At 39.4% G+C, this 144,179-nt stretch overlaps 20 protein-coding genes across 20 annotated transcripts in view; 11 read left to right on the forward strand and 9 right to left on the reverse strand.

Annotated features, from left to right (window-relative positions):
* Positions 1–20,186: 20,186 nt before the first annotated feature.
* Positions 20,187–21,924, forward strand: PpBr36_00098 (uncharacterized protein; the record flags this gene model as incomplete). Its single annotated transcript, XM_029887291.1, has 2 exons — positions 20,187–21,326; positions 21,388–21,924. 2 exons carry the CDS (start codon positions 20,187–20,189, stop codon positions 21,922–21,924), a joined length of 1,677 nt encoding a protein of 558 aa, XP_029750834.1.
* Positions 21,925–23,346: 1,422 nt separating this feature from the next.
* Positions 23,347–24,502, forward strand: PpBr36_00099 (uncharacterized protein; the record flags this gene model as incomplete). Its single annotated transcript, XM_029887292.1, has 2 exons — positions 23,347–23,544; positions 23,615–24,502. 2 exons carry the CDS (start codon positions 23,347–23,349, stop codon positions 24,500–24,502), a joined length of 1,086 nt encoding a protein of 361 aa, XP_029750833.1.
* A 632-nt stretch (positions 24,503–25,134) lies between these two features.
* On the forward strand, positions 25,135–25,473 carry PpBr36_00100 (uncharacterized protein; the record flags this gene model as incomplete). Its single annotated transcript, XM_029887293.1, has 2 exons — positions 25,135–25,320; positions 25,411–25,473. The coding sequence occupies 2 exons, from the start codon at positions 25,135–25,137 to the stop codon at positions 25,471–25,473; spliced, it is 249 nt and encodes an 82-aa protein (XP_029752032.1).
* A 1,074-nt stretch (positions 25,474–26,547) lies between these two features.
* On the reverse strand, positions 26,548–28,571 carry PpBr36_00101 (uncharacterized protein; the record flags this gene model as incomplete). The annotated part of the gene is made up of 2 exons (XM_029887294.1): positions 26,548–28,459; positions 28,540–28,571. 2 exons carry the CDS (start codon positions 28,569–28,571, stop codon positions 26,548–26,550), a joined length of 1,944 nt encoding a protein of 647 aa, XP_029752031.1.
* Positions 28,572–29,655: 1,084 nt separating this feature from the next.
* PpBr36_00102 (uncharacterized protein) lies at positions 29,656–30,915 on the forward strand (the record flags this gene model as incomplete). Its single annotated transcript, XM_029887295.1, has 2 exons — positions 29,656–30,197; positions 30,273–30,915. The coding sequence occupies 2 exons, from the start codon at positions 29,656–29,658 to the stop codon at positions 30,913–30,915; spliced, it is 1,185 nt and encodes a 394-aa protein (XP_029752030.1).
* An 855-nt stretch (positions 30,916–31,770) lies between these two features.
* Positions 31,771–36,180, forward strand: PpBr36_00103 (uncharacterized protein; the record flags this gene model as incomplete). The annotated part of the gene is made up of 6 exons (XM_029887296.1): positions 31,771–31,782; positions 32,114–33,343; positions 33,434–33,608; positions 33,683–34,421; positions 35,167–35,716; positions 36,004–36,180. 6 exons carry the CDS (start codon positions 31,771–31,773, stop codon positions 36,178–36,180), a joined length of 2,883 nt encoding a protein of 960 aa, XP_029752029.1.
* PpBr36_00104 (uncharacterized protein) lies at positions 35,108–36,243 on the reverse strand (the record flags this gene model as incomplete). Its single annotated transcript, XM_029887297.1, has 2 exons — positions 35,108–35,778; positions 35,877–36,243. 2 exons carry the CDS (start codon positions 36,241–36,243, stop codon positions 35,108–35,110), a joined length of 1,038 nt encoding a protein of 345 aa, XP_029752028.1.
* Positions 36,244–37,544: 1,301 nt separating this feature from the next.
* PpBr36_00105 (uncharacterized protein) lies at positions 37,545–39,411 on the reverse strand (the record flags this gene model as incomplete). The annotated part of the gene is made up of 3 exons (XM_029887298.1): positions 37,545–38,400; positions 38,466–38,684; positions 38,759–39,411. 3 exons carry the CDS (start codon positions 39,409–39,411, stop codon positions 37,545–37,547), a joined length of 1,728 nt encoding a protein of 575 aa, XP_029752027.1.
* On the forward strand, positions 39,079–39,315 carry PpBr36_00106 (uncharacterized protein; the record flags this gene model as incomplete). The annotated part of the gene is made up of 1 exon (XM_029887299.1): positions 39,079–39,315. One exon carries the CDS (start codon positions 39,079–39,081, stop codon positions 39,313–39,315), a length of 237 nt encoding a protein of 78 aa, XP_029752026.1.
* Positions 39,412–41,085: 1,674 nt separating the features above from the next.
* PpBr36_00107 (uncharacterized protein) lies at positions 41,086–42,567 on the forward strand (the record flags this gene model as incomplete). Its single annotated transcript, XM_029887300.1, has 2 exons — positions 41,086–41,338; positions 41,414–42,567. Coding segments are annotated over 2 exons (1,407 nt in total), but the record flags the coding sequence as incomplete, so codon positions are not given.
* A 342-nt stretch (positions 42,568–42,909) lies between these two features.
* PpBr36_00108 (uncharacterized protein) lies at positions 42,910–45,251 on the reverse strand (the record flags this gene model as incomplete). Its single annotated transcript, XM_029887301.1, has 5 exons — positions 42,910–43,265; positions 43,352–43,569; positions 44,180–44,262; positions 44,343–44,385; positions 44,545–45,251. 5 exons carry the CDS (start codon positions 45,249–45,251, stop codon positions 42,910–42,912), a joined length of 1,407 nt encoding a protein of 468 aa, XP_029752024.1.
* Positions 45,252–45,729: 478 nt separating this feature from the next.
* On the forward strand, positions 45,730–46,781 carry PpBr36_00109 (uncharacterized protein; the record flags this gene model as incomplete). The annotated part of the gene is made up of 3 exons (XM_029887302.1): positions 45,730–45,864; positions 45,953–46,077; positions 46,160–46,781. The coding sequence occupies 3 exons, from the start codon at positions 45,730–45,732 to the stop codon at positions 46,779–46,781; spliced, it is 882 nt and encodes a 293-aa protein (XP_029752023.1).
* Positions 46,782–46,986: 205 nt separating this feature from the next.
* On the reverse strand, positions 46,987–47,739 carry PpBr36_00110 (uncharacterized protein; the record flags this gene model as incomplete). Its single annotated transcript, XM_029887303.1, has 2 exons — positions 46,987–47,406; positions 47,533–47,739. 2 exons carry the CDS (start codon positions 47,737–47,739, stop codon positions 46,987–46,989), a joined length of 627 nt encoding a protein of 208 aa, XP_029750917.1.
* Positions 47,740–56,561: 8,822 nt separating this feature from the next.
* Positions 56,562–57,599, reverse strand: PpBr36_00111 (uncharacterized protein; the record flags this gene model as incomplete). The annotated part of the gene is made up of 1 exon (XM_029887304.1): positions 56,562–57,599. The coding sequence occupies one exon, from the start codon at positions 57,597–57,599 to the stop codon at positions 56,562–56,564; it is 1,038 nt and encodes a 345-aa protein (XP_029750918.1).
* Positions 57,600–58,839: 1,240 nt separating this feature from the next.
* On the forward strand, positions 58,840–60,330 carry PpBr36_00112 (uncharacterized protein; the record flags this gene model as incomplete). The annotated part of the gene is made up of 4 exons (XM_029887305.1): positions 58,840–59,164; positions 59,263–59,358; positions 59,478–59,645; positions 59,756–60,330. 4 exons carry the CDS (start codon positions 58,840–58,842, stop codon positions 60,328–60,330), a joined length of 1,164 nt encoding a protein of 387 aa, XP_029750919.1.
* A 94-nt stretch (positions 60,331–60,424) lies between these two features.
* Positions 60,425–61,762, reverse strand: PpBr36_00113 (uncharacterized protein; the record flags this gene model as incomplete). Its single annotated transcript, XM_029887306.1, has 1 exon — positions 60,425–61,762. The coding sequence occupies one exon, from the start codon at positions 61,760–61,762 to the stop codon at positions 60,425–60,427; it is 1,338 nt and encodes a 445-aa protein (XP_029750920.1).
* Positions 61,763–62,960: 1,198 nt separating this feature from the next.
* On the reverse strand, positions 62,961–69,384 carry PpBr36_00114 (uncharacterized protein; the record flags this gene model as incomplete). The annotated part of the gene is made up of 7 exons (XM_029887307.1): positions 62,961–63,161; positions 63,248–63,554; positions 63,635–63,836; positions 63,905–64,065; positions 64,139–65,358; positions 65,466–66,266; positions 67,741–69,384. 7 exons carry the CDS (start codon positions 69,382–69,384, stop codon positions 62,961–62,963), a joined length of 4,536 nt encoding a protein of 1,511 aa, XP_029750913.1.
* Positions 69,385–135,157: 65,773 nt separating this feature from the next.
* On the forward strand, positions 135,158–138,366 carry PpBr36_00115 (uncharacterized protein; the record flags this gene model as incomplete). Its single annotated transcript, XM_029887308.1, has 3 exons — positions 135,158–136,638; positions 137,218–137,379; positions 137,583–138,366. 3 exons carry the CDS (start codon positions 135,158–135,160, stop codon positions 138,364–138,366), a joined length of 2,427 nt encoding a protein of 808 aa, XP_029750914.1.
* A 549-nt stretch (positions 138,367–138,915) lies between these two features.
* On the reverse strand, positions 138,916–142,439 carry PpBr36_00116 (uncharacterized protein; the record flags this gene model as incomplete). The annotated part of the gene is made up of 2 exons (XM_029887309.1): positions 138,916–140,448; positions 141,813–142,439. The coding sequence occupies 2 exons, from the start codon at positions 142,437–142,439 to the stop codon at positions 138,916–138,918; spliced, it is 2,160 nt and encodes a 719-aa protein (XP_029750915.1).
* Positions 142,440–143,062: 623 nt separating this feature from the next.
* The window catches only part of PpBr36_00117 (uncharacterized protein), a gene marked incomplete at both ends in the record, with an annotated part of 1,708 nt that continues 591 nt past the window's right edge, over positions 143,063–144,179 (forward strand). The window contains 2 exons of the mRNA XM_029887310.1: positions 143,063–144,003; positions 144,095–144,179. The exon at positions 144,095–144,179 is cut by the window's right edge and continues 591 nt beyond it. Of these exons, the coding sequence (XP_029750916.1) occupies positions 143,063–144,003; positions 144,095–144,179 (1,026 nt within the window). The remainder of the gene's footprint in view (positions 144,004–144,094) is intronic.

Here is a 144,179-nt window from a genome sequence, read left to right on the forward strand (position 1 = left end):
TCAAGATTAAGCTTATTTTATTTCGTAACCTCCTTACAGGTTATGAGCCCGGATTAGCTTATACCAACGAGATCGATACCAATACCATCAAATCCATCGACTATTCTTCAGCCCGATCTCGGATTAACCCGAGCTTGATACCATTCGATAGCTTTATTCACGCTCTATCTAACGGTATAAGTGCCGAAACCGGAATCGCACGCGCCGTCGAAAAAACCCGACCGTTATACTGCACCCTCCTATACCTACCTATATACTTCAACAAACACTCGCCTATATCTTCACCGCTATTCGACCTATCGATACGAGACCTATACCATCCGAAAGCTCCTTTTGAAACCCATTCAACCAAATAACCCTTTCGACCCTAACCCCGACCGTTACCGAAATACAATATAAATAAAAAACCTTTTATTCAAAATGGCTACCTTCGACAAAATCCCAATAGTAACCCTTAAAGGCACCGAGAATTACGTTACTTGGGCTATTCGTGCTTAAGCGGCCTTGGAAATGAAAGGATTCGCATATACCCTAGAGCAAAAGGAGGGAGTTATTATTAGCTTCGATGTTAATAATAATATGGAACCCACTGGTATCCCCAATAGTATCCGAAGTGGTAGTAATACCCTTAAACCTTTGGATTATAAAAAGAAAAATACGCAAGTTTTAACCATTATAAAATTGTTGTGCGATAATAAACCTTTTTTATATATAAAAGAATGCACTTTTGCGTACGAAGCCTGGAATAAACAAAAAATCTATATAATCCCGAAGGTTTTACTTCGGATTACCTGTTATTAAAAGAGTTTTTCTCGGCCGTACCAGAATTATTTGATAATATCGAGGTTTATTTAAATAAAATAGAAAAGTTATATTTAACTTTGAAATTTAAACGTTTAATTACCCAAAATAAGGTTATTATAGCCTGGGTTTTAAACAATTTAAATGAAAATTGGACCTCTTTTACACAAAATATTATCCAAATTTTACGGAATAATTCAGATAAATATACGGTAAACTTATTGTTTGCCAATATTTTAAATGAATTCCGTGGTAAGGATAATATAAATAAAACAGCAATGGTTATACGTAACCAAAAATTTAATAACCAAAGGGTTAAAAAATCCAATTGGAAAAATAAAAACAAGCCTTTACGGTGTACACATTGTGAATTAAACGGCCATATTGTTTTTGATTATAGATTTTTACACCCTGAAAAGGCTCCCAGTGGCTGGAAGCTAATAAATAATAAAAAGGGAGATCGCTACAAAAAACAGGTCGATTTTGTTAATATTATCAATAAATCTCCACTTTGGAGAGATAATAATAGTCGATCCAAAACCGTATCGTTGGAAGAAATTTTAACCCCTGGCGAGGTTGAAGATTTGGTATATTATATACCTATTTATAACTATAAATACCTTTATAAGGGATATAAAGCTAATAAATTAATTTCAGGGAAGCGTGGAAATGGATTTAATATAAAATACTGTTTTACAACGTTTGTACTTCATTTAATTTATTTTAACTTTAATCCATATATTGTATTGCACACTATTATAAAATCCTCCAATTTTATTTTAAACAGTGCAGCAACAATTCATACATATTGCAATATACAATATTTAACAAACGTAAAATATATAAATACGACTGTTAAATGGGGTAATGCTTCCCTTTTAAATATAAATAAAATGGGAACTATAAAAGTTAAGTTCAACGATATAGGTATAATAGAAACCATAAATAACGTGTACTATGTACCATAATTTGGGTTAAATATACTCTTTATTGCACAATTACATAACTATATTATAACCTTTATAAATAATAAAGTAATAGTGATATATAAAGAATATAAACATAAAATAACAGAAGGTTATAAAAATAATGGGCTATATATTCTACCTACCCAAATTGTGGAAAATAATTGTATATTACATGCGGAAGAAGAGTCGAATAATAACGATATTTTTTCCAATGCAATATATAAATTACGCGTTAAATATGGGCATATAGGGTTAACATCCCTATTGCAGTTCATAAAAATAAATAAAATAAAGATATCCAAAGACGATATATATAATTATAATAAATATACGTGTGAGATTTGCTTAACTGCAAAATCCAATCGGAAAATAAACAGGATTTCTGCAAATATTATAAATTATAATATATTAGACAGAGTCCATTCCGATTGAGGTGGACCCACAAATCCACCCACGTATAATTATTATAAATATTACGTAACGTTTTTGGATAAAGAATCACGTTATTCACGTGTTGTATTGTTAAAAACAAAGGCTGATGCCCTAAAGGTATTTAATATATATAAAAAACAAATGGATAATGATACCGTTAATATAAATGGTAAAAAAACAATAAAAAAGTTCTTTACCAATAATGGAGGCGAATATATAAGTAACCAATTTAAAATTGCGTTATAGAATAACGGTATTATACACCATTTTACGCCTGTATATACAAAAGAGCCAAATGGGTTAATAGAACGTATAAATTTAACCCTATTTAATAAGGTCAGGGCTATGCTATTTAATAGCAAAGCACCTAACTATTTATGGGGTGAAGTTTTATTAACCGCTGTATACCTATATAATAACACCCCACATACGGCTTGAAATATGCAAACGCCAGCCAATATATTTCACAACATAAGTGAAAATAATATAAATAATAATGCAATTCGCGTAAATAACTATATACAACCTTGGGGATATATTATTTACTATAACGATAACCATAATAAAAAAAAGCTTGAACCTCGAAATCAAATTGGTATTTTAGTAGGTTTTACACCTAATATAAAAATATATAAAACATGGGACCCATATAAAAGGAAATGTCTCCTGGTCAGGGATATTACCTTTATAACGGATAAATTTTATCCACATATAAACGAAAATACCAATATAAATAATAATAATATAAACGAGGTCGAATTCTCTTTACCAGATTTCGAGGTAAGTCCAGTAAATAATACAAATATAAATAAAAATACTAACGTTGATAAAAATAACATTAATAACGTTAATAACGCGAATAACGTTAACAATGCTGATAAAAACAACGTTGTTACCAATAACAATAATCCCCAAGCAGCTAACAATTCGTCTATAAAAATAAACATAAAAAATAAACCCCCAATAAATTCTGCAGAATATAAAATATATAATGACGTTCTATTTACGATACGTGATATCAATAAATCGTTAAAATTTAATTTTAACGAAAATAATTACGTATTAATAACAAATTCGTTAATAGAACCGAATACCTATGAACAAGCTGTGAACATGGCTAGCACAGGGCTAATTATATTAGCTACCCTGCATTCTTTTATAACGGCTAGCACGGGCTAATTTTATTAGTCACCCTGCATCGAATAAATAAATAAATAACAAATAAAACGTATACGCGTTCATACACACAAAGCTTTATATATTACGTCTTTGTTCATAGTTTCAACAACAAAACAAATAGGTCATATTTAATCTAGCTTAGTGGTATAATGCACGTACCATAATCTATATCATATATACGTTCAAATGCGTGGGTTCGAATCCCGTTATGGTCGCATATTTTCTATGCATGCATAAGCACAATAGGCCGTTAGGCTCAATAGGCCGTTAGGCTCAATAGGTCGGCAGGTTAGTCACATAAATAAGGCCAAATCATGTAACGTGACCCCGCATTCCGGACATCCGGATCAAAGATTTGTACCTACGGATTCGAACACGTAACTCACAACTTAGCCGTAGATTTATTACCTTCATAACCTTCATCGATTCAACGATTCAACGAATCGATTGTGCAACAACAATATATCATCTCTATTACCCGCTAGCAGACGGTTATCTGCCATTTCAATATTCCATTAGCCTTATACGTGATCCACCTTTCCCCGCGTTCAAGATTAAGCTTATTCTATCTCGTAACCTCCTCACACAAGCCATGGAAAGCCAAAATTGGGAAAATTGGCTGCAGGCTTGCAAAAACGAAAATAATAGCTTAACAGAATCCAATACCTTTACTATATCGGATTTACCTCCAAATAAAATAGCTATAACTGGGCGCTGGGTTTTAAGAAAAAACCCTTAAATAATATAAATAATATTCGTTTTATTACGGATATTAACAAACGGTATTTTTATAAAGCCAGATGGGTAGTACAGGGATTCCACCAAATTATAGGTGTTGATTACCTGGATACCTTTTCTACAACTTGTAAAACAGAAACCTGGCATATACTTATAATGCTAGCATTACATAAAGGGTGGTACGTTATTCAATATAACGTTAAAAACGCGTTTTTACACGCAAATATCGATACCGAAATATATACAAAATTATCTACAGGGCTATATACAAATAAAAAATATATAAATAAAGTGGGTAAATTAAATAAAACCCTGTATGGTTTAAAACAAGCGCCTAAACTTTGGTATAAATACGTTACCAAAACGTTGATAAAATTAGGTTTTACTATTTTCCCATACGACGAAGGCGTATATATAAACCAAAATAATAATAGCCAATTTTTTGGCATTATTATGGTTTGCCACGTCGACGATATTTTGACATTTAATACTAATTTATCATTATTGGATATTCTTTATAAAAAATTATCCAAATATATAAGGACAGAATGTATAGGACCTGTATCCAATTTTTTGGGTAACAGGATAATAATAAAGAAAAACAATAAAACCGCTTTTATTAGCCAGGAAGATTATACCAATTTAAATATTGACTAAATTCAATATTATAAATAACGAAAAACCTTCTACCATTCCGGGGGTACCAGGTTTAAAATTCGATACAAATAAACATAAAGCTACAAAAGAGGAAATCAAAAATTTCCAACAAAAAGTAGGCTTATTACTATATTTAGCAATAAAAAGCCGCCCAAATATAACATATTGCACGTGCCTAACCGCCGGGTTTATGGCTAATCCTCGGGCTAAACATTTCAAAATTCTTGAAAATGTTTTTACATATTTGCTAAAAAATCCCACTTTTGGCCTACAATATAACGTTAATAATATATCCCAACATAACGTTAACAATAACGGATCCAATAAAACTAACGTTAACGAAAAGTTAATAAATAATATAAATAACATAAATAATATAAATAATATAAATAATATAAACCTGCAGGATAAAAGCCAAAATAACGGTAATATATTATTTATTAAGGGATATACAAACTCTGATTGGGCTAACGACATAAATTAAAAACGTTCCACTACTGGATATATATTTAGCCTGTCCAACAGTTATAACATAAATAACGATAACAATATAATAAGTTGTACTTTTCAACTTCAGAAAGCGGTAACTTTATCGTCGACTGAAGCTGAGTATATGGCTTTACGGGACGCCGTTAAAAAAGCTATATATTTAAATAATATGCTAAATTATATGGATAATAATTTAAAGTTGGGTTTTAACATTAAAACCCCTTTAATTTTAGTGGATAATACGTCTACCATGAAGCTCGCGGAAAACCCGAAATTTCATAAACGATCTAAACATATCGATATAATACATTATTTTAGCCGCGAAGCTATAAATAATAGTTTAGTTAAGTTGAAATATATACCAATAAAATTAAATATAGCTGATTTTTTAACCAAATCAGTACCCGGACCTTTGCATAAGGATTTATTCTCCTATGCACATGTCAATCACGGTGCAGAAGATAATAATAAACATAACTAAAACAAAACGTATCCACTCGCTAATTTGTTTATTATTTTATATAATAAATAAACTACGGGGGTATGTGAACATGGCTAGCGCAGGGCTAACTATATTAGCTACCCTGCATTATCTTATAACGGCTAGCACGGGCTAACTTTATTAGTCACCCTGCATCGAATAAATAAATAAATAACAAATAAAACGTATACGCGTTCATACACACAAAGCTTTATATATTACGTCTTTGTTCATAGTTTCAACAACAAAACAAATAGGTCATATTTAATCTAGCTTAGTGGTATAATGCATGTACCATAATCTATATCATATATACGTTGAAGTGCGTGGGTTCGAATCCCGTTATGGTCGCAGATTTTCTGTGCATGCATAAGCACAATAGGCCGTTGGGCTCAATAGGTCGGCAGGTCAATCACATGAATAAGGCCAGATCATGTGACGTGACCCCGCATTCCGGACATCCGGATCGAAGATCTGCACCTACGGATGCGAACACGTAATTCATAACTTAGCCGTAGATTTATTACCTTCAATACCTTTATCGATTCAACGATTCAACGAATCGATTGTGCAACAACAATATATTATCTCTATTACCCGCTAGCAGACGGTTATCTGCCATTTCAACGTTCCATTAACCTTATACGTGATCCACCTTTCCCCGCGTTCAAGATTAAGCTTATTCTATCTCGTAACCTCCTCACAAAAACCATGTTATAATATAGGCGTTTGGGGTATATAAGGTTATTATTGCTAAAAAAACCGCTAAGATTACAAAACATTTACCTAATTTCGACAAAATTAGGGCAATTACTTATATTGCTTATATTAAAACCATTTTTATTAGGCGTACAAATAAAGTCGCACCCCCTATACCCCCTAATATTTTCGATTTTATAAAGGGTAATATAATAACCTTTAAACCTAATCCTTACAATAAAAAACCCGTATTTTTATTATTAGTGGACCGAAAATCACGTTTTCGGTGGTTTATCCTATTACAAAATAAAACCGGACCTACGGTTTTAATGGTTATTAAAAAATCTTTGAGGTTTTAAAAATTACGTACAGGCGTTACCCTTTGAATTTTCACTTCGATGGGGGGTACGAAGTTAATATAGATTTTTAAAATTGGTTTACAAACAAAAGTGTTAATTTTAGCATTTCGAATCCCTATAACCACGGCTAAAATGGATTAACGGAACAGTCTGTTAGGGTTATTCTGGATAAGTTTCGGTTTACCATTATAGCGGCGGGTTTACCATTATGTTTATAATGTTATTTACTACCTGCCGTGGTTAATTTAATTAACCGTACAGCGGTAATTAATAGGGATTTAACACCCTATCAGGAATTTTATTCCGAATTCCAATCTGGATTACCGCATAAACCCAATTGAAGGTATTTTCGGGTTATTGGTACTATATACCAGGTTATTATACCGTTGGAAAAACGCCAAAAATTTAATAAATTGGTTCCCCGCACCGAAACGGTGAAACTTTTAGCCCATTTATCAAATTTTACAACGTTGCTTTACGCACCTGTTAAACGGACCGTATACAAAATTTTTACCGTAAAAACTATAAAAGGTATAACCGTTAAAAATTTGGTTATTCCAGGGGAAGCGCTACAGATTTTAAAGGGGGAAAATACAAATTTAAAAAGGGATTTTAATTTTAAATTTGAAAACGAAATTCACAGCGTTCCAGCGGATAATTATCCCCTAAAAAACCCTGAAAATATAGGGTACTTACCACCTATTACAGGGCAATTACCACCCGTTATAGGGTATTTAAACCCTGAAGATACAGTGCCCGCTAAACCTGTATAACCTATTGTTCGCCCCCCAAAACCTATAACGGTAGCGGTACCTGATCCAGTATTTAAAACAACGGAAATTCCGGTGTTTTCAGCACCTAAAATATAAAGTATGGAATTAAATTCGCAGTTCGAAAACCCAGATTTAATGGATATAAATTACGTGCATTACTTTTGTTTTTAAACCCAAAAAAATAAAAGAAAAACCCATTAAAAACGGTAAACCAAATAATTATTAACAGGTTTTAAATAACCCTAAAAATGCTAAATGGTTAACTGTTTTAACGTTTAAATTCGATTAAATCGTTACTGCAAAAACCTTCCATCTTATTCCAAAAATTAAAATACCTATAGGCCGTAAACTCGTTTTTGCCCCGCCGGTATTTGAATACAAAAAGGATGTAAATAATAAACTTATAAAATACAAAATTAGGTTTGTTGTTAAAGGTTTTTTACGGGTCGGAAATTTAAATTATATAGAAACTTTTGCTAACACTAGTATACCATTTACCTGGCGTATATTATTAAGTATAACTAATACACAAAACTGGGAAATAGAACAAATCGATTTTATCGGTGCGTTTTTAAATAATGACTTTACCGACGTAAATATATATTTGCAAATTCCAAACGGTTTTAACGAATGGGCAAAAAATTGTAACCTTACCACTGTTAAAACTTTAGTGGAAATGGGTTATAACCCGAAAAAATTGCAGGTTATACAATTGGAAAAAACGTTATATGGTTTGAAATAGGGTCCAAAAAAATGGTAAAACAAATTTAAAACCCTATTTTTTAAAAAAGGTTTTAAACCATTAATCTTTAATCCCGCTGTTTTTTATAACGTTAAATCCAAACATTTTATCGTTACCTTTATAAACGATTACCTGCTAATAGATCCTAAATTGCAATATATTTAGGATTTAAAAGCCCGTTTTAATAAGGTATACGCGTTGGAAAACAGGGGCCTTGCAATTTACTTTTTAGGCGTTCAAATTATAAAGGATAAACCTCAACGCTTATTTTGGATCCATTAAAATTAATATCTAGAGGAAACATCAGCAACGCTCGGATTAGTTGATTGCCAATTTATATTTGTTCTTTTACAACCGGGTATGCTAAAATATAGCGGGGGTAAGCCCGTAAATGCGCTGGAAATCAAATTATGATAACATATTATCGGTATTTTTATGTATTTAATGCTATTAACGCGCCCGGATATCGGTTTTACGGCTTAGTGGTTTTTACATTTTTTAATAAAAACCACTGCAATCCATTTAACGGTAGTTGAAAACTTATTTCGTTATTTAGCGGGTATTAAATTCTTATTTATTTATTACGGAAATAAAATATTTTAAACCGAATTATCACCCAACTTTTTAATACAGGGTTTTAAAAACCTTAAATTACTGGGTTTTAATAAAAACGATTTTGCCGGGGCTAAAGAAAATTCAAAATCCATTTACGGATATTTATATACCTTATTTGGGGGTTTTATAACGTGGAAATGCAAAAAAGCTAATATTATAGTTTTAAATATTCCAGAAACCGAGACCGATACCTTAGCGGAAGCCCTGCGTGAAACACAGTGGTTTAAAAACTTATTTATAAACATTGGACTATTTATAAAAAGCCTTATAACAATATTTGGAAATAATACAGGCTTTATAATTAACGTATATAATTTTACGCACCACCAACGTATTAAACATACGTTATTAAAATTTCACTATATACGAGAGTTAATTATAGAATGATTAATAACCTTAAAATACCTGGAATTTAAGCAAATCCCCGCTAATGGCCTAATAAAACCCTTAACGCTTCCAATTTACAAAATCTTTTTAAAGTTTATAAGGTTTAAACGCCTAAAAGCTTAGTTTTTACCAATTAAATTTTAAGGTATTTAATTAATTCGTTAATTAATTACCCATTACATTTCCTTTATTTGCAAATATTGGATTTTTGTTAACCCAATACTGGCCGCATTACCTGAAGCTACCCTGCACAAATTAATTAATAAGCAATTTATACCGATTTTATACCAAAAGTTGAATTAAAATTGAAAAAGCTCGTGTTTTGGGCGATTTACGCATTCGAAATACCTTATATAATATATTTAATTTGGACTATTACCAACGAACAGCCAGATTAGCTACCTGGTTTAATAATTAATTCCGTGGGTTAATATTGTACAAATCGGGGGTTCGAATCCGGGGGTTGCTACAATTTTGGGGGTTTTTTCCAATTCGGGGGTTCGTCCATTTCGGGGGCTACAGGTCGGTATAAAGGGTTTAATTATCCAGGGGGTTTATATTGGGAGTTCGAATCGGGTTGGGATATAAAGGGGATTGTTTTTTTAAGGTTTTATTTTTTATATATTTTTCTTTTCCGACTTTATATAAATAGTAGCAAAAAAGGGGGTATTAATTATGTGCGTTATTGAATATATAATAGGTCCATTTTTATTTATATATAAGCTATAATAAATAGTGCCGAAATGGGGCTGTTAGGGCTGTCGGATTTTTTATTATATTTTATATGTGTGTTGCAGGAGTTGCGATTTAAAATCAGCGAATAGGGTTTCACCCTGTACCGGGTTTAATACCCACCCTGCATTTACGAATTAACTACCCTATACCTGGTTAAAATTTTTACCAAATCAGCAAATTAGTGCAAACCCAAAAATGGTTTGTATGGAAATAAGGGTGTTTTTTCAACAACGCATACAAAATAATTTTTCGGAAAATCGTGTGCGGCACCGGAACGCTTTTTGGCGTGCGGACCCCCACTTCGATGTCGGAAAATATGTAAGGGAGATAAAGCAAAGTCTCCCCCACCAATGAATTAAATTTATTAATCCCAAATTTAGTGAATAATTTAGTGCATTTAAGCCCTGTAATTAAAGGCTTTTACAACGCAACTAGCACCACGCCGCACCTAGGCTAATGCCTAAACCCCTGTTAGCAACCCATATTGTTAACATTTATTATGTGAGGAGGTTACGAGATAAAATAAGCTTAATCTTGAACGCGGGGAAAGGTGGATCACGTGTAAGGCTAATGGAACGTTGAAATGGCAGATAACCGTCTGCTAGCGGGTAATAGAGATGATATATTGTTGTTGCACAATCGATTCGTTGAATCGTTGAATCGATGAAGGTTATGAAGGTAATAAATCTAAGGCTAAGTTGTGAATTACGTGTTCGAATCCGTAAGTGCAGATCTTCGATCCGGATGTCCGGAATGCGGGGTCACGTCACATGATCTGGCCTTATTTATGTGACTAACCTGCCGACCTATTGAGCCTAACGGCCCATTGAGCCTAACGGCCTATTGTGCTTATGCATGCACAGAAAATCTGCGACCACAACGGGACTCGAACCCACGCACTTTAACGTATATATGATATAGATTATGGTACGTGCATTATACCATTAAGCTAGATTAAATATGACGTATTTGTTTTGTTGTTGAAACTATGAACAAAAACGTAATATATAAAGCTTTGTGTGTATGAACGCGTATACGTTTTATTTGTTGTTTATTTATTTATTCGATGCAGGGTGACTAATAAAATTAGTTCGTGCTAGCCGTTATAAAATAATGCAGGGTAGCTAATATAATTAGCCCTGTGCTAGCCATGTTCACATATTATGGCTTATATATAAATAAAAGTGGACCCACTATCTGCTAAATAACGCATATAATTAACAATACCCGATATTGAATTGGAATTAAAATAATTCGCGTTTTGGGCGATTTACGCATTCGAAATACCCTATATAATATACCTAGCTTGCACTATTACCAACGAATAACCAAATTAATTACCTGGCTTAATAATTAATTCCGTGGGTTAATATTATGTAAATCTGGTGTTCGGATCCGGGGGTTATCACAATTCTGGGGGTTTTTCCAATTCGGGGGTTCGTCCGTTTTAGGGGTTATATGTCGGTGCAAAGGGCTTAATTATTTAAAAGGGTTTATGTCGGCAGTTTAAATCGGGTTGGGACATAAAAGGGATTATTTTTTAAGGGTTTTATTTTTATATATTTGTTCCGATTTTATAAAAATAGTACCAAAAAGGGGGTGTTAATTATATGCGTACTTTAATATATAATAGGTCCATTTTTATCTATATATAAACCATAATAAATAGTGCCGAAATGGGGTTATCGGGGTTGTCGGATTATCCGTTATACTTTGTGTATTGCAGGATTTGCGATTTCAAGTGTTAGCGAATGGGGTTTACCCTGTACCGGGTTCACACCCACCCTGCACTTACGAGTCAGCTACCCCATATCGAATTGAAAATTTCACCAAATCAGCAAATTAGTGCGAACCCAAAAATGGTTTTTATGGAAATAAAGGTGTTTTTTTAACAACGCATATTAAATAATTTTTCGGAAAATCGTATACGGCACCGGAACGTTTTCTGGGGTGCGGACCCCCATTTCGATATTAAAAAGTATGTAAGGCAGATAAAGCAAAGTTTCCCCCATTAATAAATCGAATTAATTAATCCCAAAATTGATGTACTATTTTAATGTATTTAAACCCTGTGATTACAGGCACTTATAGCGCAATTAACACCACGCCGCACCTAGGTTAATGCCTAAACCCCTATTAGCAACCCATATTATTAACAATTATTAAAGCTAATATTAAAAAGCGGATGTCGCTTAGACGTCTATTCACTCACCTAATTTAATCTATGAGATCCTGGTGTTATTATCGTTGAAACTGGTAACAATATAAAACCGTTTCGATTGTAAATTACATACAAAATTATATATAACATACTTACCCGGTTATTTAACGATTTATATAATCAGGTATATACGAAGATTCTATATCCCGTTATTTATACGTATACTACCCTCCACGCGCAGAAAGCTCAAAATTCGGTCAAAAACTAAAAATAATATAAAAAAAGATCGAAAATCGAAATAAAATCGAAAAAATAGTACCACCAAAGGCGGATTAAGGGCAGGGCCTAACAAGTTCACCCAATCATAAGTATAAAATTATAAATTAAATCGTTGTTAATAGCGGTATTAAATGCTATCTTTACCGTGCAAACCGCTTATTTTTACGATTTTTATTTATTTGTTTATAACGGAGTTTTAGTCGCCGAATTGACGAAAATACCGCTATAAGCGGCGAAAATCGACAAGTTGTCCTCAGACCTGAACCAAAGCGTTCTTTGGATGGACCCACAGGTACATTGCAAAGCCGCAATTGAGCCACGCTCAATTGTGGAGCTCTGGGCTTCAGGGATAAGCCCTGAGACTAGTCGAAAAGCCATGTGGCTGAAAGGTACATGGAGCGCTCGGTCCCCACTGCGAAGCAGGGGGGTCTAGTCTGGGCACTCAGACTACATTTGAACCCTGTAAATACAGGCCTTTATAGCACTAGTTAGTACCACGCCGCACCTAGGCTAATGCCTAAACCCCTAATAGCAACCCATATTGTTAACAATAATTTTACCAGTTTTAACGATAATGAAATCAAGGTATTAGGAATGCGATAACATATATACACAGACGTCCACGCGGAATGGGGCCACCAATATTTAATTTAATTAATTTTATATTTAAAACAAATGGTAAATTTATATTATTTGTTTATATTTTATTCGATGTAATTAACTGAAAGTCGTAACAAAAAGGCTTAATGAAATTTATTTATAACATCATAATATATTTATTACTAGCAAGTTGAAAACAATTTTACTCATGATTGGGCGAATTATCAAATCTTTTCAAAGATTGAATATTAAAAGAAAAATATTCATAATATTATTATTTTAAACGATAATTGCCTATGTTCTGTGATTTGAAATCGGCCAATATATGAGTTTTATGATAGACTATTATTCTTTTACTATTCCCCACTATTTGAATTAATGATTATATAAAATTAAAAACTACAAATCTTATTAAATATTTGAACATTTTTAGAAATAAATTACTTAGAGCAACTGGGTCTGTAGCAGAAACATTAACAAATTACAAATAACCAACCGCAGGTTATTCTTTATTTTTGCTGTTTTTATTTATTTTCTTATCAAAATATTTCAGTATATATTGTGGTTATGATATTATTTTTGCCCTTGCAATGCGAATTTAGTGTAAATACCCGCCATAAACGGCGAAATGCGACAAATTGTCCTCAGACTAGCACGCGCGCGATTTTTTTGGCCAAGTCAATTGGCCAAAAGGCCTTGTGGCTAAAAAGCATATGGAACGTTCGGTCCCTATTGCGGAGCAGGGGGGTCTAGTTTAAGCATTGCAATTATAAGTACATTGCATAACCGCAATTTAAACACGAAATGAATTAATTGTGGAGCTTGCGGCTTTAGGGATAAGCCTTGAAATGACCCTAAAGTTAAACCAAAATAATATTTGGATAAACTTACAAATATATTGCAAAACCCCAATTAACGCACGAAATGGATTAATTATGGAGCTTTGGGCTTTCGGCATAAACCTCCAAACTACAAGCAGCCTTTTTTGGTTATCCTGGAAAATTAGTTCGTAAATGGGTAATTGGATTATATTACTTTTAATGAAAGAAATATATTTTCCAGTATTGCGTTATTATTTTTTAAGTTATTTTTCATTTTTGTATTGGTTGTTATTAGTGGGAAGAAGTTTACCGGGCCAAAACGGTCACAAATCTGGAAATGGCGTTTTAGAAAAATGATGAGAGCAGAATGAGAATCTAGTTTAAAATTAATATTTTAATTAACGAAAATTTAATTGCTACCAAATTGATTGCAAATTATACTTTAGTAAATAATATTTTAAGTCAAATTAAAATAAACATTTCCCTATTATAATAGTTTTTTGTTTACCTGCAGTATCTTTATTAAGCTTGTCTTTTTCCAATAAACATAATATTACCGGGCTTTCCTTGTATCGCTTGAACCGGTGCATGAAATATTATAATTAAAATATTATTTAAAACCTATTTTTGACAATATATGCAAATTAGAATAAATAACTATTCAATAGTCCAATTTTAAACACGCGATAATATTAGGCGGGTAGCCTATATAATCTTACCATAAATACAGCATCAGCAAAGTTAATTTGGTAATAACAAATAATTAATGAAGTATAATATTACAAATCATAAATTGCCCTCCAATTTCAAATTAAAATAAATGTTGTAGCACATTTTCCTAGTTCTTTTCCAACGCCATTCCATTATTAAATACATTTTCTAAAAGGAAATAAAACGTATTTCACCTTTCTTTTCATAAATCATTTTATTTCTAATACAAATAACCACCGATCAAAATGGTTTCCCCCAGTTTACTGTGCTCGACTTTTTTGAGCGCCCTATTTGTGGCTGCCGAAAGAAAAAAAATCGATAAATATAATCCTGGAGATTTTTATGTGAAATTTCAAGGACGCCTCCAATACGATTTCGAAAGAGGGCCTCAAAATGATGCTATTGCAAAAGCTTATGGAGCGGAAATATTTACAGACCGCTGGCAGAATACAGGTTATAATAAGTTTCAAGCGCTTTCTAACAAAGACGGAGTTTGGGTTTCCACCAATCATAAAAATGTTGATTTTGAATTAGCGAAAAGTATTTTAATGGAACTAGGTTTCACAGACGCTTACTGGGAGCGATGGTTTGGCAAAATACATACGTTTTTTTATATGAACAATTCTTAAACCCTTCCGAACTTATTATGTATATATTAATAGGACTTCCGTAATATTAAGCAATTAATAGAATATTATTATTGGGTTAAATGGTTCACATTTTATATCCTCTATAAAGCTTTTTAAAGAAGAGCTTCTAAGCGTCCTTCCCTTTTATATTTGGTCTGAGGACAATTTGTCGCAGTTTGCCGTTTGGAACGGGTAAATATACTGTATTCGCACTCTAAGAGCAAAACAAACAGTGTAATTATAATGCGCAATTGAATATTCGGATAAAAAGATAAATAAAGATCGTAAAAATATAAGGTAACCTTCGTAGGATAATTGGAAACTTGGCAACCGTTTTGCTCAAAGGCCCGGTATTATAAATCTTTTGTTTCTAAATATATTCAAGTATTTAATATGATTTTTCGTTTTGAATTATGTTTGATTATTGCTTTGAATTATGGTAAAGTGTATGCTTTCACGCATTCCAGACTACAAAACGCATATAATTATCACTTAAAAAATGATATAATTAATGTTTTTATTCTAATATGTAATTGAATAAATGATTTAATAAATCACCCAGTTGTAAATAGAGTGGAAAAAAGCCTTAAAGCAGTAATTTTGTTATGCAATTATATACAAATATTATCGAACTTTCTTTTTACAAGTTGAAATGAACGAAGTAAATTAAATAACGAAGAAATAATACAAATTTACCATTTTTTTACATAGGGAATATTTAAGGCTAATATTATAAGTCGGATTTAACGTGGACGTTTGTTTATATATATATATATATATATATATATATATATATATATATATACATATATATAGGTTGATAGGCTTTCCGTAATGTCGATCGATCAACAGAACGTTGTTATACGAGTATAAAGATATATATTTTATTGATTGTCTGTTCTATTAAACTGTCTAAAGGTGAGTTTCTGAACGTCCTTCCGTCTTATACTTCGCAATTGGGCGTGTAAATCACGTACAATTGGCCCGTGCGGCATTGCACGTAACTCATCGCTCTATCGTCAATTTGACCGCGATTACCTCTATTCTAACACCGGCAATTCTTTCTTTTCTGCACGCGGTTAATAACCTCCATTCCAGTCGCAATAACAATCTGTAAATGAAAAACAACAAAAACAGCCATATCGTTTGCGATATGCTTTCTAAAAATGGTTTTGAATAATTATTCGTTACGCCTTTACTTTCCGTAACCCGTTGTATATTCCTATTATAATAATAATTAATTACGTGGCCTCTTTTAACGACAATAATTTTAAATAGCTTCGTTTACCGTTCCTATTATTTACTTACTTTACTAGTTAATTGCAACGACGGCGTTATTAATTAACTGTAAACTTTTGGCCATCCTTTTTATTTATAAAAAAGCCTTTTCCTGCCACGAATCTTAATACGTAATTATGATAATTTTTCAAAGCCTTTTTTCAGCATTTTTTCAAATTACTTCTTAGCAATTATTTTTGTTAACCGTTTTGCTGCTCATTTATTATTTTGTTTACCCTTTTTATTAATTGGTTTAATTTCAATTTGATTTTCGCCATTATGTTTCTTTTAACGACTTTTCCGACAAAGGTGAATTTTTGTTTTTAATTTTGTCGCTATTATTAAAACCGCTAATCGTTGTTTTTCAATTTTGCGCCCTGTCCTTTGTTTAGCCTGTTTTAATTTTTGTTTCGCTGGCAAACAAATTTAACTAAAATATCTTGGTGTTTGCTACGATATTATTCCGCCGTTTGGCCGTTGCACCAAATATAAACAAGGTTATTCCTGCAAATTAATATAAATTTAGTAATTTGGAGCATTTTTCTTTATCGCGCCGTTATTTCGTTAATTAACACGATTTTCGTTTAATCTCATTATCGCCTTTAAACCGGTTATGCTATTCCTGCGTGCTTATAACTTGTAAAAGGCCGGCGCGCTGTTTAAAAATAATCCCAAAAAATCCGGTTTTGTGTTTGCGATTACTATTCCTAAAAAACGCAAAACCGACGCGCCTTTTAGTCTCAGGGCTCATCCCTGAAGCCCAGAGCTCCTCAATCGATCCACTTTGCTCCATTTCGTGGCTCAATTGCGGCCTTGCAATGTACCTGTGGGTCCATCCAAAGAACGCTTTAACTCAGGTCTGAGGACAACTTGTCGATTTTCGCCGTTTATGGCGGTATTTTTGGCCTTTTTTCAACCGACATTCCTTTATTATTCCACAATTACGCAAAATATTGAAAAAGGAAAATATCGTTGAAAATAGCGTTTAATATCGCTATTAGCAGCGATTTAATTTATTTTTTAATCCTTTATAATGGCCGAATTCGATACCACCTGCCCTTAATCCGTTCATAGCGGTACTGTTTTTTCGATTTTTTTTCAATTTTCGATTCTTTTTAATATTATTTTTTATTTTTGACCAAATTTTATAATTCTTGCACGTGGAGGGTCGTATATATTTATATATCGGTATACTAAATTTTGGTGCATATACCATATTATATAAACAGTTAAATAAGCGGATAGGCAAAATATATACTTTTTTATGTATAATTTACAATCGAAACTCGTTTATATTTTTACCAATTTTAACGATAATAAAACCAAAACTTCAAAAATTCGATTACGTATATAAACAAACGTCCAAATCCAATCCTATTTATAATATCGGCTTTAAAAACTGTTTTATAAAAAGAAATGCTAAATGTGTATTTTATAAATGTTTTTGCTTTATTTAATTAATTTTATATTATTTTTGTTTTGCAGCCGAATTTTTTGGTTTTTGCACGTGGGGGGTGGCATATATATATTTAATATAATATCACATTTTGGTACGTATATCTAATTATATAAGCCGTTAAATATGCGGATAGGTAAAGTATATCCAATTTTATATATATTTTATAATCGAAATGCTTTTACATTTGTACCAATTCTAACATTAATAAAACCAAATTTTGAAAAAGTGGATTATATATATAAATAAACGTCAACGTAAAACCCAATTTACAATACCGGCCCTTTTTATTTTTTTATATAAACAAATGTTAAATTTATATTCTTTTTATATTTTTTGCTTTATTTAATTAAATAAAATTTATAAAAAAAAAACTTATATAAAATTCATGAACAAATTGATTTAAGAATGTATTAAGTAAAACTATTTTCATTTTACCAATATTTGCGTAAATTATTTAATTTTTTAACAAATTGTTAATTTATATAAAAATATTAATAAAATTTTTATTTCAATCGATAATTGTATGCACTTTGCAGTATTAGGTCTACTAAGCTATAAAAACTGTAAATTAAACTAAAGTTAATATTATATACCATTATTTAAAACAAAAATTAAATATAATAAAAAATTACAAATTTTACTTAATATTTTAATATCTTTCCAAATACAGTGGCTATAAAGACGCGGCCGGCATTTAAATAATCAACAAACTCCAATAAATTCAACGCAAAATACTATATATTTTTATAATTTTTATTTATTCTTTTATTCGAATATTTAATTGCATACCTGGGTACATTATTTTTTTTGCCATTATAATGCGAATATTTTGTATATACCCGTTATAAACGGCAAAATACCACAAATTATCGTTATATTAATAAAATAATAAATAACGATATCGCAACATTAGGTATATTATTAATAATACCGTTATAAACGGCGAAATGCGACAAATTATCGTTGGTGGTACCGCCATAAACGGCGAAATGCGATAAAATGTCCTCAAATTAAAACGAGCGCGATCTTTTCGGCCAATGTAATTGGTCGAAAAGCCATGTGGCTGAAAGGTACATGGAGCGCTCGGTCCCCACTGCGAAGCAGGGGGGTCTAGTCTGAGCACTGAGACTAAGGAGAACCATGAACTCAGGTAGGGTGCGCTATCTAGGCTAATGAGCGTGGCCGCGCTTTTATGGTGTGCACAGCGCTGACTAAGCTCCTCTGGTCATGTGATGCCAAGATCTATCTACTGCAACAGAAAGTACTGTACGCGCAACGTGAAGTTGATTCACTCAGCCGAGAAGTAAAAGCCCCATATGTGCTCCACAATGAGACCCTAGGGGACTGGGCTCCACTGCGCTCCAGCTTCAGGGTAGTAATCCTGACGATCATCCATTCAGCCCAGTGGCGAGAACTGACTCGTTTTGTCTACCTGGCTGTAGTAATTAATCTATCCACCTACCTTTCGTCCTTCGGTTCACCTTTTTTCTTAGCCAAGCAATGACTATCTAGGCGCCCATGTGCAGGTTGATATTGCCAACTGCTTACTTTGACAGAATTCCCTCCTTGGTTTGCGTCTTTTCTCTGCGGTCCCTGGTTCCTCAAGCCGATTAGACTAGATACAGTACCACCTATCGACTCGCAGCAAACTTTGACATAATCACCAACAGAGACAAATAAATGCCTTGAGTCGCTGAAGGGATTCCTATGACACGCCAGAAAATATCTATATGCTCGAGAATAGACATCAATCCTCAACGTTCAAGTGAATATTTAACGAGGCAGAACCCCTGCCCGGTTTGGGACGGAAATGTCGGCTCAGCGCGATGCAGATCAAGTCTTGATTGGGAGCTGGGGTGTGGGTGTGGTGCTGTCGTAATAGACAAATCACCAGCCAGTCTACTCATTCTGCGCAGCCGTCACCACCAGAGGGCGTTTTCTGAGGGGGGAAGTTTTCGGGACCTGCGATTTCGTGGGGGATATGACATCACAGATCATCCCTTACGGGGAAAAGCTATGATGACGATACACAATATGCTTGCGCACATTTGCACAGGGGGTGCAGCAGAAAAATAACAGGACTCGCCCGCCTGGCAACACCAATTCTGGACGTTGTGATCGATTATTCCCGTGTTTCTCTCCGACACCTCGGTCATTGTCAGGACTAGACCTAATCACTAATATTACGAAACCATGATCGCAACTCAACCGGAATACCGGCGTCAGGAGTCCATTGGGACGGGTCGTAAATTGGTCAAGAAGCAGCCGTCGCCATCCCGCAGGCGGTCGGATTCATTCTCGGGGCCAACGTCGCCAATGGAGTCCGACAAGGAAAAGAAGTCCAAGTTTAGGCTTTCCAACCCCTTTTCGTTTTCGTCTTCGACCAAAGAAAAGGAAAAGGAGAGGGTCAAGGACAAGACTGGCAGCAATCCAGCAGAACAGTCCGTATCGACTGATTCGGCATATGGCAGCGGAGGCAGCCTACCAAATCCGGCAACATCCACGACGGTTGCTCCGCCAAACAACGCCTCCCTGCCCTCCGACACTACCCCTAGTACCAGTGCTGGAACGATCCCCACGCGAGGGAACGGCCTCCTCCAGCCGCCGTCGACTCTCATCACGCCCCCAACACCCCCGACACAGCCCGTCTCCCAGGTCGCCCCGCCGGCACCGTCCACCACGGCCGCCACCCAAGGCGAGCCCATCACGCAACAGACCTACCATGATGCGCGGACGGGAAACACGGTCACGACGACGACTACAACCACCACCACCACCACCACTACTACAGGACCCAGCGGGTCTACGACGGTCCAGATGCCTTCAGCGGCGAGCGATAGCCCGTCACCTCCGCCTGCTCATATCACCAACCGCACAGGCTCGGACCCTCCTGCACCTGCACCGCCGCAGCCGGGAATGCAGGCCCCAGTGCCTCTTCCACCACCTCCGATCGGCCAGGGTTCAGCCCAGTCATCGTCAGCATCCTCGACCTCTGCGGCGGCTGTCACATCTGCGGCCCACGAGGGGGAGGGCAGTGGACTATCCCCGCCCGTACCAAACAGGAGCAACATCCGGAACCGAGTGGAGCTGTCTGCGTCGCCGGGCCATGAGAAGAAGAACCCGATGACGGTGTCACCAATCGAGGAGGAAGCCTCCATCTCCACCAACGAATCGTCCCTAGAATCCGATACCAGCACGGGGCTGCAGCCCAGGCCCCTTTTTGATACGCAGGGGCCTTCAAACCGGGAACAGGCCCCGCCCCTGCCGCCCAAGAAGCCTTTGCAGCAAAAGTCAACCTTGAGCAACCTGAAGAATGCAGCGGTTGGCATCCATGTAAGGGATTTTCTTTTTTAAACCAAATGAATCACCCAAATGCTGACCAAAGCCTCTACAGGGCGTCGCCGAGACTCTCCGCGGGACCATAAACGACGCCGTAGACAGACGCTTTGGTGACGATGACAACTCAAGGATCAAGAACCAGGCTGCCATCGAGACGGGGCGGGCTGAGATGGCGGCCGCGAGGGAAAAGGGACGGCTACGTCAACTACAGGAGAAACAGCAGGACGACAACAGCGCGTCTGTCCATGTCGAGCCCGACGCTGACGAAGGTTACTACCATACGTCGAGCCACGCCGCCTGTCGACAGGGCTCGTTCGGAGAGGCCGGGGCCATGAGCGCCAGCACCTCTAGTGGTGGCACCCCCAGCAGCATGGGCAGCGCGAGCAGTGGCGGACATCCTCTGGCCGGTCAGGGGGCGACGCCTGTTGTGTACGACAACGGTGGCGGGGGATCTGGCTCTCAGGGTGGTCTGGAGAGGGGCAAGGGGAGACTGGGCAGCTTTTACAAGATGATGAGGCATGGGCCGATGAGTGCGGAGGTGATGCCAGAAAGACGAGACAGGGACGCCAGGTTGAGCGTGGTGAACGAGTAACGCCGAGGTGTTTTGGGTTGAGAGCTTCTCTCTTTTTGGTGCGCATTTTGATTTGGCTAAGATTTGGCTTGGTTTTTGTTTCTTGGGTTTATAATCTGGGCAAAACGGGACCCTATGCGAAATGAATCCCATCGAGAACATGAACCCTTGTTTTACCAATTTTTTTCTTTTTTTATTTAGTCACGGTCGAAATGTAGAGTAGTAGATTGGAATGTTGGCCAAGAGAGTGCCAAGTGTTACGGGGTGTTGGTTCGTTATTCAAGCATCACCAAGTCGACTGCATTTACTCCAACCACAATAATAATGGTCGATAATGGCTGAAAGGTGATGGCATACTACAAACATGAGCTGCGTACCTAAGTACTATCTTACTCAGTCTCTAGACTAGAAAATGCAATCAGGTTTATGCCATTGTGGGCTAGATGCCAATTATCCCTTGTTGCTGACTGTAATGATGCAACCCACTCGAGAGCAAGACAAGGTTCTCACGCAAGAACCGAGAACTGCCTAGGGAGTGGCTCGAGGGCTGCCGGGCGTGAGCGACAAAGGTAGAGGGTGAAGAAAACCTTTAATAAATAGATGGACAAAAAAAAAGTGGGAGTCGATCAAGGTCGCGTTGTAATCAGGCTGGAAAGTCCGCACCGCAAGTGCTTTTCCCAGACCAACAAACATAGCCCCTTCATCAACCAAAGTGTCGCTGTATTTTCTTGGTTCCGACACCAGCAAAGGATGCCATGCACCGTAAATCTGTGTGTGATGATGGGTTTGCCAGGCGAATGAGAGCAAATCATCCTTGTGCTGCGCCGCAACACAAGAACACATGCGACACCAGCTGGAAGCTGCTCCTTCAGCGTCCAGGTGGGGCCCGTTTTGCCCTATGAGCGGAGGCCGGCGGGGGTGGGGGGCTGGTGGTGCTAAATCAAGGCCGCCAAGGGGTTTTGGTCGGCAGCGCTGTTGTAGTAATCTTAGTCCCCGGCTCAGCCTGCCTGGGCCATCCACAGCAGTCACACTCGAATGAACCCACTCTAACCCATCACCAACAGCAAATCCTCTTTTAGGCACCGCTTCTGCGGAGTAAACAAAGGGGCGCTTTGCTGCGGTAAGCAAAGAGATGGGCTCAACGTTGATATTAAAGATGTCGCCGTCTTCATCTTCTAGGGGGTAGAATTGTGTTTTTGTACCATCATCATTTTTGTCTTCTCAAATATATCATATGGTATTCTTGGGGTGTTCTCGAGATTTCCTTACCTTCAGTTGAATACTGCTCTGGCTGGAATTCCTAGATATCGCTAAACATATTCGCAGCTTGAAGCGGCGCTGTTTATTTCACTTTTCTTTCCTATTCTTTCCTCGACTCTCAACTCTTGTCCTCCATCCTTGTTGTATTTTTATCTACTTTCTTGAAACAAAACACTCGCCACTATGGAGGGAGCATACTCTTTTAAGCCAGGAGGTCCACGACCTGGAGCCCGGCCTTTTTCTAGGGTCCTCCGTGTCATCACCGTGCTTTGCACCATCTTTACATTCCTCGCCGTCCTGTTGATCTTTGTCTCGGGCGTTTCTACCCGTGAGGAAAACAACAAAATCCTGATAAACATGTCTGAACTATCTCTGGTTGAGGTAAGAAGCTTCATCTACTGTCTCGCGACATCTCGTGCTAGTACTAATTATAACTCTTCTGCATATGCAGTTCAGCGGCATTGTCCCCAAGAGCGGCGGGAACGGCACCGATGCTTATCAGGTTAAGATGTACCACTTCCCGGCCGGCTTCGGCTGGGAATATGCAAACGCGACCAAAAAGGAGCAAACTGGCGGCTTGATTTACACCGGCGCCGACAACCTCAAGGTGCCCGAGGATTTCCGCAGGGTCGCCGAGAAGCTCGACCTGCCCAAGTCGGACTATCAGTGCCTCAGCCTCAGCACCGTCGACTGCACCAACCCCTTCTTCCAGCCGTGGAGGTTCAGGGGCGGCAACGACGAGTACTCGTCCACCCTGCACTGGATCTTCTGCTTCATGGTTTTCCTCACCATCTTCGTCACCCTTGTCAAGGAGATCTTCATCAGCTGCGCCAAGAGCACCATGGGCTGCCACTGTCCGTTTGGCAAGTCGCTCTGCCCGGCTCCCAAGTGCTCCCGCGACCGCCTCAGCTATCTGGCGCCCTCGGTTTGGGACAGCGTCCGCTGCTACTGGTATACCTTCTCGGCCAGCATGACCATCGCCTGCGCCATCACCTTGACCGTTCGCTCCCACCTCCTGGCCAAGGACCTCAGGGACCGCAAGATCGCGTCTGCCCAGATTGGCCGCGGCTTCCTCGTCGTCATGTGGGGAGCCGCCATCGCCATGACCGTCGGAGCACTGCTCATGTACATCAGCCGGGCCCTCAACAGGCGTTCCGAGCGCGGCCTGACCTTCCCCTCGCCTGACAAGAGCCCTGCCTTTGCCCCCGTCACGCAGTTCCAGCCCACCCATGGCTACCCGCCGCAGCCGCAGGCCTTCATCCAGGCCCAGCCCGTCCAGCAGCCTGTCTACACCCACCAGCCCCAGTGGAAGCAGGGGCCGCAGGTGCATGTTCAGTAAATGGTTCAGGCCAGCCCCAAGAGCCGTCTTTTTGCTCCGTGGACGTCTTTTCTCAATAGATGTGCGCGGCTTGAGGAGAACTGCGACTTTGCAGAGATTTGACTGGCTCTAGCCTCATTCTGCAAAGATTGAGCGGTCCCTGAATTGTCTCTTCATTCTTGACCTGTTCAGGCGTTTTGTTGCTTTTTACTACAAAAGTTTATGGGTTGGATCAAGCTGGCTTCTTTGATTTGGCGTTGGAAAAATGATTGTTTAGTGAGCTTCGTGTTGTTTGTTGCAGTTTTGGTCCGGATGGTGGTTTGCTATAATGCCATATACCCCAAGCCAGTACCCTCATGTTTATTATAGCTTGAGCGGAATAGTTCATTTAGTTCTCCATTCACTTTACCTTGTAGCAAAACTGCCATATCCGACGTTGCGACCTACTCTTCACCCCGTCTGTCTCACTCTTGAACCTCCCACACATATGTGCAGGCAGTTGACAGAAGCTTTGGTGGCTTGTTGTAGAGCTGTTGTAAGTTCTGTTCTTCTGGATTGTTAATTAGCGTTCAAGAGATGATGCTGCCATAAAATGCCGAGGAAATGTAGTCCTAAAAGTCAGAAACACTATGTAGGTTCTCTTGTTTGTACTCATGATGTTTCAAGTCTGCTGCAGCCTGGTCAGGAGCAGCCCTTCTGACGGACAAAAGCCTCACCCGCCACTACTGCAGATAGACTCGATCCTCGAGGTGGAGGACATGATCTCCGCTATGGGCCAACCTCCGCGAGAGTCAATCCCTCACCTGGCTCAGCTTGAGTTGGCGGCACCCACTTCCGGGGTTAGTATCGGCAAAGACGGTTGGCGGAACGACTTGTTATAGCTCAAGAAGATTGCGACGTTTCGCTGACCGAGCGAGGCGCACCTTCAGGTTCTCTTCCACTCAGCCAGCCGCACCACCGGCGCTGACCTCCGCCACATCGCCGAGTCATAGGCCTTAGCAGGCCTGCGCATGCGCAAGCGACACTTGGAATCTGGGAAAGGTGGGCGGCCCAGGCCACAGATGGTTCTAGCACCTCCGTGCCAGACGCAGGCTCCTCTGCCCAGACCAGTGGGCACGCATCGCTTTTAACTGGAAGGGAGCAATGGCGAAGAAGCTGCACTCGCTACTCCAGGTTTTGGTCAGTGGCAGCCGGTCCAAGGCCGATCTTTGTCTTTGACAGGAGGAAGTAGAGCAACGCGGGCAAGAGGCGCTGTGAAGTTCTGCCAGATGGAGGGCACAATCCACCTAGAGATCATCGAGGGGTCATCGTAGTGACTTACTTGTCTTGCCCGGACGGCAGCCAACAGCCACAAATCTAGTCTGTTCACCGATATATGTGAGGGCCTGGCCTGGCCCGCGACGGGCCTGCCTATAATCACTACGAGTGACATTGCAATCGAACATGCAACCCTGAATGCCTGGCTGTCAAGGAGACTAAGCTGAAGAGGAGTACAAGGGTGTAGATGCCTTCTTCAGATAAGAGTTTGTTTGGCAACAGCGAATCTAGTTTTCCGCTGCCTTGCCATGTGAAACAAGATACTAAGCACGAAGTGATGCATGCTAAGACTTCTTTGACAATCAATGTTATTTGTCAGATGCCGGCGGTAACAGCGCAAGTATATAGGCAAGGGTATAAACAGTATGCTGGAATATCATACACAAACTCCAACAGAACCGAGCTTTGTTGGCACGATAAAAGATAACCTACTTATTGGCCAGATTTGTTTGCACCCTAGGTTCCGTACCGTTTCACCTAAAAGGGTTGATGCATTGGGGTATCATACTTTGTCGCCAAGCTGAGAAAAGACATGCAATCGTACAAAACTGTCATACATATCGAGTCCAGAGCTGAAATCATCATCATCCTCAATCATCGCGTGTGGTTAGGCACCTCCAATAGCATCAGAGTCGGGCTCTTGAGCATTTTCCAACCATGACGGTCTTGTTTATCCACAAATTGTCGCCTGAACGTGCCCGAAGTCCGGTCATGGCCTTTCACAAGTAATCCATATGAGTACCGCGTTACTAGGCGCGGTCAGTCACTGTCCATCGTCGCTTTGAGCAGCTCGTGTCGCGCACCACGTCCGGCCTTTCCGCCATAGACGGGAGCTGTGTAACCACGTCCTTTTCATCACTTTCGTCCTCGCCCACTGGATTAACCTGCTGGCTGTTTCCCCCATGGATAGTACCACCATTTCCAACATCCGTTCTCCGCAAATCTATCAGCTCCGCTTCTTCATCATCAATACACTCCTCATCTACCTTTTGGGAAGGTTTTGGCGACCACAAACCCAGTGATGGTGTGCGAGAGAGACCTGAAGGCGTGAAAGATGGCGTGGCTGCATCTTGGCGGCCTCCAGATCTCTGCAAACTTTCCCTGAAGGAAGCGATGGAGCGACCGGAGGATATCTTTCTGCTCATGCCACCGCCACCCGCCGAGTTCCAGTCGCTGCCGTTGCTAGCAGTTCCGGACGAGAAGGAATGATGGTTCGCACGAGCCCTGCTATTGCTATTACCATCAAACATGCCCCCGGCTGGCGGCGAACGCAACGAGTTTGCCGGCGCCAGTGGCCGCAGGTGTTCCACATTTGCTTTCAGCTTGAGATCGTACCTATGGTGCATTCGAACACCTTCGTGATTACTCGATGGCAAACTGTTGTTCGACTTCAAGGTTGCAAGCGAAATCGACGACAAGGACACGTCCATTAATGCAGGCTTGTGCTCAATAGCCCCGATCATGGCATTGCAGCCGGCACCATGCGACACGAGAATCACCACCGTCTCAATATCGTTCTCATTGTTGTCCTCAACCCTCGTCTCACTTCCGTTCGCCGCGCTTGGTCGGATGGCTTCGCTGGTCACTGCTGTTGCCGGTTCCTCCTCGACCGTGTACCAATCGATCAATTTCTGCAAGCCCTTGCTGAAACGCTTATGCATATCGGACCATTCCTCGGGCAGCTCGCCGCCATCACCCCAGTCATAAGGGGGGCGCATCGAATCCCATTGATAGTCAACAACCACGCAAGCGTCCTTGGCATGGTTCACGTATCCCTCCGGGATGGGCGCATTCTTGGATATCGAGAACGAGGGCACGGGTGGGTCGTAAGCTCCAACTTCGGCATCTGAGGCCGCAGGCGGCGCTGTTGAAGGCCTCTGGCTTTCAATAGTCCCCCTGTGACTGTGAGCCCAATCGACTGCTTGCCGTGATTCCAGCCGCGGTAAGGCCTTTTCCATGTTGTCCATGTTCTCCAGTGGCGCTGAAGTGGACCCACTCCCTGTCGCACTTGTTGGCGCCGCCGCCGACAATGGACTCGGGCCGACCCGCGCGCCAGCTGAACCCCAGAGATGGCCACTGCTCGTGTTTTGGGCCAAAGAATTTGAGTGTGCTCGAGTCTGGATGTGCGGGTAACTGTGGTAGTTCTCGGGCTTTAGCAGTGTTGCCTTGGCGCTTGCCAGCATCATGACAGATCCAGGCGGTGGGGTTATGAGCTCAAAGTATGTTGGTGACAGCCACTCGCCGAGCCAGGCGTCAATACGCAAGACGGCCTTCTTGCCCACAGGTCTGGACCGTTGTGGTGTGTTTCCTGTAGCGCCCGCGCCCTGGCCAATCTGACTTAGCTGCAAGGGCGACAAGGCCCTTCTAGCATCGGCCAGCAACGACGGCTTCGACGCCAACCCTGAACTGATGGCTATCGAAGTCTGTATACATCGAAGGAAGGGTGATGTGTGGATGACAACTCGAAATGTCTTTTTGCGGCGCGTCTTCTTTTCTGGTTCCGAGGCATCGTGCTCTTGGGCGCGCTTGCGCAGGATGGCTGCAATTTGCTCGCCGGTGATTCTGGACTGCGTCCATCCGGTATATGTGAGAGGAGGGTCGTATGGTGTCGGAGATGTGAGGTGCCACTGCTTGTCTGCAGAATCGAGTCGATGACCGTGTCTGGTTGCAAGGAGATGGTCAGCTGATGTCTTGCTGCAAACCGAGATTTGAGGAGGATGAATGTGACTGCAAGTGCATACCGGACGATGAAGATGCAAGAAGGCGGAGGCATGATGGGTGCTTTTTTTTTTTTGTCACACAAAAGTCTGGGTTTGCCGTCAGATCAGGATGGCAGCCGAGAGGAGGATGCCGCCTCTGGGTTATTATGGTGGACAATCGGAATTTTATAGAGGGCCAGGTTGAATGGCTCCTCTCGGTGAGGGGGTTGCAGGCAGCTAGACGTGAAAGCAAGCTCTGCGATGCGTTCAAAAGTAAACAAACAACCGTGTACCTATGGTAGTCAGCCGCGTTATGAAATTTCGGACAGTTCGATATTAAACAACTTGCGGGATTCGTCTGAGATCAGGGCGTGCATGGAGGAGGGATGAACGGACGGAAAGTTTGTCTGTGAATCAGCAGACAAAGATTGAAACGTCATGGGCGGGCACCATATTATTCTGGGGCTGCCTACTGTGGTAAGCTAATTTCTGGGACGAGTCTCCCAGTGACGGAAGAAATAACCCCACCAACAACTTGGGAACAGAGGGAGCCCACATGGGAACTGTGTTTGGCCACAAAATCCCTGTCACGGCTACTGTAACTACACATTCCGCTAGTGCTGCACAGAGGTGAGCCTTGGTGTCCTGTAGTAGGAAAATATATTGCCCCATGCATACCACGTGGGCAAAGTAACTGAGATTCTGAGGGTAGGGCGCGCAAACTTTGAGTGTGACAATCATGTTTCTTGAGCATGTGATCGACACGGGCTGTGAGGGAGCTCAGGTTACTTTTTCCCAGTAGCTAGCTGCAAGGATCAAGTTAAGGTCCATACCAGATGCCAGCCAACCCCCTGGCTTGTGGGGCCGGGCTAGCTTCAGGGTCGTTACCTTGCGGGTAGGTACAAGGTACCGTAGTAATTGCTACAATGGCATTAAATGGAAACGGAGGCAGTCCATTAATTATTAATCCAATCGATTGATCGCGACGTAAACACATCATTCCGATCATTGTCCATCGACGACATCATGCGAGTGCTTTTGCCGACACCTCATTAGCACCATAATGCCTACAACTGTTGCTACAATTTAGGGCACGTAACTACGGTTTACCGCTCAATTCTTCTACCTCCCCCAATTACTTTGGCCGACTTCGTCGAGATGCAGCTCTCTCGCCTACTCCAATTGCCAACGCTGCTGGCCGCGGCTCTCCTCGCCGTTGCGCCTCCTGTCGCAGCAGAACACACTAGCAACTGGGCGGTTCTTGTGTGCACCTCCCGCTTCTGGTTCAACTATCGCCATCTTGCAAATGTTTTGTCCATGTACCGCACAGTTAAGCGCCTTGGCATCCCCGACTCGCAGATCATCCTGATGCTGCCCGACGACATGGCATGCAACCCACGAAACGCCTTCCCCGGAACCGTCTACTCTAACGCCGAACGCGCCGTCGACCTGTACGGCGACAATATCGAGGTTGACTACCGTGGATACGAGGTTACGGTAGAGAATTTTATCAGGCTATTGACAGATAGGGTGGGCGAAGAGATGCCGCGGAGTAAGCGGTTGTTGACCGACGACCGCAGCAACATCCTAGTATATATGACAGGCCATGGCGGCAATGAGTTTCTCAAATTCCAGGACGCAGAGGAAATAGGGGCGTTTGATCTTGCCGACGCCTTTGAGCAAATGTGGGAAAAGAAGAGGTAGGGAAGGGTCTTCTGTCGCTGCCATTACCCACCAAAGGCCTTTTTCCCTCACTAACATGACTTCTGCGACAGATACAACGAGATACTTTTCATGATCGACACTTGCCAAGCCAACACGATGCTTACCAAGCTCTATTCGCCAAACATTATTGCGACTGGATCCTCCGAACTGGACCAGTCCTCGTACTCGCATCACGCCGATAACGATGTCGGCGTTGCCGTCATCGACCGCTACACATATTATAACCTCGACTTTCTCGAGAATGAGGTCAAGGATATCAATAGCAAGAAGACGATCGGTGACCTCTTTGACAGTTATACTTTTGAAAAAATCCACTCACATGCCGGCATGCGCTACGACCTCTTCCCCGGTGGAGCGGAGGCAGCACGAGCAAAACTGCTGACCGACTTCTTTGGAAACGTACAAAATGTCGAGGTCGATGGGAACGTAACCACAGGGTTGGACGAGGACTTGATTGCTCTGAGCAAGAAAATTGCTGCGCTCAAAGCCAAGGCCGAATCCGAGGAATCTGCTGTCGCCTCGGAGAATCGCGGAGCTTCGGCCGCTGCTGCGCCAAAAGACAACCAGTCTCTTCCCAAGAGGTCTCCGATCACCAAGCCTTTAACTGATGACAACTACTGGACCAAGAAGATTATGAGCGCCACTGCCATTTCTGGATGCGCCTTGATCTGGGGCTTGAGCTCTTATTTGTAGACTCAGGGTACAAAAACTTTGAACAACAAGTTTGATTATTTCCTGGGCACAGTATCACGGCCATATTTTATGAGAAAAACGGATCGCATACAGATTTTTGTGTGCCAGTCACATTTTTTTATCGCCATCAGGCTCTTCTCTGGTCGCGCCGCAATTAGACCTTGGAGAAATCGCCGCCCACAAAGAAACACTGAATCAAAGAGCTCGCCTATACCACTAATGCTGGCGATGCCGAGTGAGCTTTGCTGGACGGGTTAACTCCGAGAAGCAAAGACAGAGTCGCTGCAGTCAACAGAGATGCCGATGATCCTGACGGGAGTAGGCCACTGCTCGCTTGATACTACCGGTGACGAGCTTATCATGCTCTCTCTCTATGTGCCATGGATACATCTGTTGTTTCTTATTTTTTAACAGTTCCATGCTGCTCGTCAATACCTTTAAGAGATGAAGGCTGATGATACGAGAGCCAAGGGTTGTCGAACTAAAAGGAGACTTTTTTTTCGTGTGCAACGCACAAGGGTTACTGTATATATTATCAAATAAAGTGTTCAAATCAATAATCCTTTGTTAATATGGCCTTCAATAGTCAGTTAGGACTGGTAGGCAAATACCAAAGGTTGCCAAGGTAAGGGGAGGATCATTACAGGGTTCGACTTCGAATCGTAGCTGTGACATTTTACCCCCCGCACTTGTAAATTTTTCGCAGTGGATGAATGAACAGCACAAAAAAAAAAAAAGAGCGACAGCCACAATGAACAAGACAACTCAAGAATTCTGAGCACCAATCATGAAAAACAAATCAATTATCGAATGTTGAATGTCTCCTGATCCCAAGGGACCAGCGAACTGTCAAATATGGATACAGAGGTAAGTTGATGCTTGGCCATGGGCTTCTTGAAGAATTCTCGAGTCTGTCTACTTTGAAGCAGACGGGGAAATGATATGATTTGAGCTCTCATGAAAAAAAAAAAAAATGAAAGAGAGAGAGAGATGAAATTACGGGGAGATGGGAGAGTTTTATGCTCATCATCTGCGCTCGCAAAGTCTCGCACAAAACCGCAGTCAATACTGGCCTTTGCTACTCGCCGCAATGCGGGTGAGGTTTTCGATTCTCATTCAACTTGGCAACCCAATTATTGAGTCTGGCGCATTTGTTTCCTCGTCCGTCAGTTTTTGAACTGACTTTCCCATCACTCAGGCCCTTCAGCTCAAGACCATCGAGCTCCGGAGTAGGCCTTTTGGCAAGCGCGCAATCGCATGGTCTGCTGATGCTGAGCTGGCCGTGGCGGCCGACGACTCGGTCTTGGTGTTTATGCCCCAGTTCCCGCGGTTTCATGTCGACTTTGCCGAGCAGAGGCGCAAGCAGGCCGCCGCTGCCGGCTCCTCATGGCTCGAGGGAATCGACAAGATCCAGCCGCTCAAGCCCCAATACGCCGATGGTCAACGCAGGATACCCATATCGCTGCCGAGGGTAAGCCCACGGGTAAACTTTCACCTGTTTGCCACGTCGGGCGTCGACAGTCCCTACGACGGCTGGGTCGACCACGGTACCGAGGACAGCTCTGGCGCAGGTAATGGGGAAGGCAGTGGGAGCGAGGACGACTTTGAAGACGATGCGTTGCCCGACGACGAGATACCCAAGAACGCCTGGAGGAAGATGCCGAATTTGAGGGATCGAAACAACCCTTTCAATGTCACGGGCGCGGGATCGGGCTTGTTCACTAGCGTCGGCTCGTCACTCAACCAAGTTCTCTCCCTCGCTTGGTCTCCCCCAATAGGCCGCAACGATCGCTGTCTGCTGGCAGTCCACAGCGCTGCGGGCTATATAGCCGTGTATGGCGAGCCCCTGGTGGCTGCGGCAGACGAGCAGCGTGGCCACCATCTTGGCAGCATGTACAGCACCGAAGGTTGGGAGGTCCTCTGGGGTGTGGGCGAGCGCCTATCTGTTCCAAAGCAAGCAACCTGGGGAGAGTGTTATCGGTCATTCGCCTGGAGCCAAGAGATATGGCCTGGCAAAGCCTTGATGGCGGTCACGACGGATGATTTGGAGATCGCGATATTGGCGGTACACGCACGCGTATCTGTGGATTGGGAAGATGGGGTCGTGGGAGCCGGATGGCAGATCGAGGAGGTGGCGAGATTCGACGCCAAGGGCCCCCATCCTCCGGGCCATGTTCACGACCTCGACTACGTCCCTGACAAGTCGACAGTTGGACTGAGCTTCGGCCCCAGCTCCAGCAGTGGTGAGGATTCAAAGGAACTTTTGCTAGGATACATCTCGCGAGGATACGTTGGCTTCCGAAAGGTCACAGTCAGACGAGAATGGTTCAGAGAGGGCGATGTGCCTTTTGTTGACGTCGCCGAGACTGATTCGGATGGGAGATGCATGTTCCTAGCCCCCGATGCCTTTATGTCATTTGAGGATAATGTGAGGATTATCTTGTCCTTGTCCTCTTCTGCTCTATAGGTACAAAGTGCCCATCCTGTATGCGCTAACATTTATATCTGATTCAAACAGGTGTGGACAGTTCAAGGTCAAAAGATCTGCCGAGGCGTTATCGCCACTCCGATGGTACCAAAAATTTTCGAGGTCAACATGTCGATTGAGACGTCACGAATCCAACCGCATGCCCTGACGCAATGCGGTTGTGTTTACCCTGGGCCTGAAGAAATATCAAGAAACCCAATACAAGGTAGCTAGTCTCCAGGATCAAGTTTCCATTCCCAGATTTTTAGCCCGACCATGCCAATCGCTAATGAAACACAGACCTTGTTGTACACCCGCACCTGCAAGGAAGCAGTATACATCAACCGCCAGTCTACACCCTGATTCGTCTCTCAGCAACACAGGCGTCAAGGGGCTGGTATGAGACGACAGTTCCGTCAACGAGTAGCGAGGCTGGCCCCAACCCGAAGTGGGCTGTGGCTGTCTCCCGTATACTTGACATATCTATGCCCAAACACATGTTGGGCAAGACGGGAGCCGAGGGCTTAGGCATCGGCGATGGCGATGATGATGAAGATGAAGACAAGAACGACGAAAACGACAACGAGATGGACGACGATGATGAAGATGAGGACGCAGAGGGCGAGGAGGACGTCGACGTTATGCAGAATCATCTCAAGCAAATGGACGCACCGGCATCATCAGCGGATGATGACAGCATCCCCATCTGGCGCGCCCGTCTGTACGGAATCGCCCTGTCTCCAGGCGGCGGCTGTAGCGCAGTCGTTTGGGCCAAGATGGCGGCTGCGGTGGTGGAGCGTGGAGCTTGGCACCAGGCACGCAGCACGCTCTCCTTTCACTGTCATGCTACGCCTTGGGCTGAGGAGGAGGACAAGGTCGAGGTCATCAATGGCCCGCACATTGCAAGACTGTCGACAGAGGCCAAGATGTTCGAGTGGATGTATGGACGCGGGCCTGACGTTGCCGGAGTAACCAGACCAAAGGAGAATGCTGAAGGTATTCCCGTCGTCAAAAAGGCATTCGAGGGCATCGCCAGTTCGTGTGCGTATTGCCGGCAACCGCTGGTACGCAACGGGCTCTTCTTTTTGTGTCCCAAGAGACACAGTTTCGGTAAGTGTGCTTAATGACACTCTTGTAAGCCGTACGAAACTGATTTCGACTCGATACTGACACGAAGTTCGCAGAGATCTGCACTATCAGCAGTTTGCCAATCCTCAAACACGGTTCATCTCGGGTTTGTGGCGTCTGTGGCAAGCGTAGCTTGAGGGCCGAGGCGATAACAAGCTTATTACCTGGTCATCACGATGCTAATCTGACCGATGCGCTGCGGTCCGTAGTCAGATGTGTGATATGTGGTGGAAAGTTTGTGGACTGATGAGGTGGCTGAGTGGTAAATTACACTCGAGCGATGCATGGAGTCTTAGATATTGTTGGGCTTCCATGATAAATGACCCCTCCTCTCCAGGACCGAGAGAAAGTATTGGCTTCATAAATAAAACAAAACGAGCAAGAGCTCTAGTTAGGCAGTCTAAGGCCGTGTCTATCTGCTAATGAATCGATCTATTAGACATTCAATCTAAAAAAGAATCGGGACCTTGTATCCTCAAGTTAAATTGTAACCGAACAAGGATGCGCCCTATAGATCATATCCCACATGTTGCGGCATGCTGAATTTCCCTTGCACCCAACGTCCAACTCTATCAGAGATGATATAGCCAGCTTGCTTCAATCAAACACCTTGTTCATGGCTTGGTGCGCCAGCTCAACACCCAAAAACGTCGCAGCGTTGGCCGGGACCGCTCTCGCCAGAGCCGGTCCGAATCCTGGGAAGAAAGCCTTGTAGCCACCCTTAGCATACAAGCCCTTGATGACACCACCGATCGTGACATTGCCCTCAGCAGTCTGCAGCCGGCTCTTGACGGTGTCAACAGGGAAGACCGGGATCCACATGGCGACTCCAGCCGCCGCGCCGGCACATGTGATGGCCATCAGGCTCAGCTCCCCACTCGGCTTGCCAGTGACAGGGTCGACGGGGGACAACTTCCTCTTGATGTACTCATACGCAGCAAAGTATGCCGCCGACCCGGGGCCGTCACGCGCCAGCGTCGCCACGCTGCCGCGGAAGACAGATCTCACTCCGCCTTCCTTATACAGCTGCCGTACTACGTCGAGACCACCGCTGTAGCGCGGCTTCTCGCCGGGTGCGAGCTGCTTCTGACCCTGGACCTGCAGGATCACCTTTACACGCTCAAATGGTGCCGTGATGGCAGTCATTGGTATGGCGGAGAAGAAGCCGGCGGCGGAAATTTGTGCTATGGAGAGAGGCCCGTCCCGGTTGGACGACGCGCTGCGTACGAGAGTCTTGCCAAGGTCATAACCCCAGAATGAGACGGCGACTGTGAAAAAAAATGCAATCAGACACCTCATTAGCTTTTCTCTCTTGTTCGAGACATTCTCTAGCTCTTCACAGGCGTTGAGCAAACGCAGAACTTACACATGGGGGTGACACCAACGAGCGGCGCACTAACGCCTGCATACAAGCCCCTCATACCATCCCGCGCGACGCTCTTCCGGACAACATCGATGGCAGACGAGTAAACGCCCTTTTCGGCCGTTTGCAGGCGGACCTTGACGAGGTCAAACGGATGACCGACAACGACGGCGCAGACGCCTCCGAAGCCACCCGCCGCGAACGAGCGCAGTTGTGCAGCACCCGCCGAGGCCACAGCCTTGGCCTCGGTCTTGAGCTCCTCCTTGGACTCTGGGATGTGCGGGATGGTGCCGCCGAGATGCTTTGAGGAAGAGTCGCGCACCATGTCTTTGGCGGCTGCAAGGTCGCCCTGTTGCGAAGATGCTGACATGGCTGGGCCTGGCGGATGTGTGACAGGTGGATGTTGTGAAAGGGATGGGTGAATCGTAGTTAAAGTAGAGAGAGTCGACGGCTCGAGGGCAGAAAGAGGCCCGCAGCTATGTTATCCTTTCCAATTGAAGGGGGCTCAGATGTTTGTATCTGTTTTCGTTCGCGCCGCGCTAAGGAAAGAGACAAGCTTCGTTGCTCGGGTCGTCTGGCCACAGAATGCTACCGAAGAGCAAGCAAGAACCGATTGCTACTCTGAGATCAAGATTAATTGCCGGCTGTACGACGTCCCGTATAAGATGAATAGGTAGTTGGTCTATTTATCGTAGGGTTAAGGAGACATAAAACCAAAGCAGACGCGGCTAGTTGCGGAAAATGAAAGCTGATTTGGAGTTCGGGACAATGGATGGGTTTTCTACGGAGAGACGGGCTTTCAAGGTAAGCTAAGAAATCCCACCCACGGCCGACGTCACCTCAGAGAGCATGTACGGGTCCAATTGAACTTCGGGGTGGTGCGGTGCCTCGGCAAATGGGGGGTGGGTTCCCCAGTACCCCAAATCCAAATCCACCGTACAACGAACGCGTTTGGTATGTTCGCGACGACCTTGGATCCACTCTGCTGACCCTGTGTGTGTGGGGTGGGGGGTTCTACATGCTATGTAACGATGTGCGCAGTGTTTGACACCGCATTATCACATGCGTAAGGAACAGGCGCGGAACGAACACCTGACGTTCTTTGACCAGTCTCATGGCCCGCCTGATATAGCATTTTTTTGACTACTGGTCAGGACTAGACACATATGTATCTGGGTGTAAAATGTAAAAGATCCGAGCCTGCACCCATTTTCATCATCCCATGCTACTACCAATTGAAGAAAACAACGGACTACCGAACGTGCAACGGTTACCCACCTACCATGGAGCGGAACAGCGCCGCACTTGATTGCATGGAATTTATTCTGGTACAAACCTCGGCAGCCATGGGATGACAAGACTGTTTAAGTAACAGGAGCAAGCGCTTGACTTTCACCCCTCCCGCATACAGTTCACGGCTAGTTCCGCCTCCCAAAACTCCTTGCATTCTATCTACAATGAACCATCCAAACCGGCAAAATATTCTATCCGGTCAAATGACCTGAACGTTATACATCCACCCTAATGTACCATGCTATTTTACAAAGGAAATATTTCATACATCAGACGGCCCTTTCTTGTTCAGATCCAACAACATCCCTCTATCTTGCGCAAATAAATGTTTGGCTACAGCACCATCCACATTAGATATGCGCATGGTATCTACCCCATCTAAAGCACACTGTAGCTTGGCCTGTGTCCCCCTGCAGGCCCTTGACCGGGCATTGTCCTGTTCAGGCCACACCAGCAGCTTGGGTCGCCTTCTCTTTCGACCTGCACCGTAATATCGATCCCCTTGGCCGCAAGATATGACCGAACACGCTTTCCAACATCTTCCATATCGGCCCCACGAACTGCAGTCACGTGCATGACGCCCAGCAGATGGTCCCCTGGAGCTGCGTGATTATCACCGCCGCTGCGGTCGTCCATCCAGAATTTAGGAACCGCGTAGTTGGCAACCCCACGAAGACCTGTTATGCCTGACAGCGTATCTCGCAGACCGTACTCGACCCGATCCGGGACCGTGAGGAGCAGCCGACGTGCTGAAGAGCTAACCAACGGCATGGCCGAGCCGAGGATAAGCACCGCGATCAAGAAGGATGCTAGAGGATCCCATCCGGACCAGGGCCAATAGTAGGTCAGGGCCGTCGATACGATGACGGCCGCACTGCCTAGCGTGTCGGCCATAACATGGAGGTAGATACCCATCATGTTCTCGTTATCGTGCGAGTGGCCTCCACAGCCCCCGTGGCTATGCCCGTGACCATGGCCATGATCATGTGAATGCGAGTGACCGTGGTCATGTCCGTGGTCGTGGTCGTGTGCATGGTCATGCGAGTGTCCATGGGAGTGGTGACTATGGTCATCGCCGCCATGATGATGATGGTGATGACCAAACGCCCACATACCTATCAAGTTTACTGCCAGACCCGCTGAGCTCACAACGAATAGTTCGGCAAGTCTCTTGGTAGCACGACCCTCCATGATTCTCTCGAACGATTCGAATATAATCTCGACGCTGATCAATCTGCAGTTATATTTCTGTTAGCAACTTTTCCTTCGTCATTTTTGTCTGCTCCGCAGGAAACTCACATGAGAAAAACGCCGTTCGCAAAGCCGCTCAACGTCTCAATTTTGCCAAATCCATATGGAAACCTCTCATTGGGTGCCCATTTGCTCGCAACCGACGCAAAGAGACCAACGGCGAGCGCCACACAGTCAAAGAGCATGTGTATGCTATCACTCAGAAGACCAAGCGAGTCGGTGGCGTAGCCATAAAACGCCTGTACCATCATGAAGGAGAAGTTGATACTGTACAGACTAACATCAGTCCCGGACATCCCACAAAAAACCCAGTCAGCAATTCAGGCACAGCTTATGCGTACCTCATGAAATAAAATATCCTCCTCGAGTCCTTTTCCGTTACAATCGCATGCAACAAAGGCCATTTGGCTGTGTAGGGTAGTATTGAGTTGGTGAACCTCGATCGCTCAGCTGAAGACCCGAGGTCATGGACATGCGTGACGCCTTGCGCAGGGGCATCGTATTTGATATCAAAGCTCGCCTGCGATGGTGTGAGTACATGCTTCCCTCCCCGTGTGGAAGATGCAACAAAGCCCTGGTTGGTTGAAATGGACATTGAAAATTTTGATGGGACATTTGCCTGCTCCGACGAGCTGTCATTATGGTTGCCATGTATGTGTGAATGAGAGTGCGAACAGCTATTCCTTTGGGCGTGGGTGTGGGCGTGGTCGTGGGAATGCGAATGGGAGTGCGAGTGGCCGTGACCGCCGTGATCATGGCCGTGACCATCGCCGTGATCATGGTCGTGGTCATGATTGTGGTCATGGGTGTGGTTGTAGTCGTGGTAATCGTCGTCGTCGTTGTGTGTGAGCGGCTGCTCACAGAGGCTCGACCTCTTTCGTGCGGCATGCTGGCCTAGGTGGCCAAAAGAAGGTGGCGAGCCCGTGTGGGAATGCATATGGCCTGGAGCATGGTGAGAGTGTGGAATACTGGCCGGTAGCGCATATGAGGCCATCGTCAAAGACGGCTGAGATGGGTAGGCAGTGCTTTGTTTGCTGGTTGCACCTGGGGAAAGCAAGTACTGGGAGTCAAGTTTTTGTTTGTTTGTTTTTTTTTTTCAAGAGAAAGGACTGTCGATCCAAGGAGCTACAGTGCCCCTGCAATGTATTTCCTTCCTATCATGAAGCTCAAGTCCTTGACGATATATGTAGGTAGGTAGTTTGCGCGTTCTCCCACCCAGGTTTGCGTCGAGCTTCAGGGGACGAACCAGTCGATATACAGCTCGCTCGGCTCTGTCTGTCGCAAGTGAGGGGGGATTGACTTTGTGATAGAGTTGCGACTGAGACCTTGTGGGTTGTAGTGCTGGGCTAGTCTGTTGGCGCGTTTGGCAAAAAGGGCGACGGAGGAACCGTAGTGTTTTCAGCACCAACACCACAAAGCGGGAACTTTTCACAAAGTGAAGAGGGGAGGCAGATGATCAGCGGGCGCAGAAGGTTTAAAGTTGGATCGCTTAACCGTCTAGAAAGGTCAAAAGTTATACGATGAAGAGCCAAAACAAAGAAATGGCCACGAGGTAAATAGAAAGTCACAGAAAGTAACAATTCGTCGGATACGCTTCATGCAAATGTGAACGAATAAACAAAGGAACGGGTAGACACAGGCGCGACAGCATCTCACGTCCATCCAATCCCAGGGTTGATTCGCCTCGGCGCTGGGCAGGCTTGGCAGGCTACCTATGTTCGACAGGCGGGCGCCCTCTTGTGTCGTGATTGTGCCGCCTTCCTCTTTTAGCGCTCGAATGCCCCTGAGTCCAAGTGGGTCCCTCACTTACTATGACGAGTTAGGCAGTCGGTCCTGTATTTGCCCAACGTCCCGACATCGGGTATGGTGGGGCACATCTGAGATTAGTGTCTATCGTGTTTGACTGATTGGCTGTAGCGTGCTGGTCTCTTCTGACGGATGCGTTGCGCATTCCAGTACTGGAATTACCACATGATGAAACCGTTGCTTCAGTCAATCCCAGTGTCAAAGGGACTTGGTGATTTACAAAAAAAAAATAAAAGACCTGCAGGCCACCAGGCGCTTCATGCATATTTTTCAGCTGCCTACTTTACTTGCCTACCTTGATTACTACGACCTATCACATTAGCTACCAGGCTGTAATGAAGTGCGAGGTTACTGGCCCCTTGGGAGAAGCTACAACCAGCATGCGGCCAAGACCTTGACGCTACAAGGCTCCCCGGTATACTGACATCACCCTTGACATCGATAGACCCAGCTGCTTAAGAAAAGCCCCCCACTAGTGAACTGCCCACGTCGTAGGGTGTGCGCACTGATTGCCAAATCTTCCGAGATCTCGTGGTGCAGCTTGGTAAACGATCTCTCGCTAGTCTCATATCAGGAGCAAGAGCTTCGTTGAGAAGGTCTCGTGGCAGTTGATCGTGACGACTCTGTCCCACGTCAAGCGCGCAGGATTCATTTTGTTTGTTGGTTTTCCCACGTTGTTGCTTGCTCTTCTTTTAAAAAGGACAAATCTGCGCTCCTCGCCCCCTCCCCACACCAAAGTCGCAACTTTGTGTTGATAGAAACAACCACGATGGAATTGCACCTATAGAACTTAAATGACCGCTACTGCTGCAACAACCTGATAATACTTACTTTCACTGGGTTTCTTGGCCAAAAATTCAGTCGCAATCCCTCATATTTCATGACTGCAGCCGCAATGTTGTCCTTCTTCATACTATTCGCAATTTTCTTCTGCAGTGCTCTTCTGGTCCTTTTGCCTTCGAGATACCTGCGCTCCTCATCCAAGACGGGATCAAATACGGATGTTTCGGTTCAAGTTCTAGTGCTCGGGGACATCGGAAGAAGCCCAAGAGTGCAGTACCATGCCATGAGCATCGCAAAGCATGGGGGCCGGGTTGATCTCATCGGCTACCAAGGTAAGTCACTTTACGGGAATGGTTATCCGCAAGAGTCACTGCGGCACTTAAGCCTGAGTTTCTGATCATTCGCAGAAACTCCTCTTCATCCCGAGCTGCTCAAATACCCCAAGGTCAGCGTGCACTCACTGGACCCTCCTCCGCGTGTGTTGCGCTCGAAATCAATTCCCTTCATCATATCGGGTCCCCTCAAGGTCATCTGGCAGGTCTTTACTCTCATCCATGTCCTGGGATACGAGACACCGCCGGCTCAGTGGCTACTGATTCAAAACCCGCCATCGATTCCGACCATGGCCGTTGCGACACTCATCTCCAAGTGCCGCAACACTCGCCTCCTTATCGACTGGCACAACTATGGCTGGACCATTCTTTCGGGCACCCGCGGCGCTCGTCACCCGTTTGTGCGAATCTCCAAGCTTTACGAGTGTCTGTTTGGCCGCTTCGGCAGCGCCAACCTCACCGTCACGCACGCCATGGCGAGACAGCTCAAGCGTGCGCCGTACGGCATCAAATCGCCCATAGTACCCATGCACGATCGGCCCGCGGCCATCTTCAAGCCCCTGAACGACCCTATGGCGAAGCTGGACATCCTCAGCCGCATCCTCGATTCCCGCGACCTGGCCGCTGCCATAGTTGATAGGCGCACACGTCTCATCGTAAGCAGCACATCCTGGACCCCCGACGAGGACTTCAACCTGCTCCTTAGCGCCCTTGTGCAGTACGCAAACAGCATGCAAGACGACGGACAGTCCATTGTGCCTGTCGTGGCGGTGATCACGGGCAAGGGTCCGCAGAAGGCCATGTACGAAGCCAAGATTAGCAAGATGGCTGAGGATGGACTGATACCCAACGTCACGGTCCGAACTGCATTCCTGTCGTTTGAGGACTATGCCGCTCTCCTGGCTTCGGCAGACTTGGGTGTATGTCTGCACATGTCGAGCTCGGGCGTTGATTTGCCCATGAAGGTTGTGGACATGTTTGGGGCAGGGCTCCCAGTGGTGGCCTACTCGGCCTATGAGAGCTTCTCGGAGCTTGTTCGTGAGGGTGAGAATGGTCGCGGGTTCGAGACTGCTGGCGAACTGGCCGCTGAGCTCACGCGTCTGCTCAGCGTCGAGGGCCAGGACGAACTAAAGCATCTCCGACAAGGTGCCATATTGGAAGGCAGCAGGCGATGGGATGAGGAATGGGATGCATCGGTCGCGCGCATCCTGGGTCTTGTCGAAGCATGAAGGACTTGTTGGCGCGAGCAACTTTTATAGCATTGCGATGGCGTTGGTTTCTCATCCATTAAGTTCTTTTTCTTCCGAAGGGCCAGAGGCTGAATTACACCGAAGTGCAAAACGGGGCCCTTGCAATAGTGGCGAATATCCGAACCGGTAGATTCAGAAAACAAAAAAAATCGACACGCTGAAACGTGAGCTATGTTCTCAAAGACGCTGCATCTCGATATGGAACAAATTTATACAGCCTACTAACCCATAACTTCCTTTAACGCCATGCGCGGTCAATCATGCTGCCCATGTGATGCCACCAGACCATGCTTCAAGAAACCTCGTCTCCCGTGGCGTGCCCTATGAATCCTCTCCAGTACTCTCACGGACACATTTCCTTACGATTTTCCTGAATTCTTTGGGATCTTCCCTGAGCAACCTTGCCGCCTCGACGTTCGCCGGGCTTTCCACGTTCAAGTCGGAAAACAAGCTGATGACGCTCAGCAGTATCGTCTCGGGAGTTTGTACGGGGCTCCAGCGCTCCGATGCTGCCTCATAGCCGTACTTGTCTTCTTCGGGCGGGTGAAGGATGCTGATGCAGAGCACGCCGTTATCGTAGATGTTTGGGTGGAAGGGTATCGGTTTCTGAAAAGTCATGCTCGGTGGGAGGTGAGGGTATGTCGGGGGAAAAGAGAGTCGGGCTCGGAAGTTGGCGCCTAGCAAGGGGGTTTTAGTTTCATGGCTTAAATAACTGGTCCAGGATGCGACTGGACCTGCCAGTTGACATCTGGGCTTCACATACCACCATAGAATTTTACATCGTCATCGATCATGAGCATAACGTTCCACTCAAAGAGGTTGGAGTCGTTAACTAGGCCCACTGAGAACCTTGGATTATTGTCTCTCTGCATCTGTTTAAGCTGCCGGCCTAAGAGGAGGGCGGCTGCTGATGTTGACTGAGATGAAGACGAGGCGCCGTTGTAGGACATTGCTGCGAGAGTATGACGGCAAGCGCACCCCCTAAATTCTACTGGTACTGCACGAAGGCGATTTTGTTCTGGTCCAAGGGCCTGATGTGAATCGCGGGTAGAGAAGTGAGTAAGGCAGATAGGTAGACAACCTAGGATCCGTGGCAGCTGCAGACCAAGCGCTTTTTGAATGTGTTCCCCAAAGCACAGCAAGAGATCAAGGTATGGAAACGTTTAGTCTGTATGGGTACGGTGCAGAGCAGAGGTCGGCTGGCGGTCACGCGGCCTTTGGTGGACTAGAATCTTCAACGAGCGGCCTAGTACTTTGGTCGAGGCGGCGATATGCGGCGACCAGGGTTAAGAGGTGTCGGGCGGGGTAGTCACAAATTGGCTGCAAGTGATCGAGTTTTGCGACGTTGGTGCCGGATGGGGTATGTATATAATGTAAGTGCCTGGGAAGTAAATTGAATAAACGTTCCGAAGGTATCGTTCAATATGAACTTGTGAAGTCACAACACGAGGTTGAGAGTCGGAAGAGTTCCAAATAGGAGTTGCACAAGCATGGACTCGAGATACAGCTACAGGCGCGCACTTTCCGGTATCTGGTTGCGAGTCGAGGGGGAATGGTGGGGACGACATTGCTGACCTGCTAGGGGGGTAACCCCTGGGCCGAAGGCGTGCGACTGCCCGTGCTGAATGAGTAGAGGTCACGGGCGGGGGCGGGCCAGGCGTTAAGATAATGCTTCTGTTCATAATCAGCAAAGTTGCGTCCTTTCACAAATGATGCGCATACTCATAATGGGAATTGGTTCTCAGACAACGCACTGAAAGCTCTGTGAAACAGCCTGCGAAAGCCAACATTGGCCGCCTGCTTGGGTATTAGTTTAAAACCGATTGTACACATACAATCCCCCCATCAAGTAACGCCAAAACACAAAGTCGTCCGCCTTCTCGGCAGTTAAACCAACAAAGTATAGTCAAACATCACACGCTCCATGGGACTCCGAAAACCAGTCCATGCCACTACTTTTGCTTTGAGGTTCCAAATCCGGCTATCCCCATCATTGTCAACATGTCGTCCTCCTCATGCTCGCCTTCTATCCTCACATCATCGCCATACTCGGTCTTGACCTGGCTGGCAGCTTCTTTTTCGGCTCGTTTGCGTTCGGCCAGCTCGTGCCGCTTCTTCCTCTTTTCTTCTCTCTCCTTCTCCTCCTCTTCTTTTCGCAGCTCAAGCCTCTCGTCGAGCTTGAACACTGTTTGCTTTTTCCTATTCTCTTGTCTCCTCCACAGCTTCTCAATCCGCTCATGGACTTCCTCAGCAGTGGCTGCCTGCACGTTCATGTTCCGCCCAGTCGCGATCTGATGTTGCGGCGTGTTGATGTGCTCCAGCATCTGAATGTTGTCCTTGAATGTGAGATCGCATGCCTCGCAGTAGAAGCCCGCGCCGCGTCCACGCTTACCCTGGCCCGCCCCGGCGGGCACCAGCATCGTCTTTCCGACCTGCGCGCTGAAGTCCATCATCTCGGACCGTGCCGAGGTGAATTCTTCGTCGCCCGTCATCGGCTTGTGGTACTTCTTGCCCGCCAGCTTTGCCTCATAGCGGGCTTTGCGCTCGGCCGCCTCGGATTCGTCACGCTCTTTGGCCCTTGCGGCGTACTCTTCAGGGTTGCGCGTCTTGCGGAAGGATGTATCCCCCGCCGGGGTGCCATATGCCGAGCTGTTTTTCGACATGTTTGCAGATATTCGAGGCGGAGAGACTGCTGATTTTCTTTTTTGTCGGGAACAGGTGTATTACTGTCGACTGTCGCTTGTGTGGTATGAGCTTCAATTGGGGTGTTATGAAATACCGAACTTGGAGGCAGGCAGTGCAAGGTAAGAAGTTTGTGGACAGCAAGGTGTTGGCGAAAGCTTTCTTCAGTCGCGCTGGTGATCTCTAGGCCGAACAAGATGTTGCTTGACCCATCAGGCAATTCCGACAGTGGATTCCTTCCACTGCATACCATACCCACCTTTCCCACTACCTACCCTAGACTATCTGATTTTCCTAACTGTCTGCCTTGGTGGGGTAGCTCCGACCGCGGGGGGGGGGGGGGGCCATTTTTCGCGATATTTTGATGTCTTGTCGCATCGTATTTCCTCACGCCGTCTCGTGTGGCAAGATCTTGTCGAGTTGTGATCAACGTTGACAAGGATTGTTATTTATTGCAAAATGCTTTATCTCATCGGTCTAGGTCTCTCTGACGAGACCGATATCACAGTCAAGGGTCTCGAGATCGTCAAGAAGGCGGCTCGAGTGTACCTCGAAGCATACACAAGCATCCTACTTGTTGACCAGAAGGTTTTGGTGCGTTGCGTCGCATGCCATATAACTTCATGTCGGCCAACTCACCATACCCGTAATTGTCGCCCTAACAATTCCTGGTGAACAGTAGGAATCCTACTATGGCCGCTCCATAGAAGTTGCCGACCGCGAGATGGTCGAGTCCAACAGCGACGAAATCCTCCGGAACGCCGCGACAGAAGATGTAGCATTCCTTGTGGTTGGAGATCCATTCGGGTATGTATTACCAAAACTCAGCTCAAAAGGGCTAGCTAGCTAGCTGTGGTCCGCGCCGTATCTAACAATGCCATTACTCCAGTGCAACGACACATACCGACCTGGTCATCCGCGCACGTCAGCTTCAGATTCCAATCCGCACAATCCCCAACGCCTCAATTATGTCTGCCATTGGCGCCTGTGGCCTACAACTGTACAACTTTGGGCAGACCGTTAGCATGGTTTTCTTCACTGAGAACTGGCGACCATCCAGCTTCTACGACCGCGTGGCCGAGAATCGCGCTCTAGGCCTACACACTCTGGTCTTACTGGATATCAAGGTTAAGGAGCCCAACTTTGAGAGCTTGGCCAGGGGGAAGTTGGTGTACGAGCCTCCGAGGTTCATGACGGTCGGAACATGCGCCAAGCAAATGCTCGAGGTGGAGGAAGAGAAGGTCAAGGATGGAGCTGAGGGCGGCGTCTGTGGAGGCGAGGCTTTGGCCATTGGCGCTGCGAGGGTCGGTGGTAAGACAGAAAAGTTTGTGGCGGGCACGCTTAGGGAGCTTGCCGACAGCGCCGATGAATTGCTTGGTGCGCCATTGCACAGCCTTGTGTTGTTGGGGAAGAAGACACATGAACTGGAGCACGACTTTGTGCGAGAGTTTGCGCTGAACCAGGATAATTGGGATCGCATTTGGAAAGCAGACTATCAAATTCAACCATGAGGGTGTGGATCCTCAAATTTGAATGTCCTAAGTCAGGTTGGGAGACAACATGGTTGATTGTAACGAACTAGCTGTCTACGGTTGGTTACTACCTTTTAACTTTGTTGCTCATCCGAACAACTGTGGTCCCAGCTCTGGTGACCAGTCCTCTATCAGTTCCTGTCGAACTGACTGATGTTCCTTGCAACTCACAACTGCCCCCATCTTAGTTGGCCTTTCTCCAGGTCAGAACCTCATCCTCGCTAATCTCTCTCAACTTCTGGATAGTTGGGGCCTTGCCCGTGACAGCACCTTGCGCGATGTCGGCGGCTCTGCTAATGAAGTTCTTGTTCACGACCGAGTACACAGCCGAATGCGTCTTGACACGGATGATACCGATCCTAGGGTCATCGGGGCTACCATCGTGCTTGCCGTCACCCAGATCGCCGACCCACGCTTTAAGGTCCTGCGAATAGTACTTCTTAACCAAAGATCGGTCCGTCTCGATACTGGCCTTTCCAGAAATGGAGGCCCACTCGCCTGAGGTGTTGATGAACGAAATGTTGATGTGCGGGTCAGAGGCGAGCTCGTCTGTCTTGCCGGACTCGGTATTGGTGTGAAAGAGGAGATCGATGCCTCCCGTCTCCTGTAGTTTTGGTAATTAGGTTAGCATCTTGTTTGTGATTCCTCGCGAGGCCCTCCCAGCTCCTAGTAGTGCTGGGATATTGTCTGTCAAAACATGGGCAGGTTAGGTAGGCAGGCAGATAAGTACCTTGGCAGCCAGGGCCATGCAGCGGGAGTGCAAGTAGCTGGTTGTGCTGTCGCGAGTAGTCATCATGCCGAACTTGCAGGAGTCCATGAACTTTGCGAGATCATCAATCTTCTCCTTGGTGGTCGCAGTGGTGTCGAGGTTCTTGGCCTTGTAAGGGTCCTCGGGCTTGTCGCCAACGTTTGTGTTGGAAAAGGTGTTGGATGACATTTTGATGGTTGTTTTCTTTTGTAGAGTATTAAGAGGTAAGTGATTTTTCTTTGTGCGGTTCAACGTTCAAAGATATCAAGGTGAGAATCAGAAGGTCAGCAGAGAATTGAGATGGGCAATTGAAGTAGAGAACATGAGCTGGGGAGGTAGGAAGGCAATTAGTATTTATTAGACGTGTTTGCTCTTGATAACCCCGTAAAATTGATGTCATTATTTGATGTTTGGTGCGCACCTGCCGCCCAGAGTGTGTGTCTAAGTGCAAACTGCAGATCAAGTCGTGACGTCAGGCAAAAGCCGTTGCGGCCTTCCCGGTCTGGTGCATGCCGTTTGTGTAAGTCGATTCGATTGAAAGCGCCCGACCAACAAAAACAAACCCACATCAAGCCTCATCGAGCATCATCGCGGGTAGTACCCCGCAAGAGCCCGCTCTTCTCCGTAGTATGAGCAAATACCCAAGGTAGGTAGGTACCTAATAAACAAACAAGTCCAATCAATTCATTAACAAGCCTATCTACCGATTCCAACGCCTCGCCGCGATCAATGCTTAGAAGAATCTATACTTAGGTCTCGCCCAGCCTGAACAAACAAATAAAACTATCCGAAGACTCCTTGCAACGGAAAACAATACGGAGAGAAAAACCAAAAGAAGAGTAGGGCTTCTGTTGCAGTAGATAGATCTTGGCATCACATGACCAGATGAGCTTAGTCAGCGCTGTGCACACCATAAAAGCGCTGCCACGCTCGTTAGCCTAAATAGCGCACCCTACCTAAATACATGGCTCTCCTACCATTCATGCAAACTGCACGTATACGTTCGTGTGCGTTAATTATAAACCCGGTACAGCTGTAGATTATAAAAGTCTCTATTTTACGCAAATTGCAATTATATATTAATACGAATAACGTGTAATTTATCTATTTTTCTTTATTTATACCGCACACCATATTTACGACCGAAAAACTCCAAAAATCGCCAACAGCGCTCAACTTACGCGCCTAATAGCTTAAATGGTTTAAAACGTACCGTTAAAATACCGAAATATTACGCATTTGGAAATTGGTTAATCTAAACAAACAAACCGACGAAAAACTCCCAATATTTAAAAAATTTACCGAAAACGTTATAAAATCGTTTAAACGTTCCCGATTCGACAATTACCATGCAAATTTACGAATTTGGAACTTTAACCCGCCTAAAACTAAACGCAAAATAAATTAAATCGCCAAATCGTTTACAAATATAAATAAACCTGTTTTTAAAGGTTTAAAGGAACCTGTTATATTTAGCAGTTTTACGCCCTCCAAAATAAAACGCGCGGTAAATAAAATACGCGAAACGCAGGAATTATAAAAAAATTATATAAATAAATAATTCCGAAAAATTAATATTTTTTTGCAATAAGTTATAAAAAATATAAACCCAACGTATTTTAATACGGCGTTTTTTACCGTTTAACGCAACGGTTGGAACACGTTTAAAAGGATAATTAAAACGTTTTAGGAAAAATTCGCACTTTTTTTAACGCACGCTAAAAAACAGGTTATTAAAAATTATAAAATAATTTTGGTTTTAGTTCGTATAACAAATAATAAAGCGAATTGGTTCAAAATTTACGATTTAGTTTACGAAAAAGCCCGGAATTACAAAATAACCGATTTTAAAAAAGATTTAACGATTAAAAACTTTATTAAAGCAGGAGGACGCTTTTAACCCTTTTGGGCTATAAACGTTCGGAACGAATTAAATAAACCGGATTATACGATTATTTTTAAATATATTTTTAAATAATTTAAAAACGTTTTTCACGACGATATTACCGACCTTTTAATAGGGGGTAACCGCAATTTCGCTAAATTTTATGCGATATTTGGCGGATCCGTTAAGGAGCAAAATAAAAATTTAAACTACGTTTTTAATAAGGGTAAAAATAGGGGAAATATACGGAATAAATATCCTTATAATTACAATTATTTTTAATTACCAAATTTATGCGAAAAATTGGTGTACGCGGTAATAGGAAGGAACCCCAAAATCCGTATACGTGGCCCCTATTTAGCCGAAAATCGCAAAAAAATTTACGCCGAATTTAAAAAGGACCGTTAATCCTTTATCCGCGAATTACTAATTTAAAAAGGTGTAATTACCGAATTAGGATCCACCACGAGCGGAGGAACGAAAAAAACACCGCAATTTAAAAAACAGGGGGGGCCGCCCATTATTTCGGCGGTCTGCCTAACCATTTTTACCGAACCAAACGACTTTATATATTTTTAAATACGTTACGATAAAGGAACCAACGTATTTACGTTTATAAATACCTCCCACAACCTATATTATAATAATATTTTATTCGATAATTGTTGTTTTATATATTTAATAAACGCTAAAAAACGCTTGGACCCGGGTTTTATCCGTAAATTTACAAATACGGATCCGCAATTCGTTATATGCGGTATTTAATAATTTAAAATTACCGCGTTTGGTACGCGTATTATATAAAACGTGTTTAACGGAGGACGAACGTTAAAATTTATTAACGTAACGTACGTGCCCAATTTTTACGTTAATATCGTGTTAAAAACGCGTTTAAGGGATAAAAACGTGTGGTATAACGGCTGGGATTGCACTTTGCGTTTGGGGAATATAAAGGACAATTTGGTATTATGCGGTTTATAACGACGTAATAACGTAATTTTCCTATAATATAAGCTTATTTATTATTTGCGCGTTGCCTTTACCGTACAAATATTTTTTGCAAATATTATTTTTTTAACGGTTATAAAGGGTTGGATAAAATTTATTAGGATTTTATAAAGGAGCTCCACGGGAATATACGACGAAAAAGAAAATAGTTCGTTAATTTGGTATTGGAAAACCGGCCACCTGGGTCCGGAAACGTTTAAGGCGTTGGTCCACCGGGTTAAAGGTGTAAAAATTAAAGGATTAAAAATATTGGAATGCGAGGCGTGCGTTTAAATATATAATAAAATAATGGTATTAAAACGCTTAAAAGGCGAATTATATAAACCCTATTATACAATATACCTAAATTTTTTCCATTTTAAAAAATTAGGTATTGGTATGCGGTATTTGCTATTATTAAAAAACGAATATTCGGGGCGTTTAACGATTATTCCGTTTACCGGAAAAGCGAAGGCAAAATTCGTATTAACAATATTCGGTTTCGAACAGTGGGTAACGCGCCAATACGGCCTACAAATTGCGAAATTTTTCCACAATAACGAACCTATTTTAATAACGTATACGGGATATATTTTTTACCAAAAATATTGCAAAAAGTTTGGGATTAAAATAAAAACGCCTCCTTTTAATATATATAAACCGAACGGCCAAATAAAACGCTCGGGATAAAAAGTAATTATACGCGCGCTCAAAATACGTTTAATAACCAATTTTTTTACCTCCAGTTGGCCAAAAATAATTATAATTACAAATTATTTTATTAATATAAATCCATTAATAAACCGGAAAGGTTTTAGCCCAAACGAAATCCTATTAGTATAATTTAGGGGGTTTTTTAAATAATATATACCTGCATTGTTTATTATATTAAACAAAAACCTGCGCCCAAATTGGTTTGGTACGTACGTATACGGGTATAAAATTTACGTATTAAACCCGGTAAAAGCGAAATTAAAGGATAAGGTAATATTTAAAACGAGCTTTAAAACGCACGTGGGATACCTGGTTAAATATAAATCTTTTAAAATATACCATATTTGGGTGCCTTTTTTCGACAGGGTTATTATTTCACGCAACGTCCGATTCGACGAAATACGTTTTTACCAGGGATTAAAAAAGGAAAAAATAAAAACCGGTAAATTTAATAACGAATACGAGCTTTTAATAAACCGGATTTACGAACTAATATTGGAATTTTTAAAGGACGGAATAGTCGAACGATTGGGTTTATTACGAAATAAACCATTATTCGCACCTAATCCAGGCGTTCCTATTTTTAATTAAAGGTTAAATAACGTACCAATATTATAAAAACGGAGCGCGGAAATATTTACGGAATACCGTAATATATATTTCCGCGAATAAATTGTAAAAGGCGATATTTTTAAAAGTTTGGGCGGACCGATCCCAGGTAAAACGGTTAATTAACCGGAACCGCCTGGGATATAAATAATTAATAAATTAATAAAATATACGTTGGTAATACCAGCGTATTTAAAAATTTTGGAAAATAATGTAATAACGCCCAAAACGGGAAAAAATTACGTATTCGGTATACGTATACCAAATAATAACGGATTTCCACCGCGTACGCCCACGGATTTTGTAAAGGAACCGGGTGCGCCGAAATTGGTAAAAAACACCCGAACGGTAAAATTAATTGTTATTAACAACGAATCGGCGCGGGAATACCTTACGTTTAACCGTTTTTTTATCGGGGGTAATATACCGGAACCGTAATCCGAACCCCCGAACCCGACGAATATTACCGTTATATCGGTACGACCCCCAAATATTACGCCCGCGCCGGTACCCCGAACCAGCGTTTAAACGCGTATAATAAAATTTAAACGTTTTTCGAAAACGCCCCGATCCATTATAAGGGTTTTAAAAGCAAATACGAAAGGATAACGCCAACGCGGTAAAGGAAATATAACCCGTGGAGGGCGCGGGGGTAATAATAATAATACGAATTCTGCAAACGCGATTATTTTAAAAAAAAAAAACGTGGTATACGGAAATAATAATATTTATTTAAAACAAATATATACCGAAGACCGGATATTTGTTCCAGGTTTTTAATTATAATTAACGTTTTTATTAACGTTTTTACCTAATTAATAAAGCACGTTGGAGGGCGGTAATTATAATTATAAAATATTGCACGAAATTATCGCGGCGGTAATATAATAAAAAAAACCGGATAAAAAGGTTAAACCGTATAAAAACGATTTTATACCTGCGCCTAAAACCTGGAAAAAACTTATGGCGCACCCGGATAAAAAGCAGTTTTTCAAAGCAGCGAAAACGGAATGGATAAATTTCGAAAAAAAAGAAATATGGGAAATAACCTTTCGGTCGAATTGTATTATAAAACCCGTACCGTTTATATGGGTATTTACGTATAAATTCGACAAAAACGGTTATTTCGAGCGTTATAAAGCACGGTTCGTAGCAAAAAGTGATTAATAAACGTTTAATACGTTTGAAAACACTTACGCGGCGATATTAGTAATACGCAATTTCAGGTTAATATTAACTTTAATGGCGTATTTCGACTTCGAAACGATCCAGATCGATATAAGCAACGTTTTTTTTAACGCAACGTTTAATATAAATAAACCAGTGTTTTGCACCGCACCAAAAGGGTTTGGGAAAAAAAATATTGTATTTAAATTACGAAAAACGTTTTACGGTATAAAGGAATCACCCAAACTTTGGTACGAAAAACTCCTAAAAACGCTATAAAACTTGGGATTTAAACCAATTAATAATAAATTATATATATGCGTATTTACACAAAACAGGGTTATCGTAATTTTTTTCGTAAACGATATAATCGTATTATATGCCGCAAAATACGCCAAAAACGGTAAAGCGGTTATCGACGGCCTAAAAGTTAAATACAAATTACGGGAGGGGCAATTTTCCTGGTTTTTTGGGATGCGCGTACTGCGAAATAAAAAACGACGTACAACGATTTTATTACACGATTCGTATATCGAAAAAATCGCCATGCGTTTTAAATTTACAAAAAGTTTAAAATACCCGCCAATACTATTACTAGAAAATCCTATAACAAAATACGAAAGGACCGCAATTTTAAACGAAGTTAAAATTTACCAGGAAATGGTAGGGTTTATTTTATATACCGCAATTATATTTAAACCGGACGTTGCGCACGCAGCATTAATATTTTTTAAATTTTTTACCAATTTTAATCCTTTTTACAAACGCTTAACCAAAAAAATATTATTTTATTTATATAGCACGAAATTTTTAGGAATTAAATACGGAACGAACGATTAAAATTAACATTTTATATTCGCAAATAACGTATTTTTCGGCGACGATTTAAATACGAAAAGATTTTTAAAAGAATACGTAATAATGCTATTCGGAGGAACTATTAACTGAAGGGCGGTAAGGCAAACCACGGTAACGACGTTTATAATAAAGGCAAAATTACACGCATTATCGAAAACGGCCAAAAAAATTATGGCCTTAAAACGGATTTTTAAGGAAATACAGCTAAATTTCGGCGAATTTTGGAATTTATATTACGATAATAAATAAACGATTCGCCTAATCGTTGATAAAAACTTTCGCATTAATACCAATTTACGTTATATAAATATATAAAATATGTGGTTTAAACAGGAGCACGTCAAAAAAAGTTTCCACGTTATTTACCTGGAAATAAAATTTATATTTGCAAACGGATTTACTAAATCGTTATCGATCCCCAAATTCGAGCATTTTAAAGCATTTTTAAATTTTTATAACGTTTAACAAAATTTAAAAAGGAGTTCGGAAATACGGTAAAAAATATAATATTAAATAACGCGTGTTAAACCTATTAAAAAAAAAAAAAAAACAATGATAAAAGGCAACGAATATATAAAATAACGAATATTTAAAGCCGAAACCCACCCATAAAAAAACCTAATAACCGGCGCCAACGCCGCCAAAAAACAATATAAAATAAATGCCCGTAATAGGTTAACCATTAAAAATCGCACCTATTATTACCGGTACGCCATTTATAATAATTAACCCCGATCCCACCTGAATATTACGAAATAACGCCTTTTTTACGTTTTACGGCGCAAAAAAAATATTAAAAACTTTTTTTACGGGTTTTAACGCAGGAATATTCCTCGTTTGGAAAATTACCAATTTTTTCGTTTGGGATTCGGTCCAATCCCGGAAATGGTACGTAACCACGTTCCGAAAAAATTGGATTTTTTTAACGGGGGTACGCGGCGATATAAAAAACGCCTAATTTAAATCGCGCGCGGCGCGTTTAAAAAATCTTTTAATTAGGAAAAAAAGGCAGGTATATTTATTTCGGTAATTTTAACAGCGCGGTAAACGCGTTCCCCGAATACGGGAACGCACGCCGGGCTAATTAACGTATAAACCGGTCGCAATTCCGGACAAATACGTTTTCGCATACCCGAAATATAATACCGGGCGATTTATAAAATCGTTTGGACGTATACGACGGGGGCGAAAAAGACGCGATTATATTACGTACGTTAATTTACGCTATTTATAAATAAACGTTTTAAAATACGGGAAATATTTACGGAATGGACGGGGCGGTTATCGCTATTTTTTTTATCCTTTTTCTTTTCCTCGATTTTTTCCTTCCTCCTCTTTTTTATATTTTTTGGCCTTTATATATATAATTAATATTACCCCACGTTTTTAAATACGGTTTAAAAATAATTTACGGTATTTTTAACGTTACGCGCGTTTTTAGTACGCCCGGAGGCGGTTTTAAGGGCGGCGGTTTGGATAAACGCGGGGGCGGGTTCGGCAGCGGTAAAGGCAATAGCGGGGGCGGGCGCAGGGTCGGTAGGACCTTTAATTATTAATATTTCGGTAATAATTTTTTCGGTTTACGTTTCGGAAATTACCGTTTCGGCGGGGATAACGGCGGGGGTTATATCGGTAACCGCAAAAATAAAGGCGGCGCCGGTAACGACGGTAAAAAAAATTTATATTTTACCGTTAATTTAATATTATAAAACCGGTTACGATATAAATTATACCCGTTGGTTTTCAACTTCCCGCTGGGAAAATTAAAAAACGCGTTACAATTGCAGCGTTTCGGCGGTATTAGTTCGTTTATATATATATAAGGAACGCATTAATTAAATCGCACGTTCGGAAATTCGTTAAAACGTAGGTAAGGATTTATAATTGTACGCGCCTTTCGGCGCGACCAAATCGATTCCCATTAATGGGAATAAAAAAAAATATTATATTATACCCGTTAACCAGCGCTTAACCGGTATTTAACGCATAACGCGGTTTGCGCGCAATTTAACCCGCCAAAATAAACGGAAAAGGATTTATTTTTATTATTATTATTATTATTGCTGGTACTAATATCGACGTTAATAAACGCGCAAATCGTTAAACGCAAATTACAGGGCGCAGGCGACCATTTACGAATTGGGTATTTGGGTATAAAATAAAATTTAAAATTAAAATTCGGATTTAGGAAAACGAACGAAATATATATTCGCCGTGCGCCTACCAATTTTATTATAAATTATTATCGTTATTAATATAATAAAGGGTATAATATTATGGATTCGTTACCATTGAAAAGGGTTTACCGCCTGCGTTAAATATAATAAAAAGCGTTAAAGGTTGGTAAAACCCGTTTGCGGCGCGCGTTGCACCGCTACCGTTTATTAATATTATAAATTTCCTTTATTTACGTAAATAAATATATATAAATATTGGCCGTAAAGGTTATATATAGTTATATAAACAATTGATTCTGCTTATTTACGTAAAGTTAACTGGGGGGTGTGTTGCAGTAAATAGATTTTGGCATCACATGACCAAATGAGCTTAGTCAGCGCTGTGCACACCATAAAAGCGCTGCCACGCTCGTTAGCCTAGATAGCGCACCCTACCTGAATACATGGCTCTCCTACCACTCATGCAGGCTGCACGTGTACGTTCGTGTGCGTCAGCTTCTCTATGCCAGACTAGGTGGCGTATACCGGCAAGCCCCCAAGATCTGCATGTGAAAAATACTGATGAACAAATATACAAAAGAATTAGGGGAAGAAAAGAAAAAGCGCTGACGATCTCAAGCAAAGTACCTTCTTGCGTACACGATTGATCCCATCAATGCAGCCCCGTGTGATGCCAGGGCGCGACGGCCATGGTAGGGATCAACTGCCACGTTGATTCCCATGAGATAGACACCGTCTTCATGCTCGCCAGCCGTGAAAATTGGCCCGCCCGACTGCCCGCTAGCAGTGTCTGCCTGGTGGCTCATGGGTGTCGGTCTGTCCTTTGGGCAATCCAAGTCGTTCTGATGGTCCAGCTCGGCTGTGAATCCCGACTGCGAGTATGGCACGTCAGGCTGGAGGTCTACCGGATAGCCGTAATTGTGCAAGCTCTCGTGGTTGAGCACGTTGTCGTCAAACTCGCGCGCTCCGATGTAGCCGCTTGTTTCGCTCAGGTCCTTGTCCAGTACCATGATTGCCCAGTCATCCACGTAGTTGCATATTGACGATGACCTCGGGTGCGCAATATAGATTGCATGCGTCACAGTCGCACTGGGCAGTCTATCGACAGTATGGAAGGCCGGGTGAAACGTGTAGACGCCCTTGCCGTCGCGGTTGAGGCAATGCCGTGCCGTTGCTACTAGGCGAGGACCCACCAGCGCGCCACTGCACTTGGAAGTCTTGCCGTCATGGCTCAGGATGTTAATCATGCCCATGGCAGAGAAAGGGTATGCCAGGCGCTTTTCCTCGACCCTGTCATCCATTCCAGATATGTATTTTTTGATGCCATTCTGGCGGCCCTCCAGCCTGCGGTCCTTTTGGTTCTTCTCCTCCACCGCAGGACCCTCGGTGGGTTCCTTGCCCTCGAGCTTAATCGGAGGGTCGTGGACAAACCAGCGGAAGCCAGTATCCGACATGGTGATCTCCTCTGCCCATGGGAGACCTTCATTTGACAGGGCCACTGCGACAATCTCCACTGACTGCTCCTCGGTGAGGTTTCCGGGTGGAATGGGAGAAAAGGTTGGGAGATCTCTTGGCGCAAAAGCCTTCACGGCGGCGGCACTGCACAAGGTGGCCGTTCCAAGTATCTGCAGGAGAACGGGGGGCAAATACATCTTGCAGAATTGTTTGTTTGGGAGGGGAGTGATTATGAGGTGGGATTAAGTAGAAGAAGAAGTATGCAGTGCTAACTTGCTTTCAGAAAAAGAAAAGCGGTCTAAAACGAGTGTAAACAAAAATTAATACTGATGATGATGGTTGAACCGTAAGACGAGAGGTCCATCACCAAGGGCCTGGAAGCCATCCCCGTTATATCTGTCGGAACCATGAAATGAAGTCGCCAGATTGTCCTTGTCATAGGCAACGTCAAGGCCGCTTCATCTAGCCATTGCTACTCTCATGCTTGCGCCTATACGGGTAGCCGCTATCCGCATAGGTAGTTTCCCAGGGCTGCAAGGTCACTCACCACCCAAGAGGGCTTTCCCAAACCATCTCGCTGATGGCCAAAACTTGATTGACCGGGGTGACCAACCCGAGCCCTCGCAGCCGGCAGGCGTGAGCCAATACAGATGCTCCCTTGGCAGCAGCGTTTTGCACGTCAAGGGACAGATTTGGGGGCATATAACGGAGACGCAACGCGCCAACTTGGGTTGCCAAAAAAGCACACGAGACACTCCCCTCATTTCGAGATTCCCGCCGCTTTCTTCAACCTCTGTGACACTCATCAAAGTAAAGAAAGGGAAAAAGGAACAAGAAGAAATTGTAGGGTTGTGTATGTTGTGGAAAGCCTTTGCTTTGTTTTGGTTATCAGTTGAAAGAGATTCTTGGACTCCACCGGTTGAGATCGACATTTGGGGTCAAGAGCGAGGGATGGAATGATCTCTATAGGTCATTTCCTTCAACAAGGAATAAAACCTTCAACCTTTTTTTTTCAAGGAGCTTGCTATGCTGAGGCTGAGCTGACCGTCCTCGTCCACCCTGTCGCGTTGAAGATTGCCTGTCTAGCGAGCTACATGCGCTGCTGCATAGGTAGTAGCTACTCGTAGCGAATATAAATAATAGGTACCTAGTTAATATCTAGACTTTCTCGGTTGTTTCGAGCCAGGGGTGTGACATCCTGAATCGGATCAAATCCAAGGGGGTGTTCCGCGACTGCACCGAACTTTGGTTACTCCGCACGGCACATTGGGATGTGTGAGGAGTGAGGCGAGGCACTGGGTGTGCATTGCGGGGAAGGCTGACTGAGACTGGAGGAAGGTATTTCTCGAGGGCTATGCAATGGAGGAGGCAGACATGGTGACGACATGTGCCAATACGCTCGCCTTTTCGGTCTACGATACTGTATAGAAATGAGAAATGGCACCCATCAAGGTCGGTCTAGTTGGCTATGGCTTCAGCACAAAGTGTTTTCACCTCCCGTACATCCTTCCCAATACCGATCTCCAAGTTTATGCCTTTCTTCAGCGAGCCGAGGCGCCGCCAAAGGGCTCAGGGGTTGAGCCACAGCATGCAGACGGCAAGATGGCCATCCGAGGCGGGCACTGCACCGTTGAATTCCCTGACGCCAAGCACTACAGAACCGTCGACGAGTTCTTTGGTGACCAAGACATTGAGCTCGTGGTGATTTGTACGCCGAACCATGAAGAGTTCGTTGAAGGTGCTCTGAACTCTGGAAAGCATGGTGAGTCAGTCGGTCGGCTCTGCGTCCTTTGCACACGATATGAATCCCCTGCCGTGGACTTTTATCAAGCCTCAAATTACTGACGCGAGTCCAACCAGTTGTCGTCGAGAAGCCATTTGTCACTACTAGCCAGGCCGCAGACAGACTGATCAAGCTCGCCAAGGAGAAGAAGCGGATCCTGACTGTTTTTCACAGTGAGTGGGTGTCTATCGAAACCAGACTGCTGCTCCATCATAGATGATGTTGGTGCTGAGGTGGATGATGATGGGCCTGTCTGCGGATGACGCTTATTTTCAATTCGCTCTGCCCACAGATCGCAGGTTCGACAGCGATTTTCTTACCTTGAAGCACCTGCTGTCCGAGCACGCCCTTGGTGATGTACGGGATGCGCAGATTCATTTTGACTTTCCTGATCCCAGCTGGATCGGAGGCTGGACTCGGAAGGAGTACGTGCCTGGGGAGGGGATGGCGTTTGGACTAGGTGAGGCAGATTCAGGCCCGTTTCTTTGAACATGCATGCACAAGAAGCCACTTCCGATTACTGATCTAATCTCATCCCTCCCCTCCCTTGGTGCTAAACTCACTTCATAGGGTCGCACACAATCGATCAAGCTCTCGCCTTGTTTGGCGCCCCTTCCTTCGTCACCGGTTTCTTTGCCTCAAACAGGGGCGTCGACAGTGATGTGGACGACACTTTCACTATTGTGATGCAGTACACGGCAAACAATACCAACCAAAACCTGCTCGTGACGGTCAAGACATCCATCATCACACCCATGCGGGACCAGCTCAAGTTCTTCGTCAGGGGCACCAAGGGTACCTATCTCAAGTTCGGCTACTGTCCACAAGAAGCCCGCGCCATAGCGAATCCGGGAAGACCAGCACCCGACGACCACGGCGTTGAGGACAAACGAGCGTGGGGTGATCTGTCGACCAAGACCCAGTTCGATGCTGCATCGCAAACCTTTGATCAAGACAGCAAGCTGTGGATCGGCAAATACCCCAGCTTGCCGGGCTACTGTCGCGGTTACTATGAGAATGTGGTCCATGCCATTCGCGGCAGTGCACATGTTGAAGTGAGCCCTGAGACGGCGCGAGATGGGCTGAGAGTCATCGAGCTGGCGAGGCACTCGCATGAGAAAGGGGTCAAGGTACCTTGGTCTTGAGGCTAGCTGGTGCTGTTTTACAAGGGGAAACTCGAAATTGGCAGCGCCCCATTGCCCTCAGTATCTAGTGCTATGTACACTCGTGTTCGTATCTTCAGTTCCCCCCTACTGCCCCAACTCCAGCTGGGCCGTGTAGAGCTGATCCCGTGTCCGTTGGCTGGGCCGTGACTATCAACGAATTTCCCTGCCTAACCATGACTGCTCCGGGCGGGCTGTAGTGGCTACAGTTCTGACGAAAATGTTCTCGCCGCATGTTGTAAAACCTCGTGCCCTCTGTGTTGAGCAGTATCACCTTTGCGTGATGCCCAAAGAGCCTGGCTATAAAGCCGTCGTTGACAACGGCTGCTTGTAGTCGCCACAAGGCCGCCAAGGTGGCAGCTCCACAAGGTCCGTTTGGGACTCCCGATCTCCCCATTTCTCTGCAGGCTTCGTCGGCACGTCTCACACAGACGGTGACGCAGGCGTCGACTGTGTGCAACAGCTCTGGGAAGGCAATCTTGGACACGACGCCGCAGTTGATGCCGTGCATGTTTGTAAATCCTGGCTTGACCTCGGTGGGCTGTTCGTCCCGTATGCTCAAGTACAGACAGTCGGCATCCTGTGGCTCCACCGTCACAATGGCGCACCGGTGGGCAGCAAGGCGCCTTTCCGTCTTGTAGTGCCTCACCGCAGCCTGTGCCAGGGAGCCAACACCGACAGGCACGAGGATCAGGGTTGGCTCGACTCCTAGTGCCTCGAGCTGCTCGTCCAACTCCGCGAATATGGTAGAGTAGCCCTCGACGATAAACCTTGGTATCTGTTCGTACCCTTCTATGGCACAATCTGAAACGAGCAGACCGTTGGCGTCTTGAAGCGAGTCCCTCCTGGCTGCGCTTAGCGCCTGGTCGAGGTTGTTCCCGGCCGGTATCAGCGTGGCCTGGTCTCCCACCGATAGCTTGTCCTGCAGGGGGCAGTCACTCGGCATGTAAATCTTTGCCTCGATGCCCAGATGTCCTGCCATGTAGGCCACAGCGTGCCCATGCATGATCTCTCCCGACGCGTATAGCACCACTCCATTATCCCTGGCCGCAGCTGCCACCTCTTGCATTGAGGCCTCCTCTGGCAGCCCAAGCTTTCCAATCACTGCACGATATATGGCCCACGACGTGCCCAGTATCTTGAAGGACCCGTGCCCGGCACGGCTGCTTTCGTCTTTGACAAAGACTTGTGCATCAATCTCAGGCTGTACCAGCCGCACCAGGGGAGTTGGCTCAAAATCGGTTAACTGGCCATGAAACTCCCGAACTCGCTTAAGAGTGTCGGCCGGAACTTCTGGAGCTGTTCCCGTTGCTGTGCGATTGACAAATATTGCGCGCTCGTGGAACATTTCGTTCAAAAGCACGTGTGAGTCCAGCTGGGGCCATTCGGGAAGCCCTTCCTGGGAAGACGACATGGTGTATGTATGTGTTGTTGATTGGCCAAGTTATGAAGCTGGCAATATTTTGAGTCGACTTTGTTTTCAGCAAAAGGGTGAATTGAGCTGTAACAACATGGAGATTGAGTGAGTATTATGAAGGTAGATTCGACTCTCCGTTAACCTAAAAGCTGGGGAAACAAAGAGGAACAAATGACTGCTGCATTGTGGAGATGCCATTAGTTGTTGTTGACAGTCATCAAAAGCATCCCTTCCGTTACGGTAGGTAGCTGCCCCGAGTGTTCATGTTTCTTTTTCGGTGGGCACTTTCCCTGCCCGTCTTGCGTTGTATATGGCGGTTGATCAAGACCAAGTAAGTCGTATGTTGATCGCTAAAAAGGCAGGTACTTGATTACTTAGGCAACGAACCCGTGCAAGACGCATCCTCGGAGAATACCAGCTTCTCTCACTTGATCGCCGGAATTTGGACCAACCCCTGGTTACTCACTGTCAGTGTCAACCAGTAGGCAGGCAGCTTGTCAACTTCAGCCACAGCATGGTATCACTGTCATTCGACAATGTACCACGAGATTCTCCTTGCGTATCTAGTCTTAGCACAAGTGTATTTGACGGGCGAATACATACTGTGCAATCTATGGCCACTACAGTTCAAGGTCTTTCTCATCCACAGCTTAACATGTTTTCGTCATGAACGAACCATTTACTATGCATAGCTTGCTTGTTTGTAGTGACTGATGGCCCGGTTTGAATGGATCTCTTTCCCATATTAAACTTCTGACGTCAACTGTCTAGCAATACCGAGATTGTTTGGGCTTTCTGTTGGAACAACACTGATCCTGTAGCTGCCCACCCTTCACCCAATATCACCATCGCCAGCACATACATAACAGGGCTTACAGCTATTGGTTTCCATATGCTGATGTTTGTCAGGGGTTGGTTTATGAATTTTAAAGCTTCAGCTTCAGACCCGAAGCTGTTACAAAGACAGATAATAAAATATGTAAAAGTTGCAGCGTAGTCCTCCTATCTAATGGTATCCATGAGTCCTCGCACTTGCTTATGCATGTGCAGCATATAGAGCAAACCACATCATATGGTTTACCTTCAAGGCATTGTACAAAAGTTCTTACTCACTCTTGGACTGAACTCGGCGCGAGTATCTCGGGGTCCTTCTTCTTCCATACGACTTGGAGGTTTTCCGCGGCTCTTTGCTCTTCTAGAGCTGTGAGGGGCCACCTCCATTCTCGGTCGGCTCCTGGTTGCTGCCCTGCTCCTGCAACGGCTGCTTTCCGGGGATAGTGTTTTGATCTTCATTGGAGAGTGAATTGTCTGCGGCCTCGCGAGACTTTGACCAACATGTGTGTGCGTCTGTGGCACGAGGGGTGAATGTCGGGGCGTCTGGATTAAGCTTGGATCCCTATGAAGGTCAACACTCGCCAGATTCACATCCCATTAGTCGTTCTGGAAGTGGTATTCGAGAGTTCCAGGATCATAAATGCCTACCTCCCTGCGATGGCCCGATGGAGTGTGGACCGCCGTATCATCGCTGCCGTCTTGACTGCTGGAGTTGCCATTGGCCTTTCCCTTCGATTTTTCGACAACGTGTCGCTGAGGGGTGGCGTGGATGCCATCGGCCGGGTCGAGGTCGACTGAAAGCCTGGGTTTGGGTTTCACAAAGAATTGCTTTGACCACAGTTCAGAATATTTGCCCCCTTTGGCAATCAGCATGTCATGGCTGCCTTGTTCGATGATCTCACCGCCAGAAACTACCATAATGACGTGGGCGTTCATTACCGTCGACAATCGATGGCTATTCAGGTATCGAGTGCGCAGTTCAGTAAGTCGTCATCACACCTCAAAAGAATATCATTGGGAAAGCCGAGGACGTACGCCACGATAAACGTTGTGCGACCGGCACAGAGTGAGCCAAACGCATCTTGAATCTTTTGCTCCGTCTCTGTATCTACCGAGCTGGTAGCTTCGTCTAGAAGCACAATCGAGGGCTGCTTCAGGATGGCTCGCGCAATCGCCAGACGCTGCAGCTCACCACCGGACACCTTGACGCCTCGTTCGCCCACTCGCGTCTCGTATCCTTTTGCGAATGTTAAATTAATTTGATGGCCAAACTCGCAAAAGGGAATCAGAAATTGTGCAGCGTACCATCGGTAAATCCCATGACCTGATCGTGAACACAGGCCGCCTTGCATGCGTCGAAGACCTCGTCGTCAGTCGCCGAGAGCCTAGCGTATCTCACGTTGTTCATTATGGTGTCGTCAAAAAGTACCGGAGACTGCGGCACGATGCCTATCTGATCCCGCAAGCTGTACATCCGCATGCGTGGTCAGCGACGTCTGGATAACTGCAGTAAAAAGACAAAACAGTACGGTGACTGACCTGCATTGGTCGACATCACGGATATCCTGTCCGTCTATCGTGATGGAACCTTCATTCACGTCGTAGAATCGGCCTAGGAGCTTAAGGATTGTTGACTTCCCAGCTCCAGTAGCCCCAACAAAGGCCACGGTCGTACCCGGTGGTGCGTCAAAGCTGACATTGTTTAGTATCTTCTTCTTGCCGTCATACGAGAATCCCACACTGTCGAACTTGACCCTGGCGCCAGATAACTCCAGCGCAGGGGCCCCGTCCTTGCTCAATACAGTAGGTTTTTTCTGCATGATCTCCAAAAGCTGTTCGGCTTGAACAAGATTTCGTGAGATGGTCTTGCCGAGTCCAGCAAAATAATTGAGCGGGGACACCAGCTGCCCCCAATACGTCAGGAGCATTACAAACTGTCCTGCTGTAGCTTGCTTTGACGCGACCTGGTGTACTGCCAAAAAAGACCCGGCCAGGAGACCAGCCAGAAGAACAAGGTACTGAAAGGCATATGCGAACAGATACCCCACGAACACCGTCTCGGACTTGGCCACTCTATCATTGATGGCTTCAGAGTAGCGGTTCTCCTCGTACGGTACCTGGTTGAAGCAGGTGACGGTCGACCAACCCTGGATTCCGGCCTGAAGAACGTAGTGCTCGTGAAACCATGCACTAACCTCGCTCTTACGTGGTTCCCTGAGCTTCGCGAGCATCCGGGTCGCAACGTGGAAAAATATGACCGCGGTAGCCACAGTAATGAGCCCCTCGTAGGGCCCAAAAGTAGTTGACAGGTAGACGAAGGCGAGGCACAAGTCGATCATCATAGGCAACGCGTGGAAGCAGATAGAGTCTAGCAGCCCAGTCAGGCTTTGTCCCGATTGAATAGCCATGCTGAGTTCCGAGATGCCCTTGGAGTCGTGGAAGTCGGCCGACAAATTGAGGACGTGCGAGTAAGCTGCCGAACTCAATGTGGTAGTTGAATAGTTCTCGATCGGAATCCAGAGCCACTGACGGGCAAGGGAGAGGCCGGCTTCAGAAGCTGTCAACCGAAGGACGGCAAAGATACCGACCTGAACCCATGGGTTCTCATCATTGGCACCACTCAGGCTGTCGGTCAGGACGCCCATCTGCCGCGGTATAAGCACGTTGAGCGCGTTGTTGGCAAACAGACACCCACCTACGAGCACTGCATGCAGCTGTAGGACTCGATTCTTGCCAGGCCAGATGTAAGGCAGGAACACCTGTGCAAAGAACCCTTAGAAATTAGCAAGCCGCGTCGAGGAGCCCGACTCTGTAGCTCGGGCATGTGCAAGGGTTGTGGGGGCCATATGTGACCAGTATATCTCACAGCGAAGCTCTTCATGTACAAGAACCAGTTCCCCTCTTGCCGAAGTCGCTTTTCCATTCTCTCCCTAGCCTCGCGTCTTCTTCGTTCGTAATGCGACTCCCCGTTGTCCTTGGACTTGGCCTTGGCCTTGATCGTAGACCTGTCTCCAATCTGCTGTGCGCCTGATTGCGCTACTTCGTTCGAATTATCTGTCTGTGTAGATCCATAGTGCCCAGAACTGCCATGAATGACAGTATTATCTGTCTTTTGCAGCAATGGCTGGCTCTCGGTGTCTTCAGGCGAGGATACTGCGTCGACCCTTGGACGACCGCTCGCATACAAGACCAAGATCGAGACTGCCAAGACTTCGCGCACCGCCACGGCTCCGAGAGCTGTGTACTCCGACCAGTACCAGTCTGATCGGCTGTCAGCAACTTGGTTGAGGGTGGCAAGCAGTGGTTCTACCAGAGCAGCTAGGACATATGGACCAATATATGTACGCCACATGGGTGCATCGGTTCCGAAAATATCAGCCACCAAGACTCCAAATGTAAGAATCGAGGAAAGGAGACCAATGACTATGTCTGGGCGTATTTGGCCGAGATATCCTCCAAGTGAGGAGAGGGTCAGGAGCACACCTAACTCCACGACAAATGTAAATACGAAGGCAACCATTAGAGTGGCGAGGGTGCCGAGATACATATGCCTGGGCCGGTCAGCCGAAGACTGCAAGGTGCAGACGGTTACGGCCGCAGAAGCTATGTAGTAGATGAAGACAGCCGCCGGGTATGCATAATGCAGGATCGTGATCAACAGTACAAGCTGCGTGGGCCCGAACGATGGGGAAATCATCCTCCTCCAACAACTGGCGAACTTGAGTGAGGTAGACTAGAGGGTTTTTGGCTGCTGTATATGGACGGACAGCTCTAGGACGGCTATGCAGACAGATAGATGAAGGTTTCAAGGTCCAAGAGAGTGTGTTTGGTGTGAATGTATGGGTCAAGGGAAGCGAGACAACAAAAGGAAGATCGGTGGGATGATCAGTGAACGGCAGGTAGCTCGAGCAGCCGGCAATGATTGATTGAAAAACAAAAGACGAATGGTCAGCTCGGATCTTTCAATTTTACGGTATCCAACATAGGAAGGCAGAGAATGTTCCAGTCTAAATGGCGGTGGGAGAAGACAAGACTGCAGGGGGAGTCTTTGTTTGCCTGTCACCATCCACCTGTAGTGTGAAGATGGGCGACACCGCAGCTGGATACAGAGTGAGCATTACCTTGGCTTCCAAAGAAAGAATGGGAAGGCACGGTGAAGCCAAATAAGGTAATAAAGGTACGGAGGTAGGTACTTGCAATTCAGATAAAGCAGGAACATTGCAAGTATCAACTATAACTGTTCCTGCTTGCTTGTCGTTCGTGCTCATGAATTTTGCCCTACAGACCATAATTTTTGCCTTGCTTGGCACCCGCCTCACTTTCGTCGGTGGTGTTCCCTTCATGCCAGCCACTGGTCATTCGGGTAGGTCGACTGAAGGCAGTGACACCGGATGCCTCCGACTGCGGCGTTTGCAGAAATTGGATCATAAGCAATGTACCTACCTGCCTACCTAGGTCCTTGAGAGGTGGCTATCCGTTTTTCGGATGAACCAATCTCTTGTAATTTCTACAACTATTTCGCAGGCATTCGGACAGCCCCTTTGCTCAGTTTGAGTATGAACCTACATATATTTCATGTGAGAAAAAAATAAGAGGAAAAGAAAAATACATAGGTCGAGGTGATGGAGCTTTCACAAGACATAGACAGACGTTGACACTGGTCGCCTTTAGTAACTCACTTTTGCGTCTTCATCTGTCACACCCGGCAAACGCCTACTTTTTGTTTGACCAACTCTGTTTTAATCCTGGTCACGAAAACTAAGCCGCAGTATACCCCTCACCCAGTGTCCAATAAGATAACGATTATCTTGCAGAAGGCGATAGATAGGTGCTTCTGTCTACATAGCTACCTAGGCAACGTAGCCAACCCCATTTGTAGAATTTGGGGCCGTTCAAGTTCCTCATGCATCTAGAACTAGACTAGTGCTAGATGTACTCAAGCCTGCAAAGTGAAAGACCAACACCGTGCAACCTTAGGTAGGGCTGGTTGCTTAAGCGACAGGTTCAAGGTTGCCCTTGGCAGGGCCTTCAACACACAACCCATCTTTGGAAAATCGGCTACCATGGACTGGGCAATCCCATGACTTCTCTACCCCGTTCCAGCATATAACGCCCTTCATGTGAGGACATAAAGCGCTGACCTTTGTGATGTTCCCATTCTCGTCCTTATACACGGCAATTGGCTTCTGCGTCGTGGAGTTCATCACGCCGCCCGATCCAGGAACAAGATCCTCGATATCTGTAATGTCCGTCTGGAGAAACCGCTTGTACTGCGAATTTATCTGCATGTCGTGTGCGATCATTGTTGTTGCTGATTTGATAATAGACATCTTGCGCTTTGGCGAGTACAAATCAGCCCAGCTGTTGCGCTGACCATCAATCTCGTCTGCGATAAGCCTGCCAGCAATCACACCATGGGTCAGACCGTTCCCCGAGTCACCCGTGACAACAAAGGTGCGCTTGCAGGCTTGGTTAAGACCGATGAACGCCATATAATCCACCGGCTCAAAGACCTGACCGCTCCACATGTAGTCAACGGCACCAGCTTGCGGAAAGCGTTCTCTGGTCCACGTCTCCAACTCGTCGAACCGACCGCCAGTGTTCTCCTGGCCGACTTTGTGGTCCATGCCACCGACAACCAGATAGTCTTCACTGTCGTCGCACGCAGTAAGCCTCACGTACTTGTATTCCTCCGCCGTATCGTAGATGAGGCAATCTTCAACAGAACCTTTAGGGACCCGAATGGCAATGCAGTACGTGCGATCATACTCCATCTCGGCGACAACACTGAGTTTTTGTAGCGGAACATTCGTGGCCTCAACTGCATAACCGCACGTCACGGTGTGCCCGTGCTGAGTTTTGACCTCAACGTGTTTGTTGCCAACCCCAAGGATTTCGATACCAGGCTCGTTGACCGACATAACCCTTGTCTGTGTGAAGCATTTGAAGTTGGGTTGCTTTAAGAGAAACCCGAGGACACCGTTGACATACTTTGTTGGGTGAAATGTTGCCTGGTTGCGCCAAACTGCCCCGTCGCGCTGGTCCGGTCTGCCAGGCTCAGATGACCAACCTTTGACCTGCAGGCCTTCGTTGAACTCGACATCAATTCCCAATTGCTGCGCCAGCTGAACCTCCTTCTTGATCTCCTCCATATCATCTGCGTGCTTTGGGTCGTTGCGCGAGTACTGAGATACGGTGTAACCAGGCACTTGGCGATACTCGCAGTCGATGCCCAGCTTTCTCGCAACCTCGCCGACGTAGTTTAGCGCCCAAGTATGGCTCTCGGCAGCTGCCTTTGCTCCTTCAGTCCCGTGTTTCTTCTGGATCTCGAGATAACCATCATCTAGGGCGTTGGACAAGTGACCGCTCGTGCGGCCCGTCTCTCCCGACAAGAGCTCGCGAGCCTCGAGCAAAGCAACATGTTTGCCGCGAGTCACGAGTTCGTAAGCGATAGATACACCAGCAATTCCGGAGCCCACAATGCAGACGTCGGCCTCGATGTCTCCAGCCAGTGCCTTAAGGTTGTGTCCAGATCTGTTGGCGTATGTGTCGTTGTGTATCCACACGGCATTGGTGGCGCCGGATGTGACCTCGAACTGTTGGTTGAATTGTTGACGAGTGTTGGCCGAGACAGACATGTTTCTTTTCTCAATTGGAACTTTTGGTCTGTAGATACGATCGGTCCTTTGTACTGTACGGGGAAAAGACGCGATGGAAGCTCCATACGTGAGAGGTAGTAGCAGGCGATACTGGAATCGAAGCGGCTGCAGCAAGGCGCGAATCATCTTTGCCTGGTGTATATGGCATCCCAAGATAGGAACCAAGTGGTGCTCCGGACCGACATCTTTAGTCGTATTCCGACTTGTGGGATTTGGTTATAGGATTGTTGATTGGCCTTGCTGACTGGAAAGTGACACAAGAGTGAAATCATAGGCTCATAATGACGCGTTGACCGCGACATGTTATAATAGCATGTGGCAGCTGTCGTGTAGTAAATGCAATTCATTTCCTTCTCTTGCCCAATCACCGTCCCAACATTTCTAAATCGTTGACGCAATGTGCTTTCGTAGTTTGTATAATTTGTCTTGGCTCTGGAGAAACAGCTCCGGACTGTACGCTTGGTTCTATAGAACTACTGGAGGGAACCATGCGGGCTAAAAGCTCTGCTCCACTAATTCCATATCCAAAGCACTTTTTTCCCCTAGTTAGCAGACGCTTTTACCTTACGCAAAGTATGTTTTTACACAGCATTTAATACTGCGCATAACAAATTGTAAATATGTTTTGAATATATATCTGGTAAACATTAATGCCTGAGGCAAATATTACGAGCTGCTATTTGAGGGCGTCGCAAAGTAGTATATATTAGTCTCAGGGCTCATCCCTGAAGCCCAGAGCTCCACAATTGATCCACTTCGCTCCACTTCGTGGCTCAATTGCGGCTTTGCAATGTACCTGTGGGTCCATCCAAAAAACGCTTTGGTTCAGGTCTGAGGACAACTTGTCGATTTTCGCCGTTCATGGCGGTATTTTTGGCCTTTTTTCAACCGAAACTCCTTTATTATTCCACAACTATGCACAATATTGAAAAAATTAAATATCGTTGAAAATAGCGTTTAATACCGCTATTAGCAGCGATTCGATTTATTTTTTTATCTATTATAATGGCCGAATTCGATACCACCTGCCTTTAATCCGTTCATGGTGGTATTGTTTTTTCGATTTTTTTTTCGATTTTCGATTTTTTTTAATATTATTTTTAATTTTTAACCAAATTTCATAATTCTTGCACGTGGAGGGTCGTATGGACTTATATATCGTTATGTTAAATTTTGGTGCATATACCAAATTATATAAGCAATTAAATAAGCGGATAGGCAGAGTATATACTTTTTTATATATAATTTACAATCGAAACTCGTTTATATTTTTACCAATTTTAACGATAATAAACCCAAAATTCCAGAAGTTCGATTACGTATATAAAAGAACGCCCGAATTCAATTTTAGGCTTAATATCGGCCTTAAAAACTGTTTTATAAAAAGAAATGCTAAATGTATATTTTATCAATTTTTTTGCTTTATTTAATTAATTTTATATCATTTTTGTTTTGCAGCCGAATTTTGTGGTTTTTGCACGTGGGGGTGGTATATATATATTTAGTATAATATCTCATCTCTGTACGTATATCTAATTATATAAGCCGTTAAATATGCGGATAGGTAAAGTATATCGAATTTTATATATATTTTACAATCGAAATGCTTTTCCATTTTTACCAATTTTAATATTAATAAAACCAAAATTGGAAGAAGTGGACTATATATATAAATAAACGTCAACGTAAAACCCGATTTACAATACCGGCCCTTTTTATTTTTTTATATAGAAAAATGCTAAATTTGTGTTTTTTTGTGTATTTTTTATTTATTTAATTAAATAAAACTTATAGAAAAAGAATTTATATAGAATTTATTAGCAAATTGATCAAAAAATATATTATGTAAAAATATTTTCATTTTACCAATATTTGCGTAAATTATTTAATTTTTTAACAAATTGTTAATTTATATAAAAATATTAATAAAACTTTTGTTTCAATCGATAATTGTATGCACTTTGCAGTATTAGGTCTACTAAGCTTTAAAAACTGTAAATTAAACTAAAATTAATATTGTCTTCCATTATTTAAAGCAAGAATTAAATATAATAGAAAACTACAAGTTTTATTTAATATTTTAATATTTTTCCAAATACTGTGGCTATAAAAACGCGGCCGGCATTCAAATAATCAATAAACTCCAATGAATTTAACGCAAAATACTATATATTTTTATAATTTTTATTTATTCTTTTATTCGAATATTTGATTGCATGCTATAGGTACACTATTTCTTTTCGCCATTATAATGCGAATATTTTGTATATACCCGCTATAAACGGCAAAATATCATAAATTATCGTTATATCAATAAAATAATAATTAGCGATATCGCAATATTAGGTATATTATTAATAATACCGTTATAAACGGCGAAATGCGACAAATTATCGTTGGTGGTACCGCCATGAACGGCGAAATGCGACAAATTATCGTTGGTGGTACCGCCATAAACGGCGAAATGCGACAAATTATCGTTGGTGGTACCGCCATAAACGGCGAAATGCGACAAAATGTCCTCAGACTAGAACGAGCGCGATCTTTTCGGCCAATGTAATTGGTCGAAAAGCCATGTGGCTGAAAGGTACATGGAGCGTTCGGTCCCCACTGCGAAGCAGGGGGGTCTAGTCTGAGCACTGAGACTAAGTATATATTAGGAAACGCTAGTCTCAGGGCTTATCCCTGAAGCCCAGAGCTCCACAATTGATCCACTTCGTTCGCTTCGCTCCACTTCGTGGTTCAATGGCGGCTTTGCAATGTACCTGTGGGTCCATCCAAAGAACGCTTTGGTTCAGGTTTGAGGATAATTTGTCGATTTTCGCCGTTTATAGCGGTATTTTTTGGCATTTTTGCGACCGACACTCCCTTATTATTCCATAACCACGCTAAATATTAAAAAAAGAAAACATCGTTGAAAATAGCGTTTAATACCGCTATTAACAACGATTTGATTTATTTTGTTATTTGTTATAACGGCCGAATTAGATATTACCCGCCCTTAATCCGTTTATGGCGGTATTGTTTTTTTCGATAATTTATAAATTTTCGATTTTTTTTAATATTATTTTTAATTTTGAGCCAAATTTTATAATGTTTGCACGTGGAAGGTCTTATACGTAAATATACCATTATATTAGGTTTTGGTGCTTACAAGCTTTTATAGAAGCAGTTTAATAAGCGGATAGGCAAAGTATACATATTTTTGTAAACGATTTACAATTGAAATTTGTTTAAATTTTTACCAATTTTAACGATATAAGAACCAAAATTTCATGGATTAAATTACGTATGTAAAAAACGTCCACGTTAGATTCAATTTATAATACTGGCTTTAAAAAGAATTTCATATGAAAAAGTCCTAAATGTATATTTTTTATCTATTTTTTGCTTTATTTAATTGATTTTATATAGTTTTTCTCTTGCAGCCAAATTTTATGGTTTTTCCAGGTGGGGGTGACATGTTTAAATATAATATAATTTTACAGTTTGGTACATATATCCAAATATATAAGCCGTTTAATAAGCGGATAGGTAAGGTGTATATAATTTTGAGTATAATCTACAATCGCAACGGTTTTGTATTTTTACCAATGTTTATAATAATAAAGCCAAAAGTCTAGGGATTGGATCAAGTATATAAACAAACCTCAGCGGCAAATTCGATCTATAACACCCGCTTATATTATTTTTTTTATATAAACGAATGCTAAAATTGTACTATTTTTTATTTGTTGCTTTATTCAATTAAATAAAACTTATAAAAACAAGGCTAAATAATATTTATATATAAATCTATAAGAGGAAGTATATATGTAGACTTTTTATCATTTCACCGATATTTGCATAAATCATATAGTTTTTTAATAAATGATTAATTAGTATAAAATTAATAATAAAATTGTTGTTTTAAACGATAACTGCATGCACTTTGTAGTTTTAGGTCCGCTCAGCTATAAGTACTGTATGTTATGGATTCGTGCCTAAGGCACGTATCACGTAATAAAATACAAGAGCGGGTCAGGGACAATATATAAAGGGAAAAACACTACCACGACCCGGACCCACACCTTTCCTTCCTTTTTCCCCCCAAGGTTAGTAATAATACCAATAAGGATATTTAACGGTCCTTTAACCGTTAATTTACCTTATAATATTTACTAACGTTTAAATTTAAATATAATAATAATTAACCCAAAACCAGGCCCGGGAAGGGAAATTTACGATTTTTACCAAAACCTGGTTGCGAATATCGCGATATTGGAAAAACGTATCGTTTAAATGCAATTACATTTTTTAAACGCAGGCGCGATCGCGTAAAAATAACGCCTTAAAAAAAAACTTTTACGGGACCCCCCATTATACGACGGCGCACCGGCTACGTTTATAATTTGGAAATAAATTATTTCGTATAAATTAATACGCGATGCGGAATTTGTCGGAAATTAGCGCGACCGATTCCAATACGTATAATTTAATTTTATTACGGTAATACAAAATATAATCCGCTTTTATTACGAAATATGGGGCACGGGAGGGGGGTATAACCATACAAATTTTATCGAATATTTGGGACGTATGTACGACGATTTTTATAAAAAAACCCAAATTTTCGCCGAATTAAAAGCATTCCGAATGCGATACGGCGAATTATTCGCATATTTTTTTGTTTAATTCGAACATTTCCTTACTGCGGTTAAAGGTTTTAAATAGTCGGACGGAATACGGGTTAATTATGTTAAAAGGTAGGTTATGTGATAAATTGTGAAGTGAATATATCTGTATAAGGTAGATATATATAAGGGGAAAAAGGTCACTTTTATAAATAAGATAAATAGAGGTAAAAACTGTATTGATGGTTGAATGAATCGAGAGATCAATGGATAGATAGATCGATAGATAGATGGATGGATCAAATGGATGATTCATAAAACTTCCTCTAATTCTAAGGCGGGAAACTCTTCCCTATTTATCTGCAAAAGTATTGCATATGGCAATCCATGTATTACAAATCCACGTATTAAGGTTTGCATTTTATTTTCCCAATTAGGATAAAATAAAACAACGCTTTAGCGTTCACCTATTTATATATGTGGCTATTTTAAACGTTTCATATTTGAAACGTTGCATGACGCAATCTTCAAAACCTTACCTGTATTTATGTCATGCGTTTTATTTTTACCAAAATAGGTTTGCCTGTGGATCGTATAATCTGCAAATGATCTGCGTTCATTTTTTTTGCCCAAATAGGTCAAAAGTATACATGCATAAATTGTGTGCAATTATATTGCATTATTTAATTAATACACGTTATACATTGCATAAAGGTTATGCAGTATTGTGCATAATAATTATACAGTGTTGTGCATATTAATTATGCATTATTGTGCATAATAGTTATACATTATTGTGCATAATTATGCATCGTATTATTTACTACGTGCTTAAACTTATGATATAAGTTTATCATTCTTTTATGCATTGCATAATATTTATGCATAGTTGTGCATAATTATGCATCGTAGTATATATTACGTATTTAATCTTATAATATAAACTTATTATTCTTTTATGCACTGCATAATAATTATGCATAATTGTGCATAATTATGTATCGTAGTATATATTACGTGCTTAAACTTATAATATAAGCTTATTATTCTCATAAATTATTTGCGTTTCTGGGTTGTTAACCGGATAAAGGAGGCGTCGGTAAAAAAAAGTATTATTTCCAATTCTTACCACGGATTTATCGTTATATACCATTATATCGCCCAGGATTTGGAAATTATTAATTTGGATAAACGTTTTAACTAAAAACGGAACGCCCTTTTTCCAAGTTCCTTATAAATAAAATTAAAAAATATAGTAATAATAGGCGTATTAGCGATAAAAATTGGCCGAAACCGTTATAACGTTGGTAAAAAACGAAAAAGGCGCCGATTGGATGGAAATAAAGGGAAAAATTGGGCTTTATAAATATCCGTTTAAAAATTCCAACGACGCCGTAAAATAGGGGCTTACCTTCATTGCGAATCCGCCTTTTGTTACGTTTAAATTTACCAATTCGCACCGGTTATACGCCCAACGTTAAACGACCCCGAGGAGGGAAAAAATTAATTTTGGGTTATGATTTTAATTTAGGGGAAAACCGACGCGACGGGCCCCAATTATTTTATAATACGCTAATAAATGTGGATCGGAAAAGGTAATTAAAAATAATATAAATTGTAATAAAAGGGCGATTACTTTTTATCCCGGTTTTAGTTAATTTAACGAAATTTATTATTATATAAATGGATTTGAAATGCGAATATTACGCGGTAATAAATAGAAATTATACCGAAAAATTAGGAATAATAAAGGTTTTTTTACCATAAATCCGCCGGTTAGGCACAGTAACGGGACGAATATAAACCGATATACGGGAAATGGGTAATTGCGACGTAGATATCGACGGTTAATCCGCGCCGATATTTTTTTATATAATCCCGGGATCAACGCAGGATTTATTCCTGGGATTTTTTTGGATAACCCACCGAAAAATGGTATTTAACCCAAGTTAAAGAAAATTAAAAATAGGGTCTGTTAAAGGGTTATTCGTGCAAAAACTGTCCCTACGTCCGAAAAACAGGAAATTTACGGTAATTATGGGTAACGTGTTTTTGGTAACGGCCCGAAAAACAAAAAAAATACGAACGAATAAATGGAATTCGCTTTTATTTTATTATAAAACATAACGCGGGTTTTAGTTTTATCGGCGGTAAATAAGGACGATTTGAAACCCCCGGCGATATTACCCGCAAAATTAAAAGGTTTCGAGGATTTATTTAACGACGGTAAAATTTCGGTTTCACCCCCGTGTAAAAGCGAATTGGACCATTATATCCGGATTTAAAAAAAATATTAACGGTAAATCCCCGCCATTATTATAGGGCCGGTTATATTATATACCGCGCGATTAATTGCTGGAATTGCGGCGATAAATAATCGATATAATGGATAAAAAATAAATCCGAATAAACGCGTCGTTAACCGCGGCCCCGGTCCTAATAATTCGGAAAATTTTTGGAAAATGGCGTTTATACGTCGATTATAGAATATTAAACGCTATTATAATATAGGACCGGTATTTTTTACTATTAATTAAAAAACCATTCCGTTTTCTATCCGGAGTAAAGTGGTTCATTAAAATAAACGTGCGCGCAATTTTCCATAAATTACGCGTGGCCGAACAAAATAAATATTTTATAATTTTTCGTATAAAATTCGGATTGGTCGAATAATTGATGTGTTTATTCGGATTAACGGGCGCCCCGGCCACGTTCCAGCAATATATTAACGGCGTTTTCGGGAATATATTGGACGATATTTTAATTTATACGTCCGGTTCCAAAACGGATTATTGGCGGAAAATTACCCATATTTTGGGAAAATTAAAAAAGGCGGGTTTAAATTTGGATTTCAATAAAAACGCGTTCGCAATTATCTCCGTTAAATACCTAGGGTTTATTATATACGTTAATATAAACGTGGAAGCCGATCCGGAAAAATTACGCGCGATGCGGGAATGGAAAACCCCGACGAAATTACGAAAACTGCGCGGTTTCTTAGGATTCGCAAATTTTTACCGGGATTTTATAAACGGGTATTCGGGTATGACGGCGCTTTTATTTCGGTTTATAAAAAGAAATACCGTTTAAATGGATATTAAAAGAGGACGTTATTTTTAAAATATTTAAATAAATATTTTTGCAAATGTCGGTATTGGCCCAATAAAGCGACGAAACGGAAACGAAAATAAAAACCGATTGTTCCGGCGCAATTATCGGGGGGGTATTAGTGCAAAAAAGGAAAAACGGGTTATAAAAGCCGGTAATATTCCATTCCGTTAAATTAACGACGGCCCAGCGCAATTATATTATTTACGATAAAAAATTGCTCGCGGTTGTCCATTATTTGCAAATATAAAAGGTAGAACTACGCAATATCCGTTTTTGTTACCATTTTTACGGACTATAAAAGGCTCGAATATTTTACGAAATTAAAAGTGGTATTGGAACGATAAATGCGGTGGGCCGAAGTCCTATCCAAATTTAATTATATTTTAAAGTACCGATTAAAAAAATACGCGATAATCCCCGACGCGTTATCGAAACGGGAGCAGGACGAAATTAACGAGGAAAGGAAAACGATAATATTACGCCCAATACCCGGTATAATTATAATCGGTATTTTTATAATATTATTATAAAATATATTGCCAGCGGTCCCGGAAGGAATATTTATTTTCCAACAACCTTATATAACAAAGTTTTGGAACGAAATAGTGGAAAAAAAACCCGGTATACGTTTATAAACGTAACGCGGTCCAATAGGATATAAAACGATTTTTACCCGAAACCGAAACGATAATATAAATAACGGATTATTTAATCAACGTTTCCGGTACGCTATTATATAAAAACCGCTTTTAATTACCCAATTGTAAGCCCTTAATTAAGGCAATTTTGCAACAAACCCACGAATCCCTAATAATTAATTATTGCGGTAAAGATAATATATTTACAATCCTGGCCAGAAATTATTATTGAGACGGGATAACCGAATATAAACGACGATTCGTACGTAATTGCGACATTTACCGCAAAATAAAATTATGAAAAAAACGTAAATAAAGGTTATTATATTTTTTACCAATACCGGATAGGTTTTGGAAACAAATTTCTGTCAATTTTATAACGGATTTCCCAGGTAACGATACGGACGCACCGCGTTATATATTAATTATAATTAATATCTTTTTTAAATATATCCAATTAAAAGCGACAAATTTAATAAAGGCCGAAATCTGCGCCGCAAAATTCGTTTTTACCTGGTGGCGGTTTAGGGATTTTTTTAACGCGATTATATCGGACCGGGGGTCGGATTAGGTAGGGGGTTTTTGGTCGGAATTATGCCGATAAATAGGAATTTTACAATTATTATCGACGTTTTACCACCTAAAAACGGACGGGGGTACGGAATTGGTTAATTAGGAAATGCAATATTATTTAGAAATTTCCTGGTATTCGATTAAATAAATTGGTCCGGATATTTTCCCGCCGTTTAATTAACGTTAAATAATAAAAATTCGTTAACCACGGGAATTAATTTTAATAAATTATTATTAAAATATAAAATAAACGCGGTCCCGGTAATATAAAAAAACGGAAAACCAGGTTTTACGCCCAAAAACCGCGCGAATTTGTTTTTATAATGTTTTAAAAACGGTATAAACGTGGCCCACGCCGTTATAATTTATATATAATAACGCCAAAAAACGCAAATAAAATACGGAAACCAGCGGACCGTTTTAAAATAGGGGATAAAATTTTTTAACCTACGAAACGTTAAAATTAACCGCCCGAATAAAAAATTTAATTTTGTGGCGAATAAATATATCATTATAACGATTTTTATTTTATTAACGGTTACGTTAAACGTCCCGAAAAAAATCCACCCCATTTTTTACGTAAAATTAATCGAAAAAACCGCGGACGACCTATTACCGTCCCAAATTCGTACCGATATTAAGCCCGGCCCGTTATTAATTTTATTAGATTTGGATAACGAAACCGCGGAAAAATGGGTAATAAAGGAAATCCTAACCGCGAAAAACGTAGTAGGAAAAAGGCGTAAACGCAAAATTTTGGTAAAATGGAAAAAATACGACGAACCCACGTGGGAAAGTTTAGTAACGGTGGAAAATATACGGGTATTGGACGAATTCGAAACAAAATGGGGGCCAGTTTAAACAAATAATGGCCCAATATCAAAACGACGTTAGCAATTAAATATTTAACCGGACCAAAAATTTATTATAATTAACTAAAAAATCGACAATTCCCCGGTAAAAAAACGGCGCGGTACACCCAAATTAAATATAAATTTAACCAAATACACAGTAAAAAAAATACGTAAAATTAAACTTTTTACCGGGGCGAAAAATAATAAAAATAAACCGACGACCATACAAACCGCGCCCATTTTTAGGGCGGCGTAACCGCATCCTACCCACCCAATTTTGAAATTAAATTAATATATATAATACGAAACGATAATTTTGCGCGGCGATAAAATATTAATAAAAACCGAATTATACGTTTTTAATTTATTATTAAAATTTCCTTTTTTTATTTCCTTTTTTTATTTTAACGTTTTCCTTTTTTATTTTATTAATTTCCGCCTCGTCCTCGGAAATCGGAAATTTTTATTGCTTAACGACTTAATTAATTTCCCGCAATAAGACGGTACGACTACATATAATATTTTCGATTAAAAAAGAATTTACGACGGGATTTTCTAAAAAACGGGTTTCTACCTATATTACGATTAAAAATATAGAAGCGCAGTAAAATAGGACCGCGGGGGCGCGAAGAACCAAATATATACCGGGTCGGGGTACGAACAAAACGGGGCGCGATTAGGTAACGCGAAAAAAGAATTTCGAAACGACGACGGGGCGTGGTAATAATAAAAACGAAAAAACGCGGGGAATGCGCGGGACGAAATTGGCATATAAAAACAGCGGGAGAAGGGGTTGAAACGGTAGTTAAAATAACGAAAATATTACTATTTCGGCGCGTTTCCTGCAGGTTTTTTCATAACGCGACGTATTGCATTTTTAAAAAATTTAAAAATTAATAACGTTATCGAAATAATTGTATATTAAAAAAGCGAAACGTGTTTCCAAATAAATAAAACCGCGTATAAAAGTTTATACCAAATAACGGTTATAATTACCGCCGTTGCGAGAAAAAATATTAAATATAATAGCAAAAACAATAGTTTTGGTAAAAATCGTTTCGGCCCCGGAATTAACCATTTTATTTTATACGTTTTAATAAACGCGGATTTAATTGGTATACGCGGTGAAAAGATTTCGAAACAGCACGGTATTTTTACCAGGGAGTTTTTTATTATCCACAATAATGTTTTCGATTGAAGGTTAGACGATATAACGATTATTGTAAATCGTGGTTTTTAATTTTCGTAAACGGCGGCGAAAAATAAAATTAAAAGCGTAAACGGTTTCGTTATAATAATAATACGATTTTTTGGTGTCGTAATATCATTAATAACTAATACCGTCGGGGGCAGGGCCATATTCCCAAACCCCATTTATTTTGAACGTTTTTACGCAAAAAACGCAAAAAATAAACACATTTTCCGGAACGGTATATTTATCGTTATTTAAATTATTTTAAAATTTTGCGGTTTCGACAACGCGACCGAAACGTTGCGAATATAAATTAACGATATGACTTAATTAGCATTTAATCGATACGATTTACAAATGGGCGACTATTATCGTTACACGACGAAAATAATTAATTATTACGGTGGGGAAACCGGCCATTTCCATTACCGGTATTAGTTTGTCCAAACGCCATTTGCGACGCAATTAAGGAAATAAAAACTTGGAATATTATAACGGCGAACTGGTAACGATAAATAACGATACGGATAATAAATAGGAACGAATAGAAAACGAGGATGTACGAAATAAAAATAATATAAATTAAAAACGGGGCGATGGAAAAACGGGAAAAAATCGATAAAATGGTAAAAAAAGGAGGAAACGGGGTCGAAAAAAAATAAAAATATAAAACAAATTCGGATTAAGGAAAAATTGGAAAGTAAAAGGAATTAGGACGATAACGCGGGAAAAATGCGAAAAATAAAAACCGCAACCACTACGGGAAATAGATTATATTAATAAATAAACAAACCTATACCCCCCAAAATAAAAGGAAAATAAACCGCGATAACCACCCGTAAACGGTATGAGAATAATAAGCTTATATTATAAGTTTAAGCACGTAATATATACTACGATACATAATTATGCACAATTATGCATAATTATTATGCAGTGTATAAAAAAATAATAAGATTATATTATAAGCTTGAATACGTAATATATACTACGATGCATAATTATGCACAATTTTGCATAAATATTATGCAATGCATAAAGAAATAATCAGCTTATATTATAAGCTTAAGCACGTAGTAAATACTACGATGCATAATTATGCACAATAATGTATAATTAATATGCACAACAATGCATAATTATTATGTACAATACTGCATAACCTTTATGCAATGTATAACGTATATTAATCAAATAATGCAATACAATTGCATACAATTTATGCATGTACACTTTTGACCTATGTGGGCAAAAGAAATAAACGCAAATCATTTGGAAATCATACGATCCACAAACAAACCTATTTTGGTAAAAACAAAACGCATAACATAAATACAGGTAAGGTTTTGAAGATTGCGTTATGCAACGTTTCAAATATGAGACGTTTAAAATAGCCACATATATAAATAAGTGAACGCTGAAGCGTTGTTTTATTTTATCCTAATTGAGAAAATAAAATGCAAACCTTAATACGTGGATTTGTAATATATGGATTACCACATGCAATACTTTTGCAGATAAATAGGGAAGAGTTTCCCGCCTTAAAATTAGAGGAAGTTTTATGATTGATTTATTTAATTTCTTGATTTATTCCAACCATCAATACAGTTTTTACCTTTATCTATTTTATTTATAAAAGTGACCTTTTTCCCCTTATATATATTTACCTTATACAGATATATTTACTTTACAATTTATCATATAACTTTCCTTTTTACAAACGGTAGGTACGATAAAAAAATTACGATACCATTATAACCAAAGGCAGGAGGGTAAAACCCGATTACGGCCTTATACCGTTTAAAATTAAAAAAAGGTAAACCGCGATAACCACCCGCAAACGGAACGGAGGATAAAAGACCCGCGACACAACCGCGGCCGAAAATAGGCGAGCAAAACCCGACCACGGATTTACACCGCCCAAAATAATGGATAGGTGGGTTATAATAGGGCACGCGCCCGCTAAATTATCCTTATACCTCCAAATGGGGACCACACCTAATAAAGGACGGGCTAATACGGGCTATATTATGGATTCATGCCTAAGGCACGTATTACGCATTAAAATATAAAAGCGGGTTAGGGATAATATATAAAGGGAAGGACATTACCACGACCCGGACACACATCTTTCCTTTTTTTTCCCCCCAAGGTTAGTAATAATACCAATAAAGATATTTAACGGTCCCTAGGCCGTTGGTTCACCCTATAACACTGTAGCTTATTTTTGAATCGATATTATATACCACTATTCAAAATAATAATTAAATATAATAAAAAATTTTAAATTTTACTAAATATTTAAATATCTTTCCACATATTTTGGTGTATAAAAAGGTAGGTTATGTGATGAATTGTAAAATAAATATATCCGTATAAAGTAAATATATATAAGGGGAAAAAGGTCACTTTTATAAGTAAAATAGATAAAGGTAAAAATTGTATTGATAATTAAATGAATCGAGAGATCGATGGATAGATAAATCGATGGATAGATAAATCATAAAACTTCCTTTAATTCTAAGGCGGGAAACTCTTCCCTATTTATCTGCAAAAGTATTGCATGTGGCAATCCATATATTACAAATCCACGTATTAAGGTTTGCATTTTATTTTCCCAATTAGGATAAAATAAAACAACGCTTCAGCGTTCACCTATTTATATATGTGGCTATTTTGAACGTCTCATATTTGAAACGTTATATGACGCAATCTTCAAAACCTTACCTGTATTTATGTCATGCGTTTTATTTTTACCAAAAAAGGTTTGCCTGTGGATCGTATGATCTGCAAATGATCTGCGTTCATTTCTTCTGCCCAATTGGTTAAAAGTATACATGCATAAATTGTGTGCAATTGTATTGCATTATTTAATTAATACACGTTATACATTGCATAAAGGTTATGCAGTATTGTACATAATAATTATGCATTGTTGTGCATATTAATTATACATTATTGTGCATAATTATGCATCGTAGTATTTACTACGTGCTTAAACTTATGATATAAATTTATTATTCTTTTATGCATTACATAATATTTATGCATAGTTATGCATAATTATGCATCGTAGTATATATTACGTATTCAAGCTTATAATATAAGCTTATTAGTTTTTTATGCACTGCGTAATAATTATGCATAATTGTGCATAACTATGTATCGTAGTATATATTACGTGCTTAAACTTATAATATAAGCTTATTATTCTTATATACCCCCGTAATTTGTATAATAAAAGCTTATTTTATTATATAAATTATCTGTAAAGTATTCTTCGTTTTAACATATAAAACCCAGTGGGAAAAAACTCGTTAAAACAAAGTATTTTATATATGCACAAATCTAACGTATAAAATCCTTTGGGAAAAAATCGTTAAATATATAAATATTTATGTCCAACGTTTAAAAACCCTTTGGGAACAAATTGTTGGATTATTATATATTTCAGCAAAAAACCTAATTTTTATGTAAAAAGCTTTATTTAATATTTCCTAAATCTAGGAAATATTTATGGGCTGGATCCGGTACCGTTTTTGTTAAAAAATCCGCCAAATTTTCTTTTATTGGTATATATACCAACTTTATCAAGTTTTTCTGAACCGCTTCTCTATTAAAATGATATAATATATCAATATGCTTGGATCTTTTGTGAAATTCGGGATTATTCGCCAAATGAATGGCCGCCGTATTATCCACCAAAATAACAGGTGTTTTGATATTAAATCCCAAATTTAGATTGTTATTTAAATAACTTATTATATTGTTCAAATATATTGCTTTTTTTATTGCGTTTGTCAAAGCCATATATTTTGCTTCGCAACTGCTTAAAGCTACTGTTTTTTGTAAAACAGAATTCCAACTTATTATATTATTATTCGATATATTTTTGTTATTCTCCTCTGTTAAGCTAAATATATAGCCAGAAGTCGATTTCCGATTTTCAAGGTCATTAGCCCAATCAGAATCGCAATATCCTTTTATAAGAATATTTTTATTTCCGTTATTTATGTTATAATTTAACCCAAGATTTGGATATTTTAACAAATATTTCCAAATATTCGCAACGCATTTAAAATGCTCGTTGTTTGGGTTTGCCATAAATCTGGCACATAAATTAACGGTAGAACAAATATCTGGTCTTGTTTTTAACGCTAAGTATAATAGCGAACCATTATATTGTTGGTATATTTTTATCTCGTCCTGAGAAGCGTTGTTTTTATTTTTTGTCAATTTGATACCCGGTACCCCCGGAATTAATCCCGGTTTATAATCGTTATAAATATTGAATTTATTCAATAACTTCTCTGTATATTGGGCTTGTTTTATTGTCAAACTATTATTGTTAATAACAATTTCGTGGCCCACAAAGCTGGAAACAGGTCCTAAATTTTCTATTTTAATTTCCGCTTGCAAATCGGAAATTAAATTATTAATAATAATAATATTTTTATTTATTATTAATATATCGTCCACGTGACATACCAAAATTGTTTGGTAGTATTTGCTATCAGGGTTTTTATTAATAAAAATACCCTCGTCGTATGGTAAAGGATTAAATCCTGTTTTGTTCAATATTTTTAACAAATATTTGTACCATAATCGTGGCGACTGTTTTAGGCCATATAAAGCTTTATTTAATTTACCGACTTTATTTTTATATTTGTCTTCTGTATAAAAGCCAGTTGGTAAATTTATATATATTTCGGTATCAATATTTGCGTGCAAAAACGCTGTTTTGACATCGCATTGGATTATTAAATAACCCATTTTAACGGCTATTATTAAAATAATTCGCCACGTTTCGGTTTTGCAGGTTGTAGAAAAAGTCTCCAGAAAATCTACACCAAATATTTGGTAAAAACCCTGTACAACCCAACGGGCTTTATAACGATATTTATTTTTATCGTCCGTAATATAACGGTTATTATTATTATTATTATTTATAGGCTTTTTTATCAAAACCCAACGCCCTTTTATAGCTGATTTCCCTTTGGGTAAATCAACAATTTTATATACGTTTTCGTCTTCCAAACTATTTATTTCATCCTTACAGGATTTGTACCAATTCTGTGCATTTGGTAACTTTATTGCTTGTTGGAAAGTAGACGGGTTATCCGTATTATTTATTGTTAAAATAAAATCTTTATTGTTTGTGAACTTGTAAGATTTATTTAACACCGTATCGGTTATAGTTAATAATTCGTCCTGCCATGGATCGAATTTGGGCATTTTTGCAGCAGAAGTTCCGCTTTGAACGTTATTTTCAACGTTATTATTAACATTATTTTCAACGTTATTATTAACGTTATTTTCAACGTTATTATTAACGTTATTTTCAACGTTATTATTAACGCTAATTTCAGCGTTATGATTATCAGAAATATTAACTTCTATCTCGTTAAATATTTCGTTCGGGATATTTTTAACATTCGATGAAAACTTGTTTTCCAATATTGTTAAATCTCGAACTAAAACGGTGGTTTTCCGTTTTATATCCCATATTTTATATATATTATTATAATCGGTATAACCGACTAATAAACCAGGTTCATGTCTAGCTTTTAGCTTTTTTATCTGTTTATTTGTGTTAAAATAAACATTCGATCCCCATGTTTTTAATATATTATAATCTGGATTTTTATTATAATATAATTCGTAAGGTGATTTAAAACCTAATGACGAATTCGGGGTTCGGTTATATATATAAACGGCTGATAATAATGCTTCGCCCCAAAGGTAATTGGGAGCATTTGTATGAAAAAGCATAGCCCTCACTTTATTAAAAAGTGTTAAATTTATTCGTTCCATTAACCCATTTGGCTCTTTCGTATACGGAGGAGTTAAATTATGGATAATACCATATTTATTTAATATTGACTTGAAGTCATTATTAATATATTCCCCTACGTTATCGGTAAAAATTTCTTTTACTCTTTTATTGTTCGGGTTATTATTCAACTTATTTATTAAAGTCTGAAAAGCAATAATTGCATCAGATTTTTGCTTTAATAAGTAAACGAATAAATATTTGGACTTTTTATCCAAAAAGGTTATATAATACTTGTAATTATTAAACGTAATAGGGGTGATAGGACCCCCCAAATCGCTGTGGATTCGCTCGTTTATATAATAATCACTTTGATTATTTGACCTTTTATTTATATGACGATTGGCCTTTGCTTGCAAACAAATTTCACATTGAAATTGTTTATATTCCAAGATAACGTCTTTGCTTATTTGGATATTTTGTGCTTTTATAACCGCTAACAACGGTACTAGCCCTATATGGGCTAATTTTAAATGCCATTTATATATTATATTGTTTTTAATATTAGAATTGCTAATATTAAAAATATTGTTATCCGAGTTTTGTTTAAAAACTTGGGCCGGAATATAGTATAATCCATTGGATTTGTAACCTTTTGTAAGCAATTTATTCTGTCTGAATAAAAAGACTTCATTGTTTTGAAAGGTAGTGGTTACATTTTGGAAACAAAATACACTTAATATATTTATTCCCAATTCGGGTATAAAGTGAACATTTTTAATGACGATCTTTATATGTGAATCTTTGAATTCCAAATATAAATCACCAATTCCGGTTATTTTCAATTTATTTGCATTACCCCAATTTGCATATTTGTTTGTAGGTTTATAATTCAATAAATAACCTTTATTACAAACTGTGTTTATAGTTGCAGCGCTATCTATCACAAATTTGTGCATTCCCTTCAAATTATTCAAATAATCTGGGATATTGTCAGCTCCTGCAATTAATATATTATTTAATATATTATTGGGGGTATCTGGGCTTACTTCTTCAATTTTCGTTCGTCAAAAGTCGAATCGTTATTTGATAAATCGATTGAAGTATTAATCGAAGCATTTTCGTCGGGACTTTTGTTTTTATCGTTATTTTTCAAACGATTTTTCTTTGTTAAACCGTCCCATGACTTTGGTGCTGTGTTTGGTTTCAGATACCAGCACTTATCTATGAGATAAATATGCTTATATTATAAGCTTAAGCACGTAATATATACTACGATACATAATTATGCACAATTATGCATAATTATTATGCAGTGCATAAAAGACTAATAAGCTTATATTATAAGCTTAAATACGTAATATATACTACGATGCATAATTATGCACAACTATGCATAAATATTATGCAATGCATAAAAGAATAATAAACTTATATCATAAGTTTAAGCACGTAGTAAATACTACGATGCATAATTATGCACAATGATGTATAATTATTATGCACAATAATGTATAATAATTATGCACAATGATGCATAATTATTATACATAATAATGCATAATTATTATGCACAATACTGCATAACCTTTATGCAATGTATAACGTGTATTAATCAAATAATGCAATACAATTGCACACAATTCATGCATGTATACTTTTGACCTATTTGGGCAAAAGAAATGAACGCAGATCATTTGCAGATCATGTGCAGATCATACGATCCACAGGCAAACCTATTTTGGTAAAAATAAAACGCATGACATAAATACAGGTAAGGTTTTGAAGATTGCGTCATACAACGTTTCAAATATAAGACGTTTAAAATAGCCACATATATAAATAGGTGAACGCTGAAGCGTTGTTTTATTTTATCCTAATTGGGAAAATAAAATGCAAACCTTAATACGTGGATTTGTAATACATGGACTGCCACATGCAATACTTTTGCAGATAAATAGGGAAGAGTTTCCCGCCTTAGAATTAGAGGAAGTTTTATGATTGATCTATCCATCGATCTATCCATCCATCCATTTATCCATCTATCCATCTATCCATCTATCTATCTATTGATCTATTTATCCATCGATTTATCGATTCATCCAACCATCAATACAATTTTTACCTCTATCTATTTTACTTATAAAAGTGACCTTTTTCCCCTTATATATATCTACCTTATACGGATATATTCACTTCACCATTCATCACATAACCTTCCCTTTTTACATTATCAACAGAGTGACCTGTTAATTTGCAAAATTTGCAAAATTTGCCTTTATTTTTGGCTTTTTCGATTCGATTTTTGAACGAATTCTTTTTATTTCCAAATTTATTGGTAAATAAAATCTTATTGTTATTTTTACCTCTGGATTCGTCAATTAAATGTGCAAATAACGAATCCGTATTGTATGACTTTGGATCATTTCTTAATGCCTGACTTACATTAGAATAAAAGCCTTCATATGAATTATCTAATGAATTTAATACCCATGATATAATTATTTGTTCAGGGATAATTATATCTTTAGATTTTAAATTATCGGATAATTCTTTTATTTTATTAAGGTATTTTTCGATATCCTTAAATTTTTGTGGAGTTGTATTAAAAAACTCCCTAGCGATTAGAAAATCGGTAGTGAATCCTTTCGGATTATATAGGTTTTCTAATTTTAACCAAGCTTCTTTTGTGGTATTTTCGTTCCTTATTTGCAATAAAGGACCGTCTTCACACAAAAGTGTTAATAAAGCTAACGCTTTATTATCATTTTCACCGATTTCAGTAATATTGTGAATATAACCTTTTTCGGTGAAAATGGCTTTGGTTCTGAGGGACCAGATAACATAGTTCTCTGTACCCTTCAGTTTTGGGATAGAAATCTTGTCTCCAAAACCCGACATTTTCAAAATAAGGTTTAATTACTTGAAAATGTTATTTTTAATGAATATAAACTTTCTATATTCAAAGGAATATTATATAAATAATATACCCGTTATATAATATATTCTCTGAAAAGTAGAAAATATATCTCTTTTGATTTAGGCCTAAAATTAATATTTAACAATAGGTAAGTAAATAAAAAGGTTCTTTGTGTTAAAACAAAGGTTGGATAGAAAGTATATGTAAAAAGGTGGAAAAAAATGGCCTTTTTTAACAAGCGAGCACCCGGGCTCATAACCTGTAAGAAGGTAGGTTATGTGATGAATTGTGAAGTGAATATATCTGTATAAGGTAGATATATATAAGGGGAAAAAGGTCACTTTTATAAGTAAGATAGATAGAGGTAAAAACTGTATTGATGGTTGAATGAATCGAGAGATCAATGGATAGATAGATCGATAGATAGATGGATGGATCAAATGGATGATTCATAAAACTTCCTCTAATTCTAAGGCGGGAAACTCTTCCCTATTTATCTGCAAAAGTATTGCATGTGGCAATCCATGTATTACAAATCCACGTATTAAGGTTTGCATTTTATTTTCCCAATTAGGATAAAATAAAACAACGCTTCAGCGTTCACCTATTTATATATGTGGCTATTTTGAACGTCTCATATTTGAAACGTTGTATGACGCAATCTTCAAAACCTTACCTGTATTTATGTCATGCGTTTTATTTTTACCAAAATAGGTTTGCCTGTGGATCGTATGATCTGCAAATGATCTGCGTTCATTTCTTTTGCCCAAATAGGTCAAAAGTGTACATGCATGAATTGTATGCAATTGTGTTGCATTATTTGATTAATACACGTTATACATTGCATAAAGGTTATGCAGTATTGTGCACAATAATTATGCATTATTATGTATAAAGATTATGCATCATTGTGTATAATAATTATACATTGTTGTGCATAATAATTATACATCATTGTGCATAATTATGCATCGTAGTATTTAGTACGTGCTTAAGCTTATGATATAAGTTTATTATTCTTTTATGCATTGCATAATATTTATGTATAGTTGTGCATAATCATGCATCGTAGTATATATTACGTATTTAAGCTTATAATATAAGCTTATTATTCTTTTACGCACTGCATAATAATTATGCATCATTGTGCATAATTATGTATCGTAGTATATATTACGTGCTTAAGCTTATAATATAAGCTTATTATTCTCATAATTTGTACCCTTTATAGCGATTACCATATAGCATATTACAAACCAAAAACAATTTCCACAATATAAATGCACCCAAAATATATGTAAAATACATATATTTACCAAAATATAAATATAATATAAAATCAAATTACGATAACCAGGACCCGGACCAATAACCAAAATCGTATGGAACTTTAATGTAAAGGATAACAGAATATTTACAAGCGTACGAAAAACATTTACACCGATGGGGCACCGATTTAATAAAATTAAAATTAAAAGCAATTATACGCCCCGAAATAAAAAGAATAAGGACCTACAACGCGAATCTAATAAGCTAAAAAACTAAAACGGCCAAACGGTATAAAACACCAAACGGTAATAATAAAAACGGAATAAAAAACCCTAAACGTTACGCAAACCACGAAAACAGCACACGAATATATATGCCTAAATATACAATTTAATGTAAAACCCATACGAGCGTTTTTTAATAGCGGAGCATAAAATAACTACATTTTTCCAAAAATCATGAAAAAACGGCAAATATTTTAGTAATAAAAAAAATTATACCGATTGCAAACCGTAAAGGAAAAATAGTTTTATACGGCAACGGTATGATTGAAACAGAAGCCGTATACTTTTGGATGGAATTTTATGGCCGAAAAAGACAAATTACCTTGGATATTACGGAAATAGGGAATCAAAGTATAATTTTAGGAGTTCCTTGGTTTAAAAGAAGCAATTCCCGGATAAATTGGACTATAGGCCAAATTTAATAGGAAAAGCATTCAGTTATTAAACAATTTCCAATATAGTAGGGTTTATACAGGAAATGTAAAGTACGGAAAAATTAAATAAAACAAATGGCGTATTTATTCGAAAGACGATTAACCCCGGAACCAATATTGGAAAAAACGACTCTTTACAGGCTTAAACAGATCCAATTACATAATATTAACCACGAAAAAACAGACCAAAAACGGTAAAATCCCAGAAAAATACCAAACCTATGTACGATTATTTAACCAAAAATTCGAAACCGGATTACCCGAGCACAGCCCGTTCGACTATAAAATACCATTAAAAAAGGAACCCAATCAAAGTTCCATAAAACATTCGGTGTAAATCCAACACAAATGGAGGTTTTAAACGAATGTTTTGCAAACAAATTTAAAAAAAGCTATATTAAATTATCGATATCACCAATAAAATACCCAATCCTTTTCGTTTTAAAGGGAAACGGAAAATGACGATTGTACGTGGATTATAAACAATCAAACAACATTACCGTAAAATATTGCTACCCATTCCCACCAATGGGAGAATTTCGAAATATATTTTAGCAAATATAATGGTTTAGAATATTATATTGTAAAGGAATATATAATTTAATCCGTATAAAAAAAGGCGAGGAATGGAAAATAGTATTTCGTATTCAGGGAAAATATTAGAAATACTTGGTAATGCTTTTCGGTTTTACCAACGCCCCCGCAATATTCCAAACTATAATTAATCACGTTTTTAGGGAAAGTTTACACATTTTTATCGTTATTTACCTGGACGATATCCTTCTTTTTCCCAAAACGTTGGAAAAATATAAAAAACACGTTTACACACTTTTACAAAATTTATAAAACGCTAAATTCTTAATTAAACCCGATAAATGCATTTTTTACACCAAACATATTCATTTTTAAGGATATGTTATCGCCCTTGAAAAATTAGGATGGAAAAATTAAAAGTCCAAACAGTAAAAGAACAGCCCCAATTATAAGATATAAAAAACGTTCGAACATTTTTTGGATTCGTGAAATTTTACAAACATCTGTTAAAGGGTACGGCGTAATCGCCACGCTATTAACCAGTGTAATTACAAAAGACTCAAAATCCCCATAGATAAAGTAAATGTAACAGGCTTTCGAACAGCTACGAAACGCAATAATATAAAAACCAATTTTCAAAATATTAAATCCAACGAAATTTTTCGACACCGAAACCGACGTATCCGATTGTGCAATCGGAGGACAATTTAAGCAACGAAACGAAAAAGGACGCCTACATTTTTGCGCCTTTTTTTTGCAAAAGTTAAATAAATTAAATTTTAATTACCAAACCCACGACAAAAAATTAAGAACCATTCTCCGAACATTCGAAAAATGGAAACCACAATTATCCGGAATTACATACGAAATATCAGTTTATTCGGACCATAAAAACCTAACCCATTTTACCACAAGTAAAATATCAAACAAATGACAAATTAAATGGGTAAAATTCATATTAAAATACCATTTTAGGATTATTTATCGAAAAGAAATGAAGAACGGTAGGGCCGAACCTTTAACCGAAAATCGGATTATAAAAACATAATACCCGAAGAAAAATATAAAAAACTTTTACAAAAGCTAATAATGGAAACCTTTTACCAGTTCACCGAAATTTTGTAACGACCAACACGGTAACCACACCAAGGGAAATACGGAAAATCCACGAAAATAAAACCCACAGATACCAAAGAATTTCCAAAATATGGAAGCGGTTGAAACAGTATTATAGTTTTAAAAAAGTACGATAAAAAGTATGAAAAACTATTAAAGATTGCGAATTTTGCGCAAAAAACAAATCCGCAAAACATAAACCTTATAAGCTTTTACAACTTTTGCCAGCCCCTAATAAGGTATAGCAAACCATTATAATGGATTTGATCGTTAAATTACCACTTTCCGAAAGATCATTTACTAAAACTAAATACGATAGTATATTACTTATAGTGGACAAATTTACCAAACATGCCCATTTTCTATCTTATAAAAAAAGTGACAAAGCCGAAAAGATCGCTTATATATTCCTACGAATAATCGTCAGCAATGACGGACTTCCAAAAAACATAGTTACAAATGAACAAAGTTTTTTACGTTGAAATTTTGGAACTTTTTAATGGAACAGCTAGGAATTAAATATAAGCTATTTACAATATTCCACCCATAAGCGAACGGATAAATAAAACGAGCCAACCAGATATTAAAACAATATTTAAAATGCTATATAAACCATAAACAGGATAATTGGGTACAATTAGTACCCACGGTATAATTCGTATATAATAATTTAAAAAATAAATATAATAAAATAACCCTGTTTCATACCAATTACGGATTTAATCCTACCGTATATGGAAGATTGAAACCCACGATTAGGGTCCCACGAACCAATAAATAAATAAACGAATTACGAAAACTTTATTAAAAGTTTCTATCAAAAGGGAGGTTATGTAATGTATTGTGAGGTGAATATATCTGTATGAGGTAGATATATATAAGGGGAAAAATGTCACTTTTTATAAGTCAGATAGAGGTAAAAATTGTATTGATGGTTGGATGAATGGATAGATCGATGGATAGATAGATTATAAAGCTTCCTCTAATTCTAGGGCGGGAAATTCTTCCCTATTTATCTGCAAAAATATTGCATTTAACAATGCATGTATTATAAATCCACGTATTAAGGGTTGCAATTTATTTTCCCAGTAAGGATAAAATAAAACAACGCATTAGCGTTTGCCTATTTATATATGTGGCTATTTTAAACGTCTCGTATTTGAAACGTTGCATAACGCAATCTTTAAAACCTCACCCATATTTATATCATGCGTTTATTTTTACCAAAATAGGTTTGCCTGTGGATCGCATGATCTGCACATGATTTGCGTTCATTTCTTTTGCCCAAATAGCTCAAAGGGGTACATGCATAAATCGTCTGCAATTGTATTACATTATTTGATTAACACACGTTATACACTGCATAATAAATATGCATTATTGTGCATAGTAATCATGCATCATGGTGCATAATGATGCATCGCAATATTTACTACGTGCTTAAGCTTATAATATAAGCTCATTATTCTTTTATGCATTGCATAATATGTATGCATACTTGTGCATAATTATGCATCGTAGTATTTACTACGTCTTTGAGCTTATAATATAAGCTTATTATTCTTTTATGCACTGCATAATAATTTTGCATAATTATGTATCGTAGTATATATTACGTGTTTAAGCTTATAATATAAGTCTATTATTTTTATAATTCCAACCGAAATTGGATTTCGTACGAAAAAAATGATTAAATACGCTAATTAATATCGAATAAAAGGATTATCTTTTTCCAGGAAGGAAATAGCGTTTATTTTATACGACGTAATACTAAAATACAACGACCAAGCAGCAAGTTTAATTTTAAAAAGTTTGGACTTTAAAAAATCGATAAAAAGATTGACGAAACCAATTACAAGTTATTATTACCAGGATTTATAAAAGTTTACCCATCGCTCACCGTATTATTATTAGAATTAGCATTATACGGTACCAATATATAGAAAATAATGGAAATCGACGTAGAAAAAACGTGAGACGTCGAAAGAATACAGGATAACGAACGCAACTACGGTAAAATGAAATATTTTATTAAATGGGAAAATTATGGATACGAAAAAAATATTTGGGAACCTTTTAACCACTTCCAAAATTGCCAAAAACCATTCCGCTAATATTATTAGGAACTGGATTTGCGAGCAAATTAGCCAAAAAAGGACGACCTAAAAAAGTATTACCTACTATTCACAAAAACTAACGATCGACCAGAACTCGAAATTATACCACCAAATGAATTTACAGAAAAACGGTTAACACATATTATAAACCAAAATATGTAAATAAAACAATATACCAATTAAATACTGCGCAAAAGTATTTATTTCATCCAACAAAAAAGGATTTAAAAAGCCTATTGGGAAAAATGAATCCCAGGCAAAATAAAAATCCGGAAAAAGCGATTTTAAAGACATTTTAGGAAGAATTTCGGCCGATCGCCGCCGTTTTTCCTGCTTTATGTTTTTACGTTCTATTCAATTTAATTCCTCCAAATTGTCGATACTACGGCAAACCGCCTTTATCATTTTTTTAAACCACATTTCTTTTTTTTCAAACGCAAAAACTTCTAACCTTTAACCGTTAATTCCTGTTCCCGCTCCAATAACCGCAGTTCCTAAATTTCGACGTCGGTATCCAATTTGGAGTGTTGGACGGCCAAACGGTGACACTGCTCGCGCGGAATACCTATTATATTATATCGCGAGCGACCCAGGCGAATATATTCGACATAGCGAAAGGATTCCCAAGGCGAAATAACGTATTTGGCAATCCTTTGCAACTCGCAAATAAAATAAAAAAGCATTTCGACGGCGGAAAAAAAAAGCACGGAAAGCAAAGCGTTGCGACGAGCGGTGGAAAACCGACCGCGAAATTTGTTAACGCGATTAAATATGGCGCAGAAAATTAGCCAGGAAGGGAAAGAACCGAAACGAGGGTTAAAGGAGTACGGATTATTTAAAAGCCAAAAGGATTTGGCTAAAAAAAGGAAACCTAATATTACGACCAAACAAATTAGGCCAGCACCAAAAAGGCCAGGTGGGGTTATACCCGTTTTAACGACAATCGGCAAAGAATAATACCGACCGGTAAAAACAAGATTATATAAGGAAAGAATTACGTAACCGCAAATAACCAAACAAAGGTGCTATAACCAATAGGTGCTAAAGACCATATAATACCCATAACAAGTAATAAAAGTGATATAACCGCTTACCAATATATCCGATATAGCGAATATATTATTATCAGGGATGAAGGATTATGTAAAAACACGTTTATTACCATAAAAATAAAATACAATTTAGAATTGCTTAGCAGCAATTAACTTACTATTTACCCAGGAATCGATTATAATTTCACCCCAGTTATTGAAAACCCCAGTTACCCAATTAAAACGCTCAGTTGCTTTAACCCACTGTACTTTACCCCAAGAACAGTTTACCCGATACCTTGATCGTAACATTTGGCTACAAGAACGCGGTTTTTAATGAAAGACACCAATTTCCAATTAATTCAACGCAGTTCATTCTATATTTTTATGACTTTTATTTATTCTTTCATTCGAATATTAAATGACTTACTTTAGTTATACCATTTTCTTCTGCTATTTATGAGAATAATAAGCTTATATTATAAGCTTAAGCACGTAATATATACTACGATACATAATTATGCACAATTATGCATAATTATTATGCAGTGCATAAAAGAATAATAAGCTTATATTATAAGCTTAAATACGTAATATATACTACGATGCATAATTATGCACAACTATGCATAAATATTATGCAATGCATAAAAGAATAATAAACTTATATCATAAGTTTAAGCACGTAGTAAATACTACGATGCATAATTATGCACAATGATGTATAATTATTATGCACAATACTGCATAACCTTTATGCAATGTATAACGTGTATTAATTAAATAATGCAATACAATTGCACACAATCCATGCATGTATACTTTTGACCTATTTGGGCAAAAGAAATGAACGCAGATCATATGCAGATCATGTGCAGATCATACGATCCACAGGCAAACCTATTTTGGTAAAAATAAAACGCATGACATAAATACAGGTAAGGTTTTGAAGATTGCGTCATACAACGTTTCAAATATGAGACGTTCAAAATAGCCACATATATAAATAGGTGAACGCTGAAGCGTTGTTTTATTTTATCCTAATTGGGAAAATAAAATGCAAACCTTAATACGTGGATTTGTAATACATGGATTGCCACATGCAATACTTTTGCAGATAAATAGGGAAGAGTTTCCCGCCTTAGAATTAGAGGAAGTTTTATGATCTATCCATCGATCTATCCATCCATCCATCTATCTATTGATCCATCTATCTATCGATCTCTCGATTCATTCAACCATCAATACAATTTTTACCTCTATCTATCTTACTTGTAAAAGTGACCTTTTTCCCCTTATATATATCTACCTTATACAGATATATTCACTTCATCATTCATCACATAACCTTCCTTTCTTACACTATTACAGTGCGAATACAATGTATATACCCGCTAAAAACGGCAAAATGCGACAAATTATACCTATATCAAGGAAAGGGTTATTAATTGTCAATTGTATGCGTTAGTTAGCATGTAATGGGTCCACCTTTATTTGTATATAAGCCACAATAAATGGTGCCGAAGTGGGGCTATCTATGAGAATAATAAGCTTATATTATAAGCTTAAGCACGTAATATATACTACGATGCATAATTATGCACAATGATGTATAATTAGTATGCACAATAATGCATAATTAATATGCACAATGATGTATAATTAATATGTACAATACTGCATAACCTTTATGGAATGTATAACGTGTATTAATCAAATAATGCAATACAATTGCATACGCTTTATGCATGTACCCTTTTAACATATTTGGGCAAAAGAAATGAACGCAGATCATGTGCAGATCATATGCAAATTATGCGATCCGCAGGCAAACCTATTTTGGTAAAAATGAACGCATGATATAAATATAGGTAAGGTTTTAAATATTGCGTTATTCAACGTTTCAAATATGAGACGTTCAAAATAACCACATATATAAATAGGTTAACGCTAAAGCGTTGTTTTATTTTATCCTAATTGGGAAAACAAAATGCAAACCTTAATACGTGGATTTGTAATACATGGATTGCCACATGCAATACTTTTGCAGATAAATAGGGAAGAGTTTCCCGCCTTAGAATTAGAGGAAGTCTTATGATCTCTCCATCCATTTATCTATCGATTTATCGATTCATTGATCTATTCATTCAACCATCAATACAATTTTTACCTCTATCTATCTTATTTATAAAAGTGACCTTTTTCCCCCTATATATATCTACCTTATACAGATATATTAACTTCACAATTCATCACATAACCTTCCTTTTAACACGTTACGGCCAAAAAACTGACGAATTTAAAAAGGTTATGTTAAATAACGTTTTATATATCCCTCGTCTGGAATAAATATCGTTAGTGGTTTTATACACTATAATACAGGGGGCGTATTATTAAAACATACCCTGTACGATAAAGATCGCAAGGCTTGGGGACGTTTGAATACCGTTAAACATTCGTTTTATTTAAAGGTTGAAAGGTGCGATATCCTTGTTCGAAATATACCAAAAATTTCGAATTACGCCTGTATAATGGGTGAATATAGCACCGTTTCTAGCATGACCTTATAGGGGGTTATAAAGGGCTACGTAACCCCGTTGGAAATAAAATTAAATAATATAAGCCCCGAAAGTCACGAGGATTATAGAATTTATACCGATTTCGAACCGGAAGAAAATACGGTAACGGAAAAGCTAAATCCCGAGCAAAATAAGGAAATAGCCGTAAATTCACTTGTAACGCATAAATTTAATGGTAAAAGCCCTGAAAATCCACGTAAGATTGGGCCCCGTAGGCCCGGTACACCGTTAGGTGACCCTTTTATACAATTTAATATAAAGGGGATTATTTCCGAAAAAAGGGGGTTATCTATAGAAGAAATCCGTTGTTAAAACCTTTTTTAATATCGGATTCAAAGCAGGCCCTTGTAAATTACCTCCCTTTGGGGTTTAAACGAATTACGGACGGTTGTGTAACCTTTAAAGGAAATGGAATTATAGGTAATTGTGATGAAATCCAAGCCCAAAAAGCCCTGTTACAGCACAGGCGCTTGGGGCATATAGGGTTATTATTGCCAAAAAACCCGCTAAAATTACAAAAGATTTATTGAATTTCGACAAAATTAGGGCAATTACCTGTATTATTTGCGTTAAAGCTATTTTTGTTAGGCGTACAAACAAGGTCGCACTCCTTACACCTTTAAATATTTTCGATTTTATAAAAAGTGATACAGTAACTTTAAAACCTAATCCTTACAATAAAAAGCCCGTATTTTTATTATTAGTAGACCGAAAACTACGTTTTCGGTGGTCGATCCTATCACGAAATAAAACCGGACAAACGGTTTTAATGGTTATTAAAGGCGTTTTTGGGGTTTTAAAAATTACGTACGGGCGTTACCCCTTAAATTTTCATTTCGACGGGGGGTACAAAGTTAATACAGACTTTTAAAATCGGTTTACAAGCAAAAGTGTTGATTTTAGCATTTCGAATCCTTATAACCACGGTTAAAACGGATTAACGGAACGGTCCGTTAGGGTTATTTTGGATAAGCTTCGGTTCACCGTTATAACGGCGGGTTTGCAGTTATATTTATAATGTTATTTATTACCTGCCGTGGTTAATTCAATTAATCGTACAGCGGTAATTGATAAGGATTTAATATTTTACGAGGAATTTTATTCCGAATTCCAACCTGGATTACCGCATAACCCCAATTTAAGGTATTTTCGGGTAATTGGTATTGTATGCCAAATTATTATACCGCTGGAAAAACGCCAAAAATTTAATAAATTTGTTCCCAGCACCGAAACGGTGAAAGTTTTAACCCATTGATCAAATTTTACAGCGTTGGTTTACGCACCCGCTAAACGGGCCGTTGGCAAAACCTTTACCGTAAAAATTATAAAGGGTATAACCGTTAAAAACTTAGCTATTGCAGGGGAAACGTTACAAATTTTAAAGGGGGAAAATACAAATTTAAAGGGGGATTTTAATTCTGAACCTAAAAACGAAATTAACAGCGTTTAACGGATAATTACCCCCTTAGAAAACCCCGAGGATACAGGGTATATACCACCTGTTACAGGATAATTACCACCCGTTATAAGGCATTTAAACCCTGAAAATACAATGCCCGCCAGGCCTGTATAACCCACTGTTCGCCCCCCAAAACCTATAGCGCTAACTGTACCTAATCCAGTATTTAAAACAACGGAAATTCCGGTGTTTTCAGCATTTAAAATATAGAATATGGTGTTAAATTCGGAGTGCAAAAACCCAAATTTAATGGATATAATTTACGTGCATGAGTTTTGTTTTTAAGCCAAAAAAATAAACAAAACCCACTAAAAACGGCAATCCAAATAGCTACCAACAGGCCCTAAATAGTCCCGAAAATGCTAAATGGTTAGCTGCGTTAACGTTTTAATTCGAGCAGATCGTTACTGCAAAACCTTTCTATTTCATCCCTAAAATTACAATACCCGCAGGCCATAAATTCGTTTTTACCCGGCCGGTATTTTCATTAAAAAGAATGAACATAATAAACCTATAAAATACAAAATTAAGTTTATTATGAGGGGTTTGTTACAGGTCCAAAGCCTAAAATAAATCGAAAGTTTTGCTAACACTAATATACCATTTACCTGCCGTATATGTTTGGTTATAGCTGATGCACAGAATTGGGAAATAAAACAAATCGATTTTATCGGTGCGTTTTTAAATCGTAATTTTACCTAAGTAAAAATATATTTGCAAATTCCAAACGGTTTTAACGAATGGGCCAAGATTTATAACCCTAGTACCGCTAAGATTTTAATGGAAATGGGTTATAACCCGAAAGAATTGCAACTTATACAATTGGAAAAGGCGTTATACGGTTTAAAACAGGGTCCAAGAAAATGGCAAAACTAACTCAAAACCCTACTTTTTAAAAAAGGTTTGAAACCATTAATTTCTAATCCCGCTGTCTTTTATAACGTTAAATCCAAACATTTTATCGTTATATTTATGAACGATTACCTGCTAATAGGTCCTAAATCGCAATATATTCAGGATTTAAAAGCCCGTTTTAATAAAGTATACGCGTTGGAAGATAAGGGCCCTGCAACTTATTTTTTAAGCGTTTGAATTATAAAGGATAAACTTGAACGCTTATTTTGGTTCCATTTAAAATAAATATATAGAAAAAGTATGAGCAACGTTCGGATTAGTTGATTGCAAATTTATATTTGTTCCTTTGCAACCGGGTGTATTAAAATATAGCGGGGGTAAACCCGTGAATGCGTTAAAAATTAAATTATTACAGCGTATTATCGGTACCTTCATATATTTAATTTTATTAACGGGCCCGGATATCGGTTTTGCGGTTTAGTGGTTTTTACGTTTTTTAATAAAAGCTACTATAATCCATTTAACGTCAATTAAAAGTTTATTACGTTATTTAGCGGGTAGTAAATCCTTATTTATTTATCACCAAAATAAAGTATCTAAAGCCGAATTACCACCCAATTTTTTAATAAGGGGTTTTAAGAGCTTTAAATTATTGGGCTTTAGTAATAGCGATTTTACCGGGGCCAGGGAAAATATAAAATCCGCGTACGGATAGTTGTATACCCTATTTGGGGGCTTTATAACGTTGAAATGCAAAAAGGTTAATATTATAGTTTTAAGCATTCCAGAAACCAAAACTGATATTTTAACGGAAGCCCTGCGTAAAACACAGTGGTTTAAAAACTTATTTATAAAAATTGGATTACCTATAAAAGGCCCTATTGCAATATTTGGAAGTAATATAGGTTTTACGATTAACGTATATAGTCTTTCGTACTATTAACCTATTAAATATACGTTATTAAAATCTCACTTCGTACGGGAATTAGTTATAAAAGGATTAATAACCCTAAAATACCTGAAATCCAAACAAATGCCCGCTAATGCCCTAATAAAACCCCTAACGCTTCCAAGTTACAAGGCTTTGTTAAAGTTTACAGGGTTTAAACACCTAAAAGCTTAATTTTTACCTACTAAATTCTAAAGTATTATTTAATTAATTCCTTAGCTAATTACCCATGACATTTCCTTTATTTGCAAATATTAGATTTTTGTTACCCCAATACCGGCCGCATTACCCGAGTTTACCCTGTATAAGCTGATTAATCAGCAATCTATACCGACTTTATACCAAAAGTTAAACCAAAATTGAAAAAGCTCGTGTTTTGGGCGATTTACGCATTTGAAATACCCTATATAACATATTTAATTTGAATTATTACCAACGAAGAGTCAAATTAGTTACCTGGTTAAATAATTAATTCCGTGGGTTAATATTATATAAATCGGGGGTTCGAAATCCGGGGGTTATTACAATTTTGGGGGTTACAAGTCGGTACAAAAAGCTCAATTATCCAGGGGGTTTATATCGGGAATTCGAATAGGGTTGGGACATAAGGGGGATCTCTTTTTTGGTGGTTTCATTTTTTTTTGTACTTTTCTTTTCCGACTTTATATAAATAGTAGCAAAAAAAGGGGTGCTAATTATATGCGTTATTTAATATGTAATGGGTCCATTCTTATTTGTATATAAATCACAATAGATAGTGCCGAAACGGGGTTATTGGGGCTGTCGGATTTTCTATTATATTTGGTGTATTACAGGAGTTGCGATTTAACGTGTTAGCAAATGGGGCTTTACCCTGTACCCGGTTTAACACCCACCCTGCACCTACGAATCAGTTACCCTGTACCGGGTTCAAATTTTCACCAAATTAGCAAATCAGTGCGAACCCAGAAATGGTTTATATGGAAATAAGGGTGTTTTTTCAACAACGCATACAAAATAATTTTTCGGAAAATCGTGTGCGGCACCGGAACCCTTTGCGGGGTGTGGACCCCCACTTCGATGTCGGAAAATATATAAGGGAAATAATGCAAAGTCTCCCCCACCAATAAATCAAATTTATTTAATCCCAAATTTAGTGAATAATTTAGTGCATTAAAGCCCTGTAATAACAGGTTTTTACAGCGCAACTAGCACCACGCCGCACATAGGCTAATACCTAAGCCCCTGTTAGCAACTTATATTATTAACATCAACTAAATCACTCAAATAACCCGCGGTATTACGAAAAAACGTTGAAAATTTATATATTACCTATTTGAATTTTTTAACGTATTTTTGAACGCGGTTATCCCCTATTAACCTTCCACGTGTCGCTAACTTTTATTTATACGATAATAACCCGGCAAAAGCGTTGGAATTATAATAAACCAATTTTATAGGCTCATTCGAAACACGCGTTTCGCCCTATTAGATATAATAGGAGATAATGAACAGGAAAAAATAAAAAAAGGAAACGCCAAATATATAAACTTTCGCCAACGTTCAATATTTTCGACGAACTATTTTGTATTTTATTTAGGAAACGAATCCACTATTTTACAGTAAACCAACCTTAAAATTGTTGCAACGCCTGCCTATACCAAATTGGAATTTTACCACCATTACCCCCCAAAAAACGCCGATTAAAATACCCAGAAAAAATTCCAAAAACAGTTATACATTTAAACAGCTGGATAAATGGGGTATCCATTTCACCATAATTATTCTTTTCCCAAACCGCCGGCAATTATTCGACTCATTATCCCCCTTAATACTACCCAAATTAATAATTTTTAATATCGCCCAAACGCTCGTCTATTCCTATAACCGGAAATGTACGAAAAACGATTTGCTGTTAAATATTCCGGATTTGCGATTAATTAATGTAAAAATAATAAGCTTATATTATAAGCTAAAGCACGTAATATATACTACGATATATAATCATGCACAATTGTGCATAACTATTATATAGTGCATAAAAGAATGATAAGCTTATATTACAAGCTTAAATACGTAATATATATTACGATGCATAATTATGCACAACTATGCATAAATATTATGCAATGCATAAAAGGATAATAAGCTTATATGATAAGCTTAAGCACCAAGTAAATACTACGATGTATAATTATGCACAATACTGCGAAACCTTTATGCAATGTATAACGTGTATTAATCAAATAATGCAATACAATTGCATACGCTTTATGCATGTACCCTTTTGACCTATTTGGGCAAAAGAAATGAACGCAGATTATTCGCAGATTATACGATCCACAGGCAAACCTATTTTGGTAAAAATAAAACACATGACATAAATACAGGTAAGGTTTTGAAGATTGCGTTATACAACGTTTCAAATATGAGACGTTCAAAATAGCCACATATATAAATAGGTGAACGCTAAAGCGTTGTTTTATTTTATCCTAATTGGGAAAATAAAATGCAAACTTTAATACGTGGATTTGTAATACATGCATTGTCAAATGCAATACTTTTGCAAATAAATAGGGAAAAGTTTCCCGCCTTAGAACAAGAGGAAGTTTGAAAATCTATCCATTTAATTTATCCATTCGTCCAGCCATTAATACAATTTTTACCTTTATCTTACTTATAGAAAGTGACTTTTTTCCCCTTATACATATTTAGCTCATACAGATATATTCACCTTACAGTTTATTATATAACCTTCCTTTTAACATTTAAATGGTTTAAATAATATAGCGATTATTGCGTCGTTCAATTCCCAGTAATATACAAAAATAGGATAGAAAATCACGCCTTATATTTGCATTAAAAATAGAAAAAAGGCGGCGGAATTAAAATACGGTCGTATTATAGGAAACGATTAATATAATTAACAATTATTCGGGAAAATAAACCAATAAACGCCGAAGAACAAATTAAACCGTATTATAACCATAGGTTTAAATGCTGGTCAACGTTAACGGTTGTATAAATATCCAATATAATAACGCCCATAATTCTTTTAAGCCACAAACTCAAAAGCGATTAAAACCAAATCCTAATTCAATTAAATAACGTGCCCTGGATTATAAATAGGTTAACCGACGAAAACAGCGACGCCGAATCGGATTAACCAGGTTTAAAAGATTATTAAGCAGGATAAAATATATAATTATCAAATACTCAAATCCCCAATTAACGGCTTAAATTAAAAAACCAAATATTGGATTATAACAATTATTACGCAAATTAAACGTTTTAACTATATATAAGCTGGTACGGCGTAACGGCGCCCCGATTAAAAATAAAAAGGTTTAATATCGCGAATTATAACAACCATTACGGTTGAATTCCCAAAATTTTGGCGTTTCCACTTTAATTTTATTATATTAATTAAAAACCCTATATATAAACCCAATTATAAATACCTCATTTTTTTGTTAGCTTTTTTCGTTTTTTTACAATTGAAAACTTTTTCCCGGCTGCCAAATTCTTTTTTTCATAATTATCACGAAATTGTAACGAGTAAACCAGCGTTTAATTTTTAACCAACAGGGGTAATAATTGTTATAATAACAAAATTGTTTTAGCAAATATTACAAGCATATTCGATAAAAAGCCTGATTAAAACATTTTTAATCGGACAAAACTATTTATATTTTACCCACCCAAACAGGGATTAATCCCAATCGTCACGAGAATAAATTATAATTAACGCCCCTTTATAATAAAAGTACCCCAACCCGGTTAGGACCGGGGCAGTTTAATCAGCTTTATTATAATTATAGTTACAATAATTGCCCCAAATTTGCCAAATAACGTAGAAATTATCACAATTACGGTCGTTTATTATTATAATTCCCAATAATCGCTAAAAAGGCGAAACCATTTCCAAAACTACCGCCAAATTTGCGTTGGAATATATACCCAGCAATGTTAAATAACTTACCAATTTAATAACTATACCGCAGATAAAAGCCCGGAGAAAAAAATCAATTAATACCTTGAAAATTTGCAAAATTAAGACGCGAATATTGCAATCGTTTTAAAATTAAATTTTGCACGTTTGGTCCCTTTTATATTACAAAATAATTAAAATACAATTGGAACCCCCCTAAACTTTCTCCCTATTCCGAATAATAATAGTAATAATAATAAATAAAATAATACCGATATAGATTCCGGCGACGACGAATTTGCCCCCGCCCCCGTCAACGCTAACTGCGATAATATTTATATAAGCGAAAACGATAATTAACCTGCCCCCGCGTCCGTTAATTAAAGCGATAATAATATTAATATGGACGATTATTATAACGAACCTGCCCCGGATTTCGAAAACCGCTAATTGCGGATTTTTTTAATATTTTTTAAACCATTTACCAACGTATTACCTCCGCCACCAAAAACCCTCAAAAACCGGCCCTTTACACCAAAACCGGAAATTATTATTAGTCCGGCACCCGCGCCATTAAATAAACCGCCGGTAACCCGTATATTTAAAACCACCACCGTTCGTCCAGTTAAAATGAATTTTATTTCGGTACCGCGGACGTAGCTTAAACCCGATTCGACGCCAAATAATAAATTAATAAATTTTGTAAAACCCAAGTACTATTTTCCATCGTATAAAAATACGGATTTCCTGGATTGTTTACCCGTCCCGTTATGGGAAGAGTTGCAATTGGGTAAAAACCAATCCGTATCGGCGATAATTATTATAATTTGGCGTAAAGGAGGGAATACTAATATTACCCAAATAGTTCGTATTAAACCCCATTTAAATTATATTTACTGTTTAAAAACTAATAATAATACCAATTCGCCCGCCTGGTTCGGTCGCGGAAATAATATTTTCCGCAATATGAACGAAACCCCAATCGCCGAAACCTTTAAACGTTTTTAATCCGCTGCCAGCGTCGCCGCAGCAAAAAAACTCGTTAATAACCGGATTTTATTATATTATTTAAATAATAATTCGTCAAATATAAACGAGGTAATGGTCGTATTTAATTACGAAATAATAAATGTTTTAACATAATATATTAATATAATAGGTTATTGTTTTTTTATTGGATTACGACAATTATTATAATTTTTGCACTAATACTTACTGTTATTTACTATATTATAATAATTGTTACAGCTTTTTGCGGTAATGCTAAGTAATTATTATTACAATGTAACAATTATTACATTTTGGTTTTTGCTTTTTTTTATATTTTATAATAACGGGTACAATTTTAATTATTAATAAGCCTTTTTCAGTCGCCGACGTGTTCGGGTTTTTAACTTTTGTTAAGGTAAATAACCCCAGTAAATAACCCCGGTAAATAAATTAAAAATAATAAAATCCCGTTTGGCAAAAAACCTTGGCCTCCGTACCGAATATATTTAACCACAAGGGTATGAAACCCATTTTCGATAATTTGGTATATCGGCGTCGCCTGCCCCCTATCCCCTTATTTATCCGTTACAACGATATTATTTCCCCCGGTTAAAAATACTTGCAAACAAGTTTAAACCGGTTATAATTTTTACCATTTTCGATACAATATTAATTTACCTGCGGATAATAACCACCGGATTTAATTTTAAAAACGGCGATCTGAAATTTAAAACCGCTAACCCTGGATTATATATATATATAACGGTTATTATATCGACGAATGGTTTATTATTTATTAGCATTTCCTTTATTCAATTTTTCGCCGGTAAGGAAAACTCGTTATTGGAATAAAAAAGGGTTTAACGATTTTGGTGGAAATTGCCGTAACTTTTTTAAATTTAATATCGAATAATTTTTTACACTATTTGCCATCGCCGATTATATAATTATTACTGATAACGTTATCGCTTTAAATAATTTGCATTTAATACCAATTTACTATCGTTTGGGTACCCGTTTATAAACCGACCAAACCATGGACGTCGCCAATTTATTTGCTTTTAACCGCGCCTATTATAATAAGACGATAATAATACTAATTATCAATACCTGGTCCCGTTTTAAACCTATTAAGGTCGGACGGTTAAAAAAAATACATACACCCATTAAATTTGTTAATATTCGAAAATATTTTTAACAATTTGTACGACGAAGGGCGGTTCCATCGTCCTATTTTTAATAAATCCAAAACCACAATTACTGAACTTTATCCCCATTTTTTGGCGACGACCAATAAACCGATTTCTTTAATTTTATGTAAATCCAATCCACTATCGCCGATCGATTTGCTAATATAAATCGCATAAAAAAGGAAATTTTCGAAAACGCCCGCGAACGGATTTCAGCGGTTTCTTTTGGCATATTATACGCAATTTTCCATTTTAATTAAAGGTTATCCCTGGATTGGTCTTTTTTTAACGCGGACGCGATTTAAGTTATTATAAAAAGTTTGCGCCTTTTCAAAGCATTTTACCTGTCGAAGGTTTAAATACCGACAATAAAATGGGTTTTAAATATAAAAAAATCAAAAGCAAATATTTTTAATTTAATTGGGATATATTTAATATTCCTTTTAGTCGCTATTAACTACCTTAGTAATTGGTTAGTAAATTATATATATATATATTATCCCTAATAATTTTAACTATTATCATAATTTTACCCCTATTTTTCCAATTATAATTACAGTTTTTATTTTTACTAAACTAATTTTTTTCGGTTTTAATGCCTATATTTTATGAAAGTTAAAACAGCCAATTTTTAAAAAGTGGCTATAAACCAATAAAATAGGCACAGGTAAAACGATGGTCTATTTTACGGCGATTTATATATCGTATATCCGTTGCTAATTCGACCGATTTATCCAAAATACCGACGGATATTTTCCCATTTTAATTTTCGTCCGTACCAGCTTTATTACGTGAATATTTAAAAAAACAATAATTAATTTCCAAGGCTCCGACGTTAAATGTTATTATAGTTTAACCGAAATATACGTTACGGATACCCCGCGAACGGTTACTATTTTTACCCAAGCGCAATTTTACGATATTTTAACCAAATTTGCCGCCCGCAAATTTAATCCCAAATTTACGGGTACGGTTATTATCATTTTTTATTTAATATTCCTAATCCGAAAAATTGAGCAATTAGACAAGATTTATAACCCGGAAAAGGTGTTTAACCCATGGCATATAATTAAAATTATCGATTCGAATTTCTAACACCGCCACCCCGAAATTAACAACTTGGACGATAATTCCGATATTAAAATAATTCCCAGTAAATGTTTTTTGCAATAATCGTAATAATTTCATTATATTAATATATTTATTTGATTTAAGCGGATATGCTAGGAATTGCTAACGTAAAAACGGTCGGAAAACCGATTTTTCCACTGGTAACGATACCAAAAATATCCGGCGTTAAATTATAAATATACTATTTGGTACCTTTTTTTAACGTATAATTGGGAACGATATTTAATCCCTCCGTTACCGCGAATCGACAAAATAGCGCGTATTTCGCCTTATCCTTTGTATTAATCGGGGTATAACCACCGCCACGCCGACGGTAAATAAAATGAAAAATATTACTGGTTTTAATACCCTGGTTTAAAAAAAACTGCGATCCCTTTCGCCCGACTTAAAAACCAGTTTTAGGAAAACATATTTACGGTCGATTGTTTTGGGAAATTAATAATTACTTCGTCGTTTGTAATATCGATTAAAATTCCAAAATTTCCCCGAAAAAATTCGAATCGATGGGTTGGAAATAATGGCTATTTTATCCTCTAATTTTAAACTTTGTAATTCCCACCACTATACCAAACGAAAAATCGTTAATAATTTTTGAATATACGGACGTATTTACAATATATAAAGGTATAAATACCGGGCTTATTTTACCCAACGGTACAATTATTTATCCTTATAAACGCATTCCGCCCTATAATATTATTATTAAAAAGCTTTTATTTGGCCACCGATTCGAAAACGTTAAAACGAATACCGAAACAATTTTCAAAAATATTATTGCCGTATTCGTGGGGTATAAAACCGACAATATTAGTCCCGCTCCCTTATAAATTACCATTAATACGGATACCGCAAATAGTAACCGTTAAATTTAAATTTTTTTTTATGTCGGTCATATCCGCTTATTATATTTTTAACAATTGATTACTTTTTTAAATTAATAATTTACGCCGAAAACACTACCAAGGTTATTAATTTAACGAAATTGGGTAAGTTGCTAGCGTTAAAAAAAATGGATATTAAACCTAAATACCGCAATATCCGATAAAATTGTAGCAAAAAGTTAACAGGAAAACAAGCCCCATTTTAAATCGGTAATTGTGGACGCTTTAACTTAATATAACGGCGACGGTCCCCTTAACTGGGTTTATTCGAAAACCTGCAGTAACTTTAAAACGCCACTTCCGTCGGATAAGGCTAAAATAATTTATTTTATATTGAATGAATCGCCATTTATTACCCGCAAGATTGAAATATATATGGAGGAAAAAAAAGGTTAACGCGTCCTGGTTATAACGCCCAATTTTCGGATTTGAACTTAAACTGGCCATATAATAATAATTGTTATAATCGCTTTCTTTACCCACAATTATAGTTATAATTATTTCAATTTTAGTATTTTTAAATTGTAATAAATGTTGTAACAACTATTGTTTTTCCATTTTTGTAATAATTATTACAATTTTTGTAAGAAGGAGAGGTTATGTGATGAATTGTGAAGTGAATATATCTGTATAAGGTAGATATATATAAGGGGAAAAAGGTCACTTTTATAAGTAAGATAGATAGAGGTAAAAACTGTATTGATAGTTAAATGAATCGAGAGATCAATGGATAGATAGATCGATAGATAGATAGATCGATAGATGGATGGATCGATGAAATGGATGGATCAATAGATAGATCATAAAACTTCCTCTAATTCTAAGGCGGGAAACTCTTCCCTATTTATCTGCAAAAGTATTGCATGTGGCAATCCATGTATTACAAATCCACGTATTAAGGTTTGCATTTTATTTTCCCAATTAGGATACAATAAAACAACGCTTCAGCGTTCACCTATTTATATATGTGGCTATTTTGAACGTCTCATATTTGAAACGTTGTATGACGCAATCTTCAAAACCTTACCTGTATTTATGTCATGCGTTTTATTTTTACCAAAATAGGTTTGCCTGTGGATCGTATGATCTGCAAATGATCTGCGTTCATTTCTTTTGCCCAAATCGGTCAAAAGTATACATGCATGAATTGTGTGCAATTGTATTGCATTATTTGATTAATACACGTTATACATTGCATAAAGGTTATGCAGTATTGTACATAATAATTATGCATTATTATGTATAATAATTATGCATCATTGTGCATAACAATTATACATTGTTGTGCATATTAATTATGCATTATTGTGCATAATAATTATACATCATTGTGCATAATTATGCATCGTAGTATTTACTACGTGCTTAAACTTATGATATAAGTTTATTATTCTTTTATGCATTGCATAATATTTATGCATGGTTGTGCATAATTATGCATCGTAGTATATATTACGTATTTAAGCTTATAATATAAGCTTATTATTTTTATGCACTGCATAATAATTATGCATAATTGTGCATAATTATGTATCGTAGTATATATTACGTGCTTAAGCTTATAATATAAGCTTATTATTCTTATAATTTTAATATACCTGTTAACCTTTTTGAATTTTATTGCTTTTATTTTGGAAAAAACCAGTTTCGGTATGCTTATTAGCCGATTAAGCCTATCCCAAACCGAACTCGATAAAACTGTCTCCGATTTTACCGATTCCAACTCCAGTTTTAACGTTTGTGTTTTAAGCATTAATATTTCCAACGTTGGCTTTAATTTGCACCCCAATTGTTACACTGGTATTATTATCCCTTTAATATGGAACGCCAATATACACTTGCAAATTTGTGGTCGTTTAATTCGGTTGGGTTAAAATAAACCTATTATATGGCGTATTTTCGAAATGCGAAATACCCTTTTCGATTGGGTAAAAAACCGCATGTTCCGGAAAGTTAATACCCTTTTTCTTACTATTCCGACCGTTGCTAATATATAATAAATGCTATGGAAATATGTTACGCGTATACGTTTCCCCAAATTTATCCAATTTCCAATTGTTAAACAATTCCTAATATATGAGGTAATAGTAATTATATTTTCCTGGCTATTTAATTATTTCATTTAGATAGCAAAACCCCGCCAACATTTTAATATGAGAATAATAAGCTTATATTATAAGTTTCAATACGTTATATATACTACGATGCATAATTATGCACAATTATGCATAAATATTATGCAATGCATAAAAAAGTAATAATCAGCTTATATTATAAGCTTAAGCACGTAGCAAATACTACGATGCATAATTATGCCAAATGATGTATAAATATTATGCACAATAATACATAATTAATATGCACAACAATGTATAATTATTATGCACAATACTGCATAACCTTTATGCAATGTATACAGTGTATTAATCAAATAATGCAATACAATTGCATACAATTCATGCATGTACACTTTTGACCTATTTGGGCAAAAGAAATGAACGCAGATCATTTGCAGATCATGTGCAGATCATACGATCCACAGGCAAACCTATTTTGGTAAAAATAAAACGCATAACATAAATACAGGTAAGGTTTTGAAGATTGCGTCATGCAACGTTTCAAATATGAGACGTTCAAAATAGCCACATATATAAATAGGTGAACCCTGAAGCGTTGTTTTATTTTATCCTAATTGGGAAAATAAAATGCAAACCTTAATACGTGGATTTGTAATACATGGATTGCCACATGCAATACTTTTGCAGATAAATAGGGAAGAGTTTCCCGCCTTAGAATTAGAGGAAGTTTTATTGATCCATCTATCTATCCATCCATCTATTGATCTATCCATCGATCTCTCGATTCATTCAACCATCAATACAATTTTTACCTCTATCTATCTTACTTATAAAAGTGACCTTTTTCCCCTTATATATATCTACCTTATACAGATATATTCGCTTCACAATTTATCACATAACCTTCCTTCTTACAACCGTTACCGACGCACCAATTTTACGCATTTTATCCACGTTTGGGTAATAGCGGTAAATTTTTACGAAATTACCCGACCTGCCCCATCGCGAATACTTTTTTTTAAAAAAGCATTACGAAACCCTTAAATCCGAAAACGTTTACGCGCTAATGGGGTCGAATACCGTTTTAATAATAAATTTACTACGCCTATTAAGGCCGACCCTTTACGCAGGGAATTGCAGCAATTAATATAATATTTACGCCTTTTTAACCGGTTCAAACCCACAAATTTCCAATTTTCGGGAATAAAGGATTGTTCCGCCAAAAATGTGAACGATATGGATTAGTTTAAATAAATATTCGATACGTCCACCCAAAAAATGCCGTCCAAAATACCAATATTATATAAATTTATATTTTCACTATTATTATTTTCCCGGGACTACCGCCCGTTTTATCCATCGTTACAAATTTCGAACGTGGTATACCTGGAGCCAAGTACCTTTTTAAAAACCATAAACCCCTCAACGTTAAAGGACCAACGCGTTATATTAATATTGGCGATTTTAACCCACGGATATTCTCCCCAAAAAAGCAATTATTTGCTACGCGTATTCGTATTATACCTTATAAATAATGGAATTTTACGACGTATTGTAAATATATTATCCGGGTTTGGAATATGCTTATTTTATAAAACTATTAAACGGTAAACCCAACAGTTTATCGCCGTTGCCCGAATACGTTATTAACAATATCCATATTTACATTTAACTTTTACCGCGAACAGCAACAATAATTTTATATATATATATCAATATATAAACAAATTTAAAAAGGATCGCTCGTAACCTAATACTATCCTTCGTATATAACAATTTCAATTTTCTGGACAAGGTATAGAATTTTGGACATGGAAAACGTAACCGAATGCAAAATTTGACATCGTATCTCCTTATATTAACGCCAAAATTTAAACGATATACGCAATCCTAATAGCACGCCACCGTACTTTTCCGCCAAAAATAGTTGCAAACGCCCGCCTTTTTACAATATCCGGACACCTATTACGAAAACGCCAAATATCATATAATACACCAAATTTGTAGCTTTTTATTCCCCAACCGCCCACATACGCCTGGAACAATCCCACAATACCCTACCCTCGCACGAGCTATATTAACCTTTTACTTTATCCAAACCCCCGCCATTACCGAAAACGAAAGGGAATACGTAAAAGTTATCCAAATCCACGAAATCCTTTTTAAACGTTTTTTAAACCTGCTACCCGACCATTTCGACTATTTTTCCTTCCTGCTCCTCGTTTATGGGGATTAAAAAATAACGTTATATATCCGTACTATTTAGGGAATTTAAATCGAATTATCCCAACCCTTTAACAAAAAACAATAAATATTACCCATACCAACCTCTTTGTATATCGAATTCAATTTTATTAACCAATTATAGCAATATTACGCCCCCATTATATCCATAAATATAACAGGGTTGGGGAAATATAACCAGTTTTAAAAAAATAAAAAGGAATTTTACCACGCTTTACGGTTTTTACAAAATGCATTCCGGTCCCGCATTTTATGCATTATAATTGCTGTTTTAATCCAAAACGGATTGTTGGACAGGGATTAAATTGTTAAAAACGCCCTGGAAAAAACTTTTACCGATATACCATATAATATATATATTTCCGTGGTAAACCAAATTTACGATAATATATTTGCTGGTTATATTAACGGTTTCATGGGTATTGGATTATGGGATATAAAACCCAAAATTAATATCGTTTTCCGCACGCAACGCCGTTATTTGCAAATAATTAACCTTTTACAAGTAATAATAAACGCGTTCCACCTAGGAAATGACGGCGTATTGGAAACTATAATACCGCAATTGGTCCTATTTTTTTACGGTTGCAAAACAAAAACGTATAGCCTTAAAATGCTATATTTAGCCTGGTTATTACAACCAAAGGTTACAAATTAACCGCTGCGCACCGCATTTTAAAATTAGCGTTCGTAAAATATACCACGGCCGGGAATAAATTCAAACCGGTAAACCTAATAATTAAACATATTAACAGGGGTTTCGCCATAAATATTAAAAATAACCGTAATTCCACGCACGATTTGCGAAAAACATTCCTAAATTATGCAGCGATAAGGCTAATCGCAATTACGGTGCGCAAAACATTGGAAAATATCGCCCGTACACGCATTAACAGCAAATACCATATAGTATTAACCAACCAAAATATAATCCAATATACGTATTTATTATTCCAAAATAGCTGGGGAAACGAAAAGGCCGAAATATCACCCAATTTCGATTTCGACGGCCCTAATTTATTATACCTGGGTTTAAAAAAGCTAATGGGCGACAAATTGGAGGTATTTAAATAGAAAATCGTACGCCCTAACAACGTGCTATTTTAAACGGATATTGAAAAAACAGGGGCAAATCCAAAAAAAATACAACAGGATAAACGGTTTAAATATTAATGGTATAATTAACACAGAAAAGAATTTGCTGGACGGAATATACGAAAAATCCGACAAAAAAGGTGTATAAAATTTAAAACAATAAAAAGTAAATCACGCAAACCAAAACGGGTAAAAACAAGGATCGTTCCATTATAAAAAGGAATTAATGGACGAATAACGGTAACCTCACCCGCGAATAACGGAGGTAAAACAGCGTGCGCAAAACCAGTAAATATAAACAAATAAATACCAATCGTAAACTTGGTTTAAAATAAAAAACGAGGTATAATTTCCTCCATAATTTTCCGCATAAATAACCCGTTTTCTATCCATTTTCCTTACCCAAGTAAACTATATCCTCCATCCACCGCCAATTATAAATCTAGCAAAAAAAATCCTAATAGTAACCGTTATTACAATACCCCATTAACCACGAATAATAAATACATTAAACCGGATCCCAATAATAACAATCATTATAATATTATATATACAAAACCCCCAATTTTATAGCACCAAACCCCAAAAAAAAGCAAAACAAAAAAACCCAAACCGATTAAAAAAAACGAAAACGCTTGGCAGCGTTAAATGTTTTTTTTAGGAATGGGCTTATTAACGCTACGCCTCCTTTTCCGAACTGGGGTCGCGGTAAACGATCCAGGGACCGAATCGTCCTCCTCCTCATCCTTTTCTAAAATGGGTATATAAGGCTTTTTTAACGAATCGAATATAAATTTATCGTAATTAAAGCTAAAATCGATAAATAAAAAAAACGGAATAACGACCGCCAAAAGGTCGGCGTTATTATTACCAAAAATACCTTTTTTAAACGGTTTATTGGTCTTCCTGCGTTTAATAACCCAGGAGCCAAAATCCCTTATTGGGGCCCCGATAACCAGCGCGGTCGCGGTTTCGTCGTAAAATCCATCGTTATTTTTAACCCATTTTATTAATTTAACCACAAACCCCTAATCCATAACAATAAAATCGAAATAAAGCAAATATATATAATTAATGTAATTGATAAACGTATTACGGCCACCATTCTGCTCCTGGTATTAATAATTAATATAAATTGGACCCAACGTTAAAATAAAAACTGACGTTTTTTCCACCAAATCCTGTTCGTTAAACTGTTTAGGGATATTTAACACGAACATTAAAACCAGGCGAAAATAAAATTCGCCCATACGGCGCGTCCTATTAAAATAAAAGGCATTAAAATGTTAGGGGGGTTTTACTATCCAAACGAAACAATTAAAAAACCAGGAAAATATAATTGCCATTACCTTATACGCCAAAAATTGTTTAACAGTTGGAAATTGGATAATTTTGGGGAAACGTATGCGCGTAATATATTTAAATAATATTTACTATATATTAGCAACAGCCGGAACAGTAAAAAAAGGGGTACTAACCTTCCGGAACATACGATCTTGTACCTAATCGAAAAAAGTACTTCGCACTTCGAAAATGCGCCAAATAACAGGCTTATTTTAACCCAACCGAATTAAACGACCACAAATTTGCAATCGTGTATTAGCGTTCCACATTAAGGGAATAATAATACCAATATGACAATTGGGGTGCAGATTAAAACCAGCGCTGAAAATGTTAATATTTAGGATATAAACGTCAAAACTGGAATTGGAATCGGTAAAATCGGAGACGGTTTTATCGCGTTCGGTTTAGGATAGGCTTAATCGGATAATAGCCATACCGAAACTGGTTTTTTCCAAAATAAAAGCAATAAAATGAGAAAAGTTGGCAGGTATATTAAACATTGTAACAATTATTACAAAAATGGAAAAATAACAGCTATTATAACATTTATTTTAATATAAAAATATAAAAATTGTAACAATTGTTACAATAATTATGGGGAAAAAAAGGGATTGTAATAATTGTTATTATATGGCCAATTTACGTTTAAATCCAAAAATTGGGGGTTATAACCAGGACGCGTTAACCTTTTTTTTTCTTTTATGCAGATTTCGACCACGCGGGTAATAAATGGCGATTCGTTTAATATAAAATGGACCATTTAACCCTGCCCGACGGAGGTAGCGTTTTAAAATTAGTGCAGGTTTTCGAGTAAACCCAGTTAAGGGGACCGTCGCCGCTATATTAAATTAAAGCGTCCACAATTACCGATCCAAAACGGGTTTTTTTTTCCTGTAAATTCTTTTTAAAATTTTGTCGGACGTTACGGTATTTGGCTCTAAAATCCACTTTTTTAACGTTAATATTTTACCCAATTCCGCCGAATTAACATCCCGGGTATTATTTTCGGCGTGGATTATTAACCAAAAAAATAATTAATTGCCAAAAACTGCAGCAGGCGGATAAAACCCATATTAAAAAAAACCGAAATTTAACGGTTACCAGTTATAGTATCCGCATAAATGGGAATTCCTAATAAAACGGAACCAATATCGTCGGTATTTTCGCCCACGAATACGGTAATAATATTTTTAAAAATTGCTTCGGTATTCGTTATAACGTTTTCGAAACGGTGGCCAAATTGGGGCTCCTTAATAATAATATTATAGGGCGGAATGCGTTTACGGGGATAAATAATTATACCGTTGGGTAAAATAAGCCCGGTGTCCATACCCCTGCGTACCGTAAATACGCCCGTATATTTAAAAATCATTAACGATTTTTCGTTTAATATGGTGGTAAAATTTATAAAATTTAAAATTCGAGGGTAAGATTACCACCATTTCCAACCCATCGATTCGAATTTTTGTAAAAAGATTTTAATATTTTTATCGATATTAGAAACGACGAAATGACCATTACTTTCCCAAGTATAATCGACCGTAAATATATTTTCCTAAAATAGGCTTTTAAATCGGGCGAAAAGGATCGCAGTTTTATCCCAAACCAGGGCATTAAACCCAGTAATATCCCTAATTTTATTAATAATCGGCGCAATAATGGTTATACCCCGATTAATATAAAAAATAAGGCGAAATACGCGGTATATTATCGATTCGCGGTAACGGAGGCATTAAATTTCGTTTCCAATCCATACGTTGAAAAAAGGTACCGGATAGTAAATATATAACCAAACGCCGGATATTTTTGGTGTTTTCGCCCGTGGAAAAATCGGCCCTCCGACCGTTTTTACGCTAACGGTTCCTAACAAAATCATTTAATTTAAACAAATATATTAGTATAACGAAATTATAATAATTATTGCAAAAAAACATTTACTGGGTATTATTTTTAATATCGGAATTATCGTCGAAATTATCGACGTCGGGGGGGCGCTGCTAAAAATTGGAATCGATAACTTTATCTATACATTATGGGTTAAACACCTTTTCCGCGTTATAGATTTCGTCCAACTGCTCAGTTTTTCGGATTAGGAATGTCGAATAAAATGTAATATTAACCGTGCCCGCAGATTTGGGATAAGATTTGCGGGCGGCGAATTTGGTTAAAATATCGTGAAATTGCGCCTGGGTAAAAAAAGCAACCGTTCGCGGGGTATCGGCAGCGCATACTTCGGTTAAATTGTAATAGCATTTAACGTCGAAGGTTGGGAAATTGGTTATCACCTTTTTAAATATTTGCGAAATAAGGCTGGCCGGGACGAAAATTAAAATGGGAAAACATCCGTCGGTATTTTGGATAAATCGGTCGTATTAGTAACGGATATACCACATATAAATCGCCGTAAAATAAATAATCGTTTTTCCTATACCTATTTCGTTGGTTAATAACCAACTTTTAAAAGCTAATTACTCCAATTTTAATAGGGTATGGGTATTTAAACCGAAAACAAAGTTAATTTAACAAAAATAAAAATTGTAATAATAGTTACAAAAATAGGGGTGGGATTGTAATAATAATCACAAAAATAGGGGTAGGATTATAACAATAGTTACAAAAATAGGGGCAAAATTGTAACGATAGTCACAATTATTAGGGATAATGCATATATAATTTGCCAACCAGTTAATGGGGTAAACAATAGCGATTAAAAAAAGCATTACGTATATCCCAATTAAATTAAAAGTATTTACCCTTAATTTTCTTATATTTAAACCCGATTTTGCTGTCGGTATTTAGACCGTCGACAGGTAAAATGTTTTAAAAAGGCGCAACTTTTTTATAGCAACCTAAATCGCGTCCGAATTAAAAAGATAACCAATCCAGGAATAACCCTTAATTAAAATGGAAAATTGCGTATAGTATACCAAAGAAACCGCTAGGATTTTTTTCGCGGGCGTCCTCGAAAGTTTCCTTTTTTGCGCGGTCCATATTAGCAAATCGATCGGCGATAATGGATTGGGTTTGCATAAAATCAAAAAAGTCGCTTTATTAATCGTCGCCAAAAAGCTTGGGATAAAATTCGGTAATTTTTATCTTGGGTTTGGTAAAGATGGGACGATGGAACCGCCCTTCGTCGTACAAATTGTTAAAAATACCCTTAAATATTAACAAATCCAATAGGTGCATTTAAATTTAATTTGCACGCTTTTTTTTTTCAACCGTCCGACCTTAATGGGTTTAAAACGGGACCAGGTATCGATAACGAATATTATTATCGTCCTGTTATAACAAACGCGGTTAAAACCAGATAAACTGGCGACGTCGACGGTTTAATCGGTTCGCGAACGGGTAACCAAACGATGTTAAAATTACATTAAATGCAAATTGTTTAAAACAATAGCGTTGTTAACGATAATTGCATAATCGGCGATAATAAACAGGGTGGAAAATTGCTCGACATTAAATTTAAAAAAACTACGGTAATTTCCACCAAAATTGCTAAAACCTTTTTTGCTTCCAATAACGACTTTTCCCTACCGGCGAGAAACAAAATAAAGGAAATAGTAACAAACCCTAAACCAATCGTCGATATAATAACCGCTATATATATATGGTTTAAAATTAGCGGTTTTAAATTTTAAATCGCCGTTTTTAAAATTAAATCCGGTGGTTATTATCCGCAGGTAAATTAATATCGTGGCGAAAATTGTGGGAATTATAACCGGTTTAAATTTGTTTGCGAATGTTTTTAACCCGGTGAGGTTAATATCGCTTTAGCGGATAAAAAGGGGGACAGGGGGTAGGGACGCCGATTTACCAAATTATCGAAAATAGGTTTAATACCCCTATCGTTAAATATATCCGGCACGGAGGCTAAGGTTTTTTACCAAACGGGCATTTTATTACCTTTAATTTGTTTGCCGGGATTACCTGCCTTAAAATAAGCTAAAAACCTGAATACGTCGGCGATTGAAAATAAATTAACCAATAATTAAAATTGTACCCGTTATCCCAAAATATATAAAAAAGTAAAAACCAAATTGTAATAACTGTCACATTTTAGCAATAATCATTTAGCATTACCGCGAAAAATTGTAATAGCTGTTACAATATAGTAAGTAGCAGGACATATTAGTGCAGGAATTATAATAATTGTTGCAATCCAATACAAGGAAATATTAACCTGTTATATTAATATATTGTACCAAAATATTTGTCGTTTCGTAACCAAATACGACCATTACCTCGTTTGTATTCGACGAATTACTGTTAAAATGGTATACCAAAATCTGGTTATTAACGCGTGTTTTTGCTGCGGCGACGCCAGTAACGGATTAAAAACGCTTAGGGGTTTGGGCGATTGGGGTTTCGTTCGTGTTACGGAAAATGTTATTTCCGCGACCGAATTAGGCGGGCGGGTTAATATTATTATTAATTTTAAAACAATTAATATAGCCTAAATGGGGTATAATGCGAACCATTTTGGCAATATTCGTATTCCCTACCCTGCGCCAAATTATAATAATTATCGCCGATACGGATTGGTTTTTACCCAATTGAAAATCCTTCTATAACGGGACGGGTAAACGATCCAAAAAATCCGTATCCTTATGCGATAGGAAATAATATTCGGGTTATACGAAATTTATTAATCCATTATTTGGCGTCAAATTAAGCTTAGGATACGTCCGCGATACCGAAATAGAATTAACTTTAATTAGCCGAACGGTGGTGGTTTTATATATACGGGGTACGGGCGGCTTATTTAATGCCGCGGGTACCGGGTTAACAATAACCTCCGGTTATAATACAAAGGGCCGGTTTTTGGGGTCTTTTGGTGGCGGGGACAATACGCTGGTAAATGGTTTAAAAAATACCAGGGGAATTTGCAATTGGCGGTTATCCAAATCCGGGGCAGGTTCGTTATGATTATCGTCCATATTAATATTATTATCGCTTTTATTGGCGGACGCGGGGTAAATTGGTTATCGTTTTCGCCCATATAAATATCGTCGTTATTATAATCGACGGGGGCGGGGGGAAGCTCGTTATTGCCGGCGTCCATATCGGCATTATTTCCATCCTTATCGACGGGGGCGGGGGCAAATTTATTATCGCCGGAATCCATATCGGCATTATTTTGATTATTATTATTATTACTAGGAATAAGGGGAAACTTTAAAAGGATTCCGGTTAAATCCGAATAATTTTGTAATATAAAACGGTCCAACCGAGCAAAATTTAATTCCAAAACAATTGCAGTATCCGCGTCGTAACTTTCCAATTCCTTAAAATATTGGTTTATTTTTTTTGTCCGCGTTCCTTTTCTAATATAATTATTAAATGGGCAAATAATTTAGCATTATTGGGTATATATCCCAACGTAAATTTAATAAAAATCTGGGCGGAAGCTTTGCCTTTTTGGCATTTTTTGGGAGCCATGGTGATAAAAAAACGTAATTATAACAATTGTCACGGCTTTTGGCGAATTAAAGCAATTATTGTAATTACTATTACAATAAAATTAATTAATTTGCCCCGGACCTAACCGGGTAAGGGTACCTTTGCAATGCAGGGGCGTTAATTATAATTTACCCTCGTTACAATTGGGTTAATACCTGTTTAGGTAAATAAAATATAAACAGCTTTATCCAATTAAAAATGTTTTATTCAAATTTCCTAACGAATATGCTTGCAATATTTACTAAAACAATTTTGCGATTGTAACAATTATCACGTTTATTGGTCAAAAATTAAACGCTGGCTTAATCGTTACAATTTTTTATTAATTGTTACAAAAAGAATCTGGCGGCCAGGAAAAAGGTTTTTATTATAAAAAAAAAGAAAAAAAGCTAATAAGAATAAAAAAGGAAATATCTATAATTGGGTTTACGTATGGGGCTTTCTGCTAATAAAATAAAATTAAAGTGGAAACGCCAAAATTTCCGGAATTTAACCGTAACAATTGTCACAATTCGCAATATTGAACCCTTTTATTTTTAATCGGGGCGCCGTTACGCCGTACCAGCCTATATATAATCCAGGTTTTCAATTTACGTAACAATTGTCATTATCCATCATTTGGTCGTTTTATTTAAACCGTTAATTGGGGATTTTGGTATTTAACAATTGTATACCTTGCGCTGCTTAATCCTCCCCCCTGGTTAATCCAATTCGGCGTGGCCTTTTTTATCGTTTAACGCTTTTATAATCCAGGGTACGTTATTTAATTTAATTAGGATTTAACCTTAATCGCCTTTTAATTTTTGGGTTATAAATTTATAAACGTTTTTATATTGGATATTTTTGCAACCGTTAACGTTAACCAGCATTTTAACCTATAATTATAATACCGTTTAATTCGTTCGTCGGCGTTTATTAATTTGTTTTCCCGAATAATTGTGAATTATATCCATCGTTTCCTAAAATACCACCGTATTTTAATTCCGCCGTTTTTTTTTATTATTTATATAAATAAAAAACGTAATTTCGAATCCCATTTTCGTATATTATTAGGAGTTAAACAACGAAATAATCGCTATATTATTTAAACTATTTAATTAAGTGTAAATTTGGAATATTTTCCAGCAAATCGTTTTTCGTCCATTCCCGGTTATAAAAATGGACGAATTTTTTAACGATATCAAAAATTATTGGTTTAAATAACACCAACTGGGATAGTAGGTCGTATAACCGCCGCGGGTTTGGGAAAAGGATAATTATTACAAAATAAATACCCCATTTGTCCAACTGTTCAAATATATAACCTTTTTTGGAATTTTTCCTGGGTATTTTAATTGGCTGCTTTTTAGGGGGTAATGCGGGTAAAATTCCAATTTAATGCACGCAGGCGTTGCAACAATTTTTAGGTTAATTTATTGTAAAAAATGGATTCTTTTCCTATATAAAATCCAATATAATTCGTCGAAAACATTTAACGTTGGCGAAAATTTGCATATTTGGCGCCTCCTTTTTTAATTTTTTCCTATATATTATTTTTTATTACGTCCAATGGGGCGGAACGCGTGGTCTAAATATACCCAAAAAGCCGGTTTATGGTAATTCCGACGCTTTTACCCGGTTATTATCGTTTAAATCAAATTTAACGACACGTGGAAAACTAATGGGGAATAACCGCGTTTATAAATACGTTAAAAAAGCTAAATGGGTAATTTGTAAATTATTAACGTTTCCTCGTAATATTACGGGTTATTTGGTTAATTTGGCTAATAATTTTGGCCTAATTGGCTTGTATTTAACGATAAACCCCTGCGTATCGAAATACCAATAAGGCGCAAAAAAATATGCGGTTCTTTTACGGTTAGGCCAGCGTGCTGTTCGTCCGAATTTTTACCACAGGTTTACGGGGTCGTTTAATATTAACGCGCCGTATTGCACTACACGTTCCACATTAGGTATATTTATACCTATACCCAAAAATAAAATGGAAAATATAATGCGAATTTTAAAATCCGGTTTGGAAAACTTTGCGCAAATTTTAATTTTATCGATTTTAAATGTAAATACATCGTACCGGATAATTATATCGGTTGCGTTTCGTTCAATAAATTTCCTCAATATAAGGTTTTTTATTAGGAATTGGCGTGTTCTAATAATACGGTTCCTGGCGTCCATAAATATAATAGTTTTAAGAATACGGGTGGCGGATAATAATATAGCATTTCTTATTAGGAATAGGAGGCGCCGGTAATCGTTAACAAAGGTTTTACGTTCCAAATACTATATTATAATCGTAATTTCGGGTCGGTCGAAAAACGTTTTAAAGAAACGCACTGTCCTTTTATAACACAATTGGTCGAGGACGTAAGTTTTAACCTTTGCTATAAGGGCTACGGTGCACCCGAATATAAATACGGTTACTGGTATAATTAACCGGACCAAACGCAGCATAAAAAACGATTCCTTAAAATCCTTCCACTGTAAAATTATATAAAATTTATTAAAAGTAAATAAAGCGATACGTTGGTAGAATATAGGGTTTTGAAAAAATTTAAGGAATCGGTAATTGGTGGCTTATTCCGGGCCTAAAAGAATGTGAGTGTATTTACTATGAGAATAATAAGCTTATATTATAAGCTTAAGCACGTAATATATACTACGATACATAATTATGCACAATTATGCATAATTATTATGCAGTGCATAAAAGACTAATAAGCTTATATTATAAGCTTAAATACGTAATATATACTACGATGCATAATTATGCACAACTATGCATAAATATTATGCAATGCATAAAAGAATAATAAACTTATATCATAAGTTTAAGCACGTAGTAAATACTACGATGCATAATTATGCACAATGATGTATAATTATTATGCACAATACTGCATAACCTTTATGCAATGTATAACGTGTATTAATTAAATAATGCAACACAATTGCACACAATTCATGCATGTATACTTTTGACCTATTTGGGCAAAAGAAATGAACGCAGATCATTTGCAGATCATACGATCCACAGGCAAACCTATTTTGGTAAAAATAAAACGCATGACATAAATACAGGTAAGGTTTTGAAGATTGCGTCATACAACGTTTCAAATATGAGACGTTCAAAATAGCCACATATATAAATAGGTGAACGCTGAAGCGTTGTTTTATTTTATCCTAATTGGGAAAATAAAATGCAAACCTTAATACGTGGATTTGTAATACATGGATTGCCACATGCAATACTTTTGCAGATAAATAGGGAAGAGTTTCCCGCCTTAGAATTAGAGGAAGTTTTATGATCTATCCATCCATCCATCTATCTATCGATCTATTTATCCATCGATCTCTCGATTCATTCAACCATCAATACAGTTTTTACCTCTATCTATCTTACTTATAAAAGTGACCTTTTTCCCCTTATATATATCTACCTTATACAGATATATTCACTTCACAATTTATCACATAACCTACCTTTTAACATTATAAACCCTATTAAACGCACTAGGATTTAATGGGTTTGTAGGCTATTGTAAACTTTACTAAATGTATTGAAAAGAATTTAATGGGTTATTAACGAACGAATACAGGGGATTTTGGCCCTAATTCGCTAACGTAAACCCTACTAAAATTTAAACCAATTACAATGGCGTGCACGATCCACAAAAACCACACCAAAAATTTTGGATTTGCAATGCAAGCGATCGCTGCAGTACTTAAAAAGGCCTAAATCGAACGCTAATTTTTAGCGATCCCCATTGTAAGTACAGGGGGTTAAGTGCTAAAATAGCGCTTAAAACCAACAATTTCGCACAAAGACAGCAATATTTTCGTCAATATGCGTGCTGTAAAAATGCGACAATAATTAAAATAAAGCCTAAACTTCAGGTTTTCCAACAATGCAAAATGCACTTTAATGCACAAGTTAAAACCTTTCCGTGTTTATAACCTGTTCACAATATGGGTCACTAATAGGGGTTTAGGTACTAACCTAGGTGCGGCGTGGTGCTAATTGCGTTGTAAAAACCTGTAATTACAGGATTTGAATGTATTAAATTATTTACTAAATTTGGGATTGATAAATTGGATTTATTGGTGGGGGAAATTTTGCTTTGTACCCCTTATATATTTTCCGACATCGAAGTGGGGGTCCGCACCCCGCAAAGGGTTCCGGTGCCGCACACGATTTTCCGAACAATTATTTTGTATGCGTTGTTGAAAAAAACACCCTTATTTCCATACAAACCCTTTTTGGGTTCGCACTAATTTGCTAATTTGGTAAAAATCTCAACCCGGTATAGGGTAGCTGATTCGTAAGTGCAGGCTGGGTATTAAACCCGGTATAGGGTAAAACCTCATTCGCTGACTTTATATCGCAACTCCTGCAACATATATAAAATATAATAGAGAGTCCGACAGCCCCAATAACCCCATTTCGGCACTATTTATTGTGGTTTATATATAAATAAAAGTGGATCCATTATATGTTTAATAACGCATATAATTAACAGGGGGTAAACCCGTAAATGCGTTAAAAATTAAATTATTATAACGTACTATCGGCACCCTTATGTATTTGATGCTATTACCGCGCCCGGATATCGGTTTTACGGTTTAATAGTTTTTACGTTTTTTAATAAAAATTATTACAATTTATTTAACGGCAGTCAAAAGCCTATTACGTTATTTAACGGGTATTGAATCTTTATTTATTTATTACGGAAATAAAATATTTAAAACCGAATTACCACCCAATTTCTTAATAAAGGGTTTTAAAAGCTACAAATTACTCGGTTTTAATAATAGCGATTTTGCCGGGGCTAGGGAAAATTCAAAATCCATTTACGGATATTTGTTTACCATATTGGGGGGCCTCATAACGTGGAAATGCAAAGAAATTAGTATTATAATTTTAAATCCTCCATAAACCAAAACCGATGTTTTAACGGAAACCCTGCGTAAAGCACAATGGTTTAAAAACCTATTTATATAAGTTAAATTACCTATAAAAAACCCTATTGCAATATTTGGAAATAATACAGGTTTTATAACTAACGTATATTACCTTACGCACCATTAACGTATTAAATATACGTTAATAAAATTTTGCTACGTATGGGAATTAATTATAAAAGGATAAATAACCTTAAAATACCTGGAATTTAAACAACTACCCGCTAATGGCCTAATAAAGCTTTTAACGCTTCCAATTTACAAGGTTTTTTTTTAAAGATTATAGGGTTTAAACCCCGAAAAGTTTAGTTTTTACCTACTAAATTTTAGGGCATTTAATTAATTCGTTAATCAATTACCCATTACATTTCCTTTGTTTGCAAATATTGGATTTTTGTTAGCCTAATACCGGCCGTACTACCCGAGTTTACCCTGCACAAGTTGATTAATAAGCAGTTTATACCGACCTTATACCAAAAGTTGAATGAAAATTGAAAAAACTCGTATTTTGGGCGATTTACGCATTCGAAATACCTTATATAATATGCCTAGCTTGGATTATTACCAACGAACAACCAAATTAGTTACACGGTTTAATAATTAATTCCGTGGGTTAATATTATGCAAATCGGGGGTTCGAATCCGGGGGTTATCTCAATTTTGGGGGTTTTTTCCAATTCGGGGGTTCGTCCATTTCGGGGGTTATAGGTCGGTACAAAGGGCTTAATCATCCAGGGGGTTTATATCGGGACTTCGAATCGGGTTGGGACACAAGGGGGATCTTTTTTTTGGCTTTATTTTTATGTACTTTTCTTTTCTGATTTCATGTGAATAATAGCAAAAAAAGAGGGTTAATTATATGCGTTATCTAGCATGTAATGGGTCCACTTTTATTTATATTTGAACTATAATAAATAGTGCCGAAATGCGGCTGTTGGGGCTGTCGGATTTTCTGTTATATTTGTGTGTGTGTTGCAGGAATTGCGATTTAAAATCAGCGAATGGGGTTTCACCCTGTACCGGGCTTAATACCCACCCTGCACTTACGAATCAACTACCCTGTACCGGGTTGAAATTTTCACCAAATCAGCAAATTAATGCGAACCCAGAAATGGTTTGTATGGAAATAAGGGTGTTTTTTTCAACAACGCATATAAAATAATTTTTCGGAAAATCGTGTGCGGCACCGGAACCTTTTAGGGGGTGCGGACCCCCACTTCGATGTCGGAGAGTATGTAAGGGAGACAAAGCAAAGTCTCCCCCACTAATGAATTAAATTTATTAATCCCAAAATTAGTGAACAATATAATGCATTTAAAGCCTGTAATTACAGGCTTTTACAACGCAGTTAGCACCACGCCGCACCTAGGCTTATGCCTAAACCCCTGTTAGCAACCCATATTGTTAACAAAACCCAACGCCCTTTTATAACTGATTTCCCTTTTGGTAAATTAACAATTTTATATACGTTTTCGTCTTCCAAACTATTTATTTTATCGTTACAGGATTTGTACCAATTCTGTGCATCTGGTAACTTTATAGCTTGTTGAAAAGTAGACGGGTTATCCGTATTATTTACTGTTAAAATCAAATCTTTATCATTTGTGAATATGTAAAATTTATTTAACACCGTATTGGTTATAGTCAATAATTCGTCCTGCCATGGATCGAATTTGGGCATTTTTGCAGCAGAAGGTCCGCTTTAAACGTTATTTTCAACGCTATTATCAACGTTATTTTCAACGTTATTATCAACGGTAATTTCAGCGTTAAAACTAGAAATATTAACTTCAATCTCGTTAAATATTTCGTTCGGGATATTCTTGACATTCGATGAAAACTTATTTTCCAATATTGTTAAATCTCGAACTAAAACGGTGGTTTTCCGTTATATATCCCATATTTTATATATATCAGTATAATCGGTATAACTGACTAATAAACCAGGTTCATTTCTAGCCTCTAGCTTTTTATCCGTTTATTTATGTTAAAATAAACAATCGATCCCCATGTTTTTAATATATTATAATCTGGATTTCTATTATAATATAATTCGTAAAGCGATTTAGAACCTAATAACAAATTCGGGGTTCGGTTATATATGTAAACGGCTGATAATAATGCTTCGCCCCAAAGGTAATTGGGAGCATTTGTATAAGAAAGCCAAGCCCTCACTTTATTAAAAAGTGTTAAATTTATTCGTTCTATTAACCGATTTGGCTCTTTTGTATACGGAGGAATTAAATTATGGATAATACCATATTTATTTAATATTGACTTGAAGTCATTATTGATATATTCCCCTCCGTTATCGGTAAAAATCTCTTTTACTCTTTTATTGTTCGGGTTATTATTCAACTTATTTACTAAAGTCTGAAAAGCAATAATTGCATTAGATTTTTGCTTTAATAAGTAAACGAATAAATATTTGGACTTTTCATCCAAAAAGGTTATATAATACTTGTAATTATTAAACGTGATAGGGGTGATAAGACCCCCCGAATCGCTGTGGATTCGCTCGTTTATATAATAATCACTTTGATTATTCGACCTTTTATTTATATAATAATTGGCCTTCGCTTGCAAACAAATTTCACATTGAAATTATTTATATTCCAATATAACGTTTCTGTTTATTTGGATATTTTGTGCTTTTAGGACCGCTAACGACGGTACTAGCCCTATATGGGCTAATTTTACATGCCATTTATTTATTATATTATTTTTAATATTAGAATTGCTAATATTAAAAATATTGTTATCCGAGTTTTGTTTAAAAGCTTGGGCCGGAATATAGTATAATCCATTGGATTTGTAACCTTTTGTAAGCAATTTATTCTGTCTAAATAAAAAGACTTCATTTTTTTGAAAAGTAGTGGTTACATTTTGGAAATAAGATACACTTAATATATTTATTCCCAATTCGGGTATAACATGAACATTTTTAATAACGATTTTTATATGTGAATCTTTGAATTCCAAATATAAATCACCGATTCCGGTTATTTTCAATTTATTTGCATTACCCCAATTTGCATATTTGTTTGTAGGCTTATAATTTGATAAATAACCTTTATTACAAACTGTGTTTATTGTTGCAGCGCTATTTATTACAAATTTGTGCATTTCCTTCAAATTATTTAAATAATCTGGGATATTGTCAGCTTTTGCAATTAATATATTATTTGATATATTATTATTGGGGGTATCTGGGGTTACTTTTACAACTGTATCCCAATTTCGTTCGTCAAAAGTCGAATCGTTATTTGATAAATCGATTGAAGTATTAATCGAAGCATTTTCGTCGGGACTTTTGTTTTTATCGTTATTTTTCAAACGATTTTTCTTTCTTAAACCGTCCCATGACTTTGGTGCTGTATTTGGTTTCAGGTACCAGCATTTATCAACAAAGTGACCTGTTAATTTGCAAAATTTGCAAAATTTGCCTTTATTTTTGGCTTTTTCGATTCGATTTTTAAACGAATTCTTTTTATTTCCAAATTTATTGGTAAATAAAATCTTATTGTCATTTTGACCTCTGGATTCGTTAATTAAATGTGCAAATAACGAATCCGTATTATATGATTTTGGATTATTTCTTAATGCCTGATTAACATTAGAAATAAAGCCTTCATATAAATTATCTAATAAATTTAATACCCAAGATATAATTATTTGTTCAGGGATAATTATATTTTTAAATTTCAAATTATCGGATAATTCCTTTATTTTATTAAAGTATTCTTCGATATCCTTTGGCTTTTGTGGAATTGGATTAAAAAACTCCCTAACGATTAAAAAATCGGTAGTGAATCCTTTCGGATTATATAGGTTTTCTAATTTTAACCAAGCTTCTTTTGTGGTATTTTCGTTCCTTATTTGCAATAAAGGACCGTCTTCACACAAAAGTGTTAATAAAGCTAACGCTTTATTATCATTTTCACCGATTTCAGTAATATTGTAAATATAACCTTTTTCAGTGAAAATGGCTTTAGTTCTAAGGGACCAGATAACATAATTCTCTGTACCCTTTAGTTTTGGGATAGAAATCTTGTCTCCAAAACCAGACATTTTCAAAATAAATAAGTTTATTTACTTGAAAATGCTATTTTTAATGAATGTAGACTTTCTATATTCAAAGGAATATTATATAAATAATATACCGGATATATAATATGTTTTCTCAAAAGTAGAAAATATATCTCTTTTTATTTAGGCCTAAAGCTAAAATTTAACAATAGGTAGGTAAATAACAAAGTGTTTTGTGTTAAACCAAAGGTTGGATAGAAAGTAAAAGTAGGTTATATGATAAATTGTGAAGTGAATATATCCGTATAAGGTAGATATATATAAGGGGAAAAAGGTCACTTTTATAAATAAGATAGATAGAGGTAAAAATTGTATTGATAATTGAATGAATCGAGAGATCGATGGATAGATAGATCGATAGATAAAACTTCCTCTAATTCTAAGGCGGGAAACTCTTCCCTATTTATCTGCAAAAGTATTGCATGTGGCAATCCATGTATTACAAATGCACGTATTAAGGTTTGCATTTTATTTTCCCAACTAGGATAAAATAAAACAACGCTTTAGCGTTCACCTATTTATATATGTGGCTATTTTGAACGTCTCATATTTGAAACGTTGTATAACGCAATCTTTAAACCCTTACCTATATTTATATCATGCGTTTATTTTTACCAAAATAGGTTTGCCTGTGGATCGCATGATTTGCATATGATCTGCACATGATCTGCGTTCATTTCTTTTGCCCAAATACGTCAAAAGGGTACATGCATGAATTGTATGCAATTGTATTCGCATTATTTGATTAATACACGTTATACATTGCATAAAGGTTATGCAGTATTGTGCATATTAATTATACATCATTGTGCATAATTATGCATCGTAGTATTTACTCCTTGCTTAAGCTTATAATATAAGCTTATTATTCTTTTATGCATTGCATACTATTTATGCATAATTGTGCATAATTATGTATCGTAGTATATATTACGTGCTTAAGCTTATAATATAAGATAATTATTCTCATAGTATTTTGCCGTTTATAGCGGGTATATATCAAATATTCGCATTATAATGGCAAAAGAAAATGGTGCACCTATAATATGCAATTAAATATTTGAATAAAAAAATAAATAAATATTATAAAAATATATGGTATTTTGCGTTAAATTCATTGGAGTTTGTTGATTATTTGAATCCCGGCCACGTCTTTATAGCCACTGTATTTGGAAAAACATTAAAATATTGGGTAAAATTTGTAATTTTTCATTATATTATATTCTTATTTTAACTAATGGTATATAGTATTAATTTTGATTCAAATGACAGTATTTATAGCCTAGCAGACCTAATACTGCAAAGTGCATGGAATTATCGATTAAAACAAAAGTTTTATTAATATTTTTATATCAACTAACAATTTGTTAAAACACTGAATAATTTACGCAAATACTGGTAAAATTAAAAAAGAATTTGGCTTATGTATTTTTCTATGAAGTTATTAAAGAATCTAATTTAACTTTTTTTTCATAAATTTTATTTAACCAAATAAAGCAAAAAATACAAAAATAAGACAAATTTAGCATTGTTTTATATAAAAAACTAAAAAGGGCCGGTATTATAAATCGAATCTTACGTTGACGTTTATTTATATACGTAATCCGCTTTTTCAAATTTTGGTTTTATTAATGTCAAAATTGGTAAAAATGTAAAAGCATTTCGATTGTGAAATATATAAAATTAGATATACTTTACCTATCCGCATATTCAACGGCTTATATAATCGGATATACGTACCAAAATGTATTATTATTTCGAATATATATATGCCACCCCCCACGTGCAAAAACTACAGTATCTGGTTGGAAAACAAAAATAATATAAGATTACTGAAATAAAGCAAAAAAATTTATAAAATACACATTTAGCTTTTTTTTTTATTAAACAGCTTTTAAAGCCGATATTATGAATTGAATTGAAGCTAAACGTTTGTTTATATACGTAATCAAATCTTTGAAGTTTTGGTTTTATTATCGTTAAAATTGGTAAAAATATAAACGAGTTTCGATTGTAAATTATACATAAAAAAGTATATACTTTGCCTATCCGCTTATTTAACTGCTTATATAATCTGGTATATGCACAAAAATTTCCAAGAACGATATATACATATATACGACCCTCCAGTACAAAGAATATAAATTTGGTCAAAAATCAAAAATAATATTAAAAAAAATCGAAAATCGAAGAAAAAATCGAAAAAACAGTACCGCCATAAACGGATTAAGGGCAGGTGGTATCCAATTCGGCCATTATGATAGATAAAAGAATAAATTAAATCGCTGCTAATAGCGGTATTAAACGCTATTTTCAACGATATTTTCTTTTTTCGATATTTTGCGTGCTTGTGGAATAATAAATGAATGTTGTGAACATGGCTAGCGCAGGGCTAATTATATTAGCTACCCTGCATTATTTTATAACGGCTAACACGGGCTAATTTTATTAATCACCCTGCATCGAATAAATAAATAAATAACAAATAAAACGTATACGCGTTTATACACACAAAGCTTTATATATCACGTCTTTGTTCATAGTTTCAACAACAAAAACAAATACGTCATATTTAATCTAGCTTAGTGGTATAATGCACGTACCATAATCTATATCATATATACGTTGAAGTGCGTGGGTTCGAATCCCGTTGTGGTCGCAGATTTTCTGTGCATGCATAAGCACAATAGGCCGTTAGGCTTAATAGGCCGTTAGGCTCAATAGGTCGGCAGGTCAGTCACATGAATAAGGCCAAATCATGTGACGTGACCCCGCATTCCGGACATCCGGATCGAAGATCTGCACCTACGGATTCGAACACGTAATTTATAACTTAGCCTTAAATTTATCAATTTTATAATTTTCATCCATTCAACGATTCAACGAATCGATTGTGTAACAACAATATATTATCTCTATTACCCGCTAGCAAACGGTTATCTGCTATTTTAACGTTCTATCAACCTTATACGTAATCCACCTTTCCCCGGGTTCAAGATTAAGCTTATTCTATCTCGTAACCTCCTTACAAATGTCGGTTGAAAAAAGGCCAAAAATACCGCCATAAACGGCGAAAATCGACAAATTGTCCTCAGACCTGAACCAGAGCGTTTTTTGGATGGACCCACAGGTACATTACAAAGCCGCAATTGAGCCACGAAGTGGAGCGAAGTGGATCAATTGTGGAGCTCTGGGCTTCAGGGATAAGCCCTGAAACTAATTCGCTGACACTTTAAATCGCAACTCCCGCAATACACAAAATATAACAGAAAATCCAACAGCCCTAACAGCCCCACTTCGGCACTATTTATTGTGGTTTATATACAAATAAAAGTGGACCTATTACATGCTAAATAACGCATATAATTAACAATATACGTTATCCAGTTTCTAAAATTTTGGCTCCATTATCGTTAAAATTGGTAAAAATATAAACGAGTTTCGATTATAAATTATATATAAAAATGTATAAACTTTACCTATCCGCTTATTTAACTGCTTATTTAATCCGGTATATATACCAAATTTACATATAACGGTATATATATTCGACCCTCCACGTGCAAAAATTATAAAATTTGGTTGAAAATTAAAAATAATATTAAAAAAATCGAAAATCGAAAAAAAGTCGAAAAAACAATACCACCATAAACGGATTAAAGGCAAATGATATTCAATTCGGCCGTTATAACAAATAAAAAAATAAATTAAATCGTTGCTAAAAGCGATTATAAACGCTATTTTCAACGTAGAAACCGTTTGTTTTTACGATTTCTTTTTTTTTTATATAACGGAATGTCGGTCGCAAAAATGCCGAAAATACCGCCACAAACGGCGAAAATTGACAAATTGTCCTTAGACCTGAACCAGAGCGTTTTTTGGATGGACCCACAGGTACATTGCAAAGCCGCAATTGAGCCACGAAGTGGATCAATTGTGGAGCTCTGGGCTTCAGGGATGAGCCCTGAGACTACTTTCCCGGACTATTTGGCTGTTTATCCGGTTGCACCAAGCACATACATTTGTAGTTGGGTCTGCTGTTGGCATTCAAACGCCACACCGACTGTCAGTCTTTTGTGAAAGTCACGAGATACGGCACGTGAGACTTTACTTGATCACTTCTACGTCTCGTTTTTGACCTATGCGCACCCCATACTTCTTCGCGTTTCCCGACCTTAAAACGTCGTTTGCCGGAGGTAAAAGAATGAGCCACGGAGTTCAACCATGAGTGGACTTGCAATGCAGTCTACACAGTTTGGTATGGGCGCAGGCGCTGGTGCTGGAGCAGGCGGCGGGCCGGCACTGGCACCCGTGCCATTGGGTACGTCCGGTCTTGGTATTGAGGCACTTTACAACAATCCAATGTTTGCGGGAGGATTGGGGCTTGCTGGGCTTGGGGCAGCGGCAGCAGTTGCGCGTCGTGGGGTCATCAGGGGGGCTCAGCTGTTGCGAAAAAATTTGCTCGTCAACGTCGAGATCAGCAGACGCGACCCGTCGTATCCTTGGGTTTTGGCGTGGCTGTCCCAGCCTAGGCCCGCCCATGGTTTTCTCATATCAAAACTCACCCGAATTCGTGATCTTTCGGTCGCCACTGCCACTGAATCGTCCAGAACTGATCCGCTTGGCGCTAGCGACGATGCAACAAGGGCCAGCTTCTTCTTGCAGCCCGGCTACGGGCGGCACATTATCCGCCACTCAGACGGTACTTATATTGCCGTGAATCGTGAAAAACAGTCCACCGCCAATCACCAGACTGGAGAACCGCACGAGACCGTTACCCTGACTACGCTTTGGTCACATCGCCATGTATTTGAGCATGTCTTCTCCGAGGCTCACGCCCTAGCCAAGAGCGCACAGGCAGGCAAGACACCGGTCTACAGCATTCAAGGCATGTCGTGGGCGCAGCTGGGCCTCCCACGTCGAAAGAGACCGCTCGCGTCAGTGGTGTTTGACAAGGGACTCAAGGAGGCCATTGTAGCAGACGTTCAGGATTTTCTCTCTCGGCACCAGTGGTATGCTGACCGTGGCATTCCTTACCGCCGCACATATTTGCTGCATGGGCCCCCCGGAAGCGGCAAGTCGTCCTTCATACACGCTCTCGCTGGCGAACTGGACTACAACCTGGCAATTGTCAACCTGGTCGAGCGAGGCCTCACTGATGACAAGCTGGCAAACATGCTCATGAGGTTACCGCCACGCTCGATCCTGCTGCTCGAGGACGTTGACGTTGCTTTCGGAAATCGACAAGAGATGTCACCGGATGGGTACAGCGGGGCCACTGTCACATATTCCGGCCTCCTCAATGTTTTAGACGGTATGGCGGCTGGCGAAGATCGTATTGCGTTTTTGACCACCAACCACGTTGAACGATTAGACCCAGCTCTTATCCGACCGGGCAGAGTCGATGTCAAAGTGCGCGTGGGCGAGGCCACGCCTGAACAAGCGGCTGAGCTTTGGTCCAGGTTCTATGGTGACGTTGACACGTCGGGTAGCGGCCGGGAAAGATTCATCGCCAAACTCTACAAACTAGGATTTTTCGCCGAGCCAGCAGAGGGCCGGGTGCCCCTACGAATCAGCGCTGCTGCGATACAAGGGCTCTTCCTAACCAATAAGGAGGACATGGAGGGAGCTATCTCCCACATGGAGGCGCATTTGATTCCTGGACACTCTCATCACGGTTCGCAGCCCCACACAGCGACGGCGCAGTAAGGAGCTCACAACTGCCTGCCGTTGTTACTACCACATGTAAAGCATCACGATTGTATATCAAGACTCGTTTCTATGTAAGATAGAGCTAGCATCGGCCATCGATGTATACTAATTTACAGCCTACTTAACGGCATGGGATGTGAAGAAAGATGAGGAGGAAATCGAGTACTGGCAATTATATAATCTATGTAGTTTAGTTTAGAAGCAGACTGAAGTACTGCCGCGAGTAATTGCCCATGTATGAAACCACGCAAATCGCCTGCCTAGTTGCTCGGTAGCTTCATGCGGGTCGTGCTACAATTGCAGATGGAGGGTTAGGGTAAGCGCAACGCTGTACTCACCGACTGCATATACTGCCAAAGAAAACCGCCTTTTTTTTTCCCCAAAAGGTTCCCCACGTCGCGGGAGTATCAGCAAGGCTAGCAAGCTTCTGGCATCAACAACTTATGCTTGATTTACCGTGACAAAACTCGAGTCACGATCCAAAACAAGATGCTCAGACAAATGTAAGGATTTTAGTTCGTTCGTCATATTATTGTTTTTGTGGGTAATTGGTCAACTGATAGCCATGTTAGTAAACCGCGCAATGCCCGATCCAAGCGCATCTTGGAAAAGAAGGCACCAAAAGCCATCGAGAACCCCAAATCGGCCCTGTTCCTCCGGGGCACGAGCTGTAGTCAAGTAGTCCAGGATGCCATTGCCGACATCTTCTCTATGCGCCAAACACTTGCGAAGAAGTATGTTGTTGAGTCAAGCCTGTCTTTCCTTACATCCATATGGGAGATGGCGCGGTTGCGCCTCTTCTCGGCACGCGCGATTACCATGAAGGGCGGATGCTGATAATAATATCTTTCTGCAGATTCACCAAGAAAAACCCAATGTAAGCGTGCTTTTATGAACCAACTGTCCATTCGTCACGTCCAACTGACCAGACACGTAGACACCCATTTGAGGACCCAAGCTCGCTGGAGTTCTTCTCTGAAAAGTGCGACACCAGTCTCATCGTCTTCGGCTCGAGTAGCAAAAAGCGACCGCACACCCTCACCCTAGTACGTATGTTCAGCCACAAGGTGCTTGACATGCTAGAGCTTCACCTTGACGCCGAGTCGTACCGGCGGACGGCGCAGTTCAAGACATCCAAGTTCACCATAGGCTTGCGGCCTCTGATGGTGTTCGCGGGCGCCCAATTCGAAAGCACGGTCCAAAACGAGTATACCGCGGCCAAGAGTCTCCTTCTTGACCTGTTCCGCGGCGATAGCAGCTCAGATAAGATAGACGTCGAGGGCCTGCGGTATGTCATCGTGGTCACTGCCGAGGACAGTCCCGCGACTGCTGGGTCTGGGGATGGATCCAAGCCAGCACTGCATCTGCGAGTCTACATGATCAAGACAAAGAGGAGCGGAGAGAAGCTCCCGAGGGTGGAATTGGAGGAGATAGGACCACGCATGGACTTCCGCCTGGGCAGGCTGCGCGAGGCTGACGAGAGCATGCTTAAGGAGGCCATGAAGAGACCAAAAACAAGTGAAGAGAGGACAAAGAAGAACATTTCGACCGATTCGATGGGAGACAAGATAGGCCGTATTCACCTAGGAAAGCAGGACCTTGGTGACCTGCAAACGAGGAAGATGAAGGGCCTCAAGAGAGACCGCAAGGACGCCAACGGCGAGGCGTCCCCATCTCAAACGGCTGGTGATCATAAAAACAAGAAACCAAAAACAGGATAGGGTAATTCCAATCACTGTTTATCATGGGAACCGGGTTTACCTGGTGTCTGGTGTACATGGTAGTTGATGTATATATGTTTATTGACCGCTATACATGTATCGTCTCGTTTGCGTTATTATCCCTGCATTTCCCAGACCCCGATGTAAAATAAATGAAACAGAAAAAATTAGCAAGAGCAAATAGCTCATATCCCATGATGAATTACTCCAGAAACTCCCCGCCCCGGCGGCTCTGCCTGGGACCCCCAAATAACGTGAAAAACGCCGCCGCCGAGAAGTAAGTGACCTTTGAAGCAGCGGGCATAGCGGTATACCTCATTGGACAGTTCCAGCTGTCAAAGGGGAAAAAAAGGAAAGAAAAAAAAAAGGAAAGAAAGAAAGAAAGAAAGAAAGGAAAAACCTAAAAATACAAAGAAAAGAGGAACGTCATATCATCAAACGACTAAAGCTAGCAAGGCCTAACTACAAACGCCTAAGAGGATAACGGAAACTCCGATAGCTCATGTGGGCATAGTAGTACTTAGGCAACTCGCAGCAAAAGAAAGAACTTCAAGAGCTGCTCTGGGCAGGCTCCGGGGCGGGGAAGCTCTGTATGCCAGAGATCATCTCTGTCAACATCTCAATATGCGATACAAAAGTTGGAGCATCGTTGCGAAGCTCAGTTTCATCGGTTGTGAGCCACGAAGAGCCCCACAGCTCTGGCGGGATATACCCCGGATTTGCTCTATCGTCGTGCAAGGCTACGCGAACTGACCATTCGAGATGAGGCCACCACTGCCGTTCTACCTCGGGTCCGAAATAATCCGAGTTGAAGAGCGAAACGATGCCCAAAACCTCGCGCCTCGCCATACCGCGAAGCCACCAAGTCGAGTCATGACACTTGAGCAACGCAAAAAAACTAGCCAGGATAGCCAGGGCACGTGGCCGGCGCTCCTCGAGCAGCTCGACAAAGCGACGGGAGACTGTGGCAGGGAAAGCAAGGGGTGAACCCTTATGAGGTATCTTGTGAGCCCAGTTCAGGACAGCGACGGCATGTTCATAGGCCTGCTTCGTGGACTGACGCGTACTGCTCGTGGTTAGGCTGCCCAGGCCACTAGATGCTTGAGACTGCGCATTTGCGCTGCTGCTGCCTGCGCCCAAAGAGGTAGACGCGGTAAACATTGCTGCTGCTGCGGCGGCGGCGGCGGTTGCATTCGCGCCATTTGCTTCCCAAGTTGGACTAGGAGGTACTTGACCAGGTTCGTCGTAGGGCAGCATGGCAAGTTCCTGCTCTAGACCGTCCAGCAGATGGCCGAAGTGAGTGCAGTGGTTGCTAGCGAAGTCTAGTTGTAGAACGGGTTGGGAATTGATGATAGGTATCACGACACTGCTGTGCCTAAGCCATTGCCAAGAGGCCGCGGTGAGAGCCTTGACGCCCTGGAACGCATGGAACCACGACAGGGGAAGGCTGTAGCCACCAACGGGAGCTATCCGGTTCTTGAGTATGGTCCCATCACCTGGCTGAGGAGCAACGACCGACTCATCCTTGGTGAAGACCCGCGTGGCGGTAGATTGTATTGCGATCAAGGTGGAAGTCAAGAAGAGAGCCTCAGCATTCGAAGCATTGATACCCCTGGTGAGTATGTTGCTGTACTCGCGAAGAGACGAGGCCATGTAGGCGTGGGATGCGCGGACTATTTCTTGGTCATGTGGGTAGATACTCCGTAGATGAAGGGCTGAGATAGCCAAGATGCTGTCCGCAAGATGTTGCGAGTTCGCCCCAAATGCGATTTGCGGCACCAGTTCGCGCCATACTTCCTCGGTGGTAGGTGTCGTGACAGTGATTGTTTTGCTGGTTATGGCTGTATAGTGGTGCATGAGCCGCAGCTCGAGGATCTTGTTTGCTGGTGGTGTGGTTTGCGACAGAACCAGTGCGCCGGGGCTCCGGTAAAGAGGGTTGCCGGACGACGATGTAGACGGCGATGTCCGAGTCGATCCGGGAGAAGTCAAGCCACCGCCGACGCGTACGGCTCCTGGGTGCTCGAAATCGCAGTCGACGCCATGTTTTGTGCAATTGCCACACCGCGGATGGACTTCGTCACACTGTACAGAGGAGCGCAGACAAGAAAGCCGCGTGTTAGCACATGGATTCAATGATGAATGATGGACTGATTGGGGTGTGCTTCAAACTGTCTTCATGCCGGTGAAATCAATATAGCTTGCTTGCTTACCTTGATCTTGCGACTCTTGCAGCGTCTACAGCCGTCTCGGCTCTTCTTGTGTGAGCGTCGCGGCGGCATCGCAGGATCATAAGGAGGTTCGTGTCTCCAATGTTGGCATGATAGCGGACTCGGAGGAAGGCTGAATGGCCGGCCGAGTGAGGGGCAAACGGACCAAGGGCGTTAAATGTGGTTTTAAAAAAAGAACACCCGGAATTGTGTGGTTCCTTAGTCGCTCCGCAGTCGGGATCTGGCGTTGACAGGATTCATCTCGTTTTCTCTTGTTGCGTGGACTCCTCACCTCGACTCGATTCTGACGCCTGCCTACCTTGCCAAAGCTAAGCCAAGGTACCCAGCTCGGGCAGTTAATTAGTTTGGGTACTCAAGGTACCTTAGCTACATACATTACATAACCTAGATTAGTTGGCCTCGTTTATTACCCACCGGCTAATACATGAAGGGTAGGTAGGTACCTAAATGAACTGCTCTCCTGGCCGCCTTACAAAGCCCCCCGCCGTGCCTGACAGAGGCTTGAAATGGAGAGCACATGCCATGCGTTGTGGCCGAGTACTAGGGGTGCTTGTCGTGGGTCTGCCCCCAGGACCCCTGTCATAACCAGCGGGGTTCGGTTATCGTTTCTGATTCGTCCGAGGCTGGACGACGAGCTCTTTTAAGCCTAGACATGCCATAAACTCAACCCAAGTCCCGAAAAGTTCTTTGAACTCGAACGTTCCTCTAATCGGGCACGGATACTTGACCAGAGACCAGCCGACCAGCACGAAAGGCCAGACTTTGACCACAGAACTTGTATAAGTATCGACGAGTGTGAAAAGGTGTGGCTATTTTAGGCACAGCCCCCGCGTCACGTCGAACAATCTCAAGTGCATACCTCCTTGCGTAACTCGACTCTGGAGAATCAACGGGCAAGGGAGATTGATTTTCCCATGAGGCGACTATACGTGTCGTTTTTCTAAGGTGGCATATGAGGAATGAGTAGGTAGGTAGGAAAGGCTAACATGGCAACTCCTGCATATCTCTATTGAGGTACATCTAAATAGTACAAGGGGAATTGTGATATTGTACACCAAAAAAGAAATAGAAAAAAAAGATAAAAAAAAGGAGACCAAACAAAACCCAGATGCTGTGGGCATAATTTGATCTCACCTCTTTTGTTTTCTATCCCAGACGTCTTGGCTTCTTACTCCTCGTACCTCCAAACTTGAGCCTCGTTGAATCGGCGACACTAACGATCTTGGGGCGGAATAGCCTCCCTTCGTTGCCCATGAGAACCTTGGTCACAGCCTCTCGACCAGCACCAAATCCTCGTAAGACAACCTCGAGCTTGTTGATCTTGTTGTGCATCCCCTTTTCCTGCAGCTTGTCAATGACCAGAGCCCCGAGCTGATAAGCCGAGTCATAATGTTTGCGGCCAGACTTCTTAAAACCAAGATTTCCGGTGGACAGCGACACGATGGCGTCGCGATTCGGGTCCGTCACAGTTACATGCGTATTGTGTTTGTGGCTGTAAATATGGAAGTGATATGGCTCGTCACTGTCCACCATATTGCCCTTGGATTTGTCGGTATTCTCGCTAACGGTTTGCCTGTGGGCATTCAGAGCTTGTGCGCCAATTTTAGGCGTGCTTTCGGCTGCCACTTTGGATAGGCTTTCTGCCATCTTGGTAAAAATTGAGGCAGTCCGTTTAGAATCGGTCATCACCTGGCCTCCGGGAGTGGCCGACTCTGAGGTCGTCCCTTGCCCGTTCTCGGTGGCAAAACCTCTCCTCCATTGTGGTAAAAGTGTGTTATGTTTCTGGGCGAATATCGAACGGGTGACAGCCCTCGTTGGGAGTCGATACACCAGAGTTCCTTGCATCTCGGCCAAGGTCTCGAAATTAGGATACGCCTTGAAGACTTGTCAGGAAGGAGGCCATCTACCCAGGAGGTCAACTTGAGAGGATGGCAGCAAAACTCACTGTAGGCTGTCGCAATATTCTGATGGGCCGAATTGCCCCGATGTTCGGAAAAGCAGCAAAATACCTCCGCCCTTGTAGCTTTTGGGCGTCGGAGAGAATTGGAGACTTTTTTTGCTGTTCCCGACGCTGTCAATAAACGAATTCTATCCGAGTCCACAACCGATCAAAATTTCTATGGAATGTGGAACGTCACGCTGAGGACGCGATGGCGGCGCTGCCAGACATCCCTTGCACTTGGGTGGGCCCATGGGGAGCTTCATACCCAGCTTTTATTGGCTGACCAAAGCAAAAAAAAATATGCCGGGGTCGGGTCCAGGCTGTTTAATTCTGCGCAGCTCGCCGCCCATAAGCTCTGTTAGTTTTTATTTAATTTTTTCTCCTGGTTATTGGCCCCAGGTTTTCCAAGGGGGACGAAAAAAAAAAAAAAAAAAAAAAGCCCGCCTTGAACTCCTGGCGAACCTCAAGAATCCAACTATAGCCACGGCCTGTGTCGTGCTTGAGATCTCGCTTTGGAATAGACGCGATGGCTGCCAATACGAGGGCAGTTTCGCGCAGTGCCCTTCACAGGGTATCTGCACCCTCCCTCTCATCATACAGAACCTCACCATTGCCGGCCAGGGTATACTCGTCGAGCACTGCCAGGAAACACATTTCATCTTCTCGTCTGTCCTTTTTATCATCTCCCTCCGTTTTGTCTTGTGACGCTACTGCAATATCATCAAGACTCCCTGCCATTCAACAGCAACTCCGAACTTTCCATCCGACCCTCTCTGCACTTCAACAATCACAAGCTCCCCCGAAAGAATCAGAGACGCCATCAAAAGAAAAAAGCCCGACAGATTCCGAACCAAAAAAAGAGGATGTAAAAGACGGTGAAGGCGAGAAAGACAAGGGTGAAGCGAAAGATGGTGCCGAGGAAGGAGAGGGAAATGGTGAAAAGAAGAAACAGAAGCAGAAGGAGGATATGCCACCTCCGCCCACCCATGGCGACAAGACGCCGTGGCAGGTTTTCATGGAGACTATGCAGACCGAGTTTAAGCAGTCCAAGGAGTGGAACGAGTCTACCAAGGCCATCGCTGCCTCTGCGCAACACATGGCCGAGAGTGAGTCGGTTCGACGCGCGCGTCAGGCTTACGAGGCAACCTCGGGCGTCGTCTCCAACACGGCCGGTACAGTTCTGAAAGGGACAGCCAGTGCTATTGGCAAGGGCGCATCGTGGACTTGGGAGACGCCCGTCATGAAGGGCGTTCGCAAGGCTGCCAACGTAACCGGCGGAGCACTAGACGAGGCCACAAAGCCGATACGGGAGACCGAGGCTTACAAAAACGTCAAGGATGTTATAGATGATGGCAGCAGCTCCAGATATGGTGGATGGGTAGACAAAGAGGAGCGGAGACGTCGCAGAGAGGCTCGTTTGAAGAAGAATCCAGCAGGAGCCGGTCCAGTCATGCAGGAGGATCCCGAGTAAGTTTACCACGCTAGTCACCGATGTTTGCAATAACCACTGTCCACATTTGTGCACTGCTAACCGTTTTTGTTTTCGCATGTTTCCCAGAGCCGGTACAAACGTCACGCTCCACAAGGATGCGGCGTGGAAGGAGGCATGGCGAGACTTCCGCGACTCCAACAAGTTCGTCCAA

The sequence above is a fragment of the Pyricularia pennisetigena genome, chromosome 2 (genome assembly GCF_004337985.1).
Source record: "Pyricularia pennisetigena strain Br36 chromosome 2, whole genome shotgun sequence".
NCBI lineage: Eukaryota > Fungi > Ascomycota > Sordariomycetes > Magnaporthales > Pyriculariaceae > Pyricularia > Pyricularia pennisetigena.